Consider the following 144,179-nt stretch of genomic DNA (forward strand, 5'->3'; position numbering starts at 1 on the left):
AGCGTTTCATCAACATATTTGTTCGACAAGTTGTCAGATCTGACATCTTTCCTTAATTTTGATTGGCTGAGGAGCACTGTTACTATGGTAACTGTCGGATAAAACAGAACTTGTCGGATAAAACGTCTGATAAGTCATTTCATGAAACGATCCCCTGGACTTTAAAGTTTCGTCTAAACTTTAAACAGAAAGGAGAAGAAATCTGCAAATTTGATTTTTGCCCAAACTCAGATTCGTGATTCGAACCAACACCCTTGCCTCTGTAGGCGCAGGGATCATCTCATTTCGCCATGCCGACGAGCTGCTCGAGTCCTTGCAAATAAATAGGCTGGCGGAAACCGGCCCGATTCGAACGGAACACCGGAAAGAAAGTGTCTTAGGAGTTACGATTAGGCTTACCGGGTATGTTCCCAAGTAGTGGCCACCGTCGAGGGCCCGGAGGTAGGGTGTATGTAGGCCCATCGCTGTTGTTTCTGTGTCGCTTGATAACTAGCCATGTTAAAGGGAGCACCAGCAAAGCCAGAAACACGGTGTAAATACTCACATCTTCGAGGAATGCCTGGATATGAGATAATAAGACGAATGGAAGCTACGTTTAACAAAAATGGAACGGTCAATCATCCAATTCTGTTCAGCTTAAACCATCTAAGGTATATAAAGCTTCTCTTAAAGAGTGGCGTTACATGGAGAGTCTCATCATAGGAGAGGGATTATTTTTCAACAGGAAGAAAATATATTTTTAAGAGGTTAAAGGTCACTGTTATCCCATGAGCCCTTTCGCCTTTCGTCTTCATCTATACCGTTAACATCATCTTCTATTCCTTGCCACCATTTACTGTTTACTTAGTCTGAGCAAGATGGCTGCTGAGTATGGAAGCTTAAAAGTGCCCCCCAGATGTTCATATAATCATCTCGTCATGTCTACATCTCCTAGGGGAAAGGGTAAGATGTAGACATGACGAGATCCAAGATCTTGCCATCTGATCATCCGATCTCCCACAGGATGTAGACATGACGAGATCCGAGATCTTGCCATCATGATCATCCGATCTCCCACAGGATGTAGACATGATGGGATCCGAGATCTTGACATCTGGTCCTCTCATTTATAAGATGTAGACATGACAAGATCCAAGACCTTGTCATCTGATCATCTCTCACACGGGATGCAGACATGACGAGATCCTAGATCTTGTCATCTGATCATCTCTCACGCGAGATCTATAATATCTGATCATCTCTCCCACGGGATGTAGACATGACGAGATCCAAGACCTTGTCATCTGATCATCTCTCACACGGGATGCAGACATGACGAGATCCTAGATCTTGTCATCTGATCATCTCTCACGCGAGATCTATAATATCTGATCATCTCTCCCACGGGATGTAGACATTACGAGATCCAAGACCTTGTCATCTGATAATCTCTCACACGGGATGCAGACATGACGAGATCCTAGATCTTGTCATCTGATCATCTCTCACGCGAGATCTATAATATCTGATCATCTCTCCCACGGGATGTAGACATTACGAGATCCGAGATCTCGTCATCTTATGCTTTTCCATAAGAGACGTAGACATGACGAGATGATTATATTAATTTTGGTTGGCACTTTTAAGCTTCCATAGCTGAGAGCCCCTTAAACATGTTTAACGCAAACGGACTTAGTGCATGGATGTATATATTTCAATTTCTACGGAGTCGGAGTAGATATGCAACCCAGTCCTGAACTATAGATGGCGCAGTATATGAATTATTCTGAACCTCGGATTGATCTCCACTTGCAATATACAAATGGGTTGTGTATGCTTAACCTCTTGGTTTCAAGCCCCTATTCATTTTCTGAAATTGTAAAGATTATTTATTTTGAATCCAAAAGTTTGAAATCGAGTTCAGATAGATGAAAGGGAATATCCTTAAGGGCCCGTATTCCATAAAAGAAGTAATTTAAACTCTGATATATTTTGGGATATTTTATATTTCTATCAAAATGCCTAAATGAAGCAAGTTAAATCCACGAGAAAATATGAAAGAATATAGCATGCTATCCCGTATGTACGAACCAATTCTCAAGCTAGGATAGAACAAAAATTTCCGGATACAATAATCGTATATAGCTTTCTGATATGCATTCACTGAATGAGTAAAATATGTGTTTGAGAGTGTGGAGGTTTTCCGAAGAAAGAGATGAAGAAAGCACGGGAAGAGTACTGGATAAGATTTAATTAAGTATCAGTTGATAAAAAGTGATATGACGGACAGAAAAGGCTTTTGTAAAATTGGAATGTTAAAACGATAGTTTTATATAATATACAGTGATTAACTTCTAAACATCAAACATTCTTCAATATAAAAAAGCAAGAGATTTTGAAATGGACACCCCTTAATCGTTTAATCGGTTCGGGCCCGCCCTAGACACTAAACCGTCTCTGTGGACTAGTGGTTAAGGCACCGGCGCGGCGTTGGCTCGATTCCCGGCAGAGACATTTTGGGCCTCACCGAAGTTTCCAAAGGGAGGATAGCTCAGGGGAACTTTGATCTAAGCTTCACCTATCACTATTCTCTTACACCATTTCTTTAAAAGAGCTACCAAAGCTGTTCTACATGTATAAATTATCATACTTAAATAATTGAATATAGACCTATGTATACATATAATTTATTCATAAACCCTTCAATTTTATTTCGCTCATTACACCGCTCATAACCAGCCACAAAAAGTTTCAACCAAGTAAACTATTGGTTGATTATAAAATAAAAGAAAGAAACAACATCTAAATAATTTATCTATCTGCCCTTTCACACGGTAAAAAAAATCACGATTTTTTTATTCCAGTGAAAAATAAGGCTAATGACATGTGGAACCAAACTAGAACATGATTAGAATCACGAACGCTAATCACAGTCACGATTACAATAGCAATCATCATTACAATGTTGATTCAAGATTCACATGTGAAAAGGCCCTATATAAATTATAATGTTTGAAGGATGGAAAGTAAACATAGATTCCAAACGTCAATATCTTTGAATTGACGTGAATATCCGCCCTTTCACACGGTAAAAAAAAATCACAATTTTTTATTCCAGTGAAAAATAAGGCTAATGACGAATATTCAGCACGTGTGAAAACAAACTAGAACGTGATTAGAATCACAGTCATGATTACAATAGCAATTACCATTACAATGATGATTCAAAATTCACGTATGAAAAGGCCCTATGTCAAATTGAACGTACACTGAATCGTCTCGTAGCATGTGTAAATATAATACCCTGGCAAGCCAAATGGTATAGATATTTGATGATGTTAAATTAAACAAACTGGAAGTTCCCATTTCATTTCAGCATGCTGCCTTATAATTCGCCATGCTTTGTAATTTTATTGTTGAAAATTTGAAATGTAAGCAATTCGTTATCAATAAAAAAAATGAACTTATTAATTAATTCATTCATTAATTCATAAATACAAAAAGACTTAATGCATGGCTGATCGTAAACAAAACGGAGAGTCAGTGAGTTTGAACGCTAGCCTGTAAAACTTCTTAATTTTATGAAATTATTGAAATTCAAGCCTTATTTCAAATAACCAGAACTTTGTTATTTTTTGACCATTTTCTGTAATTGAGGTATCAAATTAAAGAGCAGATATTGAACTTTCAAAAAATGTGGTTTTCCTTTTGAAAGCCAGATACAACCCGCCAAATGACTTTTTGGTATCCCCTCTTCAAATTGTTTTTGCTCACTCATGCGTGAGGGAGAAATAATCTAATTAATATCAGATGAAAGAGGAGATTCTAAGCCTTACATTGGTAGGTCATTTGTCTATTTTATTTGTGATTAAGTTATGATAAATCATCGCTAAATCTCGGTTTCGTTTTTTCTGGGACGCACTGTACATAGATATATTACTCAATCAATAAACATAATGCCCAACAGTAGATTATCTGACTTATTCTCTTCATAGCAAAATATATTAAAAAAAAACATATTAGGAGGTTATTCAACAATGATACAAAACGGAACACGCAAGTAAAAGACCTAATAAAACTGCACAAAATTGATTTAAATAACCCAAAACAAATTCCGAGATTGAAGGAAACAAATATGGCTTTGTTCTCAGATGGTTATAGAACAATTCGGATTTGCCTGCTGTTTTTTTAAAATGGTAATTTCTAACTGGGGGGGGGGGGGGGTTCAAGTATACATAACAAAACACCTAGCTCATTGCATAACCCATTGAAGGCAGAGGCGGCGGAACCGGGGGGCATGGGGCACTTTCCCCCCCCCCAAAAAAAAAAAAAAAAAAAAAAAAAAAAAATCCCGTAGGAAAAAAGCCCTTTTTCAAATGCAAAATGCCTTTTTTCAAAATGAAATTGTCTTTTTTTCCAAATGAAATACCGATTTTAATTTCAAAGTCACAATTTTTGTGGATCGCGCTTTGCGCTCGCATCAATTATTGTGTAGTAAGGTACTCATCCTGTTAATGGTTACAAAATGCTTACAATGTCTAGTTTTCAGGTTGGATTATCACAAATTTTCAGCTTGCGCTTTGCGCCCGCATTATTTCGATTGGTGAGATATGTATCATTTTCATGATTCACTAAATGTTGGATGTAAAAGTTTCAGCCTTAATTACTTTTTTTTTCTCCAATCTAACAAAAAAATATGAGATCATATAATTTGAGATTTATCGACTTTAAGATAGAAATCAAACCCAGAGTTCGGAATACGCTGAACAAAGCTAGCCAGGCAATCTGCATGCATTTAAATCACTGTAATTAAAAGCTACATTTGTATACTTTGACATAATAAAGAAACATATTTCGGAGTGCGAACAAAAAAAGATCAACATCATTTCAAAACTATGTTTTAAGAATCGTTCAACTTTCCTAGAAATTAGGAACTTGCGGGAATCAGTATGTATTTTTGGTCAGAAATCATGTGACTTCTTTTATTTAAATACCGAAATTACTCTAAATTTTGCCAAATCACAAATGCAATTTAAGTGGGTAGATGCCAACATAATAGTTTTCGAAGTAAAATCGTCTCTAAATAAAATCATCCAAAATGTTCAGTATGTTAGGCTACATAATAAGGAGGGGGGGGGGTGATGCTAGAAACTCAATCAAAAGCAACTTTCATTATTCGTAGCGAAACTTTATCTTTGTGCAAAGTCAATTGCTTGTTCGAAGTTTCACCTCTGAAATTCCAATCATTTGAAGTTTATGAATTTGACTATCAAGAACAAAGCGAGGGAGCACAGAAGCAGATCTGAATAGAAGAGAAGTGCGACGTATTCAGGAGCCGCGGAAACGGGAGGAGGGGGCTAATTTTTCATAATGGAATACCCTTTTTGAAGTAAAACATAATGCATTTTAGGTTAGAATAATCACAAAATATTTGGCTCGCGCTTCGCGCTCGCATCAATTATTGTTAAGTAAGGTATATATACTCGACCTTTAATGCTTACAAGAATGTTCAGTTTTCAGGTTGGAATGTGATAAATTTTCGGCTCGCGTTTTGCGCTCACATCAATTATAGTAAGGTACTCAATCTGTTCATTGTAAAAAAAAATGCTTAGAATGTCCAGTTTTCAGGTTGGAATATTACGATTTTCAGCTCGTGCTTCGCGCTCTCATTATTCGATTGGTGAGATATGAATTCTATTCATGAGTCACTACATGCAGTCATTAGCGTACCTACGGGGGGGGGGGAGGGCAGAGGGGGCAGACTGCCCCCCCCCCTGACGAGTTACAACTGATCCCTGACGAGCCAGAAGTGGCTCCTTTTAACTTGATGACTTTTTTTTTTTTTTTTTTTTTTGCTTGTCAAATTTTTTTGTGGGACGAAATCCTTTATTTGTGGTTGAAGACCTTTTTTTTTTCTTGCTTGTCAAATTTTTTTCTGGTACGAAATCCTTATTTGTGGTTGAAGACCTTTTTTTTTTTTGCTTGTCCAATTTTTTGGCGGACGAATTTGCCCCCCCCCCCTTTGGAAAATCCTAGGTACGCCACTGCATGCAGTCCTTAACAGGTTACTTTTCTGGTCAGTATTAAATTAAAAATTTCAGCTAGCGCTTTGCGCTCGCGTTAAATCTTTAGTTGGATAACACATCTTTTTCATGATTAAAAAACTGCTCAGTCTATTTAATTTTCATATCTTATTGCATGAAGTGTCCAAAAGTTTGAGCTCGCGATTTGCACTTGAAACATTTCGCAAGGATGCCCTTTTAACATAAATTAGTGTAATTTTTTACCAAAAGCGAGTATGACAATTTCAGATTTGATTTTTTTTCCAAACCGCTCCCTCGCTACGCTCGTTCCCGGATGAGCCTAATATATTTTCATTTAGATATCACTTAAAAATGGCTTTCCTGAACTAAATTACTACAAAACACACAACTACTTCACGCAGATGATAATCTCATGGTGCATGCATACAACCATGCTTGCCTATATAGCTAGCAGATAATAAGGATTTCAGCACAATGCTTCTTTTCTCAAATAAGAAAATGAAATAAAATGCACTCCTGAATATTCAAGTTGATCAACATCCTACCTCGGGCTCCATTGCTCTGTCAAATCGGGTTGTTATCGGGCGACAATGAGTTTCCAACATCAATCGAATGGCCGAGTATCCGGCGTCCTGGCCAACACAGTCTCCTCGTATACAAATTCTGAAAATCCATTTCGTTAGATGCTTATAAACACCGCCAGAATATACGTGTTGTATTTGTCTTTGGTGCAGGCAGCAAAAAACATTTACAAGAATAAAAGATTATTTAGATGATTGGCCCAAAGAAGGTCTCTTCGTATGTTAAAGATAATGAGTGAAGGGGTTCAATTGACCTTTTTGTTCGTTACGATGGGTGAAAATTTACTCCCTGTTTACACTGGCTCTTACTCGCGGCAATCAATGGATGTTCGATGACACAATCGGAGTAGCAGCCATTGAATATTCATGAGGATTACAGTCACTTGCCACGCCCATCTCACTGGTATGTATACTCATGCAAACTTTTGACACACCTCCTGATTCCTCAAAACAGGGAAGACTATTATATTGTAATTTTACTCGTTCACAAAGTTCGTTACATCATTGATGTACTACACTAGATGAATACATCGCTATGCTCTCTGCAGGGGCCGCGGAAGCGGGGGGGGGGGGGCTTCAGCCCCCCACTTTTTTCCAAAACCGTGTACAAAAACGTAAAAATGACCATAAGATTGTGATTTTTTGCATGGTCAGCCCCCCCACTTTTGGCTCAGCCCCCCCCCACTTTGAAAACCGTTCCGCGGCCCCTGCTCTGTTGTTGCGTTTATATACAAAATCTGTGACGGTTCTATAATGAAAAAAAAAAAAAAAATGTCTACGTGTCAATGATTGGAAAATAAAGGGAAAATCCACGGCAATATACGTATGTGCCCATCGGGAGGGGTTTATTGACTCAAACTTCTAAAAAAAAAATACCGAGACAAGTTAGGTTAACTAAGAAGACTTTGAAACAGAAAGAATTACACAGGAGGCCTCTATCTTCCCTTCTTTTCCCTTTCCCTCTCTTATTTTTTCTTGCTTTTCAAAATCCCTCTGGCGACGGGCTTTCACAGGGTCGGACAGACACGGGGTGCATGGGGGCACGTGCCCCCCATCGGCTGACCAAAAAAAAACGGGGAAGGGAGAAAAAGAGAGGGAGAAAGAAAAAAAAACGTAGAGGGGGAAGAAGAGGAAATTATTGTATATTATAAAAATATCAATTATATCATATTGTATTATATTATATTATATTATATTATATTATATTATATTATATTATATTATATTATATTATATTATATTATATTATATTATATTATATTATATTATATTATATTATATTATATTATATTATATTATATTATATTATATTATATCATATCATATTATATTATATTATATTTGCTTAGGGCATATGTGTTCATAAATCCTGGTGCTAGCACTGTCTGTTTAATAAGTTAAACTATCCTGTTTAAGGGGGTTAAATTGTATTAAAACATCCCTTTTCCAGTCAATATACACGGTTCAAATATATTTCCTTGCACTTTTTTAATTATTTTATTTAGTGACAGTGTAGTTACATATGCTTTTTCTTCAAGAGTACTTAAAGTGATTTCCCCCTTTGAGGTCTGAATATAAAGCATTTCCAATCCGTGCTTATGTTGCATTAGTGGATTGGTGAGATAGGTCTGCTTTTCATAAATTCCAAAAAACTGTCCTTAAAATGTCCCCTTTTCTGGTGTGAATATCAAAAATTTGCAGCTTGCGCTTCGATCGCGCTCGCATCATTATTTTGATTAGTGAAATACGTATGATCTCAATCAAACACTAAAACCAAGACTTAGATTGCCTCTCTTCATGTCTGAATATCGACAATTTCCAGCTCGCGTTGGCGCTCGCATTAGATGACTATGGTGAGATATGTATGCTCTTCATGAATTCCTAAAAATGAATATACATTAAGTCCCTGTTTTGGGGCAAATAGGCCTATATACGCTCGCATTGTTTGTTTAGTGTGACATGTACGTATCATGATTACAAAAATTTGCTTATTATGTCAATTTTTAGGTCTGCAATGAATATCAAAAATTTTCGGCTTGCGATTCGCGCTCGCGTTACCAGTGAGATACATATCATTTTTTAACGGCACAGTCCTTAAAATCTCTCTATTATTTCTGGCTATTGAGCGCGCTTTGCGCGCCCACTAATTAACTTATTATTTTTTTTTGCTGGTGCCCCACCCCAATGTCGCCACTGATATCACATTAGTTTTGCAAGTCACGTAGTTGGCAATGGGTGGTCATTGAGAGATAATTTTGTAAGTGTACTTTAATCGAGCTAAATATAATAGTGATGTAGCCCACAGTGATAATATGCCGTACGCATGTTTACTCAAATATACTGTGCTTATTAATAGGACCTATGCATGACAAGGGGGAGGGCTTATATTACTTACTTAACTCTTTGCACGCTGAATTAATTTTCGGGGGATAATGATGACAATTGTTTCCATGTTTTTTTTCTTTGATTAAAGATTTCCATATTGCACCATTGACACTTATTATTATTGCATAGATGTTTTCCAAGAACTATTGCCTTTTATTAGCTTATCTAATTTGAATGTAGGGGGGATTTAATTATTATGATTGTTGAATTTAATTGTACGAATGTGCAAGATTGCAACGTCAGCGCGCAAAGGTTAATAATAGTTGGGTTGACAATATAGCGTTTTTTGCCAGAGGATCCAAAGCGCAATCATTACTATCAAGAAAGCAATCCTACCACGGGTACCCATTCACATCACTTGGGTCGAGTCAGGACCACTACCACAACGCACCCCGCGCAGACATAACACAAAACGTAATAAAAGAAACGATGCATGACAGACAAAAAGCATGTACAACAGATAGACGGCGTAAAGAGATCGTGATCACGATCATGTGCTAAACGTTTTTTAAAAAAGTACAGAATGAAAATAATGAAGTTAAATTCCTGTCCACGTCCCCTACTCTGGTAAAGAATGTCGTTCCTTCGTAAGCTTTCTTAGATATTAGAGAGAGCTAAAGAGGGAGAGAGAGAGAGAGATAGAGGAGAGAAATAAATGAACAATACAAATACATTATATTGCTAAATAAGAAAACTACGAACCAATCATGCAAGTTGTCACGTATACAGTTTCAGAATCTATTTACGTCGAATATCTTTTTAAAGAGAAAATTTCAATTTCATAGCGAAATGGTAAAAAAAAATGAGTTCAGAATGGGCAGAATTGGGCCAATTTTAAGCAATTTGACGACTTATTAAGATGAATCCTTGCATTGTCTGTAGTATTGATCATTTTTTTTAAATATCGTTTATGCCTTGAAAAGTTGGGGGGGGGGGGGTGACTGCAGAGGCCAAACGCCTTCTCCGAAAACTGGTTGTACATGTACAGTTGAGGCTAGAAGTTTACATACACCCAGGAAATTCAAAGAAAAACTGACACTTGCTAAACATCATAAAATTAACTTTCTTATAAAATATTTGTGCTATCATGACGAATTTGATATCAAACAAATTAGTACGTCATGCCCCTTCATCACATGCTTTGTCATCAGGGGCTGAAAAATATTTAGGTGTCATTTTCCCAAAAAAATCTTCATATTTCAGACAAATAAAAAATAAAAAAATTGACAAAATCATTTCCTATTTGTGCTAGTTACTACTAAACACAAACATTTCAGATTACACTTTTTTGTTCAGTGGTGACATATCATGAAATAAATTGTAATATAAATCATAGATATAACTTTTATATATTTCTATGTAACAATGTTTGAAAATATAATAACAAACAATAGAATACATTTGACACGTTATTACTTTTTTCTTCAATTAAAATTCCATCTGAATATATTTTAATCCCAATGGCATCCCAATCGAGCTTAATGCGCTCTTTCATTTGATAACAAATTCGTCATGGTAGTATTTATATTTCTGAAGATATAGTAAATTTTGCGATGTCTGGCAAGTGAAGAAATGTCACTGAACCCATGGGTGTATGCAAACTTTTGGCCTCAACTGTATATCCCACCTAGCCCCCCCCAAAAAAAAAAAAAAAATCCCAGTGTCTCCAGGGTTAGTTCATGGATAAGATAGCTTCTTCTGAAGGGCAAACTTACTACCATGCGAGTCAAAAAGAAAACAAACAACAACAAAACTTGACACCTCAAAAATCACACATTTAAGGGAAAAAATGTCATGAATACCTACATGTATTTATTACACATGGCCTGAGAGGGTATGTTGACTACGACCCTTTTCACACGTGAATCTTGAATCATCATTCTAATGATGATTGCTATTGTAATCTTGACTGTGATTAGCGTTTGTGATTCTAATCATGCTCTAGTTTGGTTTCACACATGCTAAATATTCGTCATTAGCCTTATTTTTCACTGGAATCATTCAAATTACTATTTTTTTACCATGTGAAAGGGCGGTATGTTCTCCTAAATAATTTGTTACCATATTTATGTGGTATGTGTTAATGCTTGGATGATTAGGAGGTATTCCGTTTGCTTTGATGTAAATTTTGTTTTGCGCCAATAGTAGGTGTGACTGCAATGAGTGAATCCAGATGTCAATGATGATGTCATAATCCTACAAGGGTTGCATTCAAACACAAATTGGACGAGTTAAAAACGCACCAATAGTTGCTCTGTGTCCCATTTCATAAAACTTATTATAATACATTTACAGTATAACAGGTAAAGCTTCTGAAATATTTCAATCCGATTGGCTGATAGTGAATTTGTAATGGCATTTATTACAAGAAGCCTTTATGAAACAGGACCCACTTCATCAGCATTGCAGCTTTTGATAACATGTAATCTTCTTCTCCTTCCCCATTCCTGCCTCCTCTCCCCCTTCTCCTCCTCATACTTGGTGTAATGTAATGGTGTTGATTTTTTACCAGATTGCTAAGAAAGCATGAATGCTTGTAAGTAAGCAACCAACCAGAGGACCAACGGCTTATGGTTCTCTCTGAGGGACCTGGTAATGAGGATAAATGGTTTACCAAAGGGCACTAGCGCACCAAGTGGGAATCAAACACAGGTCACCAGAATTCACTTCCTTATCCCCCCCTCCTCCTCAACTGTCTTGTCCCCCTTTTTCTCTACTTCCCTCAATTCTAACTTCAGTATACCTTTAAAAAAATAATAAAACCAACACACCTGACACATTAATGAATCATATTTTTGCTTCATTTACTTCTTTCAAAATGTAGTACAATATGGCATGATGCATGTATGTAACTAATGCTAAATAGCGCCTGAAATATATATTTAAAGTACACAATTCATGAAAAAGATTGTAAAGAATATTGATCTTGCTCTTAAAGTGATCCGATGCAGAATTGATTTCATTTTCAATTACTCAAACTGTTTCAAGATATAAAATCTGAAATCAATGAAAAACATTAACAAGCAATAAAATTGTTTACATAAGGCACATTAAAACACTGGATACTCAATGGAATTATGCAATTGAATATCTGCATGGACATGAAATCCGTCAAATTAATTTTGCCTAAATAAAGATGTCAAGATTATTCATATGTTGACTTTTCTTTTCAACAATAAATCAATATATTTTGCTTCAAAGATGAAGAGCGAGAGAGAGATGTGGTGTCTCATAAAGCTTTTTATTACTTATGATTCTCTTACATGCTAAAGCAGATCACATAGACACCCAATCATTTCTACCCCAATAGCTCAAGTTTGTAATCTGATCAATTTAGGCAATATTATTTATGTTAACAAGCATAGAAATGTAGAAATGTTTATTGGGTCTTATTTTTTTCCCTCTCACACACATTTTATGACTAAGGTAGGATTGCCCTTTAAAGGTCAAGTCCATCCAAGAAAAAGTATTGATTTGAATAAATAGAGAAATATCAAACTAGCATAATGCTGAAAATTTCATCAAAATCGGATGTAAAATAAGAAAGTTATAACACTTTACAGTTTTGCTTGTCTTTCACAACAGTTATATGCACAACTCAGTGACATGCAAATGAGACAGTCGATGAAGTCCCTCACTCACTCTTTCTTTTGTTTTTTTGTTTGAATTATACAAATTTCATTTTTTACAGATTTGACAAGGGCCAACTTGACTGAACCATACATCATTAAAATAATGCTAATTCCACACGTTCAGGGAGGAATTTATCTGTTTCACGCGACAATGAGGAGAAAATTACAATATTTCATATAATAAACTACAAAAGAAATAGTGAGTGGATGACGTCATCAGTCTCCTCGTTTGCATACCGACCAGGATGTGCATATAACTGTTTTGTGAAATTGAGTGAAACTTTGAAATGTCATAACTTTCTTATATTACATCCGATTTTGATGAAATTTTCAGTGTTATGCTCGTAACATTTTTTCTTTTTATTCTAAGCAACTTTTCGTTGGGGTGGACCTGTCCTTTAAATTTTTGAACAGCATTATTAGACATTGACCTTGGTTTGGCAAAATATACAAATAATTAAATCAATAATAATGATAACGCAGCCAGTGGGTGTTTCATAGAGCTGTTGTTCACACAACTGGAACATGTTCTTAGATACCAAGTCAATCATAAAGATATCATTTAGCGCAAGAAAAAGTCATCATTCGTGCGTAAAGTTATTTGTAGTACCTCGGTCACATTTGCTCTATGGCGGCCGTACGTCGAAAACAGCCGTTTAAACATTTTTGTACCAGCTACATAAAGGTGGTTTGAATAACAAGTGGAATGCCTCTGGCCGTCTCACCTGCATCACGCGATTCAATATAGCAGCAGTGCTGATTTTGAAAACTACTATAACTCGCACAAGATGTTCAGTGATACTTGGTTACTCTTATTTCCACGTTTTATGAACTAGACCAATACACTTATAGAGATATGATGGCAATTCAACAAATACCCCCAACGTGGCCAAAGTTCTTTGACCTTACATGACCTTTGACCTTGATCATGTGACCTGAAACTCGCACAGGATGTTCAGTGATACTTGATTACTATTATGTCCAAGTTTTATGAACTAGACCAACACACTTTCAAATTTATGGCTGTAATTCAACAAATACCCCAATTTGGCCAAAGTTCATTGACCCTAAATGACCTTTGACCTTGATCATATGACCTGAAACTTGCACAGGATGTTCAGTAATACTTGATTACTATTATGTCCAAGTTTCATGAATCAGATCCATAAACTTTCAAAGTTATGATGGTAATTCAACAGATACCCCCAATTCGGCCAAAGTTCATTGACCCTAAATGACCTTTGACCTTGGTCATGTGATGTGAAACTCATGCAGGATGTTCAGTGATACTTGATTAACCTTATGTATAAGTTTCATGAACTAGGTCCATATATTTTCTAAGTTATGATGACATTTCAAAAACTTAACCTTAGGTTAAGATTTTGATGTTGATTCCCCCAACATGGTCTAAGTTCATTGACCCTAAATGACCTTTGACCTTGGTCATGTGACATGAAACTCAGGCAGTATGTTCAGTAATACTTGATTAATCTTATGGCCAAGTTTCATGAACTAGGTCCATATACTTTCTAAGTTATGCTGTCATTTCAAAAACTTAACCTCAGGTTAAGATTTGGTGTTGACGCCGCCGTCGCCGTCGCCGCCGTCGGAAAAGCGGCGCCTATAGTCTCACTCTGCTATGCAGGTGAGACAAAAATGAATAAAACGGCTGTTTTCGACTCGCCGTAAAGCTAATGTGACCAAGGTATGACTTATGAACAGCTTTATGATACATCCAACCTGTCTTCCACTATAAAAAGTACTTCTAAGGAGTATGTACGAGACTTATGTTTTACACAATATATATTTTCACATCTTAAAAAATCATTTCTCCTTATAAAGACCTAACTATTCCTATGTAACTACCCTTTGGAAACCTGGGTAAACATGAGCATTTGAAGATAAATGTAACTGTGTCACAATATAATTAGCATTCCAAGCATACATGTACAATGGAAATAATTGTTATGATACTTGATCAATGACATATTTATAAAGTAAAACATCAATCATTGACTCCAAACTGAACTCTTCGTACATACAAAATATCATGAACAATTTTCTGTCATCACATCCCAAATTACATGGTAGATCTTGAGAGAAACTAGAGCGCGAGCTGTTGGAGTGGGAGAATATGTTGGTTTTTGGTTAAAGGCTCATCAATGTTTGCATATAAAGATAAACATGGCATTCCAGGGTACACCAGCACGGAACTTGAAACCACCCAATTAGGGTGCTGATTTGATATTGTATTACTTTGTAGATTTGCAATGCTCCATGAAAAAATATCTAGTATTGAAAGAAAAAGCATGTTCAATTAACTGTTCTCTTGTAAAAAATGTCTGATTGCAATGTTTTCACAAAAGATACAAACATGCAATCACAAGAAGAATTTGTGAGGCAAGACTTGTCAGAACACTGCCGCAACAAAATGCTAAAGAGCCAATTTTTTTTACTACACCTGTCGAGTACTAAATTTTCTAATTCACAAGGCCTAAGGACAGGATCCGTTTGATTCCTGAAGTGTTTGTTCAACGTGCTGAAGAAAGACTGTTTCGTAAGGTTACAGAGTGGATAGTTACAAAACTTTGGAGTCAAATTTAGGATTGGGTCTTGGATCCCTGAAAGAATTTCTTCTTGACGACAAGTGTTACACATTGGAAAATGATCTTTCTTTCTCTCCTTACACATTACAGGTCCAGATTGGCACTGAACTATAGAAACAAACTTTGGGGTCAGGTTTGGTCCCCTGGAAAAAGTTCTTCTTGACGACATGTCTTTCAAATTGGAAAACGTTTCCTTTTTTCCTTACACAGGTCCTGGTTATCTTGGTCAGAACCAAACCATGGGGACAACTTTGGGATCGGGTTTTGGTCCCCTGGAAAAAGTTCTTCTTGACGACATGTCTTTCAAATTGGAAAATGTTTCCTTTTCTCCTTATACAGGTCCTGGTTATCTTGGTCAGAACCGAACTAAAGGGACAACTTTGGGATCAGGTCTTGGATCCCTAGAAGAAGTTCTTCTTGACAACATGTCTCAGACATTGGAGAATATGTTTCTTTCTCTCCTTTTTAATACAGGTTACAGGTCCAGGTATAAATCATCGGTACTGGACCATGGGGAAACGTTGGGGTCAGGTCTTTGAGCCCTGAAAGAAGTTCTTCTTGACAACATGTCTCACACATTGCAGGATGATATTTCGCTCTCTCCGGATATCAGGTGCTAATAGCTGTACATGTATAATGCAAAGAACAGAAAGAAAACAGTTATAGTTATAGAAGTTACAAGATCAGACCTATCAAAGCCCTGTCTTACAATGAGTTGTGATTGATCCATTCAATCTCAACTTTGGAAATCCATCGATCATGTAACAACAAAACACGGGAAAAAAGGCCCTGGAAACCAACACAAAACGAGCCCTGGAAATCCCCATTCAACGCAATGTTAAAACTTATCCAATGTTACAGTGGATAATAGCTCCCGAAATGAAAAAAAAATGCCTTGTAAACACCCTTCCGTTGACGAAGGACATCGATAGGGCAAAACAATGTTCAATACATTCCTAGTATCAACTTGGTTGAATGAATGTATTCAGTTTAAACGCTGGCATCGCTGGCTTTCCACGAATGTATTTATCACATCAATCACAACTCTTTTTACAAATGGCCTAAGGGAAAATGCATGGGACTATTAAAGAGCAAGGTAAATTCCAATAAAAGAGGCCCATGTATACTGCTTTATTGATCCAATATGAATTGTAATTTGAATGAACAGAGGTGGGGAGGCAAGGCCTTGATATTGAAACCACTGAATTTCCCCCATTACAAAGGCCCAACTTTTGGCACTTTTCCAGTAAAAGTATGCTATGATATCGGCAGAATTCAACAATTGATCATGTACGTGTGTGTGAATTACTCTACAGAGAACTACGATTGCAGGTCTACTCTTTAGAAGATAGGGATTAGGGTTAGTGTTGGGTTCGACATTATTACTCATATTTTCAAGGTTTCGAATAGGGGTGATTCTCGCCAAGTCAATTCCCTTGGATGGGCGGATAACTACAATGTGAAAAGAAAATTAAATCCATGTTCTTGATATCACCATGAACATATAAATCTTCACGGATTAACAGGCATTTAGAGAAAGCATCTCATACTGAATTATTTAATTCAATGTGATTTGACGTAATAATAATAATAATTTGATTTAAAGTAAACCTTATCAGAAGGTACAAAGAATAAATATTTTCATACCATCTCAAGCAATGTTGCTTTCTTCCGCGACGTCTCAATTTCTGATCTTTTACTTTTACCACCCTGGGCTCTTTTCTGTCTCTTGGGGTCCCTTCCACAGGAGGAGCGACGGCTCTTCTCCCACCCACCATCTCCAACACCCATCCTCTCTTTACTCCTCCCATCGTCATGGCAACTGGTAGGATCAGCATCTTCAGGTGGTGTAGTCTGTCTCGGTTCAGTACGAAGAGGGGTGGATTCGCTTGCACCCTGTTCGGCGGGGCACTGCTCTGGAGCTTTTTCGGAAGTGTCTTCTTGACTGTTCGTTCCCTGGCTCTGTACATTAGCAGCTACATCTGTAACGGTTGGAAGGGGTAAACTGATAATTAATCTACATCGACTTTGTCTACCTTCTATTTGGTCTGATCCAAGAGGGTTGAATCCCATTCTCTGACCAGTTTATCTCCTAAACATTTGGTCTTACTGCCACTCAGCCCATTTACAATGTCATCTGATTCCCATCAAGGCGATATAATTCAGTGTTACATGTATATGTTTAGGTGGACTGCTTAGGAGCCAATTTTCATTTGAAAGAGCATGAAAAGTAAGTAGACAAAGCGAAATTAGATTAGGGCATTAGACGAACTGATAGTTGCTTACGTGAGTTAAGACTAGGCGATGGTTAGACCAAGTTGATTGCGGACCAAATGGGTCTAGCCCAATTGGTAATACACCATCTGATAAGTAGACCAAATGCTTGTTGACTAATCAAATAAAAACCAAAAGATCAGTATTAAAAAATTCCCCATCAAATAGTTCAAAGATTAACCATTCCCTCTTGAGGCAAAGCAACCATTTTCCTCTAGCTTCAAATTGCCTGCATATTTCTCACTAGCAAACAATAGTTTTTTTTAGCCCCAACTCCAAACCCATCAAGAGTTGGCTAAAATGATTCTTGAGGTTTTTTTTCTTCCCATTTGATGCATTCCTATGTCGCCTCTTGTCTACTATAACCCGCACACACTGTCCTCAAACACTACAGCAGAATGGTGTTTCACACAGCAAAGCGAAACAGGGTTTAGAATTCAGGTTCACTCGGGCATGAAATTCCAAACTACGCATGACCTGTATTCTGCATAATTATTGGCATTTTGAAGAGGAAAACACAGCCTCAAAGAAGAGCTTGTTTCTTGTCATCAATTAAATAACATGACTTAATATTTCGGCTGCTGGTCAAGGAATATTCAGGTCTAGTCATTTCCTAATGCTATAAGTCAAACTGGGCAAAACTGATTCAAGACTAAACAAAGATTTACGTTATTTTCAATGACATATTGTCTTGGAGTTGGTTTCTTTGGTGTAACTTGAGTTTATATGTTGGGGTTATTTTGCTGCCCAGTGCAAAACCTCTCATACATACATGTATTTACAGTCTCATGGCAAGATTCGCAGAGTGGATTGAACAATTTGGCTTACAAAAATCTCGAGATATTTTCCTCTACTTCCTAAAAAAAAAAAAAGGGAAATGCAACTGTGGTACCAGTAAAGAATGCATCTATAAATATGTGTTTTTTTTTATACTGCTTGTTACATCTGGAAAATTGCTGGCCTGGGGCCTGTCTCGGGTAGGAAAGCACAGAAGTAAACACGTCAAACCAGCATCGGGCCACCTGTCAGCGAATCTACCTGAGACCACCTCTAGAGGTAGTCTCGGGCCGGCTCGGACTACCTATCTGTCAGGGATGCAGTCAAGGTCGGCCTTGACACATTTCGCCGGCTTCAGCCTCGGCCAGAGTCATGTGTACAAAGTCTATTGGAGAACGTTTTCTCCAGCAACCTTGTGACTCGGAACTACCAACCTTGGCTACAATTACATCCCTGCTCCGGGGGGCCACTTACATTGACGAGTGGATACCATGCCCGACCAATAAAACATGTAAAAAGGATGTCTTTTTCAAGATAAGGGCACGTTACGTACGTAACGTAATAAGGGTGTCAAAAACACTAAAATAATGAAAAAAGGGTATCTATTTCGGTCGGAAAGCTACGTGTTTAGGGTCAAATTTGCGAGGGTATAAAAAAGACTGAAATGTTTTATAAAGGATGTACTTTTTGCCCCAACAGTCAACATAACTACTAGTACTAGAGTTCGATTTGCATGAGGTGTGGGAGGTGGGGTCGTACTAAACCCAATGATGTAGGTAAAGGTAAAACCGACGTCCGTGACATATAACAATTAAAATATCGCTGTACTTGTTTAGGGGTTCATTTCAGGGAATACTTGCCAAGGGTATCGTTTTACACGCCAATACTTGTTAAGGGGTGCATTTTCAGAATATGGAAAATACTTGTTTAGGGTGCTTTTCGAGACCCCATGGTCACGCAAACATCCACTCGTCAATGGAAGTGGCCCCCCGGGATCCCTGCTATCTGTAGAACTATCTCAAAACAATCAAGGTCCACTTGCAGTAGATTGCAGTACTGTATGACCCCACTTTATCTATATAGTGGTATGAATGAAAAGGCAACTGCACACTTTACGACTGGTCCACGATCCGATTTTTGAACAAATCGCATTTCGCTCATTTTCTGAAAATGTGTATGAAAATTATCTTTTATTTGAGGTTCAAATTAACTGAAAGAATAGTAATATAACATTTTTTTATTATTGCAAGCCTTTATTTTGGAACACAAGCCAAGTACATGCGAGTTTCAAATCGTAGCCAATCGTAATTTTGCTTTGACATCAATACGACTGGATATTTAATTGGCTTTTATTCTAAATAAGAATGAAAACATAGTCACAGATTTGAACATAGACCTGTATTCACACGATGATTTCGAACATGACACAGTGAGATTATCCCATGTCTCATTCAGTATTAGCATCAAATTCTACTATGTCTACGTTTTATTTCAAAATCAGGTTGCAGACTAATCGTAAGGTGTGCAGTGGCCTTTAGTAAAAAAGATGCGAGTTGGGATTATGAAGTGTAGCTGCTGAAATATCAAAGTCCAAAATATTGACACAGATAGTCTGCACTCTTTCTAGACCACTTTCAAATACTGAAAAGTTCATCAAATTTTAAATTAGGGTCTTTGCATTCAGAATAACTGAAAGTGGTCAGGAATTTGAAACATGCTGCTATGCTTTATGTACAGGGAGAAGAATGAATGCTGTGATATAAACAGACTCATTTCCAGCGCACAACACTGGCACTGGTCCCAGACCAGCAAAAATTGCTGTCGGGCCAGTAACTTTTCAGAAATAGCCAGATTTACTGACAAATAAAAAATATATCAAACTGACACAAATGATATTTACTCCTCTTTTGTAAATTATAAAAATGGCTCTGGCATCTTAAAAATGAATCTCCAAAATTAAGAAATGGCTTTCATGAATTATGCTGTGTGTGTGTGTACATGTTTGTGTATATTTATTTTTGGGTGGGAGGGGAGGCAATAAAAGCAATAAAAACAGCAAATAAACTCAGTCTTTTTTCATGTTTTTCTTTATTTTGGGGGACCAGTAAATGTAAGGTTCGGACCAGTAATAAATGGAAAATCTGGGCATTTACTGGGCCGACAAGAACAGGTTGGACCAGTAGAAAAAAGGGTTAGTGTGGAGCCCTGTCTTTTCGCAAAGTTAGTCCACTTATATCTCTTCAAGTTTGCAACTGGTCTTGGCCGGCCCCGGCTAAGCAATTTTCTAAATGTTACAGGCATTTGATGGTATGGATACACAGTTTCTGAAATTTCCTTTAGCCTAACTTACAAGGCAATGGAAGTAGAGTTTACCTTAAACCTTTTTTAAAATTTCAATAACACCAGACATAATTTTTCACCAATGTAGTTGATATTATTACAAGAATACATTCTTATTTTAGATCCGATTTTGATGAAATTTTCAGTGTTGTGCTTGTTTGATTTTTCTGTATTTATTCAAATCAACATTTTTCTGGGGTGGAGTTAACCTCTAATTAGCAGTCCTTTTTGCAGTACCTTCTTGCCTTAATTTTTTTTCATATGCTGCATATACTAGCATCATTCACTCTTGCACTGCTTGCTGTGTACAATGCACTGGACTCTTAAGTGCACAAAATCAAATATTCCACCTTGTATACTCCACTGACCCCAGACAGTAAGTACTGCGCACATTAAACCACAGATAGGCCGAGTGAAGGCAGTAACTATATTCTACAATCGCACGCCCAGCAATTGAATAATTACGATACAACTACATGTATGACTACGCCTCTTTTGCGGAGCGTAATTGCACAAACCGTTGGTTGTACGGAGAAGCTGCACGATGCGTATTCATTCATAAAATTTGTGCATCCCCTGCCAAGCAATGCAAAGAAGTTGGTCAGTTATGCAAATTTATATTCATAAAAAAAAAGCCAAAGTCCTTTTTGCGATTGGAAATAGGTCTGCGAATTTCAACGGAAAAAGGTCAAGCAACCCTCGATTCGCACTACTGCAAGACTGTACACAGAACACATTAGATTATTCTAGTAAATTGCAAACTGAAAAAAGGCCAGACAATGCAAAGAAGTTGGTCAGTCATGCAAATTTCTATTTATAAAAAGAGAGCCAAAGCCCTATTTGCGATTGGAAATAGGTCTGCGAACTTCAACGGAAAAAGGTCGAGCAACCCTCGATTCGCACTACTGCAAGACTGTACACAGAACACAAACTGAAAAAAGGCCAGACAATGCAAAGAAGTTGGTCAGTCATGCAAATTTCTATTTATAAAAAGAGAGCCAAAGCCCTATTTGCGATTGGAAATAGGTCTGCGAACTTCAACGGAAAAAAGGTCGAGCGAACTTCAACGGAAAAAGGTCGAGCAACCCTCGATTCGCACTACTGCATGACTGTACACAGAACACATTAGATTATTCTAGGAAATTGCAAACTGAAAAAAGGACACCCACCATCCCATTTATTGACACACAATTGCTTTCGATATTTCTGCTGCGTAATACTAATGCACACGTGGGCAACGTACAGTACGGGAGCAAAAACACTACGAAATAGGAAAAAAATCTAGCAAATTTTTATAGCATACTGCATGTAAGTCGATAAGATGTGCAGAAAACAGAATTTGATTTGAGACTTGTGTCGGTCATGTGTCCTTTTCCTTACGGCTACAGCCTCTCTGACAAATTCAGAAAAAGGTTGGCTAAACCCACAACAGTGACATCACAATAGAACTCAATACTCCATAGGATGCCACACCCCCATGCATTCCTGACAACAGATGGCTAAACCACACCTCCTAATATACAACCCAAGCTCCACCCACTGTAAACAGACCAAAAAAAACCCTCCCCTTTATCTGGTTCACAGTGACCTTATTTGTGACAGGGTTTTTGGATCTTTTCCAAGGGTTCAAAGTCAGCGTTACTATATTGACTCTGCTTGCTCTGAAGAATATTAACAGCTTCAATGCCAAAGGCAGCTAATCCAACTCCTGGGTCCTGGTTGATGCAATCTATTTATCAATAGAAAATGCTATGAAAATGTGCTGTTGACGAATAAAATGAATGGATTCTTAAAAAAAATTGTTTGTAAAGTACCAGAAAACACAAGTCTTACAGAGTGTTTCAAGAAGATCAGGGCTCCACATTAGCAGTGGCCCGGGGCAACCAAAAATGAGAGTGGGGCCACCAAATTTTTGATAAATTGTTGTTTTAGGGCCACCAAGAAAAAATAGTGTGGAGCCTTGCCTGAATTGCATCTATAAAAAAAAATTGATTTTTAATTTTTGTTGTAAGAAGCAGACCTGGGTCCCGTTTCATAAAGGACTTGCAACTGTTGTAACTTTGCCATAATGGCAACTACCATGGTAACAATGCTCAGCAGCCAATCATAATCAAGGTTACCATGGTAGTTGCTATAATGGTTACAACAGTTGCGAGTCCTTTATGAAACGGGTCCCAGAAATCTTATGCAAATTTGCAATTAATTGCTGGACTTATGACTGAGTTGGAGACCCAGAATTGACTTGAAATTGATTGCAAGTTGCTTGTGACACCCCATTAGTCCCAGTTCATAAAGTTTTCACTATCTTGGGAGTGTACATAAATATGAAAACGGTCAATAGAATTTTAAATGGTAAATGGTGGTGATTTTTTACCAGACTGCTTAAAGAAACCATCAATGCTTGTAAGCAACCGACCAGAGGACCGACGGCTTAAGGTTCTCTCCAAGGGACCTGGTAATGAGGATGAATGCCCTATCAAAGGGCACTAGTGCACCAAGTGGGAATCAATGCCGGGCCATAGGAATCTGAACCCCCCCCCCCCCCTCTACCGACAGAGCATTTTTTTTAACAGAAGCTTGTAGCTTGACAATGAATCTAATCTTAAGTCCACCCCAAAAAAAAAAAAAAAAAAAATCCAACAAGCTGAAATTTCATTAAAATCAGAGGTGAAATAAGAAGGTTATGACAATTTTAAGCTTTGCTTCTACCGGTATCATGTACAGTGCCTCTAATCACATTGAATTATTATGAAGTTCATATACATGTATCATGCCTCTCTGCGTTGGAAAAAAAAATTCTGAAGTTATCCAAAGCATCACAATTTCCTTCAGATTATTTAGTAATTCGTTCTAAAGGTTGCTCACTTGATAATAGGTAAATCACAAAAATTGTAAAAGCTATCTTGCCGACTGATTGGCCAATAAGAATTCTTCCATTAATCATTGACAACAAAACATCGTTCAGAGGTGCTGACTCCTGTCTCATAAACAGCTGTGATGTTTGACTTGAGACTTGTGGCCCATGACTCATTGACGAGTCCGACACGAGACCGGGTTATTTTGGCACCAATGCACGCAGTTCTCATACTCCGAAATTTCCCCAAAATTTCACACAATATTTTAAAACATCATCCAAACAAATTTCAGCCAAGTCGGATCACAGAGTACTAAAGTTACTAGTAGTAGTCCAATACCTACACGCAGTACATGCTACGCGTGATATACACGTAATAATAGTATGTGTACACACACGAAAATACACATTGATCTCTGAATGCATTATTTAGTTTCTTTGAAGATATTTTGAATCCTCATGTACTGATTGTGGTAACTCAAGTTGCAATATCTTTGAAACTTTAATCTCTGATATATTTCATAGTCATGTATGATATGTGCATGTATCTGAATTTCACTTCTATATAATAACTTACCTTCAGTTTTCCATATCTGGCAAAATATATTCTCATACTATACACATATTGAAGGTTTGGGGAATTTTTGCTTATAGAACAGGGAGGGTGCTGAGAAACAAGTGAAAACTTAATCTTGGTATGTTTCTAAGGACTTTGTTAATAAACTACATTTCATTTAAAAACTAAAATCAACTAAAGACATACTTTTCATCTTGTAATTATTTTGTGTGTGTGTGTTACTACATATGGTAGTTGCTTTAATGACAAATTTACTGTATTTATATTAAAACTTTATGAAAAAGTCCCAGGGCAGGCAAGTACATGGGGATTAATATACTTACCGTTTTCTCCAACGAAGCTGCCTTCACTGTCAGAATCGTAGCATGCTGCAAGTGAGCCCAGGGCTCCAAAAGATCCTTTGGGGGCCACTTCAATCTTTGGGACAACCTCTTGGGTTTCGGGCGCCTCGTCATCACCAGATTCTAAATTGAAGCAAAAACAAAAATGGATGATCAGCGGCCTTTTTCACCAAGTGTATCCCTTTATATTAGTTTATATGCCATCACAGAATTGTTGCAAAGGGACTACACAATTACTGTGCTTTCGAAGCCAAACCAACTATAAAATGACAGGGAGACACAGTAGGGCCATCTGCACCAGCCCGAGTTTTCAATTTAGCACGCTATTTCTGAACTGGCAAATTATCCCGATCTGAAAAATCCCAAGATTATTTGCAATGGAGAATTATCATGCTAGTTCGCTGGATTAATCTCGAGATTGCAATCCAAAGTCAATTTGGGATCATTTGGAATCAAAATAGCGCGCTATTTTATGAATTATCCCGCTAATTCGCACTCGGGATTATTTTTTCACGGCGTCAGACCATAATCTATCGATGCCTTGCTCAAGCAGGAATTGCTCTTCTGGTGGAGACAGGGTTTCTTAAATCTCGAGATTGAGCAATCTCGGGATGGTGCAGCACCACCGAGTATGATGATGATTCACGTCCACTATGCGTGATGATTGCATAAACTATGACCGAAAGGCAACATATCACCACCACCAAAGGCGGTTTCTCGGTTTGCGTAGTATTATTTGTTTTCTCTGAAACGGGTAGTCTATCAGTTTTGTGAAACATTGGACAAATTACACAGCTTCTGACAAAATTATTCTGTTGGTTTATCACATTTACAATTATGGATTTGCCCCTGATTAGAATAAGTCTTTGAGATGTTCATCAACCCAAACAAGCCCAAAGATCTTTATTTTACGCTTTCTGAGAAACAATGAGGGAAACAAGTTTTTGCTCAGCATTTCGGAGGCTAGGAAGACGGGTTGGGAAGGAGTCTAAAGCCCAGGGCACACTAAACAATTTGTTGCGATTTTAATGTCTGAGAATATAACATTAATATATGAACATTTCAACCAATAAAATCTTAGTGATCAAAGTTCAGAATAGAGGCAGGACTACTGAAATCGAAATCCAGTACTGAAATTGAAATTCAAGCCTCCCTGTAGGAACAATTTAAAGCAAATTCAATTCCTAATCATAATGAATGACGTCATCATCGGCTGCGACTTGAAGCCTATTCGGAGTTTACTCCCACCACAGGGCTTTAGCAAAATTACACTTTTACTATTCATAACATTATGTATGTCAAACTTCAAATAACATAATTCTACTTGTTGGAACTTCCATATCTAATGCAAAATGCGATTTATTTAAAAAAAGCGTCATATCGGGTCGCAAAAACCAATGTAGAGAGGGATCTACTTTTCACCCTCCAAGTGTTTTTAAGAAGAGAACATCCTGAAGTCCTATTGTTTGTGTTTCAACATGCACTTGAATGATAGTTCTCTCTCTCTATCTTTTCCTCTCTGTTCTAAGGCACATAGAACATGGACATATCATGTATTATAAATATTCCTACAAAAACGTATTGAGTGTATATGTTAAATATCTCAAAAATAAAGTAAACTTTGATCGTAGCCTTAACTGTGCCAGATACTAATCTCAAAGTACAGTATTTGATGTAAGTGATTGAAATTGCCAACATACATGTACATGGAGTAACAACTTGATACAATTGTGTATAGTGCCACATCAAGTGCACGCAGGAATCGATGTTTATGGGACTGCACAACAATTATCAACCCCATTTCTGCTGCTTTTTATAATTTGAATGTGAGGAAATTAGATGAGCAATGCATTAGAGTGGACTATTTCCTGTGATATAATCCATAAATATCACAAGAATTTTAAAGCTCTCAATACTTAAAAAAAAACTTTACTGCAGCTGGAACATCAATGTAAGTTTAAATTCATACATCGAGCGCTTGATTTGCAAAGTAAGTAATAAAATTATATCAACTTGAAAATAGGGTTGAGGTCAAAGCTTTCCTCTTGTACAAATGCAGTGGCTTTGAATTCAATCAACAAAAACCAAAAGATAAAATCACAAAGGCATCAAACTAGCTGAAGGGCAATTAACAAAACCAAAATCAGGAATGAATGTCTCTTTTCACAGCTCAATACCAACCGGACAAAGAGATATTTGTATGATAAATTTGGGCACTCAAAGGAGAGCCATTCTTTAACAGTGAGGACTGCAATCGATGACATAATACAAAGTACAGGGAAAATAGAATTGCACAACTGAATATGAATGTGAAAAGATATATTACCGTGGAAAAACTCGATTTGTAAATAATTCTTTCAGAATAATGAAAGAAAAAGTACAATGCAGGGGTGGTGGGGGGGGGGGTAGAAGCAGAAATACAAAAGATTATTAAACTTTTAATAGTTTGTTGGAAGTTAATGACCATTCATCCCTCTTTGCTCTTTCCCGTAAAAGCATTACTGACATTGCATAAGGAAAATGGCAGTAAACTATAAACTTGAAAGGTCAAATGAAGGGCTTTCATAAATTATTCATCCAATAATCATGTATTGACAAACGTCAGAAAACTGCACCTTCTTCCGAGTACTGCCAGACAGTGTATGTGGTGGGGTGGTGATGAGGGAGGGGTAAGAAGGGGCAAGGGAGGAGTGTTTTTAAATTTCTTTGTCACTTGCAAGTTCACAGAGTTGGTTTTAATACCCTTTCCAAATTCTGGTACCCCAACCGTTAATCTGGGAGCGTCGCATGAGGCCAACAAACTCCGCTGGTTCGTTCAACAAAACAGCAGATAGAAATGAAAATACATGTACGCAGCTCATTAGACCAAGTCGAAACGATTGTCAGCATGTATGCAGGGCAAATACAAATAACTAACCTTCCATTTGGTAGTTCGTGTTACAAAACGTGACACAAATCGATTTCCAAACACCCTACCACTTTATACCTTATAATGTCACGTGACTAGATTTTCAGAGTCATGCAACCTTTGCCGCTCTCGTCTTCCCACAATTGGCCCCCATGATAAAATTCAGTCCAGAATGAATTTACCATTAAAGTTACTGATAGAGGAATGGTGATTTTGAAGCCATGAATAATTTTTGCTGATTGATAGATTTATCTTTAAGCCCGGCTCACACTTTGCGATCCGATGCGATGCAATTTTGCATCAAATATCAAGTTTCAAGAAGTAAAAATATTTTATATAAAGTTTGGCATGATGTTAGGAATACTGAAATCATATTTTTACTAGCCCTGTGGTCGGAGTAAAGTCCGAATCGGCTTCCAGTCGCAGCTGATGTTGACGTTATTACGATTTGGAATTGAATTTGTTTTTATTCATTCAGGGAGGCTCAAACTGGACTGAATTTCAATTTCAGTAGTCCTACCACTATTCTGAACTCTGATCTGTAAGATTTTATTAGTTGGAATATCCACATAAAATGTTATCACAATTTCTTTGAAATTTGGATCGCAACAAATTGCATAGTATCATACACCAAATTATATGAGCCTAGTATTAACTGAAATTATTGCAGTTACAAGGACTGCAGAAGGGTATGATGAAAACATGTCACTGTGATCTTGACCTTTAACCTCTTGACCTCAAAATCAACAGGCTTCCTGGGATTCATGCTAGTATCATACACACTAAATTATATGAGCCTAGGTTAAGTTAAACTGAAGTTATTGCATTAACAAGGACTGCAGAAGGGTAAGATGAAATTATGTCACTGTGACATTGACCTTTGACCTCAAATCAATATGCTTCCTGGGATCCAGGCTAGTATCATTCACACCAAATTATGAGCATAGGTTCAGTTAAACTGAAGTTATTGCGTTTACATGGACTGCAGAAGGGTAAGATGAAAACATGTCACTGTGATCTTGACCTTTAACCTTTTGACCTCAAAATCAACAGGCATCCTGGGATTCATGCTAGTATCATACACACTAAACTATATGAGCCTAGATTAAGTTAAACTGAAGTCATTTCGTTTACAAGGACTGCAGAAGGGTAAGATGAAATTATGTCACTGTGACCTTGACCTTTGACCTCAAATCAATATGCTTCCTGGGATCCATGCTAGTATCATACACACCAAATTATATGAGCATAGGTTCAGTTAAACTGAAGTTATTGCGTTTACAAGGAAAAGTTAACGGATGGACGAACAGACGGACGGACACCAAGCGTGATACCATAGTACGTTCCGTCTAGACAGGCGTATAAAAATTAATCATTCCAATCAATTACTACTGAATAACAACATGTACATGTATGCCCTAAATCAGTTAAGGCCTGGTCCCACTGGCCGACGAAAACAAGACGTATTCATAACGGATACAGCGGACAAGCAAAATTTTAGGGAGGCTCCATCCGTTTTCATCCGCTCTAGAGTTCAGACAATGGACAAATTTGGTGAATAATTAAATCACAGTGGATGGATGCTCAATGGATATAGAGCGTATGAAACGCGTATGCAAAGAGTACAAAACGGATACATAACGTTTTCCAATGGATGGCAAGATTCTTTTCCGTTTTACATCCTCTCTGCATCCGTAAGTGCAGTGGGACCAAGCCTTTATGATGTGGAGGATATAGAATGGAAATACATGTACATTTAACATGATGAGTTTTGTAATTTCACATTGAAATAATCTAATATGTTCAGCTGACTTATCAAATTAGAATGTCTGCATAATTGTTTTTTTTCCTTTTTTTACTATCATGAAATGGGCTTGAAATTTCAGGATGTAATTTTTTTTTGCAGCTTCCTGATATTAAATCACTAGCTTTGTAGTATTTATAGATCCTTCTTAAAAGAAAAAGAAATATAATAACATAGCCAAGAGAGGGCGCTAGATATTTAATAGAAAGCAATAGAAAGACTGTCATAAATAAAAGCAAAGTCTTGAGTAAGTTTTATCTCTATGGGATAATAAAGTTGGTAATCGTAATCCTAGCTCCACCAATGTATCATCATGTGAAATCTAATTTGATCCAAGAATTATTCGACAAGATCTTTTTTGTATAGATTTATCAGTAATTTACTCAGTAATTACACATTTACTAGCATCATCTAACACATAACAATTTGGTGATGAGTTTACTAGAATCTGTTAATTTCAGATCATAGCCACAACCCATCATTCATGTTGAAAATAATGGTCAGGTTCACCATTGAAAATACACTCGAGCTGACCGCTGTAATTATAGCCTCTATAGTTTGCTACCTCCAATAAAAAGAGGACCAAACTATGATTGCACAATAACACTGTGTTATGGTATTCCAAATTCCTTTTAAAGAAAAAAAACTTGCATACATTGTATAAACTACATGCAGGTATTCAAATGAAACCAATACAGAAAAATACATCTTTTGTCCTGAAAGAAAAACAGAATACATGAGCATGGGTTCCAGGAATTCATTTTAAAGCAGATTAAGGTTAAATGAAGGAAAATATCCCAGGGTCGTTTCCGACTTTTGATTTGTTTGTCATTTCATCGAGTGACTGGGAAAGACTATTACAGCACAATACGGTGAGTGTCATTGTTTGCTTTTGTAAATTTTGTAAGAAAGAGAGTTCAAGTTGAATTATTTGCTTCGTTTTCAGACAGACAAACCCTCATTATACATGTAGGGGAGGGTGGGGTGAATAAGGCCACCTTTTTTTCATAATTCCAATTATATCTCTTTAATGTAAAGCATTAGAAACATGATTAGATGTCTACTATAGATCTAGAGTCGACCGACATTATCCATTAGAAATGTTAGAACTAATCAGGATTTGCATATTAATTAATGAGCCATATATTGAGTTGAATCAATTGCATCTTTGAGATGGGCAATTCTTCATTATACATTTTTACAATGCAAGGGTACAGTTGTAATTCCTTCTGAAATAAAAATTTAATTTGATACATTGGCAGAAACCTATAAAAAAAAAAAACCTTGAACACCCCAGAAGAAAAAATATGGGGGGGGCTTGATGGAGAATGATACAGCTGGTCACCCCTGCCACCAAATGGAATATTCTTGGCCTGAAGGCAGATCACATTCAAATTTACTGTATGTATGAATATGTATGAGATTATGACATATTTGACTGTACACGCAGTCGCTGCGTGACTCTGTTCGACGCAGGTCTACATGTCCATCTGAATGTGAAAAGGAGACTGGTTGCAAGGAAATGGCTTTATAACCAAATCAATTTTTCGTTTTAAGCCAAAAATCATTCTCTCGATATGCTCTCTTTTTTTTTTTTTGGGGGGGGGGCTGATCCGCTGATGGGTGAAATTTTTTATAAATATGAAAAAGAGGAATTCATCCTCTGTCTGCAATGACCTACTTTACATATACCAGGGCAGTATTTAATCCAAAAGAATATTTCTCATCACATCCAATCCTGCATAATCCACTGGCGGATCCAGGGAGGGGGGGGGGGGAGGCGGCCCGTGCCCCCTTTTTTGAGAGGCAAAATTAAAATTTGTAATGTAAAAATGCTGTTAAAACGCAAGTGTGCCCCCCCCCCCTTTGAAAGTGAAGACTTTACAAAAAATTGTTTGCTTGTCAAATGTTTTTTGTGGACGAAATGTCCTTAATTTTTGGTTAAAAAACTTCTTTTTTTTTGCTTGTCAAATTTTTCCTCGGCAAAATGTGCCCCACCCCTTTGGAAAGTCCTGGATACGCTCCTGGTATAATCAATTTACTTTTAGAGCAGTTACAATTTTCTGAAGATGTCAAAGTTATCTGGAGATGACAATATTGATGCTGACAGTCATGATGATTACATTAAAAGCAGTGATATCACTGATGACAACAATACAGAATTATAAACATGATATTGTATAACTAAAACAATATAATCAAATTAGCTAGAAGAATTAAATAAAATATACATATGGGGTGTTGCAAGAAACTTGTGATCAATTGCAAGTCTATTTTTGGTCCCTAAATCAATCATATGTCTTGCAGTTAATAGCAAATTAGTGATTGATTGCTAATCTGCTTCTCGAAACAAGAAGTTTAATCTGATTTGCTACAGCTAACATGGAACTATCAGTTGTAAAATTGCAACAGAATATTTGCAATTGATTGCAAATATTTTCTTGCATCAACCCACAGAGAAGATGGCGAGGACTTGCAGATGACTATAATGATGACAATGACCATAATAATGATGATGAAAGAAATGATTATAATTGAAATACTAAAGCTCATTTTAAATATTAAGGCGAGCAAAATAAACCTCGGTTTAACCCTATTCTAAACTAGAATTTTAAAGCATACTTCTATGAAATGCTCGGCTTCATAATATTTCTATCACATTTGTGGCAATTATAATGTATCAATTAATTCATCAAAATTCAAAATTAATCAATAAACATATGAGCATAGGGAATATGGATTTGCATATAATTTGTATAATATAAATGTTGACTTTTGTTCTACATACATACGTATTTCAGTATGTCCTGCAGGTTGCTTGTATCTTTGAACATATTTTCTTCCTTGTTTAATACTTTTTCATTGTTTGTACTTGTTAATATATGTATTTGTTACTTGTATGCAGGGTCCCCAAGAAAAACAGTGCTTAGTCCACTGATGGAGTTACCCTGGGTAAACAAAACGAAATAAATAAATAAATAAATAAATAAATAATACTATTGCATTTTCCTACTCTCCCCATTTCTCAAGTCAATTGATTTTCTGACAACGTTTAGCAGCAGGATAAGAATAATTTTAATTGGTGAATGAGTCGACAAATGGCACTCCATACAACTGTGGTCTAAAGGCGACCGCACACCTTACGATTGGTCTGCGACCCGATTTCAGAATAAAATGTAGTAGAATTTGATGCTAACATTGAGACTTGGAATATCTTACTGTGTAATGTTCTAAATCATCGTACGAATACCCATGTTCAAATCTGTGACTATGCTATCATCCTTCTTAGAATAAAAGCGAATTTAATATCTAGTCGTAATGACGTCATAGCAGTTGTACGATTGGCTACGATTTGAAACTAATTTGGCCTTTACTCCGAAATAAAGGCTTGCAATCTTTCAAAATGGTTATATATTAGTATTCTTTCAATTAATTTAAACCTCAAATAAAATGATATGTTCCATTCACATTTTCAGAAAATGAGCAAAATACGATTTGTTCCAAATTCGGATCGCGAACAGTCGTAAGGTGTGCGGTGGCCTTAAGTTAACCCTGGTTTAACTATATACCACGGCTACCACAATGCCACCCTATTAAACTTGACTGTCTCTAGCAATAATCTGAATTTTTCGTTGAAAGTTAAAAAGCAACCATGCAAAAGCTCAGCTAATATGCTACACAGTACATCAATCCACAAAACCTCACAAGAGATGTCGGTACAGTCAAAAATTGTCTTTCTACGATTGCATACACGCATACGTGTACATGTAGCATACAGTACAAGCTCTATACATGTTCGGACAGTGGACATGTAATTTTGTATATGACGGAAAGGATGGTGCAGTGTGTGTCTGAAAAGAAATGCAATTTAATCAACTTGTAGTTTCATGATATCTTCATCACTTATATCCATAAGCTAAATTTCATGCAAATATTCTACCTGCTATCAATAATTAAAATTCAGTTTGCATGGACCGTCGATTAGTTCAGCGGTTTATGTTAAACCCATGAGGCGGGAAAGCAGTTTGGCCAGAAGCCAAACTGCATACTAGTATTGTTTTCTTTTTAAATAGCGGTTACTCGCATAAAGCAGACATTCTCTCTTTTTGATGGCCACAAGGGTGTGTACAATGTGACTTTCGCCAAATAATCGTACAAATGTCTCGATACAATATTTTCTCATACAAAGCCTAATAATAAACATGTAATCATTAAAATTATCAACGCATTTGTTTCATGTTTCACAAATATGAGGATTCTCAGATGTTACAAGGCCTGTAGACTTTGCATGTGTGTATATTGACCTAATCTTTACAAATTGACGTGCATGTACTGTACTCTAGCATCCTTTTTGACTTGCATGATATGCTGAAAGTGATTAAAATTAATTATAAACTTTATTTTGAGTCTATACGCTAGCATACAAGACATTACCATACTGTAAAGCAAATTTTATTCATGAGTCCACTGTTTGAAGAGTGGACTCATTAAGTAAAAACAGTGGACTCATGAATATAATATTTTATTAACCATGGCAACAGGCGTCCTTTTGGCGCACTGACAAAAAGCGTGCATCAGCACTGGAAATCTTGTTAAAGGGGAATCCAACCCAAATAAAAACTTGTTTTTATAAGGAAAAGAAAAATCAGACAAGTTGATAGGTGAAAGTTTGAGCAATATTGGACAAACAACAAGAAATTTATAAATGTTTAAAAGTTGTAAATATTGCTAATCACTATACCCATGGAGACTTCAAATTGGCCGCATATGGGATGGCATAGTGATGTAAGGCAAGGACTACTCTCCCATGTACTCCAATACATATTATGGCTAAAATGTCATTTTTCCCAAAAGTTTTATTTCAAATTATATTTTTCTTTTGTGAGGACATAAAACAATATACTACCTGGGTTATATTTAGATTACTGCCCCAGGGGAATGGGTACTTAGGAGAAAACCACAAATCCCTGATAATAAAGTACATGGCCTATGGGAAAGTTGTCCTTGCCCCTTGTCATAATTTACTTACCCAGTTGCCAATTTGAAATCTACATAGTATTAGTGATCTCAATTTTAAAGCAGCTATAACTTTCTTATTGCTTGACCGATTTCTTTCAAACTTTCACCATTCTGTTTAATTTATTTTTCTCCTTCCCAACACAACATTTTATGGCCAAGGCTGGATTCCCCTTTAACATACGTGGTAAATAAGTGTAATTTATAAAGAAAATCTGCATAAACCATGGGTTCAACCGACGGTTTTCAAAACCACCTTTGTGAATTCGGGCCTACACGTGACACTTTATGAGGCGAGTGTGTGTACGAAAACGTGACTTTACCAAAGAGGAGTTTGGCGGGAGCTGGAAACTTGGCAGTATGCCAAATTAAAATATGAAAATATGCTCGTCAACAATCTCTTTATTATACTTTGTTCAGCAAACGTACACGTATATTTTAAAACCACTTCCCCTTACAAATATGCACACAACGGAGGCGCCTGTTATCGTATGATTTTTAAAAATCTAACCAAGGAATCATTGTTGGATTATGGAAGAAAACGTAAGAATATTCTAACGTTAAAGTGAAGGGTATAATGCGTAGAGTGAATGTCAGGGTCACCATGAAACAAGTTCACTGAGTGAAGGTTACTTTGCAAAAAAATTGCGGCCCCAAACCATAGAAAAACACATTTAAAAAAAAAATCAAGATTGGACAATTGCCAAACAACAAAGCAGAGTGAAAATTAACCCATCCATTCCGATGGACCTAAATATATCAAGCATACACATTTCAAATTATAAAAAATGTAACAGCGTAATCATCTAAAGAGTCAGACTAGAGTTCCATGATGTAACACAAAGATTTCCGATGTACATGTAAAAATATGCATCACATGTGAAAGAACAATTCTGATTGGCTGCTGCTCAGTGTGTGTGCAAGAATTAATTTGATTGGCTATTGCTTTTTTGTACCAGATTACAAATAATTGTGTTACAATGCACAGTTTATAATAAATTGGCTATGCAATTACATGTAAGCAAAAATATTACACAGTAGCATAACACTAGACATGACTAATTTAATATTAGCACTAATAATAACCAACAGACATCTGAAATATGCATAGAAATCTAATTATTTCAATGATATACATTAGTATGTAATGTTGTAATTGAGACGGGACACCCGGTGATAGCAGACGAAGTGTTAAGTTGGAAAAGTTTGTTTTCAGGCAAATACCTCAATAAACTAGGCTGAAGGTAGCAAGCAGGTGAACCTTGAGGACAGATTTTATCAAAATGTTTTGTCCCACTTCCAATACGGTTCGTTTCATATCTGTACGAACAAGATTGATGACCCTTGTATAAACTCAACAATCCAGTGTTTACGCTTGAAACCCCCATGAAAACGATTGCATCAAATATTATGTCATAGAAACTTGAACAATGGGTTGGTATGAAAGGAGAAGGAAAGATGTCTACAGGTTCAAAAGATCTGGTCTATTGTGCACTGGCCGTAAAACTCACTCAACCCTCAGGCTATAGTTGTGTATGGGTCACAAAGACAAGTCCAACTTTAAAAAGAGGTAATATAATAATAGGAAATATAAATACCACACTAAGCACTAAATAAGCAATATTATGTCATCAAAATACATGCATGCAAGGGGCAGACATGCCAGGGAGCTCAGCTAAAACTTTTTTTTTCATAGTATCAATGTACAGAAGTAGGGCAAGGTCATTACTCGCCCATTGTCTGTGCTAGACTCTCTGAGTCGCCCACTGTGCACCTGGTTCACGACAGCACTGTGATCCGAGATCACAAACATGGATCGTTAGTGCAATGTACGCCCATTATGACTTTCATACATAGCTAAACTATCAAACTTAGGCATTTTTAGTTAATAATGATTGATTTAATTATGTTTACTCTGAAGATTGTTTGATACATGGAGTTATTCAACATTTAATTGGTATAAAGTTCTATAGTGGTGGCCAGAATTTGATCTTTTGTGGGGCTGTGCCAACTGGTCAGGAGCCATCGGTTTTGCCGGCCTGCGCTGGCCACCCTAGTGACAGCAGCAAAATAAAATGTGAAAGAGTGATCGATTGGGTTATACAGAAAGTTCAGTTGTGCCTCCCCTCATTTTGAATGGTTTGCATATGTTATAAGACACAGTTTGCAGCAATTAATAGTGCATTTATTGTCATCAGGGTTCATGTCATTGTTATTGTTCTTGCTAATGTTGATGGGATATTTATCATGGTTAGGACACAAAAGGAGATTAGACCAAGAGACATTAGACCAAACGGACAGAGGTCAAAATGGGTGTAGTCCAAGTGGCAATTCAAGCTGCACCTGTAGTTGACCGGGGCAGGATAAGGCTATAAAATCAAGTGTGGGGAATGTTTACAATGAAGTAGTTCTCAAACATTCCTTGTTAAATGAAGCATCATCGCTGCATTCGTTTTCATCAATAATTTTGATGCTTTCGTTTTCATACAGTAATTTGACCCCGATTATGATGCACTTTACTTCGCAAAATACAACTACATATACTACCATATGATAGATCTACTGTTTATGCGAATATGCGTACACAGAATCTATACAAAAATTCAGGGGAGCGTTTCATCAACATTTCTGTCTGACAAGTTGTCAAATCTCACAAATGTCAATGATGTTGATTGGAAAAGAAGCAGTGTTACTTTGGTAACTATCGGATTACATGGGATAAAATGTTTGACAACTCCTTTCATGAAACGCTCCCCTGAGGTTAGGGTGGGGAGGCAGTCATCACCTCCTGATTCAGTTCAATTAAAGTACTCAATGTGGATAATTCGTTATCAATGCTGGCTAAATCTACTCTGCGCTCTTTTGAGGCAATAAAAAGTATTCCAAAAGGTCAGCAGGTCAAGCACGCTTAAAGTTCCACATTTTTTTTTTCTATTGCATACATGTGCGTGTTGTTTCTTATGCATTGGTATGGCCCCATACTGTTGTTTGTGTCATGTAGTACTTTTCCTTTGGCTCATGGTAGTGTGTACGGCAGTATACAATGAGTTTTATCCAACGTCTGGATATCGATGGGATCATTCGGTGAAACCTGCCTTTCTCCTTGTTGACAACAGATGGCAGTATTGCTTTTCCTGCTAGGCAGAGTCCTTAAGTTCCAAGTTGTTACAAAAATGTTTGAGTGATGATTTACTGATTACATGGTTAACCCTTAGAACCCAGAAATATTTGGGGCGGTCGTGACCCTCATTTTGAATTATTTGCGCATATCAGGCACATTCACAAAATGAAGGCAAAGCACCCAAAAGTGAGGAAAACAGGTCAGGCAAGCAGTATACTGTACTTTTCCATCTGTACGGGCAGGCGTGATATTTACGATCAGGAGTGATATTTACGATTCATCAAATGGTTTTGTCTGCTTACAAAGATGTACTCCCAATGATGCAAGCTAGCAATGTGATTTATGAATTCATGTGACGATGTGATGAATTGTGCAAACATAGAGGGCATACTACTCAGAGATTGACAACAGACTATGCAAGGCCTTCATAAATATTGCACAAAGCCTACAGGCTACTGTTCTACAGCAAGCAAATGGGAGGCCGAATGTGCGACATTTGTATTGTTACGCATTGCACATGTACCATTCAAAGTGAACTGTTGAATGGATTAGGAGGTTACATCACAACATGATTCAATTCATTGTGCTTAGTAAATGCAGATGCAATACGCATTGAACCTAATGCTTGAGGTGATGCTTTTTGCTTTCAATACTTCTCTCCTCTTTTTTTTTCAGGAAAAATTGATAATTGTTCCAATTTTCTATAATTTCTTAGACATCGTACAACACATACAGCAAATATTCTTATTTGTGCAATGATGCAACATTTCACAATTGGTGAACAAAAGAGAATCTCTATTCAACTCGGCTCATCCTCGATCTCTCATTCAACTCATGGAAAATCATGTACCATCACACTCGTGCCTATTTGTGGAGCGTTGTGGCCCAGTGGATTAGTCTTCTGACTTTGAAACAGAGGGTCATGGGTTTGAATGCCGGCCATGGCGCAACTTCCTTCTGCAAAAAATTCATCCACACTGTGCTGCCTTCGACCCAGGTGAGGTAAATGGGTACCTGGCAGAAATTTATTCCTTGAAATGCCACCGCGCTGTAAAAGGCTGCGGGGCTAAAGCCAGGGTAATATGATCCAATTAAGCGCATAGGGACCCATTTGGCAGTGATCTGCGCTACAGTTAAGCATGTTGGTATTATTATTATTATTGCTACTTATTTGTACGTTGGTACATGTACATGCCTGACAGCCTACAATCACACTCTCCATTTGGCAGATGCTGTCTACACAACCACCCAGCAGTAAAGAAGTTCACCCTGAAGAAAAGTCTGTTGTAAAAATACCAGAAAAAATAATAACAAATATTGGTATCAAAAGGTTTGAGGAAAATCCATCGAAGATTAAGAAAGCAATTAGAATTTGAACCTTTTGATTTGTGATGTCATACATGTATACGAGCAGCTTCCCCATACGTGATATAATATAAAACTGAATTTTTTATGGTTCCTGAAGACTAAAAATCATTTTCCCTCATGAACAGGGGTGAAATATTGAAGGTACAATATTACAAACCATTTTCAATTTTTCGAGAAATTGACATTTCATTGATTTTTTTCCCTACACGATATAAGGGGGAGCTGCTCGCATCTGATGTATTCAGTACAATTCAATTCATTTATTCAACCATCAAAAGGATAAACAGTACAAGATAAAAGATGAACAAAGTAATGAAAAAACAAAACAAATAGATGGCTCGGAGACCCCAGAGAAGCAATGCTTAGGGGTCACCGATATAAAATTATAATAACTTGTAAAATCTTAGATAGATTTTCCTCAAACCTCACCAATATTTTTCAATATTTTTTTCAAATATTTTTACAGTAAATTTTTTGTCAGGGTGAACTTCCCATTTAAGAGTGCGGCAAACTATACTGTTCATCTGGTTCCAGTTCGAATCCAAGCAATAAACTCGACTCATCTGAGAGCACTTGAAGCAACACACATGTACATACACCTACGCACACAGAAAGAGTTTGTGCGCACACTCAAAGTATTATGGCATTTTTTTTTGACATACCAGTAAGTAACCGGCACTAAACCTAAGTTTACCATTATTTCTTTAAAGCCTTATATGATAACTTTTTATATTTATTTTATGAAGGTTATGAATGGTTTCTTTATGCTATTTCATACTGGGCAATGGATTGGAGAGGAAATGCTTCTCACTTCCATTGAGCTGCAACAAACAGCAAAATTTAGAAAGTCAACCTTTAAAGAATTTTTAGGGTGCTCCCAAGAAAAATATTTTCAAGTAGCTTCCATCAGTCCCATATAAGCAGAGCATGTGCAGTATTCTTTAAATGTCATCTGAAGCATACAGAATGGAGTTTTTGGCATGCGTTTACACTACCGGTATATACAGAGCTGCCAAGTTGTATTTTGCATTTTCAGTTTTCTTTTCTCCAAAATCAGTATTTTGACCAAAAAAATCAGTATTTTTACAGTGTGAGATAAATATGCAGACCTGCCAACCTCTGAGAATGAGAAACTGTATTCTGTGATAAAAAAAACTGTATTTTTCCCCAAAAAAGTGTATTTCATAATAAAATGCTTTGCGCACTCGCTCATCGCGGCGCTCAAGCTGCATGCAAGCTAAAATGCGCACTGCTCTTGCAGATGAAAAAAAAAATTAAAACATGTGTATATCTTCACCCTGGTTTTAACAAAATGATTGAAAAAAAAATAAGTTACCAGAAATTACATTGATCTAATAACTATATTTGTGTACGTTTTATGAAATAGAGACATATAGAGATTATTTTTCTCAATAAATTACGATTTAGTAAAAAAAAAAAAAAATGTATTTTTCAAAGAAAAAACGTACTGCCGTATTTGGGTTGCAAAAACGTACTAAATACGGCTAAAACGTACTGGTTGGCAGGTCTGTATATAGTATGTAGATTTGAATCAGTGATAGGTCAACACATCATCACATGAACATAGCTACAAGGATCACGAATGTTCCAAGTTTGGACAACACCTCAGTGAATTTAACTACAGTGCATTGTAAACAGAAGTACATTCACTGAGGTGACGTCACTCACTGCTTTAAAGCTGCGTATTCGGGTAGTTTGCTTGATGTATGGATAGACTGTATGAAGCACACGGTAGCTGTGTTACGGATTAGAGCTGCAGAAAGCGTTGCGAGTTTACCATAAAGTCAATGCAGACTCTCATTTGAATCTCCATAGACCACATAATATAACAGATATCGCCTGGTCTATCCGGTTAATAAAAAACATTTCAACTCCCTCCGAAGCGATATTTTCCCTCAGCGCTTACCTTTCTGGGCAAAATATAATCCGTTGGGGAAAAATATTACTCCATTGGGGAAAGGAAATGCTATATTCAACCACCAGGTAGGCAATATGTGTATATCAGCATATGTGTAGAATCAATTGTGAAACAATAATAATAACAGTATATTTACCCAGGGTAGCCACTTCAGTTCCGAAAACTGTTCTCCCAGCGGGCCCTGCTATTATTATTACCCGACTAAGCTAGGCTACCTATTCAGGTGCACACAGCTTTTGAAATGGCTTTACGGATCACCTGACAATTTTTCTTGCACCTTGAATGGTCAAGTCTCCACAAATGATCGACTTTTTCATTTACCATTGTCTTTAGAAGCAAGAAGAGATAACGGGTCACAGTCTACATCCTTCTCTGGCCCCGGTTGCTTAGTTCCAGAGAGGCTAGATGATTGTGATGACGGGTCAGATGGTTCAGCTGGTTTTGTCTCCTGTTCTTCAACTGCAGATGAGGGTTTGTCTTCTTGTCCGTCTCCAGTTTTTACTCGCTTTGGTGGGGTTTCGTCGGAGTCGTTTGGCTTAGGATCTCCCTAAGGTTTGTGAGGAAAATGATGGTGGTGGTGATGGTGGTTGAAGTTTTGATTGTGATGGTGATAGTGATGACACACATGATGATAGTGGTGGTAATGAAGTTGAGGATGGTTGTGGTAGTGGTGGTGATGGTGGAGGTGGTGGTGATGATGATGATGAAGATGATGATAATGACGATGTCGATGATGATGAAAGTGATGACGATGAAGATGATAATAATGACGATGATGATGATGACGATGATGACGAAGGTGATAATTATGATGATGATGATGATGAAGATAATGATGTTAGTGATGAAGTTGAGGATGGTTATGGTGGTGTTGTTGGTGATAATAATGATGATGGTGATGATGATGATGGTATGATGATGGTGATGATGAGGTAGATAATGATCATGACCATTTGGAGGGAAATAATGATTGGGGGAAAAAGGGAAAGGATAATTACAGTTGTGAGAACACAAAATCCAAGAACTTTGATATTGCAAAAAAAATCATAACCTGTACATAAAATTGCACCATTGACACTATCAGTGCTCTTTTCTGGGCATGACTAATGAACTTAGGTATGAGTTCTACGAGTTCTGACTTTTCCCTGATGAAGTCTCAAAGTTCAGTGATAATCATTTCACTCATTTCCAATATCTCACATATCGAGAAGTATCTCTAGATTCAAGGGATGCTTCTCCCTTTTGGCTTTTTAGTGTTCACAATCAGGCCCTAGTCATGCACTCCAGCTACATGTACTTGTAGTGCAGTCAAAGACACCGTTCTCATTATACTTTCTAAAACTAGTTTACCGGAAACCGGTTCAGGAAACCAGTTTGGAAGATCGCTTTGCTAGCATTCCCATTTGATCAGCCGAAAGTGGTTTTCAAAACCACTTCACGTAAAGTGGCCTTGTTGCTACATGTATAGGAATGCTTTCACTGGGAGTGGGTTGTGTCCTCACGCTAAAACCAGTTTAACGAGGCAAAGTGATCTTGATAACTAAATCGCAAGGTGGTTTTCCGAACTGATTTGGAAGATCGCTTCCAAGACCGCTTTGATCGTTCTCATTAGACGTTAAACTAGTTTCCACTAGTTTCCAGTAAACTAGTTTTAGGACGGTAGTGAGAACAGTGTCAAAGAGACTGCACTAACAAAAACAAACCAGTGGAACGCCTCTGGCAGTCTCGCCTGCATTACGCAATTTAACATAGCAGCAGTGCTAACTTTGAAAACTACTATAAAATAATCATTCACAAAAACATCATTCATATAATGACATAATACCACGTTCATTGACCATAAATGACATTTGAACGGAGACTTAACCCTAACTCTCCCGGAGTATTTTGATTCTTGTCCTTCCCGGGGGGGGGCCATTATGGCCCCCCCTTAAGATCTCGGCCGCCGATCGCGCGAGCGATGCAAAAATTTGCACGCTGGTAGTGTGCGATGTAATCTACAAGGCTGTATGGTAAAATTTTCCAAAATAATGAGATTTTATTTTATATGAATTAATTATGCTAATTTATGCATAAATCATACTTTTTGCTCTAATTCACTAAATAAAGCTCCTAGAGTGCTAATTTTTGGTAAAAATATTCTTTGTAGCATTCTTAACAATCGCATTAAAAAAACTTCAGTTTGGAAATCAATTTCTTATGTATTTTATTGTCTTATGAATTTCTTATGTATTTCTTTGTTTTTTTACTTTTTGTTTTTTATTGTTTTATCAATGGAAATTGTTCCAGACTTAATTCTGATCATAAACAAGGCAAAATGAATTAAGTTTAATCAGTAAAAGTAGAAATAATGATACATTTATGAATTTTGGCTAAATACACAATTTGCATTGGATTTGTACATGAAATCACGTTTATGAGCAATTTTGGGTCTGACATGCACTTATATAATGTTGCGTAATGTCGTAACCGTGTACCCGGGCGTCACAAATTTGGGCTCAAAATTTGCGCGAGACTTGAAAGTAAAAAGTCAGTGAGCGGCGAGGTCAAAAAATTTTGCGCAGCAGATATATCGCGAAAATTGTCGAGGGGGGGGCCATAATGGCCCCCCCCCCCCCGGGAGAATTAGGGTTAAGACTGTCAAATACACCCATGTCCACATTTCATTCACTCTATCCATAAACTTTCAAAGTTATGATGGCACTTCAACAATTACCCCAACATGGCCTAAGTTTATTGACCTTAACTGACCTTTGACTTGGTTTTGTGACCTGAAACTCACAGGGGATGTTCAGTGATGCTTGATTACTCTTATATCCCAAGTTTTATGAGCAAGATCCATGAACTTGCACAGTTAGGATGGTAATTCAACAAATACCCCCAACTTGGCCAAAGTTCATTGACCCTAAATGACCTTTGACCTTGGTCATGTGACCTGAAACTCAGGCAGGATGTTCACTAATACTTGATTAACCTTATGCCCAAGTTTCATGAACTAGGTCTATATACTTTCTAAGTTATGATGTCATTTCAAAAACTTAACCTTCGGTTAAGATTTTGAAAATAATTTTCCCAACATGGTCTAAGTTCATTGCCCCTAAATGACCTTTGACCTTGGTCATGTGACCTGAAACTCAGGCAGGATTTTCACTAATACTTGATTAACCTTATGCCCAAGTTTCATGAACTAGGTCTATATACTTTCTAAGTTATGATGTCATTTCAAAAACTTAACCTTCGGTTAAGATTTTGAAAATAATTTTCCCAACATGGTCTAAGTTCATTGCCCCTAAATGACCTTTGACCTTGGTCATGTGACCTGAAACTCAGGCAGGATGTTCACTAATACTTGATTAACCTTATGACCAAGTTTCATGAACTAGGTCTATATACTTTCTAAGTTATGATGTCATTTCAAAAACTTAACCTTCGGTTAAGATTTTGAAAATAATTTTCCCAACATGGTCTAAGTTCATTGCCCCTAAATGACCTTTGACCTTGGTCATGTGACCTGAAACTCAGGCAGGATGTTCAGTAATCCTTGATTAACCTTATGTCCAAGTTTCATGAACTAGGTCCATATACTTTCTAACTTACATGTATGATGGAAAAGCGGCGCCTATAGTCTCGCTCTGCTATGCAGGCGAGACAAAAATCATCCTAGCTGGGATATAATGGATGTTGGTTTGATATGCAACAAAATATACTGTATAAGCTGTAATTTTCGCGGGGGTTTTATTTTCGCGGATTTCGCGAATTGCCGATCGGCCGCGAATTTAACAACACGCGAAAATATTGACACACTTCTTAGTCAGTGCCAATGTCCCCAACAGCAAAGCTTTGCTATTGTAAACATACTGTGAAGTGAGCAAATGGAGATATGCACCTCTATATGTACAAAAAATAAGGCTTAGAAAGTTCAGTTAGTGATTCAAAAAGTTAGCTAGAATTTCACTTTTTTTAATTTCTCAAACAAAATCAGAACCTAAACTATTTTCTAACATTATTTTATCAATATCTATACACTCAATGTAATATTAAAATGTATTTTCCATGAAATAATTTGATTTTATTGTCATCTGATTGACTCTATACACATGTATTGGCAGCTATTTGTATACTCATTAATATTCATAAGTCACATGACCAGAGCTTTTAGATGTGAAGATTCTGTTCACAAAATTCCACATTTTTGCACTTTTACCAACTTTGTGAAAAATTAATAGAACAAAACACAAATTCTAAAGATTGCTTAGCCCTATAAATTACAGATCAAACTGTGGCATGATGAATTTTCAGATCTAAAGGTAAAAAAATTGACATTTAAACCACCTTTTTCCACAGTTTGTAACTGTTTTTACAGGGACATATTTATGTTCAAAACACACATCAGCAAAGGGACTTTGTAGAGTACAGAATTGCACGTGATTTGCACTAGTTTTACTTCTTTTAAATGCTGTGGAAATGTTTACTACATCTTCCGATCGCGAATTTAACAACCCGCGAAAATGTCGGGACCCCCGCGATTCGCGAAAAATTCTGTACGCGAAAATAACAGCTTCTACAGTAGCAGATTCTGACTAATTTCAATTTTCAGTATATCAATATTCCCTTACTTTTCCTGATTTGAAGGCAATTTTATCAAATTTCCGACTTTATTCTGAATGAAAAAGATAGAAATAATTTTCTCTAACTTCCCTCATGGGCTGGGAACCCCAGTTTTCATTGACAAGTTCCTTAGTCATAGCCTGGTCTGGCTAAATCTAATTAAGGTCAAACTTACTAAGGTGATTCCAAGAGTTCGGAGCTTCTCAGCAAGCTTCAGCCGATGACGTTCACGGCTTTTCTGACCTCTCTGCCCTCTATGTGTTCTCTTTAATTTCCTGCAGTGAGGAATCGAAATAATTTAACATGGATCTACAAAATATTTGTGTAACCGGGTCCAGACAGCATTGCTCCAATCAGGAGTCAGTTAGTCTGCTGTACAAACCCTTCACTCAAGTTAAAGGTTCTAAATACGCAGCCTACATTGACTTGTGTACTGAAGGCCCTCTTGCTCACAGACTTGAAACAGCAAGCTTTATATGTGCTATAGTAGTCTTGTGTTAAGACAGACTTGTTGATCAAGTTTCAATCAGGGACTGTGCCTGCAGACTACGAGCCATTGGACTGATGAAAATAAATCATAAGTCTGAACTGTATTTGACTAAAATGTTCACATAATATTAAATTGCAAACCTTGAATGCCTGCTTGAATAGAAGTTGGTTTTAATAAAACTTTAAAAGCAGAAAAAATTGAGAAAAATACTGGTGAAGTTATTATGAAAATCTATCAAAAATAAGAGTTATAAATTTCTACAGTTTTTAATTTTCATTTCATAAGCAAGCGTGCAGCTCCCCTAATATACCATGCAATCATGAATTATTTTACATAAATTCAATTTTTTGAATGGAACATGCAGAATAAAACTTTTTGTTTTCTTAAATAATGGGGTATGAAACAATGTGTTTCATGATATATCCACTGCGCAAACAAAATCACTTTCAATTTTATGAGAAAATTGCATTTTGGGGGATTTATATCATAGAACATATGGAGAGCTTCTCGACTGTGACATTGAAAATCAAAACTTTGAAAATTCAAAACTATTATTGTTTGACAGATTTTCATCAAATCTTCACCAGTATATGTTTCTATTTTTTGTCTTGTTTTACCAGCTTGTTGTTGGGGTGAAGTTCCCCTTTCATGGTTGTAATCCTATGTTGGGGTGAGGCAGAAGTTTTTAAAAATTTACCAAAGCTTTAGAGAAGCATTAGACATTTCTAAAATTAAAAATCTAAAATCACTTAGAAAAACCATAACTCTGATTTATACAGATTTTCAGCACACTTTCACTGGATGTCTCTCTCAATTGTTTAAAATTGTTTAATTATTAGAACAAACTTCAAAATGGTGAAGTAACCTCAAATACATAGCCAGAGAGTAGTAATGTAATCTTTCACTCACCCAAACTTCTTTGTTTCCAGTACATTACCCTGCTCCGTCCTCTGCTCAATCTTCGATTGTTTCTTTGCGATGTTCTCGGCGGTTGGAAAATTCCTTTTAAAAACAAATAACTTGAAAATCAGTAAAGGCAAATGAATGAATTCTCAAACTAGTTACTTTCTTGTCAGCTTTTAATAAACAATTTTCAAAAATCATTTACCTGTCAAAATATAATGAGGTAATAGATATTCTATGTCACCATACTTTTCTTCATCCCTGTGGTTAATTCATTTCCATACGAGGGTTGTTTTTCCTTCTCATATATTCATTCTTAACTGCACTTTAAGTAGACAGACATGTACCATGAAAATAATCATGGCTAAATTTACTATAGAGGGATGGGAAATGGTATAGAGAAGCAAATAGACGAAATGCTTTAAAGCAAATTGATTTCTTGAAATTAGCTGTGGAAAGTGCTCTGTCGTGATTTCATCAGAAATGGTTGCAAAACTAGGGCGATGTCACAGGAGGGAGGAAATTCTGAATGGTCGCTATTGAAATATTTTTGGGTCAAGTAGCAGGTAAGGACATAATGAGCTAATAAAAAGATCAGTTGGTTTCGTAAGATTGATTTTCATAAGATTATGTTCATTTGCTACTGAAATGTACAAACTGTGTGTAAGCGCCTGCCAGGCATGAGGTCACATATAAGTCTTTTATAATTTGTTGCATTTTGTGGTGAATGCTATGATTTTTAATTACTACTACTAATAATTTCTACTTATAAAGCATTAAACACTTACTTTATAATTATCAGAAGTCTCTAAGCGCTCTATATTAAAGCAGCATGATTACCCTGGCTTTAACTCACCTGGGTTGAGTGCAGCACAATGTGGGTGAATTCCTTGCTGAAGGAAAACGCGCAATGTCCCTCTGAATGAAAGACGAGAGTTGTAACCACTAGAACACAATGCCCCTAATTGTTGATATTGAGCTACTTTTTTCTTTCTCTGTCAGAAAAAATGCATTGTTTCATTGCACTAAAAAGCTTTAATTTGATGTATTGAACTCGTGTTTTTTTTTAACATCACTGTGTTTCAACTCCAACATAAATCCAGTCACAATTTATGAGGAGGCTATTTTTTTACCTTTACAGAGCAACATGATAAGTGCCTCTACCCATTTTCTCTCTCACTGAAGAATGTACCCACCTTTTTCTCTCATTCCTCCATTTCTCAATCTCTTCTGCAGTGTCAAGCCATCTGATCTTCTTACACCCAGGACCGTGCTGCAGTTTGTGATGCATCTTGACCACCTTGGGGTGTCCGACAAATCGGCAATCCTTCTCCTTGCACTGGAGGAAGATATGATGATGATAATAATAATAATCATAATAATAACAACAGGGTGGCCACTTTATATATTTTATTCTCCCAGCAAGACCTGCATATGTATGCTATTCAATATTACCATAGCTTTTAGCTGGGCTGCCTCAGCAATCAAGCATTAGAGGCATCAATTCCTACTGGGTACCATTTACTACACCTGGGTCAAGAGTGGCAAATTTAGATTAACACCTTGCCAATTGATGAGAGTGCTTTGGTGGGATTTGAACCCAGACCTTGTGGTCAATACTCCATAGTCTGAAGGGCTATCCACTAGTCCACAACATTGTTACTGGATTTTTTTCCCGAAAAAATTAAAAATCCCTTTGAAATCTTAGAACTACAGTTTTTATTTTTTTGCTTTTTAAAAGTTTAATTATACTGAGATAACAGACATCTGTTCATCATAGTACAGCTAACTCTGCCAAAATCAAACTTCAAAACCTCTTTGAAGTCAAACAGATAGTCCCAAAATATTTATGACTTGCGTAATACCTAAAGTTATATCACATGTTTTGGATATAAATTGTGCTAAAACTATTTTTCCAACTTGGTGGTTTGACCTATACGAGTTAACCTGACTACTTGACTTTCTGATAGAAATGTTTAAGAACATAGAAGACAGCAATTACGGCATTTACACTCTACAACCCCAAAACTTGGTAATAGCCTCTAGAAATTTTTACACAAATATCTAGGCAAGGCTCCACATTAACTTTTTTTGGTGGTGGCCCGTTCGGGCCACCAAAACCTTCAAATAATTTTTTTTGGTGGCCCGATATTAAAGTTTGGTGGCCCGAAAAATATAAAGAAAAACATTAAAAATGAATAAATGGGTATAAATGGTTTAACCACTGTAAAAAAAAATGAAAGAAAATAATAAAACGGCAAAAAAAGTGTGAGAAAATTCCTTCCCTAAATTTGCCAAAATGTTGGAAAAATTCACATTTCATATATTAATGAAATGCCTTCCCAAAGTATTTACTTTCTCAAGAGTTGTTTAAGAAGTCATTTATAAACAAGAGAAGAAAGTAACTGTCTGTTTATTTTTGGCTAGAAAAGACCGGAAAAGACACAGCTTCGAAAGAAACCAAGTAACAACATACATACAAATGCACATGTGGGACTGTAATGTACTCACCTATGTGTTTTTATGTGTATTATTTTCATTTGGAAATCGGTCTTTTTTAGTCAAAAGAGAGGTCATGATTTTTATTTTTATTTATTTATTTATAAGTCTTTTTTTAGTAGGGTGGCTCCATCAGTAATTGGTATACTGTTGTCCTTGGAGGCCCTACAACAAAAATACAAACATATAACAAACATGGGTAAAATAGTGTACAATGTAAGTTGAAACGAACAAACTGTAAAGAAAAGAACAACACATAAGGGCCAGTTTATAAATTAAGATTATTATAACGCCAAAATAAAAGACTAAATGAGGATTCGGATTGGGCATTTCTTAAAAAATTTGGTAAATTGTTCCAAATGAATGCACCAGCAAATGAAAAACTTTGTTTGCCCATTTCTGTTCGAATTTTGGGTAAAATCAAACCTGTGCTTTGTGCACTACGAGTACGAATACTATGTACAGTTTCAGATTTTTTAAAGATATTTAACAAATAGGCTGGATTTTGATTAAAGAATACAGAAAATATCATTTTACATTTAAAATATTTCCATCTATCTTCGATTGGAACCCATTTCAGTTTGTTTAAATTAGTTTGGGTAGGAGTTCTTAGATTGGCTCCCAAAATTACCCTGGCCATTTTTTTGTGTTGTTTAATCATGATATCTTTTGTGTTCTGAGCACAACTTGACCAGGCATTACTGCAGTATTCGAACAAAGGTAAAATCAATGCATTAGCAAGGAGTTTTAATCCTTCCAGAGGTAAGTATCTTCTCGAACGACCAAGTAATGCTATCCTCGATCCTATTTTTTTACTGGTTTTTGTCAGATGTTCTTTCCAATTTAATGTTGGATCTAGCCAAACCCCTAAGTATCTGTAAGTGTTTACCTGTAAAATTTGTTGTTGGTTAACTCTAATGGAAATATTTTTTTCAAGTTTAGCCAATTTTATTTGTGATCCAAACAACATAAATTCAGTTTTGTTCGTATTTAACGTAAGATTGTTCTCTTTTAACCATTTGTGTACTTGTTTTAAATCAAAATTCAAGGCTGATTCAATTTCATCACTGCTTTGACTACTGAAAAACAGAACAGCATCGTCTGCGTATAGCATCACTTGGCATTCGGATACCACATTTGGAAGGTCATTTACCATAATAGTGAACAATAACGGGCCCAAATTGGCGCCTTGTGGTACACCTGACACAGTGGTACCCCAATCAGACTCATATTTCCCTAATACCACTTTTTGTTTCCGATTAGTTAAGTATTCGATAAACCAATGTCTTTCCTTTCCAAGTATACCATATTTACGTAGTTTTTCTATCAAAATTTTACGGTCTACTGAATCGAATGCCTTGCGCAGGTCTATAAAGACTGCGCCTGTCATTTGACCTTTGTCCATTTGTCTATAAATAAAATCAGAGAAATAAGTTAAAACAGTGTGGGTACTATGGCCTTTACGAAAGCCAGATTGATTAGGGGAAAGAATATTATTTTCTGTTAAGTATTCTTGTAATTGACTGTGCACTGCCCTTTCCATAAGCTTCATAACAACAGGTATTATGGAGATGGGCCTATAATTATTCAAGTCTAATCTCTCACCACCCTTGAATAGTGGGATAACCTTAGCTGTCTTCCACTCATCTGGTAGTTTGCCTGAACGTAAAGATAAGTTGAAGAATTTAGTAAGGTGTGTATAAATAACAGGTGCAGCCATTTTTAGAAGTACACCGCTTATCTTATCAAGACCAGGTGATTTATGCGTTTGTAATCTTCTCAGCTCATTTAATACAAAATCATCACTTATTTCATCAAAAATGAATGTAGTAGGCAGTGATTGAAAATATCTACCAACATCACCATGACTACTATGTGCGTCATGCTTACTTACTCCAATAGAAATGAAATGTTCGTTAAGTTCTTTCACAATAACAGATTTCTGATTTTGAATAATTCCATTTATCTTCAAACCGTGAATATCGTTAGCAGTTTTTTCATTTGTTTTAACTGATTTCAGAAGTTTCCAAAGTTTCCGAGGGTTTCTCTTGTTTTCTTTTACACCAGTTTCATAATATTTCTTTTTTAGCATAGTTCTAAAGTTATTGATGTGATTTCGTACCCCTCTATAATATTTCCAATCTTGTAACTGTCTACTTTTGTCAGCTTTGCGTTTTAGTCTATCTCGTAATTGAGTGAGGGCGACATACTCTCTTGTCACCCACTTTGGTTCATAGCCTCGGACTCTGTGTGTTACGAGTGGAGCGTGTTTATCACAAACTTCACTGAATTTCGATCTCCAAATAGACCACGCCTCCGAAATATCATCTTCGATGAGACAGCTCGACCAATCAGTCTCACTTAAATCTTGCAGGAATACCTGCTCATCAAAATTCTTAAACGACCTATATGTAACCATCTTGGGTTGTATAGTGGGTTTATACAATTTACGAACAATGTATACAAGATTGTGGTCACTCAGACCAAGAGAAACAACGTCACTTTGTTTTACATTTTGAGGGAAATTCGTTAAAATTATATCAATCAACGTGCTTGTAGTTTCAGTAATCCTAGTACAAGATTTTATCATTTGTTTCATACAATTTTGTCTACAAATTCCATTTATGAACCTTGATTCACTCGTTGAATTCATATTAAAATTAAAATCTCCCAGTATGATTACTTCACGATTCAATTCGCAAACTTTTATTATCGATTCTTCAATTTTATTTTGATAATGGACATTTGAACTGGGTGGTCGGTAAAATGTTCCTACCATTATTGGTTTAGTGTTATTTAACTTAACTTCAATCCAAAGGGATTCCAATTGATTATCTTCTAAATCATTTCTACGATTATACACGATGTTATCTGAGATAAAGACACATACTCCTCCTCCTCTTCTGTTTCGATCATTTCTTTCAAATTTATAACCATCAATACTAACTTCAAAATCAAGTACCTTTTCATCTAAGTGAGTTTCAGATAATGTGAAAAGATCAATAGTTCCATGCCTAAGATAATCTCTTAGAGATTCAATCTTCGGAAGTAAACTACAAATATTTAGGTGCGCTATATTAAGTCCTCTTTGTTTACTAGAAAAATAATCAAACTCATGTTCACTGTCTGAACTTTTCTCTTCAATTAATTCAAATGTATCTTGTTTAGTCCTGTTTCCCCTGCGTGTTCTTTTCACTTTTGCTATTCCCAAATTCATAATTGTCTTCCAGGTTTCAATTGGTAGTCGTTGATATCTCAAAACATGTTGAGGTGGGTTAAGTTTATGAAGATCAATGGAGGTGTAATGAATGCGACCTGTTGATGGGTACCCTGTAGTGACAGGTTGTTCCACAATGTCTGAAATACCGTTGCCATGGTGCTGGTTGCCAGTAGAGTGATGTGGTCCTGGATTCGGGTGTATATCTCCTGCTTTTAGTAGTAGCTGGAATGTAGCTTCCGAGTTTGGGTAGTATGAAATTCTTCTAGATCCATATTTACTATGCTGATTGAATAGCTTGTAATTTAATTTGCATGTTGGTGACTGAGACTTGAATACCTCAGTTGAACCCAGCAAAAGAAGTATAACCAAGACAAAAGAAATTCTCAAGGTGGTTCCCATGGTTGAAGACTGTATACAATATCCGATATGACAATGACGCTATGCTGGTTTTAACAGGTGAATAAGAGTCCAATACAGAAATCCAATCATGATCATGACAGGGAAAATGAAATACAGAGCACAAACTGTAGGTTCAAAAATGGGTTCCATTAGTTGAAGGTTTGATAATCCAAAATAAAAATCTCCATCTTTTGACATAAATCCAAAGAAATCAACGTTATACTGGTTCCCAAGGTGTTCCAGAAGTAAACACTTTCACATGATTACAAAGGTAAAGCAAGAAACACAATTGTAAGGGTGAAAAACATAGAAAAGTTTGGGAGCATCCTGAGGAGCTATCTTGACGCTCACTCAGCTCACAAAAAAAAAAAAAAAAAAAAAAAAAAAAAAATGCTTGCAAATAATCATGATACACCAGATATTAGCAAAAAGGTCTGTAGAAGGGCATTTCATTGGTGTGAAATGTGACTTTGACTTGGATTTTCACAGTTCTGTGGAAGATTTCTTAGCAGCAACATTTCGTATTGCAGCTCCCTGAGTCTGAATAGGCTGCTAACGCACAGCTGCTTCAAGCATGCAAAGCTCACGCCAGCCGGCCGGCGCGGCCGGCTGGATAAAAGCTACTTAATGCTATTGCGGTAGGCCAACTTTGTGTGTAGATCAACAAAAAGGGCGCATGACGAACTGGCTTGCAATTTGAACTGTAGAAAGTTGATAAATGCGTGCAAAATGGGGAGAAAAATTGCGCTATTCTGAAAATTATTGGTTGCCCGATTCGGGCCACCAAAACTTAATATTTTTTCAATAATGGTTGCCCGAGGTGAATTTCTGGTGGCCCCGGGCCACCGCTAATGTCGAGCCTTGATCTAGGAAATAACCATTATTTTACCCATTCATGACTTAAAATCTTTTTTGATCTGTGCATTCTTTCAAACTAGCAACATAAGTTGTTTATTGGGGCATTCATCATTTTAAAAGCAATTTTTATCAAATTCTACAGTTTGTGTTCCATAAAACACTCATACATTCCATCTCATTTTGTTCTGTTTAATCACTGTTTGCATTTGATTTTTCAAAGTATATTGTCATCACTTTATGCTTAGCCTTGCCATCTGAAAATAATGCAACAGCCTTGAGCCACGGCATGAAACTACATTACTTTACAAAATCCCTTTTCCTAAAAAGCAAAATTGACTCAAGCAAACCTATTTGGTATGCTGACACCAGAAATAGAAATAAAATACAAAGTCTCAGATCAACTGGTAAGAAGATAGTCATATAAAAGCTTTTCTTTGATTGTGAACGAGTCTCATGACCAGCTTGACCTATGACCTAATATAACAATGACCTCTGAGGCTCTGACCTTGCACATTTTACATATACTTACCTTGACATGTTCAGCTATATGAACCTTCAATTGCTCGTCCGACTGAAAACCACGGTCACAAACATCACAGTAATGGGAGTAGTTTATTTCTTTTGGGGGTTTAGACTTCTTGTTTTTTGTTTTACGGTTGTTTTGCTGCTGGAACAAAGAGAGGAATATACAGATAATTATACATGACGACAGACAAATCATTGGAGAGATTTTTGGTGTTAATTTAATTTGCTCGCTTTGATCTACATCCCCATACGCCTATGGTTTTGCCAACAACTCTGCTTTTGAGTTTTGTCATTGATAGGCCAATTGCTATGTAAGAAAATTGAAGCCATGCGGCGTTACTTTTCTCTTGGCGAGTGGCATATCAATTGTGCAACTGCTTTCAACAAAAACCAATATGGCTGCATATATTTTTCTCTAAAAACTGCTAAGTTTGGTATCAGATTTTGCTAATCATTTAATTTTGTAATTTAAAATTGCCAATATTTCCCTTTCCAGAGGGTTGATAGTAACATCATTAAAGGTCAAGTCCACCCCAGAAAATTGTTGATTTTAATCGATAGAGAAATTTCAAACAAACATAACGCTGCAAATTTCATCAAAATCGGATGTAAAATAAGAAAGTTATGACATTTTAAAGTTTCGCTTATTTTTCACAAAACAGCTAAATGATATGCAAATGAGAGTCGATGATGTCCATCACTCACTATTTCTTGTTTTTTTATTGATTGAATACAATATTTTAATTTCTACAGATTTGACAATAAGGAACAACTTCACTTAACCATAAACTGTTAAAATAATGGTAATTCCACATGTTCAGGGAGAAATAAAACTTTGTTTCACTTGACGAGGAGAAAATTAGAATATTTCATATAATAAAATACAAAAGAAATAGTGAGTGGGTGACGTCATCAGTCTGCCAATTTGCATACCGACCAGGATGTGCATACCTATGTATAACTGTTTTGTGAAATTAAGCGAAACTTTAAAATGTCATAACTTTCTTATTCTAAATCCGATTTTGATGAAATTTTCAGTGTTTTGCTTGTTGGATTTTTCTCCTTTTTTTCAAATCAACTTTTTGTTGGGATGGACTTGTCCTTTAGACTTTTTCCAGACCTAAAACTGACAGTGTTTTTACATTTATTTAGGCCTAGATTGTATAACGAGACTAAATAAAAACAAGCGATGATGTGCAGTGCAATCAATAAATCTTCATTACCTTGTTTCATTAGATCTACTTAGCAAATAATTTGTTTAGTTTACTCTCCACTTTGTAACGTTAGCTTAGCTAGCCACTAACATTTAGTATATTATTATTAGATGTATGGCAGTGTATCCTATTACCGGACACCTTTATTTCAGTGCTTTAAAAATGACAACTAGAGGAAATACAATCAAGAAATATTTGCACTTGCTATTCCAAATATTATGAAAATTATGAATATGATAAAATTATTTTATATTTAGGCCTACCAACCGTTTTCTTTGCATCGCAATTGTCGCATACCCCTCCACGAAAAACAGTTATTTTCGCGCGTGACAAATTACATCATGATTCCGGACGCGCGCCGGACGGGTAAAGATATTCTTCATTATAATGATGTAAGAAAGAATTTGTGTGAATTTTTCTTCATATATCATATCATGCATAAATTCTAAGCTTATGTTTTGTTTTTTTTCACATCAAATCTGAGCAGATGTTGGTAATAAATTCGTGTTTGATAAATTTTATTTTGACTTCTTAGCTGCATGTTCCATGGCACTTTCCAATACTATGCTTGTTCGTATCGTAACGCTAATCAGGTTTGATGCGCTGTTGATTGACGGCTCTAGTCACGGTAAACCTCGCGCACGGTATACCTCGAGTCTAGCCGTCGGCGATTAACCACAATACACCACACTTCAACATTCGATCGAAGGAGCGGACGGGACTGAAATTCTGCAAAATCAGGCCCATTTTTCCATCAGAAAATATATCAATTGTTAATGCAAAACTACGTTAGGCCTATATGATATTTTAATCATTTTCTGTCATTTTAGAGATAAATAAGGTAAATGTTGGATTTTTTCGCCTTGTTTTAGCAATCTTGTTCTATATTGCTCTGTGATATTGAATTGCGGATGTCTTACGGTACGAACAGTAGAGGCGCTGGTCCAAAAATTGGGATTGTCCCAGAAAACAAGGATATCCTCATAAACCAAGACTAATCATGTCTTGATAAATTGAGACTGTCCTTGTTTATGGGGACGTTTTTTTTTCACTTCCCCCTACGGGACAAAGACAGCAATTACGGGAATTGAGAGTGCTAAAAATAGATTCAGTGACCTCAATTCCCCCCAGTTCACCGTCTATTTTTCATGACTTACCGTCTTCCAATAATCTTGTTTTGAAACCTGATATGTTTATATTGACTAGCACACTTGATTGGTGTCGGCACTTGACAGGTGAATGAACTTTCCTAGATTTCTTGTGTGAAGAAATCCTTATAAACTGAGACAGTCCCTGTAAACTGGGACGATCCCAATTTTCTGACCAGCGCCTCTACTGACGAAATTGTTTTCGTACGCAGTAGGGCCTACTATGTGCGTCCGGAATCATGATAGTGTCCGGTAATACAATACGTAACTATACCTTAGACCAATCTACCTCAGTACCTGTTCTCTTCCCCCAGCTCCACTGCGAGCTCCTCGACCCCCACCACGTCCACGCCCACGGCCTCGTTTTGATTTTGCATTATTGGGATTGCCAGTCCTATTTCTGTCATTAAAGTTATTATAATCATTCTGGTGGTTTGTGGGCTGGTGAAACCTAGGTGGTGAGAACTGCCCTTCAAATGCATCCGGATTTCCAGATCCTCCACCACTGAATCGCGGTGGTCCGTGTCCATGAGCTGCCATCGGGAACCCATCTTGCCTGCCCCCCATCCCACCCCGATAGGGTGGTCTCGGTCCCCGATGGAAGTTTCCGCGCCCACGCGGCCCATGAAATCTTGCTCCCTCATGATGAAAATCGGGAAAGTGACGAAAATCTTGGTATCCTCCAGCTCTGTGCATGAACATCCCATCGTTTCCAGGATGTCTGGGTCTGTAGTTTGGGCCCTGAAATGGATTATTAGGAAATCTCTGCATTGTTTACAAAGACTAAAGTCAAAGTGGGATTCACGCGTGGTAAAGGAAAAGGAATAACACTGAGGTTATCGCTTATGTCTGACCGTACCCCTTACCTAGTAATAGCAGACGCAAAAAACAAACAAAAAACGCATCATCTTGGACAGCGAATGTGTTAGTAGACATACAACTTTTTACTTTTTACAGTCCCCTTCACAGCCTTCAATCACTGCTATACCCTAATGTCATTAATATGTACTGTATTTATGTATAATACATCTTCTACAAAAATATTCTACGTCTGGAATTTGCATTAGTTATTTATATTGTTGAATTCAATTATAAAAGTATGTAATTATTTTGTATTATGTTTCCTGATGGAAGTAAAATCAAATTTGAATGGGTTCAAATTGCTAAATATCCAGAAGAATATCCCAAGCGAAAGTAGCAATTTTTCCCGCTAGGCAACCATGTTTTCTTGCATGAAAGTAATTAAGGCCTATATACCCCCACTTTATCTGCCTGATGTCCACTAGCGTACCTAAGGGGGGGGGGGGGGCAGGGGTGGCAGACTGCCCCCCTGACGAGTCACAACTCATGCAAGGGACGTTCCCCCCCCCCCTGACGAGTCACCACTGATCCCTGACGAGCCACAAGTGGCCCCCTCTTTTGAACTTAAAGACCTTTTTTTTTCTTGTCAATTTTTTCTGGTACGAAATCCTTTATTTGTGGTTGAAGACCTTTTTATTTTTTTTTGCTTGTCAATTTTTTTCTGGCACGAAATCCTTTATTTGTGGTTGAAGACCTTTTTTTTTTGCTTGTCAATTTCTTTGGCGGACGAATTTGCCCCCCCCCCCCCCACTTTGGAAAATCCTGGGTATGCCACTGCTGATGTCTCTCCTTCTCTCTTTCCGCGGCTGCACCAAAATTGTACTGTCGGCTATTAACGTTTAAAACCACAAGTTTTACTATGAAAAGTAGCAGATATTCATGCTTATTCGCCACTCTGCCTCGTATGAAAGTGGTTTCCATCTACATCCAGGCGGTCAACATTCCCGGGGGGGGGGGCACTCAGTATATAATGCATAGTGGGTATGTGCCGCGGAGGGGACCCCCATTTTTACACTCAAATTTCCGTTCCGAGGCATAGCATTTTTGTCTTGTTGAGAAAAAGAACAAAGAAAGCCGCTCCAGAGCATAGCATTTTCTTCTTCTCGAGAAAAAAGAAGAAAAAAAATCCGCTCCAGGGCTTCGCATATTTTCCGTTACGCCGTTCCGGTCGCAATTTTGGTGAAAAGCGGCCGCAGCTCGCTGTCCGACCATCGCCTCTGTGCTAGCGCGCCCGTCAGTCGTGCCGCCGGGCTAGCTGCAAGTACGTTCCATAGGGATCATGCATACGCACTCGCAAGCAGCTAGGCGACCCGTTCCAAGGACCCCCGTTTTCACAAACATTTTTAGTTCCGAAGCCCGTTCCGAGGACCCTCCTTTTTACAATGAGCCCGCTCCAAGGCCCCCGTTTTTTGTCTCGCCCGCGGCACACCCCTACCACTTTTTTGGTCGAGTGCCCCCCCCGGGTCAACATTGTACAGTTCCCACGTTTCCCTGTCTTTGCTTTACCAAAGTTTACACCATATTACGACAAGTTCCGTCATTTGAATTGACAATTTTTCTTGCTCAGACGTCACATGCCCCACCCAGAAAGGTATCATCACCCCCCCCCCCATTTTAAACACAGCTTCTATGCAAAATTCAAATGCATTAGCAAATTTGCATAGCCCCCATATATGTTCTTTCCCCTAAAAGCCTCAATATTCATTGCTGTCGGGCAGTGGCGTACCTAGGATTTTCCACAGGGGGGGCAAAATCGGCCGCCAAAAAATTTGACAAGCAAAAAAAAAAAAAAAAAAAAAAAAAAGGTCTTCAATGAAAAAAATGAAGGTTTTCGTACCAGAAAAAAATTGACAAGCAAAAAAAAAAAAAAAAAAAAAAAAAAAAAAAAAAAAAAAAAAAAAGTCTTCAATGAAAAAAATCAAAGTTTTCGTACAGGGGGGGCAAAAGGTCTTTTAAGCTCGTCAGGGGGGGGCAGGTATATGTCTTTTGTATGGGTTGTGGCTCGTCAGGGGGGGCAAAGTGCCCCCGCTGCCCCCCCCCCCGTAGGTACGCTAGTGCTGTCGGGTCGATACCCCGCCCCTTGACAACACAATGAGGTATGCCAGGTACCACTGCCTTGAAAGATCTAGAAAAGGTGACAAAATTTTTGTTCCTGGTGATATAACAGAACGTCACTTGGCGGTAGGGGGACAAGGGGCTGGAAAAATTGGCAAGCAAAAAAAAAGGTTATCACCCCAAATTTAAGGTCATTTCGACGAAAATAAATTTGACAAGCAATAAAAAGGTTATCATCCCAAAAGTCCTCAAAGTGAGATCATCTCGTCCTAAAATACATGTTTTATTTCGATTTTGAATGATGTATTTCTTACCATCATAAAAGACCAAAAATAGTAGGGGGCATTTGATATTGTGTCCCCCTACTATTTTGAGTAGGGGGACACGTCCCCCTGGGACTTCCGCCCATGCTTGTGACCGACAAGGTACATAGCTACAGTACCTACAAAGAAACAAAAAGTGGGAAAATCAAATGCTTGATTGGCTAAATACTTTTGACCAATCAGAAACTTTGCGAGAAGGGAGTACAACATGCGGTCAAATAAAGTAGTCGCTAATTTCAGTATGAAGTACTAGCTGAATGAATGGATTGGTCTACGGGCGGAGGATTAACGTTAGACTTGCCGAAGAAGTACGTTGAATTAAAAGTCACGAAAATGACATCTAGAAATAAAGATATGATCATCGTTGATGGAGGTCTGAGCACAGAGCTGATTAGACTTGGCTATCCAGTTGATCTGGTAAGGCATTGAATAAGCTTCGTACATATTTGGGTGAAATTAAATCAAAATTGACCAGCAGGAAGTTAGCTACGGTACGTCATGTACCGATACGGTACCGGTACGCCTACCAAAGTACCATGCCTACGGCGACCAGGGGCCTGTTGCATGACGAGATGAGCGATACGTCGTAGGAACGTCCTAGGACCATTCTTCCGAGATAGGAAGATTGGCGACAAATCAGCGCTTTCCGTTTCACGAAGGCAATTTTGTCTTTCAAGTCCGCGACATCGTTTGATATCGATAGTATCGGAAAAATATTTAGTCTTCATCGTCACCTGAACCTTTTATTTCGGAATGACGACTTTTCATAAAATCATATATTTCAATAAAAGGGGATCAAATAATGTTTTATTTATTACTGATTGTAGAATTGATGTATGGAGCGTACTTTATGAGGTAAAAAGAGAAAAAACTTTCAAAGTTCACAAACATAACTGGATAAAATCGAAATTTTCATTATTTCCCTTATTTAGAACACGGTGTCCTTTTAGAGACACCTTTCATTAATATTTCAACGAAAGAGACCCTTGTCCGACATAAAAATTGATTTAACTAAGTAATTTCGACATTTTATTAGTTCAATATACTGATTTTTTATAGAATAAATATATATAATGATGATTTTGCAAGTTATGCGTTAATTAGACAGGAATAACCGTCGTTTCTGGGGATTTATTCAACAATTTCTGACATTTTACTGTAATCCCCATTAACCGACGGTAGGGTATACGTGTGGGCTCGCATGTTTTCTCATTCCCACCCTTTTGTCAATTCACAGTCCAAAGTTTGATGTAATTTTACACATCGAATTTACAATCTAAGGATGTATAGCCATCAAACTTTTAAACCATGATATTTAGTGAAGACAATATTTTAAACGATATAGATTAAAAGGCATGAAAAATTATACTTTACCGATGTTTAATTGGGTTGAACACGATCAAAATAGTCAATATGGCAGCCAAACTGTGAAATATTTACAAACGAACGGAGAGGGCGTCAACAATCACGAATGTGATATCGATATTGCTTTCGATATTATACGATCTGCTCCTTATGCGAGCGAAACCGCTACGATCACAAGTAGCAGACGACAATCAAACGATCACTTTAGTTCAAGCAGCATAAACGAAAGGCCTGCATGATGGATGCTATAGCCAAGGGGATATTCGGGGAACACTTCACTCTCAAGCCTGACCAGCGGGAAGCGCTACAGTGTTTGGAGGACGGGAGAGACCTGTGGGTCCAGCTCCCCACTGGACATGGAAAGTCGGCGATTTTCACCGTCTTTCCGATATGGAAATCAAAGGTTATTAATTTTTTAATAGGCCTACTTTATTATAAAATATTGGGAAAATGATAACTACCGTAGTATTAACTTTGACATTCAAAATGCAGCTTTCATCGTTTAGACCCAGATCTAGGTTTGTGGATCACTTAAATTCAAGCAGTATAAACATATGGCCTATTTATACTACATAATCGTTTCAATTGAATATCAAATGGCACTAAAACACTTATATGATGCTATATCTGCATACTAGTCTAACACTGAACATAAAATGAGTGAAAAAATGATTTTAACAGAAAATATTTTTATAGGTTAGAAGTTCCCATAGACCACTACTCCAACTGACCAGACATACAGTCCCAGTTAAATCAAATACACAATTTATTACGTTTATTTACACCTTATTCTTTCTATTCTTCTTTCATTTTACACTATTTATTTTGTGTTGGGCTATTCTGATGACTGGCCACATTGAATGCATTTGTTTATTTCAATGTTTTTAAATCTTTTCTATGTGAACACTGACTGAAATTAAGTATAACGTCGATTATTGCAATCCACACAGTCAAGTCCTGGATCTTCTCGTATAGGCCTATACGTTCAAATCGCTGTACTTATGATTGTCGTCTCAGGGGGATATGAGTCAATTTTGAAAAGACATTTCCAACATCTTTATACCTATCATATTTAAATGTCTGATTAAGAAACCTTCAAACACCCCCCCCCCCCCAAAAAAAAGGGGGAACAAACTCTAAGAAATGATGTTAAAATTCTGCAATAGCTATCTATTCAAAGTGTTATTTGAGGGCTCCAATTATAGGCTTTATCATCGAACCATTCAAATTTGAAGGAAAGGGGAGTGTCTCCTTTGCGTCGCTATTATCACCACAATAGAGGCTATACTGCTTGTTTAAGACGACTCGTAATATTAGATCCATATTGACCTTTATACTCTCATGTAGGACCTTTAGGTCTAACTATTCTAAAAACGCAAAACTTTAAAGACAATCAGACCAATTAATGCTACACAGAGTGAACGCCAATTCAGATCCACCCAATCGGCTGGCAAGAAAAAAAAGGAGAGAAAGAGAAAGGAAGAAAGAAAGTGGGGTTAAAGAAGAATTATTGTCGACCTATATGTTATAATGATAATAATAATGGATGTGTAATGCGCCAAATCCACTCGGCAGGGTGCCCGAGGCGCAGTGAAAGAAAGAAAAACACAGAGAGAAAAATACAAAGTATGTTATAATATATGAAATTATATTACGTGTATTTTTATTTCAGAACTATTTATGAAACATAATTTGCTTAAATGTTAGTCCCTACTGGTGCTTGCGTTGTCTGTTTGATGAGATAAATAATCCTGTTTAAGGAGATTAAATGGTTCTAAATCATCCCGATTCCAAGTCCATAAATATACACCAAATATATTTCCTTGTATTCGGATTTTTCAAAATTATTGTATGTAGTGACATTGATTTTTTTTAATGACTACTACATTTGCCGCATTTAAGGTCTAAATATAAAACATTTCCAGTCCGTGCTTACGTTGACATTAGTGCATTGGCCATACAGTGGCGTACCGTGTGTCACGGCATGGGGGGACCAGCAAAACAAAATGAGTATACTAATAGAGGCATTTTAAGGGCAGTGCCATTAAACGGATATGTATATTACTGATAAAAAATAATGCGAGCGCCAAGCGCGAGCTGAAAATCTTTGATATTCAGACCTAAAAAGGGACACAAGCATTTTTTTGTAATTATGATACGTGCCCGTCTCGCTAAACAATGCAAAACTGCTGAAATGTTTGTATTTATTGACCCCAAACAGGGACATTTTAAGGACAATAGGCCTATTTTAGGAATCCATATCCATGTACATATCTCAAAAGCTACGTTTCTCTTCCCTTCTCCCTCTTTTTCTCCTTTTCCCGTTTTTTAAATATTTTTGCCAGCCGAGGGGGGGGGGGGGTGCCCCCATGTCCCCCGTAGTCACTCCACTGATTGGTGAGATATGTCTACTCTTCATGACAAGAGCGTAAATCCAGAGGGGGGTGGGGGTATGCATCCCCTCCCCCCACACTTTTCAACACAGAAAAAAAATATTCTTTAATTATCAAATGGTCAATAACTTTTAGTATGTGGATTTATCTTTAAATGCAGTCAAGGTGCTTAAATTGGCCAAGTTTTTCCATTTTAAAGATGAAAAATTTCTCACTCGGCCGCTCTGCCCCGCGCTTAATCTAATTTGGCCTTGACAATCACTACGTTTAGCTTATTGCAGAGGTTAATTTATATCCACTGCGTAATGGGAATATGTTTATAATAATTCAATTTTTTAATATAAGATTCCAATGACTTTTAAATATGATGATAACTATGGACCTTAAACGAATCAAACATCCTTTAAATATACACTTTCGTGAATATGGGGGAGGGGCTGTCATAACTTGGAATCTCTGTGGAAGCGCAGGAATTTTTCACCAAAATATAGGCTCAGTCTTCTTCGTTTCTTCCGAAGAAATGGCGAAGCATAGCTGGTCACTTTCACTTTCCTCCCCAGGTAAACATTGATTCTACTAATTTTCTTTAATTTGGATTTATTTTCAATTACATTTGAATTGCTTTCAGATAATTTTGAAATTATTCTGCAACATCTGTCGCAAATGAATTTTTTTGATTTTTGATCTGGTGTCACTTTAATTCCCAATGATTCGACAGCGTCAGCAGTGGTGTAATCACGGTGATCCAATTTTGCATTCAAAGATCTTCTTTTATTAGGATGATTATTCAAATTACGGTCACAATTACAACACCAGTAGTCAGCCATAATTACTAAAATGAATTAATGAATCAAATAAAATTACCACCAGCAATCAGCACACCTAACGTTATACATGGCAATATACGAATAAAATAATACGATACGATACACTACACGAAGATAAACGATACTAGTTATAATCGCGATAAATCGAGACATGAAAAAGTTAATAACGATAATGACGTCATTCAAGATGGCAACTTGCAAGAAAAACCGTCAGGTCAGGTGAAAATGTCTTAGATGACAGATTTCTCAATCATCCAGAGGATTTTTTTCAATAACTCCGGCCCAAGGTATGCAATTAGCTTAAGTTATCTATATTACACTGATAATGGAAACCATGAAAATGTCAATTTTGCCTAAAAAAAGTTTTAAATCGCGATCTATAAAACGCTAGTTCACTATACGTTGGCTGTAGGTAGGGGCCCCCTCCGCTTCAGTCTATGTATGGTGAGTGAGCCAACGCAGTTCAGCGGAACAACCAAAATACAGAGACTGAAGCTTTTGGTCTATGCGTTAATATGTTATCTGTTGAGGTAAAAATAGGGTTTGAATGGAGTAAACAAAATCAACAGTGTCTGATTGTATGAGACTAAAAAGGAAAATATGAGAGGCTGCGTGTGAAAAATCTAATTTATTTATTTTATTTGTCAGATATAACGCAAGAAATACAAATGTGAGTGTTTAGAGTATAAACATACCTCAGTTGCATGATGAGTAACCGAAGACAAGGAAAATATGAAAATTGCTGCAAACATGTCCAAGTGGATAAAGTAGTGCTTTGCAATAACAATTAAAACATAGAAAAAGGTGTGCAATCCGCAATGAAAAAAATACTATTTACAGAAATAATGCTAATATTACAATGATCATAAACGTTGGTAATCTTGAGTTGATCACTTAATTTATGGAAGCTTATATAAGAATAAGGTTTAAGAATATAAAAAATATATATGTTCAACATTTCAAAGTTGAGGAGTAGAGACTACATTATTGCTTTAACATTTTAGTAGGGGCCTAAAGGGGCCTACCCTACGATTGAAAATGCGCCCCTTTGTATGGACTAATTTCCATAATCTTTTCTTTAATGAACTAGCTTATCTTCATTTGTAACGACTGTGATGGATTCGTAAGCTATCATGAGGCCTAATCTGTATCTTAAATTCAATTAGCTATTTTGTTACTGCAGATTTTTTGTTCTGTTTCACTGTTTCAGTACATCTCAAGTTAAGCCCAAATCCGACAATTAATTTTCATTGATTAAAATTAATCTCAGCAAAAAAAATAATTATAATGAAAATGAAATAAAAATAAATGAATGATTTACCATATGTATAACATTTTAGTTTTGTATCGTGTTTTTTTTTTGCTGACACTTTTTACCTTGCATCATTTCTTTTAAAGAAATTTGTTTTCATATTGTTAAATTATCTATAATGAGAAAGCATGAGGGGTCAGAGAGATAGTGCCGTCCATTTCGATATTTCAAAAAAAATTAATGGAAATGGTGTGGGGATAGGACGGAGGGAGAATAAAAGAAAACATATTACAAAAAATATTTGGGCCTACATTACCCCCGGACATAATGCACGGAGAAGTTAAAATGACATCTGTTTTTGGTCGTCTTGCCGTGCAAAAAGACGACCTGCTAGCCCCCATATAAAAAATAACTTGGCCCCATCCCAGATAAAATGCATCAGTGTGCAACCCCAAAAAATGTTTAAAGGTGATATGTCAGTGTGGCTTGCCGTAAACGCATTTTCTCTCAATGCCGACGGTGGCGGGCGGTGTGCAAAGAAGATCATGCCTACGTAGGACATGTCTGGAGGTGTCTTTCCAAGGACCATTCCTCGTATCGCCCAAATCGGCTTTGTGAAACAGTTGAGCGATATCTCGTTCTTACGTAGAATGGTTCTACGAAAGACCATTTCATGCAACAGGCCCCTGCGTACCGCAGAAAGCTCCTCTCACGTACCGGGGAAGATACCCACGAGCGGTACAATACTGGGCTGTGGAGCAGCGGCTAGCGATGCGAGTTTGTGGGCGTGTGTTGGGAGTGAGGGGGGTCAATTTGTTAATTTCTTCACAGTGTCATTTTTTTTTTTTTTTAGTGTGTGTGAGATGTGCGGATGTGGCTTAATATCTTTCATTTTTTCCCTTTTGAATTTACATGATTAGACCCTATGGCCCATATTCTGAAGTCGGGTTTAACTTAATTAAAGTTAAACTCAGGTTTAAAGTTGTGGTTTAAGTATGGAGAGCCAATTGTTGCATAAATCACAAACAGTAGAGATATCATACTTGTCTACTTCAGCTCATTTGCCTCTCAAATCATTCATAATTGTCTAGGAAGTATGAAAAGATTTTTGTCTTCACCATCAATGAATCAGGAAAGAGCACAGTAAACATAGGAAACAAACAACTTAATAAACAATGTTGATACTTTTGGCTTCCCATACTTAAACCACAACTTTAAACCTGAGTTTAAGTTAAACCTGACTTCAGAATACGGGCCTATGTTTTTTATCTTACTTTATGGAAACATGCCGGTCAATGTATATTTTAATATACACGTGTCTAACTCTAAGTAACGTTGTCAGTAGACTAGAGTCCCTCTATTTTACTTTGAAATTCATTTATGAATTTATAGATTCTACCTAGGCCTATTAATTTTTACTGGTACCTTCATGTACGTCGAAATAAAGTTATTGCCTTTGGTATTTTAATGTTTGTAAGAATTTCACTGCTGCTTGTAAATGTCACTAGAAGAATCAAAAGAATATGGTAGAGTCTAGAAGGTCTAGACCTACTTTCAAACAAAACAAAACAATTTATTTTTGTGAGGGGCAACCGTAACGTACTATTGGTAGTACCGATACCTGTCATCTAGCTGTTGATCTCTGTCATCAAATTTTGTTTATGTTTTTGGATATATTTCAATGATCTTTTTCTTTTATTAAAAAGCAACAAGCCCAAGGCAATTCAGAGATGGACTTCTATTGACTTTTCTCTTTTTTTAATTATTGGGTGTGTCCCTTTGCTTGAAATTATTACTTTTTAAATTAAAGCCATATAGATCACCTCCTGGTCCTAGATATCTACAATTTCAATACAATTCTTAATTGATAAAGATCATTTTGTTTCATATGACTTGTCAAGTTGTCAACTATCCAACAACAACTTTAATATTAGCTTCTTTTTTAAACCAGTTTCAGAAAACTGAGAGGACGAACAAATATACACTATCTCGATTGTTCATGTCCTCTTTTTCATAATGTAACTCTCACTGATGTCACCATAAAGTGTAAGGTATTTTTAAACCATAATGATTTCATAACGTAAAATTAGACCTAGATTCTATTTTAGAATGACTGCTTTAGCACGACTTGAGATCTGGAGTATATATTATATACCTCCTAGATATATTTTGTTTCACGTTTCACTTTCAGGATCCGCTATGGACATCAACATATCTTTTGAAAAACCCTGATGCTCTGAAGAAAGCACATCTTAGGTAAGTTTTCCTCAGTTTCATAAAAATCAGTGCTTTGAGTTTTTGATTGCTACACTGTAGATCAAGATTTTTCGAGTTACACTTTGCCCATACTGAGATGATGATTTAGCTACGCTTTTTAATGTTATACTGTAATCTTTTTATAATTCTTAGAACCAAAATTTGTTGTTGATTCTCGGTCCTTCTGATTGAGGAATGACATTCCAGCATGTTATAATATTAACCTGAATCCTTATTCCTTAATCTACTTGTGTTGATGGATTATCACAGCTTGAATTACAAATTACCTCTGACTTGCTGGTAATATTTTGCTCAGAAAACCATCATAAACCCTTTTCCAGCATTCACAATGCATTGAATCAAAGACATTCTTAATCTTGATTTAAATACTTTTTAAGAAAGTGATCATTCCTTAACGTTTTTTAAAACAATACTTTTGTTTTACTTTTTCATCTTTAGCTTCATTGAGCATGGTGCTGATGTCATATTGACAGGTACTTATCAGGTAATTATTTTTGGATCTATTTTAGAGAGCATGCACAATAGTTGCTGTCATCTTAGGGGATATCGTGTTTGGGTGTGTGGCTATTTGCAACCAAAACTTTCTCTCTTGAAACTTTTCTCATTCTCCAGTTCATTTCTACTACTATATCTGTACATAGATCTCCATGCAAGTTGATGTTCATAATTATTGATGCCATTTAAACATTAAGCCAAACAATTATATTTACTGTACTTAGAGCTATGTTTTTTTTTTTAACTTTGCACTGATACTGTACATTGGCCCTTTCAGCCCTGCTGCTGGCCAATATTTACATGTGCATATACCAATTAATGAAATGAATAATGAATAAAATGACATATTTTTCAGACAATCACAAGTATTCACAACACTCAGTAGCAGATAGTCTAATTATCAACTCTGAAAGCCCCTTAACCCTATGCGCGCTGATGTTGCAATTTTGCACATTCGTACAATTAAATTCAACAATATTGTAATAATTTGTTTTCTTCCCTATCTTCAAATTCGATAAGCTAATAGTTCTTGGAAAACATCTATATAATAAAAAATAATAAGTATAACTGGTGTAATATGGATATCTTGAATTACATAAAATAACGTGGAAACAGTTGTCATTATTATCCCCCAAAATTAAATTCAGCATGCAAAGAGTTAAAGAGTACAGTTGGATATAGGATACACCCATCTCTGCATGTCACATGACAGTATTACTACTGTGTTACCCCATTACCTTTCTTAGATTTGGAACCAAGATGGTGCATGGTGGTTACAATCAGAAGGCATGTATCATTTTTCTATGTATTTTAATTTCAGTGATTGCTTCTGTTTTGATTCATACTTGCAGGCTAGTCCAGAACTGTTTGAGAAGGAAGTTGGAATTGGTGATGGGGAGTTTAGTAAGCTGATGGCTACAGCATGCGACATCGCAAGGCAAGCCGTGTTGGAATTCTGGGAGAAACAGTCTCAATCTGGTAATTTTAACAAGGATTTATAACTCATTCTAGTTACATTGGTTTTTCTAAAGTTTGTTGCTTGAATACATGTACATCACATCTGGGAGTGGGGAATCAAGCAAATATTTTACGATTTGTGCTTTACAGTAACAAACATATATATGTGAACTTAATTTGACTCTTTACATTTTGAGGAAAGAATGAATTACCGTAGCTGTATTATTAGGAAATGAAAAAAAAATTATTTACTGAAATCTCTTTTATTTTAGTTCATGTATTTTGTTTATCAACTGTCATTGTCCAAGTGTTTGCTACAGGTAATTAAAATGATGACAAAAACTTGATCTTCTGATCTGAAGAATTTTATTGAAACTTGCATTCCAACTAATATTTAGATTTGTATTTTTTGCCAAAATCCTATCATTTTTTTTCTCCAATTTTGGTGATTTATTAAAGGAAGAAGGAAGCCTGTTGTTGCCGGATCAGTTGGGCCTTACGGAGCATGTCTGCATGACTTCTCAGAATACCATGGCAATTATGTGGACAATATGACAATTGAGGTAGGCTTTGTTTATGAATTGTCATGATTTAGAGTACCAATATTGCAGCATTGTTAGAATATTTCATTCTGTTGATGTATAACTTTTTTGTGTATTTCCCTCATGTTGTTTTAAATTGAAAGCTTTTATGAAGTTACTAGTAATCAAAGCCAAACTAATATATTTGCAACGAACAACGACTTAAATGAGAAAGTTTTCAAATAAAGGCTGAATGTCGCCACATTTCCACAAACCTTATTTGGTGACTGTGAGATCATGAAATCTAAGCTAAAAAAAGAAATTATCAGACTGAAGATCACTAACACAGATGAGCTAATATGGGGCAGTGTATTATTATTATTCTTTGGAAAAAAAAGGCCTAACACCTGGCAGTATGGTCTTTCTTTAATACTTTTGTCAGTTTCTCAGCAATTACTCTACACATGTTCTACCACTACCAGATTCTTTTGGTAAATATATTTTTTGCTCAATTTCAAACACTTGGGTTGTTATTTTATTGGATTCTGTTCCAACTCATTTTGGGATTGATGCTGCAACTGGCATTTCTGTTATGATTGCCTCGTGTTTTTGACATTTCACACTATAGCATGCTCGATTGTCAGAAGGTATCATGATGATCCACAAGCTTTAAATGTAGTGAATTTATACCCTTGATGTAGTGGATCTGACCCTGACCTTGTAATCAGAGGGTTGTACGTTCAAATCCCTCTGCTGCCCAGCGTCTTTGGCAACGCATCAATCCACACTTTCTCAATCCTCTCCCAGATGCATTGTCCAGCATTGTGAGCACCTTACATGGTAACCAGCTGGAATACTCCCCAGGGAGTGTAGGATGTGCATACATTGTATGTGGGAATGACTGATTGATTCCAATGACCAGGGTAATTAGATATGTACAATGTATGTCGTAAGTTCCTTTTAAATAACAAGATAATTGATAAGATTACATCCAGAATTTCTTTCATATTTGACTCTATCAGGAACTGAAGCAGTGGCACAGACCTCGGATGAAGGCCCTCGTTGAAGCAAACATCGACCTACTAGCCCTGGAAACCGTCCCTTCTATTGCGGAAGCAGAAGCTTTACTAGCACTTTTACAAGAGTTTCCCACCATGAAGGCATGGATGACATTCTATTGCAAGGTAAGATAGATTCAATAGGCCTACTCTCTTGAATCACAGGATACTCAAGCTGTTTCTTTCCTATCTTATGAATAAGCTAGAATCGCAAACATGAACCAACATAAAAGTCAATCAGTGCGGACCAGCTTTTGCACTTTGCTACTCTCCACCCAGGTGCCAAATAGGTGGTCGGTATGATGTGAAATCGCATATAGTATGCCTAGCAATTGAGTTTGAAAACTCTTATTAGAATGCTGCCCAGGGACTGGAGAAAGAGCATACATTGTGTGCAGGCAAGCCAGGTCCAATAACTGGGATATCATATATCTGTAAAGTTCTAATGTATTAAGTGCTTTATAAATACAGAATTATTAGGTAATAATAATAATGGTCAGTTTTTGTATAGCGCACAACACACAACGACCTTGTCAAAAGCCTATGCTATGCCTTTTAAGTGGGAATCCCATTAAAACGAGTTTCCTAAAAGGTATTGTGCATCTTTTTGTAGCGCTATTTCCACATTCTCCATTTATTTTCTATGATGAAATTTTGGAAAAGCAACCATCAGGTTCCTTGCGGGAAAGACATGGCTCTTGTTTTGGACAAAGTGCCTTACTGTAAACATCCTGATCCTGTCCATGGGACTGTGTTAGCTTTGTTACTGAACATACACCTATGTAACACATCTCATTCAGATGATGATTGAAGGTTTGCATGGTGGTGTGAACAATCGCGGAAGTGGTTTACGGTACGCCATGTGTAAAGGTGTACTTTACACATGGTGTTCCATAACCCTCTTCCACGAAGTATCTCCTTATTCTCCATCCATAGGACCAATCTCATATAGGCCATGGAGAGAGCTTAGCCGAGGCAATAAGCAAAGCGAGCGCATGCTCCCAGATAATAGGAGTTGGTGTCAACTGTGTTCCAGCAGAAAACGTCACAGCTCTACTGCAAAGTGCTACAACATCTCGAAATGGAAAACCATTTGTCGTCTATCCAAACGCACCGGGAGAGCAGTGGATTGACGATAAGTAAGTGTATAATTATTAATCATTATTTTACTAAATGTGAAGATATATTATGATTTAATATTTTGTGTTGACCTACAGTACACAGAAATGTAATTGATTCAATCAATTTATAGGCTATGTCACTTCGTTCCGTGCAAGGCATGTGGGTGGGGTGCGGGCAATCACCCACAACTCACCATGTTCAAAACTTTTCTGCGTGTAAATTAGACTTACCTGCGCTCCTGCAGGCAACTGCGTGTGGGATACTACCAAAGCAGGTGACCTGCGGCCAACCTACGAGTGGTAAAAATAGTCGCATGGAAGGCTTGCACGGAACGAAGTGACAGAGTTTTTAAGTACAGAGAGCAAGCAGCACCACTGATAAGTCTTTGTATGCACTTATCACTTTATAAACAGAGGAATCATGTTAATGGTCCAAAACCAAGAAATTGATGAATGCTTTTTCATATTTAGAGGACTTGATTTGAAAAGGCATATTCTAGGTATATTTTATGAAATGGTAATGAAATAGGCTTGACTGTAATAATTATCCCATACAGGGTCTGTGGAAAGACTACTGCCGTTGAGTTTGATGACCTTATACCAGTGTGGATAGAGGCTGGAGCTAGGTACATAGGAGGTTGCTGCGGAACTAGTGCTTTGGATATCAAACATTTATCAGAGATTATTTCCAACAGATGATGCGCTTCAGTAAAGTATACTCGATGAGGGGTAGAAATGAGGAGGCACGATGGCTACGTTGGAAGAGTGATGGTCTCATAACTGGCAACCTGGGTTAGAAACCAAATTGATGCCATTTGATAAAGGCAACTATCCATGTAATCAGGTCCCTAAGAGAGAAACTTACATCATTGGTTCTTACATACTAACACGCAGTCATGCTTTCTCAGCGGGCAGGTAAACTAACCACCACTAACTAACCACATTGTGCTGCACTCAACCCAGGTGAGGTGAATGGGTACCTGGCAGGAATTTATTCCTTGAAATGCCGAGTGCTGGAAGCTAGCTGCTTGAACTACAGTCGGAGTAATAATATCCATGTCCTTTGGAAGCGCATACAGATGTCATTCATAATGTGTTATGCGCTATACAAGAAGTGACTATTATTATTATTATTAACTGATATGAGAAGAATTGTTAAAAAAGAAGCATAATTTAATCTGTTGTCTTTTGCTCAAATTATAGCAAGCAATAGAAATTAATTGTAAACCATATCAAACAATGCAAACAGAAACTGGGGAAACAAACGGCATGAGAAATAAGAATTGACTTTCTGTTTATTCTCAGTGTTTACTCTGAGTACTAAAACAGAAAGTTTTACTCTATTTTAGACTACCTTATTACTAAACATCTTTTCAAGTAATCATGTTTATATTTGATCTAAAACCAAGCGGTGTATTTTGTTGTATGTAATTTTTAGTCTTTCAGAAAGCATGACTAATGAAAACCATATGAAACAGTAAATGTTATAGTAAACAACTATATCATTTCTGAAGGGATTTAGACAGTACTTACCTTTTTGAAAAAGGATAATTTCTATATTCACTTTTTTGTCTTGTTTTCTGAATCCAAAAAGATGATTGTTTCCATTATATGTTTGCTTTATTACATCAGAAATGATATAGTTATAAAATGAAAATGGAACACATCTCTCTCTTATCCCTGTTTTAAAATGACATCTGGGCCCCATCTTACAAAAAGTTATGATTGATCCGATCAATTGTAACTCTATGGAAATCCATCAGTGTCATAATTTTTTTCTACGAAAAATTTGCACAATATGTCCTTTCTATGCAAGAGAAGCGCAGTGAATTTTCAAGAAAACAATGAATGCATCATACCTAGAAAATATTTTGAACAAACATGCATAATATATGTTGACGTTGCTGGCCATCCATAGTTGCGATTGATTGGATCAATGGTAACTCTTTGTTAGGGTTTCATGCAAGGACTTGTCAGACATTTTATTTGACAAAGTTATCTGACAGTTACTGTAGGGACTGTGCTTCTAAACCAATCAAAATCAAGGAAAGCCGTCGGATATGACTTGTTAGATGGAAATTTTGATGAAATGCTCCCCTAAACTGAAGTAAATTAGGCGGAGCTAAGAAGTTTAATTTTTCCTAGATGCTATTTTCATGGGTGTATTTGTTTTGGTTTGATAGTATGCATGGGTAATGTGAGTTTGTTTCCACTTTTCAAACATGAATGAGAGGATAGTACATGGCACAGCAAACTTTTACCAAAGACAGTAAAGAGTGCAATACACTTTCATTTTGTACATACAACAGAAGATGTTAAAGTTTGTTCTGACTATAGATCGGCTATTCCCTGTGAGCTTGGGGATTAGCCTATACCGTCTTGTCCTTGGTAGGCAAACCCACAATTCATCATACAAATTATTTTTCACCAACTGGACATAAAATATTATAATTACCTACTGCTGGGAATGTAATGTATCATATTCTGAAATGTCTGTGAAAAGTTAAATAAAGGCATGGTTGTGTTTGACATGACTGTGCAAAAAAAGTTAATCATAACAGTACTAATATATAGCATTTACGAGGTGCTGATTATCTTATTGCATATTCATTGGCGCACTATGCGAGAATATCCAATCATATCTTAAAGTCATGTCTGTTTTTGTACTCAATGAAATATAATCTTATTTTGTAAGAAAAGTAACAAGAAAAAAAATCATCACTTTGTTTACTTTATGAATACGGTGTGCAATTTTTTAACACGAGAACAAATTTATGTATCTGAACAGTTAAAATATGTCAAGCGTGATAAGTATATTCTGTTGAGAAATATGTTACATGTTCATAATACATGTACATTTATGTGAGGATGTATCAGCTCTTCATTAAAGCTGGAAAATGAACAAAAGAACAAACATTGTAAATAGAAATAGTATTCAAAGTATTAAAATATGGATGTATTTATAATGTTTGAATAGGGTGCGTACATGTATTATGTGTATAGGAGGTTGGTTGTTGATCAGTTCAGGGGCACATTGTATGAAGTCTGTTGTTGGCGTTGGTGTTGGAAGCACAATTTGGATTGCTTCCCTAGCTCCAAAACCTTTTCTGAGTTTGCAAAACTGATCCAGATCACATTTTTTGACACCTTTTTAACAAGTGAGTGACTTTTCAGGACCATCTTCATTTTATGTTTGGTGTTATACTTGTGTAAAAATTGACCTAACACCAACACCAAAAGGTCAACACTGAACTTGAAATCATCCATTGCAGGAAGAGTTGTGTTTGATTGCAATATCAAGCGCAAGTCCCTAATACACGCATTTAATTGGTTGAGAATCAAGTTGCAATTGATATTTAGAGTTGTGTTTGATTGCAACTCTTTCTGTAACAGGGCCCAAGTGAGAGAGGGGAAGAAAGAGGGCACTTGGAGAAAGGAGAGAGGGGGGATAGTGTTAAACGCAAGGTAAGAGGGGGGAGGAGTAGACAGAGAATTTAACCTGAAAAAAGGGGTTGCAGAGTAGACATGGAGGGGGTGTGTGTATGTGAAAGAGAGAGCAGGAGGGGGGGGGGGTAGAAAAGATGTTAAGGGTTAGAGAAATAAAACTGATAAGTGCACAGGGAGAAATGAGAGAGAGAGAGGGGGGGGGGGGAGAGATAGGGCTCCATGACATTTGCTCTGGTGACAATTGATCTGATAGAAAATGTGCACATTAAAAGCCAAAAATGAAATCTTTTTCCTCGGAAACTAAATAAACCCTAATCGTAATCTTTGCATTAATCTGAATCAAAAGCTCTATTTCAATCAAAACTCTTACCGTATGCCATCTGAGATATTAAGACTGGAGCAAATGTTGTGCCATCGAGAGAGAGATTCTGAACGAAGACGTAGAAGAGAGAGAAAAAAAAAGAGTGCATAGAGGAAGATGACAGTAAAGAGCGAGATTTTCAGAGTAGAAGAAAAGAAAGAACGCAGCGAATAAAGAGCAACAAGGAATGAAAGAAAGAATGAAGAGAGAGAGGGTGGGAGTGAAAGAGAAAGTTATAAGGAAATACAGACTACGATGGTGTATGAGGAAAATATCCATAGATCTACAAAAAAAATGGAATGATATACCCAACATGTATCAGAGTATGAATGTGTGCTAGCGCCATCACATGATCATTTCTAAACAGTTCCGGAATCTCGATATTCAGATCTTCATTGGATTTCCCTCACATAAAGCATTCACATGGGCATGAACTATTCCTATTCTAGAAAAAAAAAATAATTCGTGATAGTGCAAAAGAATCAGACTTTTTTTTACATGAAAATGAATCTGTACTACAGACTAATTAGAAATCATGGCAGGGGAAGGGACTAATCCCTTTTCATTGATTAAAAGAAGAAAACTATTTACGCCAAAGGGGAAAAGAAGATAAAGATAGAATGAATGAATAAATAAATAAATAGTAAGTCATAAATAGATGAATCTGCCCGGCAGTGCGACTATATATTGAGCATACTCCCTTTTGTTTTGCTTACTTTACTTGATTATACCCCCCCCCCCCTCACTCGCAAAATGCTGCCCCTGAAATTAGTCAAAAAGAGTGTGGAAATGATGACGAGCGTGGGAGAGGAACTCCTAAGACTTTTTCACTGAAATGAAAATTCCTAGAATTTTATTAAATCCTTTCTATCACAATGGTATACAAGAAAAAATAGGTATTCCAGGCACTGGCGTAAATCCGTGTTGATGGGTGGGGGGATGACTGAAATATTTTGGCATTTTTTTTGCAATCATGTTTTTAGATATACAAGGAATTGTCATTGATATGTCCACAGTGGCGTACCGTGGGTCACGGCATTGGGGGGGGGGGGTGGAACCAGCAAAATTTTTGAATCACTGAGTGAGCGCGCTCAGTTGCCAGTTATTCTGACCTAATAGAGACATTTTAAGGACAATGTCATTAAACAGATATGTATCTCACTCATCAAATAATGCAAGCGCGAAGCGCGAGCTGAAATTTGTTTATATTCACACCTAAACACACATGAAACACTTTTTGTAGTCATTACAATCATGATTATCATACGCATCTAACTAATCAAATATTGCGAGCGCGAAGCGCGAGCTGAAAATTTAGATAATTCAGACCTGAAGTGGGGCATTCTAAGGTTTCTTTGTAGGAATTAACTAGGACCATACGTATTTCATTAACCAAATGATGCGAGCGCGAAGCGCGAGCTGAAAATTTTTGATAATCAGATCAGAAGAAGGGACATTTTAAGGACTGATTTTAGGAATTCATGTTGAGCAGACATATCTCACCAATCCACTAATGCGAACGTAATCACGGACAGGAAATGTTTCATATATAGGAAGACCTTAACATGGGGCAATCACTTATTGAGTCATGAAAAAGAAGCATATGTCATTACATAAAACAATGATAACTCAAGTGCTAGGAAATATATTTGGTTTATATTGACTTGAAAACGGGATGTTTTAGTACAACAGGATTATATATCTCGTTAAACAGACAATGCGAGCACCAGGAACAATGAAGACGTAGGCCCTGGGCAAATTATGTTTCATAAAGTTATGATAAAAATGTTTCTTAAGTAATGTAACATAACATAGTTATAATATATTCTAACATTATAATGAATAATATTACTTCTTTCCCACTACGTTTCTCTTCCTTTCTCCCCCCTTTCTCCTTTTCCCCGGTTTTTTTTTTGGTCAGCCGATTGGGGGGGGGGGGGGGCACGTGCCCCCCATGCCCCCCCGTAGTTACGCCACTGTATGTCCATATGGCAAATACTCCTCCAATATTATTATCTTTTTTTACCCCATGATGGTTTAATGGTTTTATTAGAGATTACATTAAAATTTTTTTGACATTCCATCTTAATTCCTTTCCAAAGACCCCAACATTGATGAATTGGAAGAAACGGGGGTTTCTCTTCAATGTTATAATAAGGACATAAGTATTTCGTTTGGAAATGGTGAACTGGCTCTTTATTTGCATTTTATGATTCAATAATATTGTTTTATTTGGGTTAAGCGGTATTTCAGGAACAATTTTCACCAATAAAACAATTATCTCTTGTGATTTTTTTCTTCATTTCTTTCGTAAAAAGTGGGGGGGGGGATGTTTGTACCGGCCATCCCCCCCTCCTCGAAAAGTGGGGGGATATATCCCCCCCATCCCCCCCCCCCCGGGATTTACGCCAGTGATTCCAGGGGACTTTTATAGTGCTCATTGTATGAAACCTTGAAGTTTCCTAAGCTTTTAATTATAGCGTTACATATGAGGAAGGATGGAACTCTACAGTCTTAATTGACTTGACTCTGAGTAAATCCATCGATGTCATACGCAATTAGGTAAAAGACCAAGTAAGTGTTAGGACATCTGCTAGCTATGCATTCCAAGTATGTATTCTATAGGACATTGTGACGGAGCAGATACAATCATGATCAGGTCGAAATTTAATTGCGTAAACCTCGGACATTGTAGGCGCTGAATCGGCGCCGAGGTTATAATAGTTCGCATCGTCTCTCTTTATACGTATGCATTCATCTTGCTACCTATTGAGACATAGTCCTATTTAGGGCAGCACTTCTAGGGCGATCGACAGGGGGCGACTGTCCTTATTATTTTTCAAATAATATACAAAATTGAGGAGAAAATTGAGAAAAAATATGAAAAACAGAAGGAAAATAAAAGGAGTATAACCAAGGGACGTCGGAGTCATCCAAATCTATACACCTGCAAAAAAATTATGTCATTTTTATCAAAATACCTAGCCCTATTCTGACCTGGGATTGGCGGGCAGGGGTTTGGTGAGGGCCAAGCAAAACACGTGATTTTTACTTTCTAAGTTTAATAGATAAAAATATTCATGCATCTTGAAGGAAAGTGATAGATATCGAAATGTTAATAATTTTACAAACTTACTTTTAGTGCATGCTGTGTGAAAATCGAGGGGTAATTGCAAATGGGTGCAAATATCATGCGAACTTACTGGCTGTGGAAGTTCACCCCAAATATCAAAACCGCATTGGTTAGTATCATTTTCGTCAAAATCATTCTGCCTATACTCTAATATTTAAATCAGCATTATTATACTTATAGTTATGCATTGATCTAACTATAGCAATATCGAAAATACGTTTTGGGTCGCTCTTAATGGATTTTTTTTCGGAAGAAAAAGGTTGACAATTTCCTAAAAATCGCCTGAGAATTTGAGCAAAAAATTTCTTTGAACAAGGGTCAGGGTATTGCTGAAAAAAAAACCGTTCTCGGCCAAACTGACCTCTAAGATTTGATACGGATTTCATGGATTTGGAAGCTTCGGACTACTCACATCCCGGTCTCAAGCAATTCTAAAGATCATGGTACCTTTCGTCCAATCTGTATTGTTGGGTCTAAGTGACTCATTTTCATGCATCATTTACCTCCTCTCGTCTCGTTTTAAGCATATCTCCTAGATATCCTATCCCTTTTCGCTAGGTCACTAGGGTAGGGCAATCGATAAAATTTTGCCCCTTTCAGTCTTAAGCCCGATGCTTACTTTGGTTATTCATTTTAAATTCCTTTTCTTTATTTCTTTATCTTTCATTTTAAAATTTGTGTTCCCCCGTAAAATGGGCACCAGGGACGTATCCTCGTTGCGCGCACAACTTGTTGGAGTAGGAACTCAGAATCTTAAATTATTTTTTATGCGACTCCGCCGTTAGAGTCAATTATTTTCGAAGAATGGGGGACAATGCCCCACCCCTCCCCGATTCAACTTTGACAAATCATTTACCACCGAGGATTAAATGATACACTATCTTCAAACAAACTAAATATATCAAAATAACTTTCCATGATAAAAACAAGGTATTTTGTGTATGTGTGCTTGGGAATAACTATTTCAGTTTGTTTCAAATTTACTTTTATGACTATTTCATGTCACATGAATGTTCGTAGTTCAAAAGATAATTTGTTGGCCGACTTATGCCAGAAAATAGAAATAACTTGACGATGTTGACACGTGCCCTTGAAGACGATAAATTAAACACGGAGTCGGGAGGGATGGGAACAATCTTCCCTCCCCAGTCATTTTTCCTGTCAGAAAAAAATATGGGATTTATCCCGACTTAAAAAAATCAGAGAATGAAAATATGCAATATTTCTAAGCGCTTTATATTGTTATCCCGCATAGCATAAGCTGGCAATACTGCCAATAATGCGCTTTTTAGCAGTATTACGAGGAATACAATTATGGTAATATTTCCATGCAATGGTAACTTGCATGGAATCCTTGATTCTGATTGGCTATTGAACAGTGTTACCATGGTAGTTATCATTGGATGGAAATATTATCATAATTATGGTATTCCTCGTAATACTGCTAAAAAGCGCAAAAACTTTTATGCAATGGGGGCCAGGTACCCCATTCACCTCGACTGGCACTTGGCAAACGTAGATCAGTTCCTTGCGAAAGAATTTAAGTGCCGAGGCCGGTCTCGAACCCCGAACCTCGTGATCTATCGTCCGAAGACATATCCACCAGAAAACGGAAGGAAATGCTGACAGAAAGACACTCTCACCCAGTAAGGAGGCTGATTATGACATTAATCGCAATGGGGATTCTGTGCAATAAATCGTTGGGTACAAACCAACTCCAGGATCAATCTTTAGGATTTGGGTGACCAAGCCCCTAGTGAATCAAAAGCATATTAATAAATGTTATTGCGGGGATACACCCCGATGGGGCAGACAGCAGGGATGAGTTAATAGGTTTACATGGATGACAGGGTTCTAAATAAAGTGTTGGCGGAAATATGGGAAACACACATGAACATAAAGTCAGGTTCGTTTTAGGTTCATTATCGCACCGTAGGAGGTCTCCCCGTCAAAGGCACAGAAGCCATGACCTGTTTAAGTAATTGATATCTGTTCATTTAATTCCTTTGCTGTCCTTTTCTTATTAGTAGTTTTTGTTTCTTTTGTTTTTCTTCTTCTTTTTCTTGTCCTGTTTTTCTTCTTCTTTTTTCTCCTTCTATTTCTTCATCTTCTTGTTCTTCTTTTTTGTCTTCTTCTTCTTATTCTTCTTCTTCTTATCTTTTTTACCTCTTCTACTTATTTTCATTCTTCCTCTCCATTTTTTAAAAATTTCTTATTCATTTCATGTCAGAGTATGTTTCGGAAGACGACCATGATGATTAATATCAAATCTGGCCTCTAATCTTGACAGTGAAATCTTATACCAGAGTATGTGGTTAAGGTTATTTATTATTTTCGTCTCGCTTGACGCAGACGAGTCCATGTTTGAATGTTTGCCAATCAAGCTATTGATTATCATTTAGATTAATAAGTGACTAAAGTCTGCAAAAATACAGACCTAGATAAATTCTTACGTCATAATGACTAACGAGGTCAAAAATTCGTCAGGTTCATTAATGTATTTTTTAAATATAGATTTAACGTTCTAGAGTGGTACGTTCATATTTTGCAGTTTTCTTTTTGCTTTACAAACTACTGTCGCCTAATTTGAAGAAAGAAAATAATAGTCTTGATAATTATATTGGCCTATTGAACCATATAGCATTTCGACCATTTTGTTAAAGCAATATTGAAAATTTGAAAGCGAGGGGCTTGGTGAAAAGCGAGGCTTGTTATACACAGCGCTTATTTAACCATTCTGTCAACCACTAAGTACAAAGGTGCATCAAATAGCGAAATAGGCCAAGGGTAATTTCGATCTTAAGCTCTTGTTTTATCACTGGATATGTATCTCAGCTAAAAGAAAAGCGGTACCAGTAAAAGACAATCGAGATTTGAGAGTCACTCACAATTAGGTGAAAATTAAAATGTTGTTCATAGTTATCACCATGTGTCTCAGCGTCTATACCTCTTCATCTGCACATACTGTTCTAGAGACTGCCACACTAGAGTTGAATGTATAGCTCTTGTTGGTACTATGACATATGCTCCGGCGGCAATTGCTCCGATGGAAAATCTACACGTTAAGCCAAACATAAAATCTGACCTCCAAAACTAAATAAACCATAATCCTAATCTTTACATTATTCTGAACCAAAAACTCCAATACAATCCTATGTCCTCAGAGATATCAAAGGACAAGTCCACCCCAAGAAAAGTTGATTTAAATAAAAAGATAAAAATCCAACAAGCATAACACTGACCGGAGCATATGTCGTGTCTGTCTCTTGGTCAATGAAACACATAGCGCTACGCCATCGTCACGGATGCGATCGACGACGATGACGACATCTTCACGGTGCAAACGTCGTTATGAAGATCGAGGGTCCATGCAATGCCACCTATGTAAGACGCAAGTCCCGTTCTTCCACCAAACCCCTTTGCATCAAAGGTGATATCTCAGGATTTTGATGCGGGGAAATTATTCCACGCCTCACACGCGATGGGGTTGGTGATGACCTTTGAAATGGTGATCATCTTCTGTCAAATCGTCTAACCTCGATAGAACTAGGCAATGGCAAGCTTGATCGATGTTATGGGACAACTACCCTGGAACCAAAATACTTGCCCGAAGTGGGGATTCATGGTGGGTTTTGGAAAAATGCATATCCACTGTTAAATCCTGTTGGGACATTTTTTTTTATTTCTATGAAGCCCCCCCCCCCCCCCTCCCCGTTGTCATCTCGCTGGGGTACGTAAATGCATCGACCATCTAACAGTGGAAGCACGCACCTGTCTCTGGATTTAATTTTAATACCACTCATGTGCTTGCTTCCTCACCTTTTACACATTAAGAACATCTAATTATATCGATGTGTAGAGCTCATATCATGTAAACAGCAGTTTGGTTTGTCAGAGAGTAGGAACAGAATTGCCACACAAGAGCATCCTCTATCGGTCAGGAAATAGTTGGTCCTCTTACGGTTGAGTTGTTAGGTTAAACAAATCATGTTCAGTGATATTTTGTCAGTATATATTGTCTAAATATATCATTTTTTCATAATTTTTCTCCATATTAATGTGAACTTGTTCGCAGAATTATGTAAAGTATCAATCGAACCTTTATCTCCCATAAGGCCATCCTTGATTTAAAAAAAAAATAAGGACGGGTTAACATGAATTGACGAGTTCCAGAGTGAAGGGTATTTCGGCTGGTATGGACATAATTTTATCTTGAGATGGGTTGGTGCGAAATGGTACATTTCGAAAACAGTTACTGATTTTCATAATTGCATTAAATTCCACATAATGTACCCACACCATTGACATTTTGAGAATGTTTGACAATACACACGCACACACAACGCACGAAAACACACATGCCTGGCATAGCACGCCTAGCTCTCAAAGCTAAAATCTTACTAATACTGCCATATCTATCATGCTATAACAAGAACGCCGTGATTGCAAATCTGACATCATCCCGGGTCAGAGTGGCTTAACTAATCCCACCTCTCGCTACCTTAATCCACCCCATGAGTAAAATAGGTGCTCCTCGTCTTGTTTATAGTTCATGGTTAAGCCCAAGGCAAGCCCTCTCTAGATTAGATCATTGGACCGATGTCTCTTGCTCATCGGTATCTTATGTTACCCAAAAGACTGTCATCGCCAAGATAACAAGCTTTGCAAGAAGCTGACGGTTTTTTATTTTGAGAATGGATGGGATTTTCTCTTAATTGGGTCGCCGTGCCCTTCAGCTGTCAGTAGATTTATCCTATCATTAACTCATTTTCCTTACCTATTCTATTGTTAAACCTTTTAACTTCCATACCCGTTTTCAGTTCGGAGCAATATGATATTGTTAAACAGTAATCATCATTGTCTTCATCTCCGTCACCAATGGTCACTTCTATCATGTTTTGATTTATTTATTTAATGTTTATTCATTTATTCATTCATTAATGTATTTCGTTCTTTTATTTCCTTATTCTATCTGGGTTATCTACACCGGGCTGTCTCATCAGCATCCAACCTTCTTTACAAGAGAGCCCTGCGCAATGACAATACAGCGTACAATACATAATAAAGAATTACAAAATAAAAACCCTCGACACTTCCAGCGGTATCTGCTCCTCTCCCTCCCGCCACTAAAATACTGCATTCCTTATTTTATGTAAAGCTTTGATTATTTCATATAAACCACTGGCATTTACCCCCCCCCCCCTGCCCCAAGAAAATTTGAAGAGACAATGTAAAGTAATTGCGCCTCTACCCTCACTCGTCTTTTACCCCCCCCCCCTATTTTAAAAATACTGTTTCCGTCAAAAGAGCGTCAGCGGAGGAACTTCCCAACCGAAGCTGTCAAACTATTATCACTTGGAAAAGGTGATAATTCCTTCTCAGTAAAGTGATAATACTGTTTCTTCTCCGTCCCAAACATATAATAGTGAGCTTAGAAACCAAGGCGTGTGGAAAGAGGACCAAACAATGAGAGAAGTAATAAATAAAGAGAAGGCAAAAACGGGAAGGGGAAAAAACAAGATAGAGAATAGTTCAATAGATTCTGCATAAGCTGGTAGCATATCCATCGATTTCCAGTCTAAAGTCACCTTGAACCAAATCCTTTATCCTTTACTTTACAAGTAGCTATCATGACAGCTTTCCCCTCGCTATTAAAAAACGATAGTCATATGTAAGAACTGATATCAACCACCCTTGATAAAGTAAAAGTGAGTAAGCTTGATACACCCATACGGTAAGCACTGTAAGTAACTTTGCGAACAGCTTCATGCAACACCCCCGGGAGCGCTAATTATTTCAAAGTGAATCATCTCTACCATCTACTGTCTTTAAGGTGATGAGTAAAGGACATGAGATCCGGCTTAGCACGCTTTAAACCATTTTAAGGTGTTACTCCTCATGTTCGTCCCGACAGGTACGCGTCTTTATACATGGAGGGTGGATTAGGAGCTGGTGGAGTGAGTCAGTGACTGACATTGTTTGTAAATAATTTTACACTCCTTGGTGGCTTTGTGGAAAAGTGCATGAACTTCCCATTTGCTTTACTTGAACTTGAAAGTTTTAAGCCGTCCTGTTCTTCATCTGCCAAGGAGGCCCGGATTCAGGAGGGCAAGCGGGCATTGCCTCCCACCCCAGACCTTTTGTTTGCTTGTTGATTTTTTTTCTATGGGGAAGGGAGGGGTGGGGGCTTGTTATTCTAGTGTCCTATTATCTGGTATACTTGAACCTGAAAGTGTGCCCTTCCATGAACTCTAATAGGAGTTCAGCCGCGAGACATCAGGGGTGAGAGGGGAAAATCATCTTTAAAAACTACCTGCAAGAGTTATTTTCATCTATTTAAATTGGTCCATCTTTTGTCTGGGATTGAATCCTATATCATCAACGTTATCGTCATGAAAACCAATGGAAAATTGGATAAAATAGTTATAATTATCGTAAATTCATGATATTAGTAATAATTATAATAATAATAATAATACCAACATACTTATATAGCGCATATCACTGCCAAATGCGTCCCTATGCGCTTAATTAGATATTATTACCCTGGCTTTAGCCCCGTAGCCTTTTACAGCGCGGTGGCATTTCAAGGATTAAATTCCTGCCAGGTACCCAGTTACCTCACCTGGGTCGAGTGCAGCACAATGGGGAAAATTTCTTGCCGAAGGAAATTACGCAATGGCTGGTATTCTAACCCACGACCCTCTGTTTCAGAGTCTAAAGACTAATCCACTGGGCCACAACGCTCCACAAGCAAGACAACATTTATTTTGGAACTTTGTTTATATGAAGAAAAATAAGTGGAGGCCAGACTGAAGCAAAACAAAAAATGATAAAAAAAATAATAATCATTATCAAATTATCATTATTAATACTGTTTTTAGAATAATGTTTTAATGGAAAAAAATGTGTGAAAACCGAGATCACTGAAACAAAAGCCTAAAATCGATTACTGTGAACCATTTTTACTTAAAAATATCATGTCTTTCTAAACGGTGTTATCATGAATGACACTTGAACGACCAAAAGCAAATAAAAACAAATCATATCAAGTTACCATGGTCACTGAATATGAATTTTGGAACCTTGGCCTAATGGAGGAAACTGTGCGGAAACCGAAATCAATCCAAAGCGACCCGTGCGATTAGAGATTGTTTAAAGTTGTTGTAGTAAACACTGATTTCACGAGAAAATAAAAAATAAGATTAATCGTCATTATGGATGTAGATGTGCTACAGTTAGGTTAACTGAAATTTGTGAAATCAAGAAATCTAAGCTGGAAAGGGATAAAGCTGTCTTTCGACAACAAGGATATACACAGTCATGTGGGGCAGTACGTTATCATTGCTTGGTAAAATACCCGAAATTTGACTCGAATCCCGTGTTTATTTCGCTGATCTTTCGGGAATTACACAATTTCTTTCTGAATTATTTGGCACATATTTTTCATTTATTCAAACAGACACTTAGGTGGTCATGATATTGGATTCCTGAACAAAGTCATGTTGAAATCGTTACACAACAGGCATTATCTTACAAGTTTTATATGAACCTTGTCTTAACGAAGGAAATTATGTTGAGACCAAAACCAAACCTGAACACAAATCATCATTATTGTAAATTATCATGCCTTTCGAAACCTTGCCTTAATGGAGAGAACTGTGAGGAGACCAGCATCAAGCAAAAATGAATAAAATGGTTAGCAGTGGTAACCATTAAGTAATATTTCCTTTGGCTTGTTCCGTTTCTGCAAAATTCAACTGTTTTTAGATGCTTTTTGTCTCGTTTAATGAACTTTGTTTTTATCATTCTGTCTACTGAAGCTATCGCTATTTTATTGTAGTAAGCAATTTCTGCATGCTATGCATTCTCTGCATTAGGTCTATATTTCAGATTATGGTAAATAAATGAATGATATAAAAACAAGGTACATTGATAGTCAGGTCCAGAATTGAAAAAATGTGCTCAGAAAAAGTGCTTTAGGCATTTTGTGTTAATGCTGATTTATCAATTGTTTTAAGGTAATTCAGGGGTGCTGAATCCAAAAATGCTGTTTGCCAAACTTGATTCCGACGTTTTCATCCTCAAATCGGCAAAAAACAAAATGGCGGCATTTTTAATGCAGTTTCCCATATTAAACGATTTTTATGGGTGATTATATTTCAGAAATTGGGATCTATGCGTTATTTTTGATACCCAGGGTTGCAAACATAATGTGTCCGACTGATTCGTCAGCCATCTTTAATTCCAAGATGGCTGCCATGATTCACAGCTGCTGATTTGATAAATAATATGGCCAAATGTTTGATAATTTTGAGGCGATGCTGGCATATTTATATTGTGGTATCTTTAACGTGTCCGCCATTTTTCCCTCGCCTGCATAGCAGAAGCAAAACATGGACGTCGCTTTTCCGACGGCGGTGGCGAAGTCGATATGAAATCTTAACCGAGGTTAAGTTTTTGAAATGTCATGACTTTTAGGGTATAGATGTCTATTTCATGAAACTTAGGCATGTCAAGATTAAACAAAGTCTATTGACACAGGTTATAGTTACAAAAGGTCGCCAAGGTTACCTGGAAATCCAACATTGCGTCCACAACGGCAGTCGTTGTACCGTCAACTAAAAAAATAAAGTAAATCCTCAAAATCAAAATCAAAATCAAAATCAAAATCATCAAAAACTTTCAAGGCAAATAATGAAACAGGACATGTTTTTTACAAGATGGTCAGTGAGTGTGTCAGAGAATCCAAGATGACCATCCAAAATGGCGTCTATAATGGACGTTGCAACTTTGAAATGGTCCAAATTCATAGAATATCCACCTGGTAGAAATAACTTTGGGGTCTACCGAGAATAAAATAAAACATATATAAAATCATGGTTCCAAAGAGAAAAATTACATTGGAAAAATTTCAAGGTTTATCAGTGGTGCAGTTTTGCAAAAAAAATGATGATGGCTTAAAAAATAGTTGCTATTTCTTAAAAATCTGGCCGCAAAGTCCATATACTATCTACCTAGAAACATGTTTGTGTCTTTCTCATGATTTCAAGGGTCGAATGATATAGGTGAAGACGAATTACAGGGATACAATGTTGTCCATCTTGTAAAAAAATGAAGAACGCTCCAAAAATTGCATTCAAGTTGGCCACCATTGTTACAAAAATGACAATACTTCGTGTCCCATCTAGTGCCACTATTTTGGCGTCTCTGTTTCTAAGACTCATGAAAATATGTTTTACAAGAATTAGTGACACAATTAGACGGTGGTGCGACAATAGGTAAACATAAAAAAAACTAACTTTAAAAAAGTAAGTTACACTTTCACCTAAAATTTTTCCATAATTCACTGATAAGTATTTCAAGACACGTCATTTTTGTGCTTAGGACGATCCTATGGTTTTATGATTAATGGACAGTAGTCATTTTTTACGCAATTTCAGAAGTCGCATTGGACTTTTTACGACGAAAAGGAAACTGACCATCCTTTTTATTTGTCCCGATTTATTATTTTAGCCTTCAAACCACAATATTGTAGATTTTGTTCACCTAATTATGACTATGTTTAGGTGATGGAAGTCTTTTTAGACTCACTTTGAAATCCATCTTTGAATAATAGGCAAAATGGACAGCTTCATACCATTGTAACTAATCCAAAAGTAGTATTTAACCCTTGAAACCGTAGTGTAGACACCAACATCATATATCCCAGATGGATTCTAAATAGATTATGTCAATTTTTAAGTACCAGCAACCATTTTAGAGTCCTTAATTGGAATCCATCTTGGATTTTTAGACATACAGGACCATTGATTGCCCTTGTAACTTATCCTAATGTATTACTTGACCATTTAAACCAAGGGTTAGACAACATAATCATGTACCCCAGGCGGATATTAAACAAACTATGTCAGTTTTTAGGTAACAATAGCCATTTTAGACTCCAATTTTGGAAGTCTTTTTGGATTCTTGGACATGCTGGACCTCTGACTGTCCTTGTAACTTGTCCTAATTTATTACTTGACCCTTTAAACCATGGGTTGAACACCCAAATCATATACCCCAGGCTGATATTAAACAAACTATGTCAGTTTTTCGGTAAGAACGGCTTATATAGACTCCAGTTTTGGAAGCCATTATGGATTTTTGGACATACTGGAACCACTTACTGTCCTTGTAACTTGTCTCAATCTAATACTTGACCCTTTAAACCATGCGTTATACTAAAAAATCATATTCTCTTGGCGGTTATTAAACAAACTGTGTCGGTTTGTAATTAACGACAGACATTTTATACTCCATTTTTGCAGCCATCTAGGATTTTTGGACATGGAGGACCATAGACTGTCTTTGTTACTTGTCCCAACGTATTTCTTGACCCATTAAACCATGGGTTAGACACCAACATCATATCCTCAAGGCAAATATTAAACAAACTATGTCGGGTTTGGGGGTTTTTAGATAACAACAGCTATTTTAGACTCCAATTTTGAAAGCCATCTTGGATTTTTGGACATAGTGGACCGTTGACTGTCCTTATAACTTGTTCCGGTTTACTTCTTGACCCTTGAAATCACCAATGAATAAAACCCAAATAAAATACGTAATAGATGAATTATGAATTTTTAGGCCATGGCAGCCATTTTTGCGCAATCTTGGACTTTCAGGTACCCTGGAGTGCTTATGTTCACTCTTTCCTTTTATGCTCTCCACCATTGAATACATGTATGCACCGAAAAAGGTGTCTAGGGTAGAAAAGTGCCGGTTATATTAATTTTCAGTTAATGGCTGCCATCTTAGACGCCATCTTAAAAATAACCACTTTCCCGGATACGGATTTTGATGGATTTTTAGTATGTTATTTCTGAGATCAAATAGTACCAAAAACCGTTGACAAACATTTTTGTTACAAGTTTTGGGGGTCAGAATAGAGTAAAAATGGGTGTAGAATGGCGGCCATATTGTTTTTGCCAATTTGAGGATTTTAACATCAAAATCAAGGTTGGCAAACAGCAAATTTGGACTCAGCGCCCTCAAATTATGTTAAAACACTTCTCAATTCAGCATTAACACGATTTGCCTAAGACAGTTTACTTTTCTCAAATCTGGACCTGTCTATGATGCATTTCATGATTCTAATTCTATTGCGTGAGTCTTCCACTGATTAACCACGGTAAACGTAGAAAGTTCGACACGATTGAAAGCTATAATAGACATTCGAATTAAAATAGTTTAATTATTAAACACATCTCCTCCTTGACCGGAGCCGACGCAAAGGGTGTGAAAGTCAATAGTAATACTCGGTCACTGGCCAATGACCATTGTCATAAAAGATAAAAGACAGGTGAGAGGATATCCCTAAGGAATATAATAACTATTGCATGATCACGATGTTATATGCAGTAAGATCATCTGATCAAACTCTCGTGTGTGAACCATTCGTGCACATCATTACAAACAAGGGTGTGAAGAGATCTTAGGGGGTGACGAATTTAAGGGTTTGCCACATCCGAGTCTTGTTATCGTTTCATCACCTGTCAACTACCTCAAACCTACTCATACGACAAATGAACTATTGTTATAACCTCCAATTTCATATCATCAGATTTCCCCCATTTTCCTCTTACGTCACCATTATGAAATGAGATGTCATAACATAAAATAGTAAAATGGGATGCGAATGATCATCAATGGGAAAATTGGGAAAACCCCCATTCTCTTTGCCCTTCTTTTTCTACCTCCTACGTTTTCTGAGCACAAAAGAATATCAGTGAACTGATTTGTCATAGGTTATTATTCGTTTATTGTTCAATTGTAACTCTACATTATTCTATATTGTTTTTAAATTATTCTATATTGTATTTGATTTTAAACCGATGCGTACTAAACTAAAACTAGAACTCATAACGGGAACATTAACATATTTTAAAATCAAATAAAATCACTCGATTTTCAAGTCAGATTAAAAGTGCCAAATCACTTTTGAAGTGTATCGTCAGGAAAAATTTACTTTTGAAGGTATAACTATATTTTTGTTTTATATGTAGAAAAAAATGGTACTATACACATTTAGCTTCCATGCAAGGTATTTGTTAGGTGGTTTAATTCCAGTTTCTGGTGGGTAGTATTATTGGTAAAGATGATTGGAAAGTTTAGTCATCTCTCGAGCTAAGCCCTAACTTCCGAGCTTTTGCAAATGGACATTAATCCACGCATGCGTTAGTGGGACACAGTAATTTTCTGATGACACATTGCGGTTATGAATGACGTTTTGAACTAGACTCTCTACCCGCGATGACAGTGCTTGTTAGCTTATTAGATTGCTGTAATAGGGAATGTTTGGGGTGAGACGACTGGTGCGTAAGGCTAATTCTTCATGCATTGGGAGGGGGAAGTGTGTAGAGAGTGCCTCCGCGATATAAAAGGGCTCATTTCCCCTTCTCCAGACATTGCGCTATCTATATCACGGCCAGAGGAGATCATGGCTTTCTTCAAGCGCTCTCTAGCCAGACTTGACCTGCTGTTCAAGAAAAAGCAGGAATCGAGAAGCAAGTTTTACCAATGTGTCGAGAAGGTGATCGAAGCACGGCGCAGCGGTTGCATCGACGAAGATGGCAATATCGTCAAGCCCCTCGATGACCTGCTTAAGCAGAATGAACTGAAGACAGAGGAGGAGAATGAAGAAGAGATGAAACGCAGAGAGGTTCCCCGCGTACCGAACTACAGGGTATCTGTGGTTGAGCCTCGGCCAAGACCTCGAGCGAGGCTCATCAAGGGCAATCCTCCGACTTATGTACGACCTGATAAAATGAGACAGAAGAAAGAGATGGACCTGGTTCAGCAACTGCAATTGCGGCAGAGGCAAAAACAGCAAAGACGCGTTTCACCTGTGATTGTTGATGGTGTGATTACACAAAGACTCATCACCCCGACGAATTCTAGTGACGAAGAGGACGAGAAAGATAGACCGAAGCCGGACAGGATAACCGCGGTATCCAACCCGATGTACAGGGAAAGTTTCCCCTTACCCGAGGAGGATGACGGCTCCGAAGGCTATGCCTCTGCAAGCGAGGTTGATCACTATGAATTCAATCCAACCGCATTCCTTGAACGAAACAGGACATCTGGAAATCCTCTACATCACCATGTTCATCGACATCATGGCGACTCGGATCAATCCGGCGATGACGTCGAAGACGAACACGACTCTCGATCAGCATCACGAAGGGTGAGGTTTTCCGACGATGTCCAGGACATTGAGAATTTCATGACCACAAAGAACAAAATCAGATCCAGTAACATTTTCCAAGATCCCACTGATCTCCCAGTCCACACCAAGATTGATTTATTCGAGAAGGTAACGTCCTCTGTGAAGGTTCCACCACCTCTCATGAACAGACACAGTGATCCTGGTCCAAGGATTCCACCAAGGCCAAATGTGGCCAGGCTACAGAGCTCGGCCACCAAGGACAAAGTGAGTCTCTTTGAAGAACTTTCCAACCCTGATATCCGACCCGTCCCTCCTCCAAGGCCAAGGAGGCGAAAGCTAGAATCGAAAATGAACGAAACAAAACTGAAAATTAATTTCTTTGAACAACTTTCGAGGTGCCAACCACCGTCGCCAGTCTTAAACAACAGAGCAAGCACACCCTGCCTCTAGTGGCAATCTAAAACCATTTTTATACGTAAATTGATTCTATTTTTATATGCCAGTCAACTCAATACCATAATTCAGCTGTATATTGTAAATGAGGGGACGTGCTTGTTTTTTTTGAACGTTTGTCCGATATTATGCTTTGCTTACAAGCATGTTTATGTGCCATCTGCATTAATCAGCTGTAAATTGGCAATTTTGTCGGACTTTGAAAGTGTTTCCTTGTCATCATGATAGAAAAAAGAACATGCAGTTCTTCATGTTATTGCATCAGTCACCGTCATTAACATCATTCCTATCAAAACGAAAGGCAGATCACCCTATCAGAGTTCAAGTTTTGTTAAACATGAAACAGCTGGGAGTGGATTATCAACTGTTTGCACACATGCTCTGCAACATGATTCAGCAGAGTTAGGAGCGAGGTACAAGGAGAAGGGCTGAGGGGCCTCCTCGGAATGTTTACAACTGCCGAAGTGATGCATGCATGTAACACTTCCATTACCAAGGACCTGCATTGATCTTGTACCCGGCTTGTACCTTTGTACGAAAGCAGGTCATTCGCTTACCTTTGAATGTCATTTTAAACATTCCCTAGTACAAAGGGCCAGTTTCCCGTTTTAAAAAAAGGAGCGAGATGTGAATTTAGCTGTTACCGATGTGTAACAGAGAGAGAAGCAATTAGAATGACATTGTGAGGAACAGTTTCCTGTTGCGCCATGAGAGATGAAAGATGAATTGTTAACCCCTCGTATGCCACTGATGTCTTGAACCACGGATGCGGAACTGCAACTGAGTGATGTGTTTGTCCAAAGACGTGTTTACCTGTTGGGACAGTCGCGCAAAGAACTTGGGAAGCGCGCCAAAAACAGTCTGGCCTGACGAGAAATATTTTGTTTTTATACGGAGGTCATGAATTTGTGGATCTTTTTATTATTATTGTTATTGTCAATGAGGTTAGTGGTGTATAGGATGATTGAATTTTCATTTTACGGCCATATTATGGTATTTTAAAAGAGAATTTTGCTGTCGAAAACTGTACTTTAAATATTCTACTGTCACAAGATCATGTAGATCAACAAGACAATTTGTGTTACTCTGTTGTGTTTTAGATTTGATTTCACGGGTTTCATGACATTTGTTCTGGAGACAATTGTACCGATGGAAAATCTGCACGTTAAGCCAAACCTAAAACCTAACCTCCGAAACTAAATAAGCCCCAATCCTTATCTTTACATTATTCTTAACCCAAAACTCTATTACAATCCTAACTCTAACCCTATGCCCTCTGAGATATTAAGACAGGAGCAAATATCGCAGGAGCATATGTCATATCAGCGATTTGACGTTATAGCATAATACGTTTTTGATACATTTACTTTGAAATCTTCCTCTTTGTAAGAAAGTTATTTTAGAATTAATTCTAAAATGCACTTTTGGGGTTAAAATCTTTTGACTTTCATCGACACAATACACATAGATACCTTCTTAATTTGTTAACACGTAAATAGTATCATGAGTATAGAATTATATTTTAATATTTTTTTTAAGAAGTCATCGTGAAAAACACCAGGGAAACAATTATTGTCAGCAAAATAGGTAATAATCACCAGCATGCATTATAAGCCTACAAATTTGATGTAATATAAAAAAAGTTGAATTCTCTCGGTGAGGATAGGGTTGTTGATCACATGATGAAATTATTTCAACGATAATGCCTACTTATTGTAAAATAAAGGGACACTTAGTTTCTTTTGGATGTATGGAAAAGGTTTAAGATATATTGCTGCGCTCGATGGAACCGTTTAATTATTTGAGTATCATAGTCAGTGCCAAACTGGCAATGGGTGTAATTAACATAACTCGTCTAGAATAGTGTAACCCCTCTATATGGTCTGTGATTACGTAACTCGATATATCATGAGATAGTTAAGGAGCATGAAGCGGGAATTAGAACCCAGACACCACGTGATAACTTGAGGGGAAACATGCCCATAAACCCTACACCCCTTGAGGGATTCATCCTAATTAAAATCGAAGTGACTTCCCTTTTATCATCAGCCATGCCCTTCAGATTGATACCAGAGCATGAACCCTTATAGAGCGTTCTAATCCATGTTGATGAATGGTTATCCCCCCAAGTCAAATGAAATGCCACCACCTTCCAGACCACATTGATACCACTGTCTTGTCTTTCGGGAATCAGACTTGAAGGGAGGGGTAATCCATGAAGACAACCGGTCAAAATGGGGGCTTTGGTTGACCCCCTGGTAGACGTTTTTAGTAAGTTAATTCTCTTCGTGACGGGGTTAATATTTAATGATTAAGTATGCATTAACTTAGGATAACTTATGATAACTTATGTTAGGTATAGCTGTCGTACCTACGTCGTATCCGGGGAGGGGTGGGGGCATGGTGTGTGCATTTAAAGAAATCGAAGTTGTCCTTCTCCAATGTCGTAAAAAATCCTTAAAACAAATGACTCTCGAATTTTAGAGTATAAATGTATAATTAATTCAATTGTTAAAGACGTTGATCGGCTTACTGACTCACAGTACCATTGTAAACGACCAAATCTCAATAAGTCATTAGTATCTAAATTTAGCTGCTACCTGTTTTTACACCTAGATCAAGAGGTGTTTATAAAAGAAAATACACTTAATCTTCACCTCCCGATTCTATCGAACTTCCTTCAAAAATTTGATTGGATCAATGATGAGAAAAGCTCTCGGCGATCTCATTTTAATCTCTCCAATTTGGAAATAAAAATTGACCGTGCACGCTTTGCAGGATACACTTTTAAAGAAAGTACAGAATCGGACGGAAATTCTTCGTTTGAAGCCCGGAGCGGGACATCCTCGCCCTCCAAAGGTACCATTGAGGGGTGAGTCACACACCCCCTTCACTCTCCCAGAAATATGGGATGATAATATTCCGAAAGATCGATCTAGGTTAGAAAGAGGTAATAACCGGATAACGGTGGTTAATTATATTTCTACGACATCAATCTTTTTCTACAGAAGCAAGCTCATATAGATGTAAATTATTACATTTGAAGGCGATCTAGAAAATGACCATATATACATGAAATTTGTATTTCTACATGATCTTATACGAGTCGAGCTTTACGGAGTTTGTTTTGAGGCATGAAATATAGTTCATGTCGATTAAATTGGATTAAAAAGTATTCATGCTTCAAAGTAGACATATTGTACTTTGCGTTACGAATGGAGCTCCAAAATTAAATTACAATAAGTCACGAATACAAAATACTTAATACGAGGAGTAGTAAGATATATTTCTTCAATTTCAAAGAATATGCAAATAAGTAATAGATAATTAATTCAATCGCGGACATAGAATCACAGTTTCAAGAATCTTAAGAAATGGTGAGAAGATAAAAATCCTCGCAAAAGAGACGCTTAAGAAATTCAAAAATAGATATGTTTATATCTTAAATTCGGTCTGTAGATTTACAGTTCTGCTGCGTACTTATTGCCACAATTATAAAAAGTGTAATTTATTTTCCTTAAAATATGTTACTATGTATCAAAATAAATCACCTTTAATTTCATTATCATTATCATTATTATCATCATGTTTATTATTATTAGTAGTAGTAGTAGTAGTAGTAGTAGTTGTATAGTGTTAGGATGATATCTATTAAGAAAATGTCTGAACGAGGAATGTGATTATAATAAGGTGGCAAGAGAAAAAAAAACTTAAGCAACTGACGAAAACTTTGAGAAAATGTTACTATAGCACGACTAGATAAACAAATTAGAGAACATGATAAAGTGTTGGAAGAATTGACAAATTTAATAAAATTCAATCTTTAAGCATCTCCTAGAGAGCAAGAAAACAAGATGTCATTTTAAAAACTGGAATCATGATCATGCTTGGGCGAAGAATTGGAACGAAGAAAAAAGCAGATTTTAAATTAGAACAGAGCAGACCCAACATGGGTCGACTTACCTGGATGTTCATGAATAGCCTTATATTTTTGCACGTGTGTGTCATTAATGAATTTTGACCTTGTCCCTCGACTATTAAAAGTAGAAAAAGATTTTGTTCGTTAAGGAATCTAAAGAAAGCGAGAGTCGACTCTCGAGAGAGTAAAGTTTAGGTACGTGGCAAACTAATTATAGCCCTTAGGTTTCCCGTTCCCGTCTGGGTAACCTATCGGTGCATCTCCGCTGGGGAGTCTAAATATGGTGGCGACCTGTCAACTCAAAGAAACGCTCAATTTCCGTTTGAAAGTGAAAAGAAATGATGAAAGTGCATGCAGAAAATGGATGGACACTTCGACATTAACTGCACCCATCCCAGACTATCCCTACCACTTTTTATTTTCTATAATGCTCCCGGTATTGCTCTCATTTCTCCGAATCCCCTTTCGTTAAATAATTCTTAAGTTTGGTCCTGATAAAAGAGTATGGACAACGCTTTACCTATTGTATTTTAATATATTGAAGGTTATGGTATCTGTAAGTTTTCAAAAGCAAAAGGTTTGATCGTACTTTAAGAGCAATCCAAGTTGTCTCTCAAACAATCAGTTAATATAATGTTTAAAGTAAATATTAATCATTCAGTGGTACAGTTTTCGACAGCAACTTTTTATTTTTTAAGTATTTTTATGACCATGATATATGTTCTCTGCAGACACCGTATGTATTATGTGTAAGTAATTTGCTACAGGTCAAAATTTTGTACTATTTTGCTTGACTCTGTAGTCATCATATTCAGTTGCTATTTGGGTTGATAAGAATTATTCATATTTGCTATGGGTGAATTTGCCAACCCCTTTTGAATTGCTTGTCTTATATGTAATTATTAGCTCCGTTTACTCTTTTGTTGTTAGATTTATTATCAGTCACATAATGATATTCCAAATGGTTGTAAATGAATGTGATTTCATTTGAACTTACATAGTTAATCTCATTACTCAATTACGTTACATTTATATAGGCTTGCATGAATTCAAGATAAGCAAACTAGGAGATTATAATGAATAAGGCAACAATTTAGTGCATGGCCATAATAGTAAATAGAAGCTAGTAGTAATTCCACTCTGCTTAAGTAAGTGATAAAATCTTTTCGTAAAAAGTAGTTGAACAGAGTAGGTTAAATGCTAGTATTTGCTCGATGGTTATTGATTACTTAAGAATTAAGATAAGTTAATGTACATTTCTTTAGATGGGGATTAGTATTTTAAGGTGAGTGCGAAGTCTTTCCCAGGCATATACGTACATTCTTATCAACTCAATTAGAATAAGATGTAAAATTACTCTTGAATATGTTTGTGATAAACCGATAAATCAACATTGTATTGATAAAAGAACTTTCAGTTGGCTGCGTATTGTGAAAGAAATAAAATGACAATTTTTTTATACGTTCAAAACATCATTCTGGTATTTTTCATTTATTATGTCTAGAGTTTGGAGTGTGTATGAAAAAGAATGAAACGGTAATGTTAATGGTGGTAGTGCTATTGATGTAAATTATGGTGATGAAAATAGTGATGACGAAAGGTGTCTCATGGTGACGATGGTGATGACGACGATGATGAATATGCCTGGTGATGATGATGATGATTGTGATGATGATGATGATAATGATGACGATTGGTGCTGTTAATGGGGTGGGGTGAGGAGGAGGACGACGAGGAGGAGGAGGGTGATAATGAATATGATGATCCTAGAGGAAGTGGCAGCGGCACCGGTGCTTCTGGTGGGTATGTTGAAAACTAAAATCTTGGGGATCGATCGAAACTTCTATATCTAAGCTTTCATCACAAATTCACGCTTAAAACCATTCGCAATTCAATCCCACGAACATGACGAACGGCTTTACTTTTATAACAGAAAAAATGGTCTGTGTTATGTTTCAGATATTGAAATCACGTTTAAAAGCCCTTAATGGTTGTTTTCTTTCTTGACGTTGAAGACAAGATAGTTGAAATTTCGTTCAAATAATCATTTATCCCCAAAATACTGATAGACTGGATTTTACTAACCGAAGAGATAGTGAATACTCAAGACTCCAACTATTTATAGATATAAGTAAGTTAGAATAATATTATGAATTCAGCATTATTATTTGCTATACTTTTTGGGACCCCAACCATGCCCATCTGACTCGTTTTACTCGTCGGGAGTGTGAGTCGCATTGATCCAGATCAAGATACAGAACTGTTAAAGAGTAGATGATAAACATCAATAGGCTTGCAAATTTGAAATCCGGGGGAAACACTGAAAGACGATGATAGATGGTTCAACGGTTTCCTACAGTGCCGACTAAAGAAAGATGCAAGAAGAAAATATATTCGTTATGTTCATTCGTTTCTCAGTTTGCATTAAACTCTACACCTTAATAAATGAATGAATGCTTTTTAAAACCAGACGTATATCATATACATGGATCATTATTAATAGACATACAATTCAATTATTTTATTGTCATGTTCAATTAAAAAACACCAAAATTGGTTCAACGGTTTCCTACAGTGCCGACTAAAGAAAAATGCAAGAAGAAAATCTATTCGTTATTTCGTTTCTCAGTTTACATTAAAAATTACACCTTTATAAATAAATGAATGCTTTTTAAAACCGGACGTATATCATATATACATGGATCATTATTAATAGACATTTAATTCAATTAATTTTATTGTAATGTTCAATTAAAAAACACAAAAATTGTCATCAGACTCTTAATAACAAAAAGTGCATAGGAACAAAGAATAACAAATCACAGACTATAAATACATCATAATAATACATGTAAATATAAATATATTAATAAAATAAACATACATAAATAAACCATGTTTGCATGTTTATGCACCCACAAATACACGACACCAACCATAGACCCACTGTATGAAACATTAACAGATGTTTAGATAATAATATTTTTTCTTTAAAGACCACATCGAGAAGCTACGCTTGTGAGAGAGGTCCTTCCCAAACAAATTGGTAGCCCAATATAAGCATAGTTGACGTTTTTTTAATAACACAGTCCTGTCTGGCTATAGAAAGTTTAGTTGGAATACAAGATAGACCCTACAACGAATTCATTATCATCAATTATCAGATAAGTCTTGTATTGCACGAAATAAGTAATGAAATGTATAAAAATAGTTGAAATTAACAATATCGGCATTTAGACATACTTACCAAGAATTGACACTTTACATTCCTGAGAATATTGAGTCATTTTTTCAGCAACTGATTAGAAATGTATCTAATAAAATTCTGGTTCTTATTATTTCAAATATGGTAACGTTAATTTGTTTAAACATAGATCATGGTCAAAATGTAGAACTTTTTACTGTACGGGTACAAAGAATCGATAAATATGAAAAGAAAGTAAAATAATAATTTTTAATCGGAGAATGCAAGGCAATCCAGGTTTTAGGGTGATTTAGGGTGATCTTTATTTCCGTCCAAGTATAAAGATTCAGTGAAAAAAGGGAGAAAGAAGAAGGAACTAGGAGATATGTAGACAAGCAGATATAAACAAAGGACAATCAATTCTGTCTAGTGATCATAAGTGTTAGTTTATCAATACTCAAATCTTACATAACATAATGCAGTGTTTTACATGAAATGGTAGCATCGCATTGGAAAGAAATACGTTATGGCCTCATTTGAACATAGACACTATGAATTACCTATTCTCGACTGCATCCCTTATAGTCTCTAAATAGATGCCGTAAAAACCAAGATCAACCATTATTATGCAAGATTAATAATGAATACGATGTAGACCTATATAAGAGGTATGGAGACACAAAAATACGAATACACAAATGCAAACACAAAATACAAAAAAAAAAGAATATTCAACACACAAACAAGAATACGTGTGTTTGAGCACATACAGACACACACAATCACGCACCCTCACAAACTCCAACACACTCAAGCATTCAAAGAATGAGGATTGTTGTACATTTAAAATTCAGGCCAGTACTGGCCAGGAAATCTTTCATCAAAATAAGAAAAATTCAATTCACTAAAGATAAATCGGGTAGGTCGAAAAAGCCGACCGAGATAACTTATGAACCGTAAATAGCAAATCTACACAGTATTTTGGTGAAGTCATCAATGATCAAAATGAACAATTTCCATTATTGGTGAATTAATTTAAGAGCATTCGATTTTACGTTCGTAATTGCTGCCTGATTGGATAATTGAATCATGCTTCCCTATACAGGGGTATAATCCCCTACTTCCTTTCCTTTAAATCCCCAAACCTTCCCATCAGCTGCAGCTCAAAGCTGCACATCAGTGGTCAAATAGGATAAGGAATACTGCTTTAATTATACCATGGTATTCCAAATCTTTTTCTTTTTTTCATTTGGCCCAATTTGTTTTATCATATCGCAGCCTCAGCTAATTTTACCAAACAATATTCATAGAAGAAATCAAAAGAGCAATATTGATAATGAAAAATTCATATATAATTTAGCATATAAAATGAAATGTGGGACAGTAGCACATAGTATGAAATTTACAAATAAATATGTTTATATACATGTTGCCTGTATGATCGCACCTCACGCCGGACCTCACGTAGGTTGCATGAAACTCTGAGTAGCAACAAATCTGACGAACCTATAGTCAACCGTGAAAACTTGTATTATTATTTATATACATGTATATATTTATCAATGGAGACCCCGTCTCGCAAAGAGTGGCGATAGACCATACTAAATTTGAGATGGATCTCTCTACACAGTTGATATCAATCTCATTTGAGTAACTTGAGTTTAATTTGGATACCCCTCCCCTATTGAAACTTTCCATACTAAGCTTTTTTAAAGGTTCGCGAACATTGTAACAGTGTTTTTATTATCTCGTCTAATTTGTTTCGTTTCTTTTAAGAGAGAATATCAGGATTCTCAGTCAAGCAAAATAAACAGAAATAAGGTTGATAAGGGCATCCATTGATTCGAAGAGGAAAGTTGAACTGTTGCTTTTTTATTTAAATTGAATCATCAATAACCAATATTCATGAAATATAAGCATTTCTGATACTGACACTCTAAGAATATAAAAAGAAATTTAGATACAATGACTTATCAGAAATAATCAGTACATTTGATACAACAACATGATTTTGAAAGAGGAGAAAGTCATTACTTGACCTGCCTCTTGATGATATTATTTCAAATAAGTGAGTGATATTCGATAATTACACTTTTTTCTAAACGAGCACACATACTACTTTAAAACTAAAAACTAAGAAGATTAAAATGAATTCGGTTTTTATGTCGGAGTTTGAAGTTCTTTCTCGAATGATAACCATTTTCTTCCCTCAAAACTTTAAATAGATGGTTTAATCTGTGGGAGGCCCGACAACCCACTAACTTTCCTGATTCATTGAAAACTTGCAGGTGTATGAACTAACTTCTTCAGAGCACGATGTCGTTACCCATTCCAAAGAGGTCATGTTCATCTGGACGCAAAACAATGAGAAGAAGTAACCAGGACCAATGCTGGTAGGCTCTCCGTTCTGCCATTCCGTGTAGTTGAGAGGCGTTTTGTCCGTCCACGCGAATGGGTCGGAGTAGGCAGTCCGGCTGAGGCCAATCCACTGCGAGTCGCAATTCGAGGGCTGCTATGGGATGATAGAAAGTGGAGAGGGGTAAGGCCACCGCACACCTTACGGCTGTTCGCGATCCGATTTTGGAACAAATCGTATTTTGCTCATTTTCTGAAAATGTGAATGGAACATATCATTTTATTTGTTTGTTTGTTTGTATTTATTTCCATATAAAACAAAATTATATACATAATCAAATTACAAGAAGAAAAAGAAAAATCGTCTAATGAAATATGGAGGATTGCCCATTTCAGCGGCATTAACATAATGCCGCTGTTCTTCCATGGGGTCCTTTGCAACGTAAACATGGTAAATACGTATTATAAAAAAAAATGCACAATACTTTATAATCAGATACATTACAAGAAAAAAAATGCAAAGACTAAAACTAACTTACGGTTAAAAAATATCCCATTGTGAAAATGCCCCCCTCCCCTTTAACCCACCCTACTATTGATTACCTATTTGAGGTTAATGGGGTTAATATTAATTGAAAGAATACTAGTATAACCATTGTGAAAGATTGCAAGCCTTTATTTTGGAGTAAAAGCCAAATAAGTTTCTAATCGTAGCCAATCGTACGACTGCTATGACGCCATTACGACTAGATATTACATTTGCTTTTATTCTAAGAAGGATGATAGCATAGTCACAGATTTGAACATAGTAGTTTACGGTATTCGTACGATGATTTCGAACATTACACAGTTAGATATTTCAAGTCTCAATATTAGCATCAAATTCTACTACGTTTTATTCCAAAATTGAGTCGCAGACCAATCGTAAGGTGTGCCGTCGCCTTTAGAGGAGTGGGCGAGTTAAGAAATATGGGCGCCATGGATTGAGGGTCGAGTGAATTAATGAGGGTGTAGAGTAGAAAGAGGCGGGTAGTTTCGGGTGCAATAAGAAAATGAACAGTCAGATGGTATGGGTACAACCTAAATTCCAAGGATTTGTAGGGTTGAGAGGGTTTGGTAAATTAGGAGGGAAGATGTATGCCTAGACAGGTGCTATGGGTTTGGAGTGCACATACTGGGGAAGGGTGGCTATAGGTTATAGAATTCATTAAGAGTCCCTAATTTTTATTAGGACTGAGCGTGCGCAGGTCGGTTTAATCTGAATCGACTTTCCTCCCTCCCATCCGTCTTAATTTCGAAAGTTCTGCTACATCCATACCGTTGTTTCGCAGATCTGCTTCAAGAATTCCAACTCCCTAATACTGTGGATGGAGACGAGGTCAGCTTCGCAGTTCGATTGGACGCTAGCTCTGCAACTCGACAACGCAGGACTGAAGTGTACCGAGGTGTGGATGTACTGATAACAGTTGCTTTGATAATTACTCCAAGAATCTGGACAGCTTTGACTCCATGGGCATGGAGTAGGAACCACCCCTGGAGCCGATGCCACAGGGGGTGCAGCGGGCGTCTCTAAGTTGTTTTCAAGTTTAAAAAAAGGGAAGAAAATAAGTAGACATATATTTTGCAAAATAATTAGGAAAAATGAGATTTAAAAGTTTCAACGACCTTAAGTAAGGAGGAAAACGGAAGATTTGTATGGTATGTTTTTAATAATCAAATATTAAATTAAATATATTCGCCCACTTTATTACTCGCAATGTTTAACATGTAAAGTGTCAGACACGCAAAATACATTGGATCTATCCACAAAAGCGAATAGACAGAACTACTTTGACAGAATGATTTCATGAAAACAACAAAGACTAGGCGCGGTAGCGTTCATTTGCAGAACGAGTATGGGTTTATGCCATTCTTCTCCAATCCATTATCAGAAACGCTTATACCTCGGTCACATTTGCTCTACGGCGGCCGTACGGCAAGTCGAAAACAACCGTTTTATTCATTTTTAATCAAACCACCTATGTAGCTGGTACAAAAAATTTAAAAACGGCTGTTTTCGACTCGCCGTACGGACGCCGTAGAGCAAATGTGAACGAGGTATAAGTTGTATGTATGGTTGTGCGTTAGTATGCATGGGTGAGTTGTGTGTGTGTGCGTGAGGGGGTGTGTGCGTATGTGTGTGTGAGAGAGAATGAGTAGGATGGTGCGTGGGTGCGCGTTTGTGTGTATAATTCCGGTTTAAAGGACAGTCCACCGCAACAAAAAGTTCATTTGAAAAAAAAAATCCAACAAGCATAACACTTAGAATTTCATCGAAATCGGACGTAAAACAAGAAAGTTATGACATTTTAAGATTTCGCTTTCTTTCACAAATAGTTATATATGCACATCCTGGTCGGTATGCAAGTGAGGAGACTGATGACGTCATCCACTCACTATTTCTTTTGTATTTTATTATATGAAATTTGAAATATTCTAAGTTTGTCCTTATTGTCAAGTGAAACAAAGATAAATTCCCCCCTGAACATGTGGAATTAGCATTATTTTAATACTATATGGTTCAGTCAAGTTGGCCCTTGTCAAATCTGTGAAAAATAATTAAAAAAAGAAACGAAATAGTGAGTGAGGGGCACCATCGACTGTCTCATTTACATGTCACTGGGTTGTGCATATAACTGTTTTGTGAAATATAAGCGAAACTTTAAAATGTCATAACTTCTTTTATTTTACATCCGATTTTGATGAAATTTTCAGCTTTATGCTAGTTTGATATTTTTCTGGGATGGACTTGACCTTTAAAGACTTGAATCAATCAGATATGATTATTTATGTCTGAGACATCTCCACCATCCGAATGACGTCACCCATATGGTCTCGAACCTCTGGATCAATTTGCACCCCCCCCCCCCCGCCCGCCCTCATTTAGCTGGATTACAGGCACACGCCACACAACGTCCAATCTCTTTGGTTTTTATAGTTTCTAATTATGTCGAAACACGATTAATTAATCTCAAATAGTATCATGGTAATATTTTATGAGGGGTCGGATTCTGAAACCAGCGGCAATAACTAGATCATCTTGTATTAACTAATGGAAGAAAACAAGGAAATACACCAGAAAGTGAAGGGCTAAACGCTAATGAACAGCGGTAATAATTAGATCAACGCGGGTCATGATAAGAGAAAAGGCAATGGCAATGCAGTCATGCCTGTCGAAATTTAATTAATTAGCCTCTGTTCATAATCAAGGAAAGTGTCCATAATTATACGGCATTTTGTTTATAATGACAGTTCTGTTAATTCGAATTATTATTAGTGCACACTGTCAGGTCAACGATAACAATACAAGCCGTTGTAAAAGAGAAACGACCTCATATTTTTAAGATATAGTAAGTCTAGTAATTCACATCGTAATTTGGTGTCGTTCGAAAATAGTCAAGATTGTAGGCCTACAAGGTCATATGTGTAGCCAGTGGACACTAACATTTTCCCACAAGACTATGAAAAGCCTACAACAAACACACAGATATATTTCGTGTGCGTGTAACCTTCCCTTTACATTGTAAGATACCAGCACCCCTCCCTCCCCTTCATATTCTCCTATCTGCTCACCCCTCACATTCCCCCATCCCTCTATTCCCTCAACTCTCTCTCTCTCTCTCTCTCTCTCTCTCTGTTTTTCTCCCTACTACGCTCATGCCTTGTGATTTAACAGGTTTGAGATATTCCACTGTTATATAGATAACGTATTACATTATTATTATTATTGTTGGTGTTGTTGTTTATTTGATTATGTCTTACTCGATGGCCTACAGTCCACAAGCCATACTTCATAAAGGCCTACCTAATTTTCTCAAATACATGTACCTTCTGTTTACGATTTTATTATTAGATATTTGTATTTACCTAACTCCACGTTGGACAAGTTATTTTGGGATTCTGCAAGTAAAATTACTGTTATAATAATATCATGTTACACTATTCTTTTCTGTAATGCTGTGTGGAAATTGAAATAAAGATTCATTCTTTACTTGTGAGTGCAAGCTGACTTACCACAGTGTTGACCTTCGTAAGCAGCGGTACATTCGCAGGTGTATGCTTGGAGAGTCTCCGTACATGTTCCACCATTTAGACATGGATTAGAAAGACATGCTGCAAGAAAAAAAAAACAGTTTAAAATGATGCGGTGGTGGTATTAGTGATACTAATGGTAACGGATGATGATGATGATGACGGAAATGATGTAGGTGGTGATGATGGTGGTGTTACGTTGATGGATAATGATTATGATTATGATGATAAATTGTGATGATGAGGATGATGGTGACGATTATGATAATGACGGTGATGATGGCGATGCTGATGGTAATGGCGATAATGAGATCAAACGGTGTCTAGCAATCGTTTCTTGCAAATTTTGGAGCAAGTCATTTCTCCTCTGTAAGAATTATAATCTCAAAAGCAGATGATTCTTTTTTTTTACTTCAGAGTTGCAAAATTATACATTGACCTGTCTCCATCTTGACATTTATATTGTTAAATCTCTATCAATTTTCTTCTTTAAAGCTCTCTCAGTTTCATTATTTCAAGCTCTGCCAATTCAGTTCTTTGAAGCTCTATCCATTCGGTTCTTATAATCTCTCTCAATTCTTTTTTTTTAAGTTCTATCCATTCTTCAAAGGTCTTTAAAGCTCTATCTATTCCATTCTTTAAGCTCTATCAAATTCAGTTCTTTTAAGCTCTATCCATTCAATCTTTATTTTAAAACTCTATTCATTCAGTTTTCTAAAGCTATATCCAGTCCATTCTTTAAAGATTTATCAACCCCATTTTTTGAATTCCCTATCCAGTACATTCTTTAAAGCTCTATCCACTCAGTTCTTTAAAGCTCTATCCATTCATTACATTCTTTAAAACTCTATCCATTCCATTATTTCAAGCTCTTTCTATTCAGAGGATAGAACTTCAGTCTTTGAAGCTTTATCCATTCAGTTCTTTAAAGTTTTAACGACCCCATTTTTTGAAAGCTCTATCCATTTCATTCTTTAAAGCTATATCTATTCCATTCTTTAAAGCTCTATCCATTCCATTCTTTAAAGCTCTATCCATTCAGTTCTTTAAACCTCTATCCATTCAATTCTTTAAAGCTCTATCCACTCAGTTCTTTAAAGCTCTATCCATTTCATTCTTTAAAGCTCTATCCATTCCATTATTTCAAGCTCTTTCCATTCAGCATGTTCAGAGGATAGAGCTTCAGTCCATTATCCATTCAGTTCTTTAAATCTCTATGTATTCCATTATTTTTAGCTCTATCCATTCAGTTCATTCAAGCTATATTCATTCCATTTTTTAAAGTTCTATCAATTCCATTCTTTAAGCTCTTTCAAATTCAGCTCCTTAATGCTCTATCCATTCCATTATTTCAAGCTCTTTCTATTCAGAGGATAGAACTTCAGTCTTTGAAACTTTATCCATTCAGTTCTTTAAAGTTTTAACGACCCCATTTTTTGAAAGCTCTATCCATTTCATTCTTTAAAGCTATATCTATTCCATTCTTTAAAGCTCTATCCAATTTATTCTTTAAAGCTCTATCCATTCAGTTATTTAAAGCCACTTTAAAGCTATATCTATTCCATTCTTTAAAGCTCTATCCGTTTTATTCTTTAAAGCTCTATCCATTCAGTTCTTTAAACGTCTATCCATTCAATTCTGTAAAGCTCTATCCACTCAGTTCTTTAAAGCTCTATCCATTCCATTATTTCAAACTCTATCCATTCCATTATTTCAAGCTCTTTCCATTCAGCATGTTCAGAGGATAGAGCTTCAGTCCATTATCCATTAAGCTCTTTAATGCTCTATCCATTTCATTCTTTAAAGCTCTATCCGTTTCAATCTTTAAAGCTCTACCCATTCAGTTCTTTAAAGGTCTATTCAATCCATTCTTTAAGCTCTATCAAATTCAGTTCTTTAATGTATTTTCCATTCCATTCTTTAAAGCTCTATCCATTCAGTTCTTTAAACCTCTATCCATTCAATTCTTTAAAGCTCTATCCACTCATTTCTTTAAAGCTCTATCCATTCCATTATTTCAAGCTCTTTCTATTCAGAGGATAGAACTTCAGTCTTTGAAGCTTTATCCATTCAGTTCTTTAAAGTTTTAACGACCCCATTTTTTGAAAGCTCTATCCATTTCATTCTTTAAAGCTATATCTATTCCATTCTTTAAAGCTCTATCCGTTTTATTCTTTAAAGCTCTATCCATTCAGTTATTTAAACCTCTATCCATTCAATTCTTTAAAGCTCTATCCACTCAGTTCTTTAAAGCTCTATCCATTCCATTATTTCAAGCTCTATCCATTCCATTATTTCAAGCTCTTTCCATTCAGCATGTTCAGAGGATAGAGCTTCAGTCCATTATCCATTAAGCTCTTTAATGCTCTATCCATTTCATTCTTTAAAGCTCTATCCGTTTCAATCTTTAAAGTTTTAACGACCCCATTTTTTGGAAGCTCTATCCATTTCATTCTTTAAAGCTATATATATTCCATTCTTTAAAGCTCTATCCGTTTTATTCTTTAAAGCTCTATCCATTCAGTTCTTGAAACCTCTATCCATTCAATTCTTTAAAGCTCTATCCACTCAGTTCTTTAATGCTCTATCCATTCCATTGTTTATAGCTCTTTCTATTCAGAGGATAGAACTTCAGTCTTTGAAGCTTTATCCATTCAGTTCTTTAAAGTTTTAACGACCCCATTTTTTGAAAGCTCTATCAATTTCATTCTTTAAAGCTATATCTATTCCATTCTTTAAAGCTCTATCCGTTTTATTCTTTAAAGCTCTATCCATTCAGTTCTGTAAACCTCTATCCATTCAATTCTTTAAAGCTCTATCCACTCAGTTCTTTAAAGCTCTATCCATTTCATTCTTTAAAGCTCTATCCATTCCATTATTTCAAGCTCTTTCCATTCAGCATGTTCAGAGGATAGAGCTTCAGTCCATTATCCATTTAGTTCTTTAAATCTCTATGTATTCCATTCTTTTTAGCTCTATCCATTCAGTTCATTCAAGCTATATTCATTCCATTTTTTAAAGTTCTATCAATTCCATTCTTTAAGCTCTTTCAAATTCAGCTCTTTAATGCTCTATCCATTTTATTCTTTAAAGCTATATCCAATTCATTCTTTAAAGATCTATCCATTCAGTTCTTGAAAGCTCTTTCCATTCATTCATTCGTGCTCATTTCCAATCTCTAAATCTCTAATCATTGCAGTCTCTAAAACTTTATCCACTTCAGTTCTTTAAAGCTCGACCCATTCAATTCCTTTAAGCTCTTTCAATTCTATGTTTACAACTTCTATCCATTCCATTCTCTAAAGCTCTATGCCATTCTTTGAAGATCCATCCATTCAGTTCTTTCTAACTCTATCTATTACATTCTTTAAAGATCTATCCATCCCATTCTTTAAAGCTCTATCAATTTTATTCTATGTACTCATAATATTAGGACTACTTTATGTCTTTAACCTTTTCGTTTCGCATGATGATAAGGAGGTTTTTCCTTTTCTCATTTTTTGTTTAATTTCCAATTACCAAGTCTAGCTTCGTTATAATAGCGTATACCTAAAATCTCTTACCACAATGTTCGCTGTAAACACCCGGTGAACATTCGCAGATAAAGCCTTGGAATGTCTCCACACATGATGCTCCATTTAGACAAGGGGCAGAAAGACATGCTGTATAATAAACAAAATCAATGGTTTATATAAATTGATTGATGATCGTGGTGGTGTCGGTGGTGATGATAGCGATGATAGCTGATGTGGCGTAATGGGCCAACAATATCTGGCGGAGGTGAATAATGCGTATGGGGAAATTTAAATGTCGCGAGAGAGCGAAAATTTTCACCTATTTAAAACTATTATACATGTGTAAAAAATTATAATGCATTTAATCTTGTCACCGCTTTTCCTTCTATTCCATGGTCGAGGAACATTTAGTGGGCTTTGGGGTTGTTGGGATTAAATTATTTTCTTACGAAATGAATAAATACGAAATTGAATTTGAATAGGATCCGCATACCTGGAAGTTTGCATACGTAATTGTTGGCTCTTTTCACCTCTGGCCACCTGGCTTCTTCATTCGTCATCCCAGTTACAAGTTTTGTTTCCAAGCGAATTGAAATCCCATTCTTTAATTCGATCGTGTTGCATGATGGGAAGTCGCAAATGGCGTTGCTTGTAACAAGGTTGTCGTAAGCGATCACTTTAAATACTGAAAAATATAAACGTCACATACATTCATTCACAAGAAATAGACATCCATTCCTTTCGCCATGAATGTATTTGGTAAGGTTTGCAATGGTAAATGTCCAGTAAAAATGTGTTTAAAAATATAATTAACTATTTCTTATGATATAGTTTTAATTGCAGTTTAATTAGATCTTGTTCTATGACACGGTATGGTGAACATAAGAAAATGGTAAATAAGCATGCTATCGAAAAGGTTAAATAACTATACAGAAAACATCACCATAAGAATATGAGAATATTAATTGAATAACTCTTAACAGACAATGTATTTTCACCATTATAATAAAAACAATACAATTTCATGAATAACTATACCACACTTTCATCATATTTCATTGGATGGAGCAGTATCTACACAATTTCATCATTGACTGAATCGGCCGTATCACCAAAGGTGATGGACGAATAGTGTTTTAGCCGACGTGGCTATGATCCCCCCTCCCCCCTTCACCATAACTTTACAATAACCTTCTATTTGATCTAGTCATGTTACTTGTATATTTTTGTTTTTGCAGACAGAATATACTTGAGAGTAATAGTACACTCTAGTTCAAATGTTGATAATTTTTATTCTATTGTGATTTTACCAGAAACTATTGTTCTCTAAGCCACAGTTTTGTGCTAATAATGAACACTAACGGTATTTAGGGATTTGTTACGAAATTTTCTGGATTTGCTTTGAATTTGATCGAAATATTTAGTGTGTAAACAAATATCAGATTCCATGATAACGTTTGAGTATGTGAATAAAAAATGCAGTTGGTTCAATTAAATTGAACTATACTGTTTGCACAGTATAATCTATTTTTAATTTTCATCTGTCACGTTATCATATGAACCAATATATATCAAGTCTGATAGGGCAATACACTCTCCATTTTCACCTTTAGACAGATGCTTGTTCCAAAAGCATCAAAATTCCTTCTTTTCTCGAATAATAATTCGACTCTCCTCTCTCTCTCTCTCTTTGTCATGATTATAACATAAGATGAATTTTTTTTTCATACATTATGTTATATTGATATCGTTTTTACTAAAGAAAATTATTGTAGTTATAGGTATAGGACGAATCAGATTATTACAGCTTGTTTAACTTTCATTTCAAACAAATGACAAATCCGACATCAAATTATTAAAATTAGCTTTGGAATGAATAACATCTAGAGAAAATGAAATACCCAGTAATCAAGATAAAATACACGGTTATGCATCAAGATAATGCCGTCTATTTCAAGAGTGTTGTTACTTATTTAGTGTTGTGTCATATTCGTTTCATCTCAGATTTATAAGATATTTTTTATATTGACCATTTAAACAAGAATCTTTTTCAGATTGTACAATCATGACAGTGGTGCAATAAGGTCAAACGAAAACGGTGCTACATGATTCTTTAAACTTCACAAGGTTTGAAATTAATTTAGTAATAATTTTTGCTTATAAAATGGACTTAGACTTAATGGAACAAAATATATTACAATGATTTAACATAAAAGTTTACACATTTTCAAAATATATGTAGCTGTGGGCAGGGGTAATACCCACGTTTCTCAACAGAACAAATTACATGTTTATCCGTTTTGTGTATAGATAGTTAATTTTCAAGATAATACCCTCTCTATAAACCAAGAAAATTTTACAAACATGATACATCTAAAGTTCTGTTTTGTGAAGGGTAAATTATTGAACCACTCTTCAAACTTTTCGTTTAACATATTTAACTATATCTATTTATCATGATAACGTGATTGTTTGCACTGTCGTTATCATTTAGGAGAAAGAAAATGATTAACTGCGTCGGTTAATGCACTATATAAATAAGATTATAGATAATATTTAGATTAAAAAATTATCTTGATCATTATAGTTTATGGAATGCTTACCTAAATAATAATGGAGGAGGATCACAAATTGGTGTGTAGTAAAAGTAGATTCCATCATGGACAGGAACACTGTTGCGTAGTGTATTTCGGTTTAGTAGAGTTATTGGTTATGAAACAAAGTTGCCCCCAAAATGCAGATGCAATTCAGATCAATTTTAATCGAGAAAATGTTAATCCAGTAAAAACAATAAAAGGTGAAGGCTGGGGTCAATTATAATTAAGTGCAAATTAATGGATTTGTATAGTCCTGTATGGAGGAAAAGGAGGTCGGGTGTTTGCAGATGCAGAGAAAGGGAGCGGTGGTGTGAAGAAAGGGTGGTGCAGGGGAAGGGGGTTAGGATGGGCAGGTAGACAGGGACAAATATGCGCTCTCTTCCTGAATCATTATATTTCTTTCCCCCAAAATGTGGTTCCAAGTGAAGAGAGGGCATATGACCCATTTAACCACGATAATTGTAGCCTTGTTTTGGCCCGCTTGAGAAAGGAGGGGGCAATTTTATTATTTTTTGTTAAATCAATTTTGCTTATATTCTGGAAAAATCTGAACGTAATAAACACACTTTTGTGTCTTTCTACAAGAATTAGAGATAAATATGTCTCTGATTAAAGGTCAAGTCCACCCCAGAAAAATGTTGATTTAAATAAATAGAGAAAAATCAAACTAGCATAACGCTGAAAATTTCATTAAAATCGGATGTAAAATAAGAAAGCTATGGCATTTTAAACTTTCGCTTATTTTTTTTTTACAAAACAGTGAAATGCACAACTTAGTGACATACAAATGAGTAAGTCGTTGATGTCCATTACTCACTATTTCTTTTGTTTTTTATTGTTTGAATTATAGAATATTTCATTATTTTTATACAGATTTGACAATTAGGACCAACTTAATTGAACAATATAGTATTAAAAAATGCACATGATCGGGGATGAATTAAACGTTGTTTCACTTGACAATGAGAAGAAAATTAGAACATTTCATATAATAAAATACCCCCCAAATAATAGTGAGTGGATGACGTCATAAGACTCCTCATTTGCATTTCGACCAAGATGTGCATATAACTGTTTTGTGAAATTAAGCGAAACTTTAAAATGTCATAACTTTCTTATTTTACATCCGATTTTGATGGAATTTTCAGTGTTATGCTTGTTGGATTTTTCTCTTTTTATTCAAATCAACCTTTTGTTAGGAATTAGCCCCCGTTATCCCACTGGCGGGAAGGAAACAGGTGACAACTTTGGACGGGAAGAGTGGGCGGGTTGAGAGAGAGAGAGGGGGGGGGGGTAGAGGGTAGAGGGTAGAGGGTAGAGGATGCAATATCAAAGGCTCGTGACCTGGAGAGAGGTCTATGCATGTGAATGTAGGAGGGTGTGTGTGTTTGTGCGAGGGTGGTTTTGAAGCAGAAGGGCAGATGAAGGGGTTGTTAATTACATTATGCTCTAATAGTTTTCGAAATGGTTATTAATAAAATAATTGGTTGATGGTGCATAGTGCCGCGGTTATGGGCTAATGCGCAAAATTACTTGTTAGAATTTTGAAGGCTGATAATTCAAATCTTTTATGAAGAGCGATTATTGGCGTAAAGTAGATGGGGGATTGGGGCATGACAAAATAATGTGAGTCATTAGTATATTTATCGTATCATCTCAATATCAATTTTCATATTTCATACTAAATTACACCTTTTGATGTCAAATTTAACAATTCGGAGGTCCAGTTTAAATTAGGCTTTGGGAAAAATCTGTGATAAGGTTATGGGAAGCCGAAAATGTCATCGTTTTGTTTACATGATTCCTTACGTTTAGGCCTAATGTGCTTGTCCTTCAATGGTATAGAAAACTATTTTAATGATTATTTCCCTGACAGTTATGGCTGATTCGATTACTGTATGAGCTCATAAATGTAGATCTAACCTGTACTACACTACTCAAAAAAAAGTTAAGGACCACTTTTTAAAACGTACATAAAGATTTTATACAAGGTGTTTTATTTCTGGAAATACCTCAGTACAACTGTCCTAAATGTCCTTAAACACGCTGTAATCAATTTCACGCATGGGTGGTTTCAGTTGTTGCACAATGTCTCTCGCATCACTGCACATCCTGAAAAGTGGGCCCCGAGGGGTATCAGCTACCGACATGAAGTGGTAAAAACGAATGTCTGAGTGTCTTTCAGGCAGTTCAGTAACGAGTGTGACCACCTCCTGCAGCAATAACGGCTTCACAGCGCTGTCTCATGGAGCTGATGAGGCGATTGATGTCTCTGACGTCCAGTGCATCCCATGCAGCCTCCAGAGCCACACCCAGCTGCTGCAGTCCAAGTGGATGGGCTTCGAGCTGCTCGAGACTCCTCCCCATCATGTCCCAGACGTGCTCTATCGGGTTTAAGTCCGGGGACCTCGCTGGCCACTCCATACGCTCAATCCCCTGGCCCTCAAGGAACTCGGTCACCACCCTAGCTCGGTGGGCACGGGCATTGTCATCCATGAAAATGATGTTTTGTCCCACATTTTCTGCAAATGGCACCACTATAGGTTCAAGGACCTCATCCCTGTACCTCACTCCTGTCATTGCTCCCCCTGGGACCACGTAGAGACGAGTACGGTTGGCGTAGGTGATGCCTCCCCACACCATAGGTGGTTTCAAACCGCCTCGATCACAAGAATCCCCGTTAAATTACGAGAACTTTTTTAGGCTGAAAAATACCCATTAATTATTCCTGCATTCACACCGCCCTGAAACATACCCTTCGGGATAAGTTCCTGAAGTTACGAGCATGCGCAGTATGGTCTGATAAGCAGCAAGGCGCGAAATTCAAAATCACTAGCCCAGCAGCAACCCATGCACGGCGCCGCACCCAACGACACGCTGGGCTAAAAGTTCCCGTAAATTGCTTTCAGACCGCCAAAATACCCACGACCTTGGAAAAATCCCCGCGAAAGTTCTCGTAATTTCGCCAAGTACCTACTATTTATCGGGTATTTTCTTTCGGGGATATTACGCGTAGTTTGCTTTCAGACCGCCAAAATACCTGGTATTTTCTGATCGGGGTAAATTTCCCGATCAGAGAATACCTGGAACTGGCGAACTTCGAGGCGGTCTGAAACCACCTCATGACGCTGCCTCCCCCATAACGGTCATGTTCTGCAATACAGGGGTCTGCAAATCTCTCTCCTGGTCGCCTGGTTGGTGCACGCCGCCTCAACAATGACTTCGCTGCAGCAACTGGAGTGATTGTTTCCACTCAAACAATCCGTAACCGACTTCACAGAGCCAATATGCATGCCAGACGGCCAGCTCAGTGTGTCCCACTCACCCCTGCTCACAGAAGAATTCGTCTCAACTGGGCCCGGGAGCATGTCAGATGGACCAGACAGCAGTGTCTTCCAAAGCATTTTCCGTCTTTAGTCTGTACAATCAACAACTTGCCTACAACAGCAACTTAATGCCAAGACACCACCTAAGTGAAACAGATGTAGCCAGAGCCCTAGGGATGCTGGAAGCTGGCCTCAGTCAGCGAAGAGTAGCCAGAATGATGGGCGTGTCACACAGTGTCATTAGCAGAGCAAATCAAAGACACCGAGAGACAGGGCTATACTCCGAGAGACCCCGCAGTGGCCGACCAGTTTCGACAACCCCTAGAGATGATCGCTACTTGACGAATCTCAGCCTCCGCAACCGCTTTCACAGTGCACGCCGCCTCAACAATGACTTCGCTGCAGCAACTGGAGTGATTGTTTCCACTCAAACAATCCGTAACCGACTTCACAGAGCCAATATGCATGCCAGACGGCCAGCTCAGTGTGTCCCACTCACCCCTGCTCACAGAAGAATTCGTCTCAACTGGGCCCGGGAGCATGTCAGATGGACCAGACAGCAATGGCGTAGAGTTCTGTTCACAGATGAGAGCAGATTTTCCCTTGACCACAATGATGGACGTTCGAGAGTCTGGAGGCGACCAGGAGAGAGATTTGCAGACCCCTGTATTGCAGAACATGACCGTTATGGGGGAGGCAGCGTCATGGTGTGGGGAGGCATCACCTACGCCAACCGTACTCGTCTCTACGTGGTCCCAGGGGGAGCAATGACAGGAGTGAGGTACAGGGATGAGGTCCTTGAACCTATAGTGGTGCCATTTGCAGAAAATGTGGAACAAAACATCATTTTCATGGATGACAATGCCCGTGCCCACCGAGCTAGGGTGGTGACCGAGTTCCTTGAGGGCCAGGGGATTGAGCGTATGGAGTGGCCAGCGAGGTCCCCGGACTTAAACCCGATAGAGCACGTCTGGGACATGATGGGGAGGAGTCTCGAGCAGCTCGAAGCCCATCCACTTGGACTGCAGCAGCTGGGTGTGGCTCTGGAGGCTGCATGGGATGCACTGGACGTCAGAGACATCAATCGCCTCATCAGCTCCATGAGACAGCGCTGTGAAGCCGTTATTGCTGCAGGAGGTGGTCACACTCGTTACTGAACTGCCTGAAAGACACTCAGACATTCGTTTTTACCACTTCATGTCGGTAGCTGATACCCCTCGGGGCCCACTTTTCAGGATGTGCAGTGATGCGAGAGACATTGTGCAACAACTGAAACCACCCATGCGTGAAATTGATTACAGCGTGTTTAAGGACATTTAGGACAGTTGTACTGAGGTATTTCCAGAAATAAAACACCTTGTATAAAATCTTTATGTACGTTTTAAAAAGTGGTCCTTAACTTTTTTTGAGTAGTGTATTATGAGATTATGGATTATTGCATCACATTTGGCTCTCCATAGCCACAAAGATAAACCGTAACTTTCGACCAGACCCCGATTTCAGAATACAGGCCCACTGACTAATCATACTGCGCAACATAGATTACACACACAACCACAATCGAACTGTTTGACTGTTTTATTGAGTTTATTTCATGAATCAATTTACAAGCACTGAGCAAGAAACTCATATCGACAAAATCCATTATTCGTCAACATCATTGACAACATTTTGCAGATGACATGACTGTTGCAAAATTAATGTGACATTTAAAACTCTGGAACTTATTGGCATCCCACTCACCTGAAGCAATCAAAATTAAGGATCATATCACATGTTTCAAAAAAGAACATTTCCATTATTTAGGTCCATGTTTGAGTTGAGTCTGAATTTATTGATGGGTTCATTTCATCATAATACATATACAATTAAATATAAACATAACTACAAATATCGATAATTACTACAGAACAAAACACAATCAAGATCATCAGAATCAAGTAATTTGTAGTCATTGTTATTCAGTGAAAAACACAAAGGTGACGTGACAATTAAAAAAAATGAAATTTTATGAACGCAAGAGACAGCCATAATGATTTGCAAGCTTGATAAATATGGTAGTCTAAATAGCTTTATTTGCCTAAGGTATTTTCTGTAAGAAAAATTAGCCCCAAAAATAATACAAACAGAATAGAGTTTGCTCCTCAAATCATTCATCAATTAGCCAATAAATCGAAAGACTTTATAAGGAGTCATAATTCTGTAGCAGTCTATCCCTGAAGATATCGATAACTTCATGCTCTATCTGTCGATGTCTGCATTTTTAAATCTTTAGTGTCCCTTGCATAGCTCAAGGCACAAGACAATGCAATAAGAATGTAGAGTAGCCGTTAATTTCGTGATTCCTTTGATATTGTTCTTAAGGTATAGGACCTACTTCCGTTTATTCTATCATCACATCATCCTCGGCTATCGTATATGTACTTTGCGCAGGAGATCCTTCAGAGGAAAAGATTTACTGCATTGCTTACTACTAAATGAGAACGTGGAAAGTAGTTCGATTTCGACCATACACTTCATTGTCATCATCTTCATTTCGGAAAAAAAAATCTATTCATGCATTAATCTGCACTGTCCTGCCAATTTGGAGAGCCCACATTACACAGAGTGATCATGGTGATTGCCAACTTTTAACAACGACTGTGAATTTAGTCAAGTGGAAACTTGCAAGCATATGAGATGTAGTAACCTTTACAGTACTTGGTGTTCCATTGTGCATGTTCAATGTGAGAATCCCTGGGATTTGTTGCATTCATCGTTTTCACACCGGGAAAGATCATTTCTACGCAGAGCTCTGCCCAGAAGTAACTTCCATTACTAGATGGTTCATCATTCCCCCAGGCCGTGTAGTTGAAGGGCGTCCCATCCGTCCACCCGAACGGGACCGAGTACGAAGTCCGATTGAGGCCGATCCATTGCGAGTAGGTACAGTCAGACTGAAAGACATGGTTGATGCGTCATCAGAAATGGGCGGAGGGCGGGGTGTCATCAGGAATGGGTTCGGGTGGGAAATTAGAATAGTGAATAAAAGATTAGATTATTATACCAATATACTTATTGTCACATAATTATGATTATAAAAGATGAGGATGAGTGATGAAGATGATGATGATGATGATGATGATGATGATTGTGGTGGTGATGATGATGATGATGGTGATGGTGATGAGAAGATGATGATGATGAGGGCGATGAAAATGACGGTGATGATGATGATGATGGTGGTGGTGGTGATGAAGATGATGATGATGATTATATTAAACATCACCATCACCTTCATCATCGTTAGCATCATTATTAGTAGTATTCTATGATTATCATTATTATTACCATGATCGTCGGTATAACCATTATCATCATCATCATCGTTACAGTTTTCATTGCAATCATTTACTATCCTCGTTCGCATCTTTATCGTTTAGTTGTCAGATTATTTCTGATGCCATAAAACATGGTTCGGAAGGTCATCACCTTTTCCTCGGGACATTTGATTGTGAAATTTTGTATTTTGAGTCAGAGCAAGGTGGGGATCAGTTTAGGGTTTGTATTAGTCATGAGCGGATTCAATGTGGCAAAACTGGCGGTGGCACAAGCTTTCTTTTGACAATGAATATGGTCACAGCTCCAAATCATTAACTTTTCATTCCCCTAGTGTCAAGGTAAAAAGGCTCACTTATTACCCTAACCCCTAGAAAAAAGGAGTAAAATTTGGTGGCCTTTTTATCATAAAACATCGTCAACTTCAATGATAGGAAACTGATTTAGGGTCATAAAGGGGGATGTGCCCCCCTCCCCCTCCCACCACGAATCCGCGCCTGGGGTAGGGGCTCATTAATCTTGGGATCAATTTCACTAAACAAATTGCAAGGAATACGATGTAATAAAAACTGACATACGTGTGCTTCGCAAAGGCTCGTCATGAAATCCAACTCCTCGGTGCTATGAACAGAAGCCAGATCTACATTCTCTCCGGCAGCTCGACAGTAAGATAGCGCGGTGCTAAAATCCTGCGTAGTGCGTACGTAGATATAGCAATTGCCTCGAAAATGACTAAAGGTATCTGAGCAATATCGATTCTCTAGAGTCGGAATGAGTGAGGAAAAAAGGAAAGAGTAATTGAGCGAAAACTTCTTTTGTTATCAATCCATTGATAACACTGAAGACAAAAAAGCGTAAGCATGTTTTCTAATACAAGATTTTATCATTAATCCCTTTTTATGATTAGTTTTCCGGGGTCCTCACTTCCCAAACGATTAATCTCTTATAAGAAAAGAACAATAGGTATGATATTGATTCGAAAATTTTCTTAAATCTGAATAAAATATGAACTAAACAATATAGCCTATGAAACTTCATCTTTCATTTCAGCTAATAACTGATAACCAAGTCGATGAAGCCCTCCCCCCCCCCATTCCCTCCTCACCCCTCCTACTATGATATGCAAGCATAGCCAGAATAACAAACGAAATACCCTTGTAGACTTACCACATTGTACGCCATAGTAATCCTGAGCGCAATTGCATGCGAAGCCTAAATGGGTCTCCACACAGTTCCCTCCATTAAGACAAGGTTCAGAAAGGCATGCTTAAAAACAGATACGTACGCAATGAATTGTAATGAAACAAGTATAATAAAAATATTAATTCATAGTATATGCTTGTTAACTCATTTGGTTATTAAAATTGTTCGAATATGATGTAATGAAATCAAGGGTTCATATTCACAACACTAAATTCTTCACATTGATAATCGGATCTTTTCATGACGCTTTTTTATTAAATGAAGGTCACGTGAAACCCTTCGTGGCTTCCGACTCAAGCTTTACATATTTGCTTGTATTAGTTGGCCTCTATATTAATTATTTATTTACCAATAATTTCTTCATCATATTTACATCAGGCCTTATCCCTTGTTTGTTTTATTTCCGAAATCATAAAAACTGCAATATAATATACACAATAACTCTCAAAGCAATAATAATGACATGACGCGATTGGATAGCCCATTTCAGAGCTGTTGAGCATAACAGCTCTGTTCTTCCATGGGGTATCCCATCCGTCATTATTTAAATAGAATCTTATTTATTTCATTACACTATATGTTTATAATAATTTTATGGTCATAATGAATTAATGAAGACACTTCTGAAAAAAATAAAATGATGGTTTAGAATGATTCCATGACAGAGCAAAAAGTTGGCCCCGATTGGATGTTTTAAAGGAAATATATTTTATATGGCGCATAGAGACTTATTTGTTATGTGTTATGCTCAACACAAAAATGACCATTATTATTGTTATTATTATAATTTTTTTTTTAATTAATATTATTATTGTTATAGTCCCCAAAGCATAGCTTTGCATCGGACTAGGTGATAAAGACTCAGTTGATATGAGACAATGTGATGACTGAACCAATACTATGATTTGTCATATTAATTGTCTTACATTGCACTGGCCCCATGGAAGACCAGCAGCAGCAATTATAGTTGCAGCTGAATTTGGGCTACCAGCCGTAATTTTATCTTGCTTGTACACACTGTACATTATTACAAGTAAAATAGTATATTTTTAATCTTACGGAAATAAAAACAACAACTATTTAGATGATATTGAGAGAATACCATGTGGGTTTAACCGGGTTAAGCCATGATGGTAGTAGACGGTCTCAGAATCTGCTTGTAGATCAAGTGGCTCTGCGCCTCGGAATAGTTTACTAGATAGATGGCGCATAATAAATGATGTGTTCTGATGAACAAAATAACCAAATATGTTATGAAACATTACTTGGTATTTTAACTATACACCATAAATCAAAACTGTCGTGATATAACTGGTGTAGCTCCCTATGTACACCGGTGGTGTAGGCTTAATAACACCACAGGTTTTCAGTGTTAATTTTTTATTTCTTTCATCATACCCGGAAGTTTGCAGACGACACTGTTTGCCGCTCCTATTCTACCAATCTCTGGCAACTGTCTATCAGTTACCGCTTTGGGTACCAGGCCAATAGATGTCCCATGTGCAGTGGTGATAGTGTTACATGGCAAGGTATTAAACATAACGCTGTTGGTATTTAAACTCCCCAGGGTTGATAAACCAGCATCTGAAGAAAAAAGACAAGAAAAACTTCAGTCATGCATGAATAAGTATATAATAACTGTAATTCGTTTTTATTTCAGCATCGTTTTTTTGTTATTGAATATCAGGATAAGCTTGTTGAAGACGATAAGAAGTTAAGTAAGGATGGAGATAAATTGAGGTCGAGCGTACTATATTATGACAATATTCATTTCCTAAGTGGTGTACGGCTGACCGCGTACCCGTTCAAACGCTGCATACACATACCGCTTCGCCGACGATAGCCCATCAAATATTGATAGTATAAAATGTATAATATCTACTGTACAGGAAATTAATTGTTCAATAAGTTTCTGTCTGAGTGAGTAGTTTTGCGTACTGTGCTGAAGCAGTATAGTGCGTCTTATAGAACGATGGAATGGAACACTTATGAAATAACAAAAAATAAAAGAAATATTACATCTGGAATAACGTGAATTAACGTCTTTGGTCTGACGCGTTGTGAGATGGACGCTCTACCAACTGAGCCAACACATACTGTACACAAAGAAACATAATAAAATGCTCTATGAATGCTACATTGTTTTTATCAATTTTATTTTATTGCAAAAAATGTCTGTAATAGATAAAACACGGTAGTTGGTAAGAATCATCTCTTCCAGTCACTAATCGGTTTCGTTGACAATCATTCATGAGTTAAGTACATTCTAACGGGCAGTCAATAAAAATTAATTAGTTTTTAATGAAATTATGGGAACTAAAAATTGCTTTAAAACCCACAATCTTTTTTATTCTTCGATTCTTTTTCCTGATTGGGTAGTAAATCATAGCGCAGCGAACAGAGCTTGCTATAGGCATGATAGGCCTAAGTAGTTTTGACTTTAAAATTTAGATGCCGCCTGCAGTATGACTTTTTATTTCCCTTTCTGGTTAGTATTTTCATTCACTGATACGTCAAGTTGGCTTGGTGTGAGTTACATCCTATACTGCGGTACTTTGGCACAAGGAAGCAAGTTAAAAAAATATCATTTGTTGTAAATGGGCACTGTGTGTCTGCATTTAAATAGGCGTCAATACAATTTAACAGCATATTTTCTTCAATATGTTTCCATACAACGATCATTTCTTCCCCAAATTTCGCCTGAACGTGCAACATACAAAGGGTGTTTCAGAAACAACAATAACTCAAATTTGACTGATATGCGTCACTTGCTTCCTTTTGCCAAATTAGTTGGGCAGTGTAACAAAAGGAGGGGATCTGCTTTTGAAAAATGTATTATTTCAATAAAAAAAAAAACACTTTCAACTACTTCACCTGTTCCTCTGCTTTTCCCCTCTGTAGATGTGTGCATAGGGTTAGGGTTGTGACACGACTTACCGCCCTTTCACACGGTTGAAAATAAATCGTAATTTGAATGATGATACCAGTGAAAAATACGACTAATGACGAATATTAAGCACGTGTGAAACCAAACTAGAACATGATTGGAATCACGGACGTTAATCATAGTCACGATAACAAAAGCAATCATCATTACAATGATGATTCAAGATTCACGTGTAAAAAGGCCCTGACCAATGGTTCCATATCCTAGCAACTAGTTTTTAACCTTTTGTGTTTTGGCGAAATAGTGTAGTGTTGTGCTAGTTAAACCCAATGTTAACTATACTAACATACAGTTCAGTCTCCTCTTCAATGGCATGCTTGCTTTCTTCTTACCTTTTCATTTGTCATGACAAAGTTAATGTTCCAAATATGTAATTCATTAAGATTTATATTGTCCCTTTCATCTCATTTACAATATTTTTGGAAAAGTCTTTTCTCTGCGGAATAGAGATCATTTGCGCTTGATGAATAAAAGTGCAAGTGACATAAACAGTGTGGTCCAAATTTAAATTACATATATGTTAACTAAGCCATTACTACAAGAATACCATCCAATATGTGTCATTTAAGCAAAATATAATAAAAGAACAAATGCATTATTATAAATATCCATTACTTACTCAAGTGCAAAAGAAAGATCATGAAAAGTGGACGTCTGATAAAAGCAGTTTCCATCTTGACCAGAAAGAATTATAATTGTATGAGTATATTTCTAAAATACGATCAGTCTGACTGTCCTGTATGATTTTATGATATATCAATGAACTAGAGAGAATAAGGTGAGAGAATTATCACACAAGTTCACAACCATGTGCAATCGTACGAATAGAGAAAGGGGGAGAGAGGTGGTGTGGGTGTGTGTGTGTGAGTGTGTGTGTGTGTTGAAAAGAGCGCGGGTAGAGCGGGAGTAGCACAAAACGAATCAACTTTCACATAGTTTTAATCCATTATATTATCAGTACTATTATTTTATCAGCATTTTGACGTACTGTATATTCTTAGCAATACTCGGTAGATATACAGGAAGGTTAATGGCTCAGTGATAAATAGACAAATTTGTAATCATTATTCATTTAATGTGTTCTTTTCTTCTCTTGTCCTTCCTATCGGTGCGTGAAATTGGCCTCGTCAAAGCACCAGTTACTGGGGAAACCAATTCGACCATTATGTTATAGCCGTTCGTTTGAATGAAATTGAATGCTTTGATGCGCTTAGATACGAAGGATTGCATTCATCTAATGCAATTTTACTCATATTTCGATTCTCATTGCATGCTACGTGTTGCTGATTACCGACTACCTTCTCTTTCTAAAGGAAATTGATAATCGAAAACGATCACGTTTATTGTAAGAACTCAAGAAAGAACGGTAATTTGGAGTGTAATATTTTTGGAGCAAGGTCACTTCAAACTGTGGGTAAATTTTAACTCCCAAATCACCCTTAATTCACTTTCTTCTACTTACTAAAGACTGAACTTTTCCAAGCATTTTCTTCTTGAAGTAATATCTTTATGCATGGCCCGGGTAATACATTTTACTCCGAATGGAAAATGCAATTTACTTTCCGATCAGAGAAAAAAATCACAAAAACAATCAGTTAAAAAAAATCGGGCTGAGTTCTGATACCTTGACCCCGAAACATTTCTTTTCTGGAAGGGGGATCTGAATGAAGTGAATAAACCTCTTAATCACCTCTTAAAGGGGAATCCAGCCTTGGCCATAAAATGTTGTGTTGGGAAGGAGAAAAATAAATTAAACAGAATGGTGAAAGTTTGAAAGAAATCGGACAAGCAATAAGAAAGTTATAGCTGCTTTAAAATTAAGATCACTAATAGTATGTAGATTTCAAATTGGCAACTAGGTAAGTAAATAATGACAAGGGGCAAGGACAACTTTCCCATAGGCCATGTACTTTATTATCAGGGATTTGTGGTTTTCTCCTAAGTACCCATTCCCCTGGGGCAGTAATCTAAATATAACCCAGGTAGTATATTGTTTTAAATGTCCTCATGAAAGAAAAATATAATTTGAAATAAAACTTTTGGGAAAAATGAAATTTTAGCCATAATATGTATTGGAGTACATAAAAGAGTAGTCCTTGCCTTACATCACTATGACATCCCATATGCGGCCAATTTGAAGTCTCCATGGGTATAGTGATTACCAATATTTACAACTTTTAAAAATTCATAACTTTCTTGTTGTTTGTCCAATATTGTTCAAACTTTCACCTATCGACTTGTCTGATTTTTCTCTTTCTTATAAAAACAAGTTTTTATTTGGGTTGGATTCCCCTTTAAACCAATAAATATATCAAACAACATTGCTGTACATGCTCAGAAGAGATACAATTCTTCATACCAATGGCATTTGGCTCCTTTCCACTATTGTTCCAGTAATACTAGGAAAACGATTGCAATGCCACAGGCTTGAGTAATTAGTCTACTCTAAAAAAAAAAAAAAAAACATGTTGTGGAAAAGAGTGGCAAGTACTCTAACAAAGTCAGTTCCTCTCATATCAGAGGATTTGTATTAGGGTTGGATTTGCTAAAACGAGGATTAGAAATGAATTTGGTTATTGGTTAATCATTTTTATCCAACCGGGGGCCCTTTTCAACTATGCTAACTTTGACAGTATGGCAACTACCAAGGCAACAGAGTTCTGCAGCCAATCACGATCAAGGTTACCATGGTCATGGTAGTGACAAGGTTATCGTAGTTGTAAGACTTTATGAAACGGGCCCCTGATGGTGTCCATTTCGCAATAGTTCTTAATTATCAGGGGGTAAAAGCTATACCCCAAATGGCATATATTTTCATTAAAACATGTCCCCCATCAACTTATTAACTATACTGTAAAAACGCAGTTTAAAATTTTAAGCACGTTGATTAATCCCGTCACTCTAAAAACTACTGTTTAAACTTTTTTTGAACAAGTTGTTTTAAAAGTTTAAACAATTTCAAAAAGTTTAAACAACGTTTTGTTAGAGTGGCAGGCTCAAACAAAGTAGAGCATGAAGGCGCTAATGCAGTGGTATAGCGTAACATGCTAATAATAATGATGTTATTTTTTCGAGTCACACCAACGGAACCGATTCCAAACCGACTGATGGTATGCTATTTGAAATAATAATCGGTCGGGAGTCGGTTTCGATGGTGTGAATTAACAGGTGTTTTTTTATTGGGGGGGGGTACTTTCGTTTATTGTTGGTAGCATAAGCTTTTTCTTTGTTTACTATAATCATGATCGAGATCTTTGATTTAATGTTTGCGGGGTTTTTTACTGATGATATTTATGTCCGAAAAAAAAATAAATGGATGATTTATATTAACCACACGCAAGAAAGTGTGAAATTTGGAGGCGTGTGACCTTACCTGAAACTTCATAGATAGATGGAAAAGAAGTGAAGTTAATCAAATCAATTGTATCTATAAATTTTCAATCAGTCATTGAATAAATCATGTAGCATTTTAACTGGTATCCCTTTCCCCCGTCAAATTATGAATCTAATGTAAATAATATACTTCTAAATAACCAACAATTACAATTAGTGACAATGATGGGATAAACTATTATTTCCGAGGCTTTTTGAAGGTAGCAGTCTTTCGAAAGACAAACCAAAATGTTATTAATGTCTTATATTCCAGGAGCGATTTTGTCGAAAAGAAATTACACATGGGCATGGCTATACCTTCAAGTTTTAGTTATAATAGGTTTGATGAATGTGCGCTTATGCACGCATGTTGATACACAGGCTAATACCAGCAAGCTGGTACACATTACAACGAACTTGTTATCACGTGATCCACTTTTTACCAATCGGACAGCGGCTTTCTAATAATGTGGAATATAACTCAGAATAGTATAAGAGAAATTACAGCAAACAATTTCATTTTCAACAATATCATCAGTATTTAAGTGATTCATAAATTTATCCCAAACTTTGCGTTCAACTGTATGAAACACCTCCTGTGGGATCTAAGTGTCATCTCGAAACACTATTCAAAATTATAACATCGAATTGTATTTTTGTTGGGGATTTCCTTTCACCGGCGAAAGTAGGACTACCCTAATTATCTCCAAATCCAGCAGCTTTGGATCCAAACAACAAGCTCATGACAAATGGGTCAGATGAAGACTTGATGACAATTATGTCTTTGATGCCAAACAATAGATTTCCCCCCTCTCGGTGAATCATTTGAGACTTATTAAACGGTCCCGGATTTTCAATCTGGAGAGTTATTTTCAGTGACCGTGGTCGGAAACCGGGGTTAATCACGTCACGCGTCTACGGCTATGCAACAGTCACACCCGGCTAAACCGGTTCCTGGCCGATCAATACTATAGTGTTATTTGCGAAGGCATATCATCGGTCGGATTGGACTCGGTTTCGTTGGTGTGACTGCACTAGTTTTTACCCCGCCTCCTTTTTGTATGTCGTTAAGTATTTGAAGTGAATTGGTTTAAGATAAGAGCAGAGTGCAGAAAACCATATCTGTCTCATCGATGTTGACAGTTTAAAGGTTACAAACAAAAATGATGAGCAAGAGGGAAAATATCGATAGAAGTGGATAAAAAAAACCCAGTCAGACTACATCCTTAAAAATCAAATGAATTACACGATTTTTAAGGGGCTTATTATATGCATAGAACTGAGGAATTACATGGGAGACCGATCCCCTTGCCCCTGATATCTTGACAAATTTAGAATGTGTTTTATCATAATATCAATCAAATCATTTCAAAAGTCGGTCTAATAAGGCCTTTTGAACATGAGAAGAAAACCAAAATCGATTAACTTATAGAATATAATGACGAAAAGCGTTCGTGTATTATAAAAGACAGTGTATGATATAATTTTAGGCTTATGTGTAATATGTAACGCATGCTCATTATTGACAAAAAATGCGAAAAACTGAAGCTAATCTTACTAATTGCAATTGAATTATCTCGGAAGATTATATACTACCAAACATATCAAATTTGGCTAAGTCTTCCAAATTTATCCCTTTTACAAGAAAATGGAATATGTACACATTATATAGTTTAAAGTGGCCATTGTAAGTGAAATGGACTAATTGATTACAGTTACCATGATTACATGATGACCTCATTTTAATTCTAATTGTTTTAAAAACTTCACTTTATTATTTGTCTCCCTTACTTTTGACCAAGCATAAAATATGAAAAGTAAGGTAATGAATAACTTTGCACGGACAGTCTTTGTCACGTTGGTTAGTTAGTTGTGCATTTCACTCTAAGGTTGTTTTTCCTTTCTGCTGCATTTTTTATGGGGGGGTATTTTTGTTTTTGCTTGCTTGTTACCGGAAATGTATATATTTCCCAAATAAAAGAATATCTTACAGTCGTTATAGCCACTGTCCTCCAATCGAAATAATTGTCATCGAATCCAAAATGTTCAATTTGATTCCATTACGACATCATTAACATGATTAAGTTCATCAAACGCGGAAGTGAGGCCACGAGTTAATGTTGTAATGGATCAATGGTCATTATGTAGACTGTTGATTAATGAGTTAGAATTATCGGCTTTACTTTTCTAGGGTTTTGTGGATCACTTGTAAGCGTATCCAAATCTACTATAAAGAGGTTTGATGGAGTTATCTGAAGATTAACAATTTTCCACGTCGCTTTTTCATAATGTCACCATTTCCAAATACGGTCTATCAGTCTTTCATTCATTTGCATTTCATGAATTTCATTATAATTTTTAATCATTCCAGTAGAGTAAATTTTTATCATGTTGATTTTTTTTCAATTAAACCTGCAAATAAAAAAATATATATATATACATGTATATCATTCTAGCCTATGGTTAAGACTATTAATGGAATATTCTTTAAATGATCCGAAGAGTATTATACTCCGGGATAATTTACAATTTTGAACGCTCACGTATCGGGAGCTAAAGATTAATTTTTCGAAGTATTTAGTTCAACATGACTGTGAGATCTACAGCTCCATATCTCCAATCTCCAACGCGAGGCAAAATATTCCCGGGTTTATCGGTGAAATTAATAGTAATCTTTAAGCCACATCAATTATAAAGTATGAAATGATCAACATGAAAAATATAATTGGTAGGATATGGTTTGTGGAATTTGTCGGCTCATCGTTTTAGGACCCAGAGATTAATCCTTAAGAGGCTCAATTGATGTTTCGAATTTTATATTTTTAATCCCTACAACACGATCCAATTTACATTGATGAACTGATCTGAAAATTCAAACATAATTCGTTCAGAGATTAACATGATTGATGTAGTTTTTGAAAATGACTTTCAGCCGTCAGTATAAAACGATTGACATGTTGATAAATCTAAATACTTTATCTTATTTGCGAGGTTTCATGATTTCAAAATCCATAAATTGGTTGAAATACATCATTCCGTTTAGATTTACGACGGGATATCCTTTGGGAAACGAAGGATAAAATATTTAGACTTAAAATATTTCTGTTTACTTGTAGGGTCAATCCAAGCCGGGTTACACGATATTTGTGGATAGGAGAAATCTTGGCATTTTAATTTATAAATTATAATTCGGAATGATTACCTGCAAGATTACCCTCATTTCCATTTATGCTCTATATTATACTGTTTTTTCTGGGTTTTTTTTTTACGAAGTAAGAATGCCCTTCTGTAAAATTGTACTTGATTTGTATTACTTTATATTACTTTGTATTATGTTTTTAATGGAAATGAAATAAAAGAATTGAAAAAAAAAAAGAGCAAATTCTTGACACATAGTACGCTTCAAAAATGAGTGGACGAGAATGGCATATTGGCTTATAGTAATGCCTGCTGGTTTAAACGCTGCTCTGGAAATTCAAAGGCAACTTTTCTAACCCCCAACTCCCTGTTAATATCAACCAATTCAGAGTTACGGGGGACATGCCCCCATGCTACCCCCCCCCCCCCCAAATTACCGCCAACAATAATTTGTATCAATTTCGGTGATTAAAAAAATAGCAGTGACTTCCTTCCCCTTCTGCTAAAATAGGACCGGTAGTTTAATAGGGTTTATAAATTAAAGTATATTTGAATATAATACTTTTTTTTATGAATTATGTTTTGTCATGTATTTCATTTTGGTAAACTATTCATTTACCCCTATTTAATTATATGAATAATTGTTTTACTCTGTTTATTCTTTCATTTTACTTTCCATATATTCGTTCTGAAAACGGGAAGTTTTAAGACATTTTTTAAAATCGTGAATAAAATACACCGTTTTCTAAAGAAATCGCGAAGCACGAGCTGAGATTTTAGACATACCATACCAAAGATCATGATTGTAATCCATAAACAAGTTCAGAAAACAATCATTCGAAAACTGTTTTAAAAAAATTGTATGATATGAAGCAGCATATTATGCAGCTAGAGTACTGTGACTTTGTATTTTTATGCCTACAGTTCTATGTGAATCTCTAAAGGAGTATCATTTAATCGGTGGAAATGAGCAGACGAAGGCGTTGAGCTATTACCACCTTGATGAGATTGGAGAAGTGTAATTTAAAATCGTTCTCAAGGGCATACGAAACAGGTCGGGGGCATGAGTCGAGGTGCTTCAACCACCCCACCCCTTCCCAAGTTTCTGCTATCAACAGAAACATTTGGCCAAGCTTTTACAGCCACCCACTTTCTGAATATTGTTTGGACCTGATCATAATATTATTATTTCAATTATCATTTATCCCTTTTTTAACTGGTGCAATGTTTTTTTCATTTGATTGTATTATGAATAATATTACACTTTAATCATAAACATATATCCTTGAATTAAAACAGTAAGAGCTTGAATGATCTGAAAAAAAGAAGAATTTGAACCTTTTTTCTAATGGGACGTTAATCCTAAGGTAAGAGGAATTCATCAAATGCAGAAAAGTTACATATACAAAAATTATGATGGATTTTACCATGAATGAATCAGAAAAATCATATAAACAATTGTCAAGTTTTAGGACGATGATTTTATTGGGGGCTGCCACCAACCAGATTTTTTTCTGAATCCTTTCAAAAGTTGTACTCGTGACCTCATCCTTACCTGGGGCCCGTTGTAGAAAGAGTTGCGTTAAAACGCAAGTCAACAAATCAATCGCAAGTCCCAAATGCGCGCAGTTGATTGGTTGAAAATCAAGTTACGCATGATTTTTAGAGTTGCGATTGATTGCAACTCTTTCTGCAACGGGCCCCATGGAGATGATTCATACTCGACGATGTCTGAAGAATGTAGACTTCCTAATTTAAGACGAAAATAACAAAGAAGAATGTCGAAGGGAAAATACCTGATGAAAACAATAGACGAAACATGAATATGTCATTCTTATGTCATTTTTTTTCTCTTTCCTTTTCAATTCTAGCCGCAAGGTCAGATCGTTCGTGTTTCAGATCTTGGGTAAGTTGCAGACAGTGATTCATGAAAACATCATGTTCATATTATAGATGTACCACTAGTACTCATTTCCCTGTTCATACGACCATTTTTTTTTCTTTCTTTTTTGTGGTGCAGGCCAAAAGGTTGGAGTTTCTGACTTTCGTCATTTTTTGTAAAACTTTTCGCTCATTTCATATTTTTTGCGCCTGGTGCCATGGCTGGGAATCGAACCTCGAATTGTTATGTCTCTAGTCAGTTTTCTTAGACCACTCGGCCACAGCACCTTCCATGAAAAGAGCTTGTGATTAATATTATCAGCGATGACATTATTGCTTATTTTATTGGGAGTTGAATACATATTTGTGACCCATCCCGCTATTCGCACTAACACTGACTACATGTGACATCCACTTTAATGTTACCGTCTCTTTTTTAGATGCATTTAATTCCATTATACAGTATACAAATATATATACAGTATATATATATATATGTACATATGATCTTAAATTAGTTGTATTTTGTTCATCGATATCAGTGGCATAATTAGCCCCCGATAAAGTTGAGGGGCAGTTACTGGCGGATGGAGAAACGGTTCTGAAAGGATGCGAGCGAGCGAAGTGAATAAGAAAAATTTTGATCTTTGTAATATCTAATCAAAAATATAATTTTTGGATAGATTTTTACGTAATATTGAGGAAATGATATTTTTCAATATTTTATTTATCTGTTTATCTTCCTTTTCTCTCTCTTTTTTTTTATGGTGAAACGGTTGGGGCCATAGCCCCAAGACTCCCCCCCCCCCCCCTCTATCTGCACGCCGATGATCGAGAAAGCATGGAAAGCCTTTGACAACAATCAGCAGTGTCGTGTGCTGAGTTTACCTTTTTTCACAAGATAATCGGCAGAATATCTTTACATGTCTCAATTCCTGATTTGGAATTGACATATTGTTCAGAGCCTGATAAGCGAATCATCAGTTAGTGGTTTTTGTCAAGGCACAAGAGAGGCGCCGATAATTATCTTTCTAATTAGAGATGACTTTCAACTTTCAAGATGATATGAACCGCAAAGAAAAGCAAAAGATATTTTATCTTGAGAAAAAAGTTGAAGGAGATATGTTCTCTTTAAAGAAACGCATACTTTGCAACAAAGGTTGTTATGTCGATGATAAAAGTTCATTTGAAAATAATATTAGAAACCGATACAACGCTTCAAACTATACATTAAAGATAAGGAAATTAACGAAAATAAAAGAAATTTTCATTTTTCATTTCATTTCATTTATTGGTTTCTGCAACACTTTTTCATAAACACATGAACAAAGAAAATACAATAATAATATACGTATAACTGATAAGCAAAACATTGAACATAATTGCATTTTCTATTAATATATATCGATTGTTAGAAGGTTGCAGGGGTTGCCATTATAAGCTAAGCTTGACTGCGTGGCAACCCCAGAAAATTAAAATTAAAATTAAAAATTAAAAATTAAGATTAAATTAACATAAAAATTAAAATTAAAATTAAAATTTAATTGGTAGACTAGTCCACCCTAACAAAAATGGATTGAATGAATACAGAAAAAACAAATTAAGCGCGACGCTAAAAAAATCATCAGACTCGAAAGTAAATTTAAAAGTTCATGACATTTTCAATGTTTTTCATATTCCCACAAAACATGCACATCGCTAATAATATGCAAACGAGGGAGTCGACTATGTCGTGTATTATTTCTTTTGCGTTTTGCTATATGAAATATAGGTTTCTTTTGTTGCTGATTTGAAGATATAGATTGCAACAATTACAATCAAGTAGATATCATATTTTCATGAACAAGGGGAATTTATATGTTTGTGACATTTTCACAGTTCGAGCTTACTGGTCCTCCTTTAATATACGAGGTTCATAAACAGAGGCTTTCAGCAATGGTGCTTGCTCCTAAAACTTTTAATAACGATTCTACAACACGGACCCCTTTCATCAGTTGTCTTTTTCAAACGACTTAATAGAAGCGAACCGTGACGTTACGTTCAGCATGAAGCAACAATGAAAATCATGAAGAGCCGCCACAATGGCGCCGGGCATTTCAACGTTATGGTATATTTTTTATGAAAAAATAATTATGGTCATGATGAAAGATCACTTACCATTTTTGCCCACGCTCACATGAATGCTAATATTTTCATTATGCTATTTTGTTTTGTTCTTCAAAACAATTGACAATTCAATAATTTGCAAAAGAACAGCAGCCCTAAATGCTCACGCGAATACTCTTAATTTAAAGGTATGTGCCAGATTAAAAAAAATATCAACAACAACTAGAGAATACGAAATTACTACACCTTAACACAGAGTAGAAAAACACCTAAACACAATTTAGAATAAAAAAACGTTTTGAAACAAATAGCTCATCAAAAAATAAATATTGTATGCACTTACGTTCCATTTTTCACGATATGCTTTAAAGTATGCGCAATGGGAGACCATAGAATTATGAAAATTAGGAAAAGCAATAATTTTTTTTTAAAACGCCTATGTTCAGTCAAAAAAACAATTTACCATTACTCTTTTAATAGAAATCTCAACCCCCTTGTCAATAGTTTTAGACACCTTTTATCATCTAGGAACCTTGGATGATGTAGTAGAATCAAGGCAGTGACTTGCAGAATGGAATTTCCTTTCTGGCTTTCTTATCAAGGATACCATCAAACGACCGTTCAAACATAAACCTACATCTCTCTTTGGAGGCCCTTGGGACTCCTCCAAAATAATTTCAGACAGGAAATTGACAAGAAAGTCTTAAGCCTGATCGCCATGAACTTGAGCTAAATATTTAGGTAATATTCCAATTGATATATAGTTCCTGACTGGCTTGGTTTGCAATATAATATATACATTGAGTCAGTAGCAAAATTGGCCCCGTAAAAGAAATATCTAAAAAAATTAAAAAAAATAAAGAGGGGGCACAACATTTCAGATTGGATAAAAGTTCTAAATAGTCGCGAGTGAGTGATAATACAATAATGATTTTTCTTTTAATAAAAGTTTACTTTTTAATAGAGTTATCCATGAAACAATAACATAATTTACCTTTTTCATTTCATTTCCTTTTCCTTCTTTGTTTTTTTTTTCTTTTGAAGCATTTTTATTTGTAAAAATAATTGATGTACCTTTAGAGAGATTAATATTTTCAAAAATACATTTACTCTCAACCTACTAGATTTGCGTTTGCCATTATGGTTGTCGTTGTTATTGGAAGGGGTGGTGTGCATGTGATGTGGTTATTTTTGTTGTTTCTGCCCCCCCCCCTCTTTCTCTCTCTCTCGTACTCTCTCTCTCTCTCTTATGTTTACAGTAACACCAATTAAACCGACTTCAAACCGATCGATGATCGATGATTCCATTCGGAATAACGTTTACTGACAGCTTTGATCGGTCTGGGGAGCGTTCATGAAATTATTTTTTCCGACAACTACCATAGAAACAGTATCTCTCAGCCAATCAGAATCAGGGAAAGTTGTCAGATTTGACAACTTTTCGGATAATAATGTTGATGAAACGCTTCCCTGGAGTCGGTTTCAGCGGTGTGAATGTGACTCAATACTCAATAGCTGTAAATGAAGCTATAACCTAACATGCCACACCATCACCTCTCCTATATCTGACCGTTTGGGAATATATACTTAGCATGAGTGAGAGATGAACTTGAATTAGAAGTTCTAGATATAGACCAAGTGTTCCCTCGAGAGAAATCGGGTTTTATTTAGAATGAACTTCGAATGTTGTTGGATTGATTACTTCGTGACTTTGAACAATTTTCAGTCTATTAATATTTACACTTAGCTTTAAAACGTGCTATTTGTATTGACAGGACATATGGATATTCAGAGCGGTTAAGAAATGAAGTAAAATTAATTCAGGATAAATAGGTTACAATGGGATAACTCTGCCTTGTAGTATAATGTGCCACTGGTGGTAAGCAATGATATGAGAGCGAACAAAGCGATCCAGCAAATTTTCACAAATGTTTCTCATTGGCCCTTTTCCTTTTTTTTCTTTGGCCCAAGCTCCCCCCCTCCCCATCTGAAAGCCAATAACTCTGACACTAATAATAAGATTTTTTTTTTAATCAACTCAACTACATATAATTTTTGTTTACATTTCTTCTTATTATTATTGTCTTCTTCCCTTTTTTTTCCTTCTACTTTTCCTCTTCTTCTTCTTCTTCTTCTTATTCTTCTTCTTATTATTATTGTTCTTATTCTTCTTATTATTCTTATTCTTCTTCTTCTTCGCCACCATCTCCATCATGTTTTGCATATTACAGTTGTGTCAATGTCAATTTGAGTGACATGATAGAAACTTTTCGCAGCTAACAAGAATATTTCTCGGAAAACGACAAGTGCCAAAGGCAATTGACTTAACGATGAGGTTAATGACTTCTTCTTCTTCTCTTGGCACTCCACCTGAGCCCAGGGCGACCTCAGACAAGGCGCGGTCTACACCTAATCACATCAAGGCGAACATTCAAGGGTTAACATGAAATATATTACGGTGTCTTTAAAGGGCAAAACCGGAATGCATTATTTAACGGATTGCTTTCGGGTATATGCATGCCAAGACATAATGCCAAGAGATAAGCTCTTTGATCCGTTGACCCACACTCATCACATGAATTTCTTTAAATATCTATATATGTTTTATACTGACAGTAAGTTTATTTCTATCTGCCCCGATAGAGTAACGATGATTACTTCATGGTCAACCTATTAACACTTGGCTCGATTCTATGTTTCACTCATTTATAGTTATGATTATAGTTTATGCAGGCCCTATGTACCATTCTCTGCAAACATAAATTAATGGCATTCTATTGGTCAATATCACTTCTTTGAATTCCATTGATTCTTTTATCGGCAAGGCAACAAAATAATAGCAAAATATAATTATTATTTTATGTTCTGTTGCTCATTTCTATCCATTAAAAAAATCTGAATTCCCTTGCATGCAATGTGACCCGTATGCTTGTAACAATCCGCAATTCTCATTTAGTAAAATCAAAGAAAATTTCAATGGAATATTGAAAACACAGAAAGTAAGAACAAAAAACAAGAATTTTTTCACCATTGGGAATTCGTCATTTGTTTTTATCTCACTATGACGAACTTGAATACATGTGCGAGTTCAGCATGTTAAAGAATTTTATGTACATCTGTGATCTGTCAATATCACTCATAATTCGTTACACATACGACTTGACGCCTTGATTCGTAAAGCTTAATGAAGAAAGCCGTGAAATTAGCAAGCTTTAGGCGATAAATCAGGCTTACATCAAACGAAAATAATTACGAAATATGATTCATACTTTGTAAACGAATATTTCAATGCATACGTCATCGTCTTTCTCAGCAAGTATTTGATCTTGCTTATAACATGTATAACATGACAAATAAAGTCTTGGCTTATTCTTTGGTTACAGCGCGATTAAAGAGGCATCGTCATACGTAAACAGATTTAATTTTGTTATCACTAATGGGGAAAAGTGACATAATTGGCCAAATATTTTGGCTTGTGTTCCAAATATATATATTTTTTTAAACAATTCTCTCATTTACAGTACAGTAAGACATGGGGCCATTTGACATCTCAAGCAACAACACCAACAGCATGACTACAGCAATAGTCTTATCTGATGGATATGATTATATACTTCATCATTAATCAGTTTTTATCTAAACTTAAGTAAACTAAACTACAAGTAGAGTAAACAATACTAATCAAATACAAGTAGAGTAAGCAATACTAAACTAAACTAAAATAAATTGAACTAAAATTAACTTAACTTAACTAGACTAAACTAAAAAAAACTGAACTATAATAAACTTAACTAAACTAGACAAAACTAAACTAACTTAAATTGAAGTAAAGTAAATTAAACTAAACTAAATTCAGCTAAATTAAAGTAATCTAATCTAAACTAAACTTTACTAAACCAAACTTAACTAAACTGAACTAAATTCAACTAAAATGAAGCTAGACTAAACTAAAGAGTTACTAACATAATATAAACAAAACCTAACTAAAATCAGAGGAGCTGACACACATGAACCCCCCACGCACACACACGTGCACACATACACCTGACATACTCTCCTTTCAACAATTTGCAACACCTCTACAAATATTATTATTAATTTGTAAATATCAATATCAAACAAAATCATATTAAGCGTAATTTTTTTTTGCTAGAAATGAAGACTTATTTGAAAATCAATTTGTGGGTTATATTTTTTCTCTCTTTTCAAAAATCGTCATGATTATTATTTGTGGGAGGAGACTATTTCTGTCCCATTTATTGGTGTTTTTGATGGTGTGTAACCTTTGAGCGGGTGGATGTTTTAAGTGGGAGGGGTCGTTCTCTCGCTTATTCAGAGCTCACCCTCGTCCATATAAATTTCAGTCACTTTGCAACGGAAAAAATATACCCTGAAATTCTGGAAAATATAGGCCAGCCCCGCCACCCGTTCGTCTAAAAGCATCCAGATCTTGCTGGACTTATATCAAACGAATCATGTCAAGTCGATGACGGATAACATTCCCATTCTATTGATTGTAAACATGCTATTATTTTGACGAGTCGCTTCCTGCATGATTGGGGTGACTGTCAAACCGAACCAGGCTTCGCCGAAGATCGCGCTCCAAGGGTATGGGTGCATTCGAACATGCATGAGCCGCTTAGCGGACCCGACTACGCCCCCCCCCCCCATAAAAAAATGAAAATAAAAAGTGGGGCGAGAAAATGTCATTGGCATTTAGATGAACTTGATGCTAATGTGAGTCACAGTTTGCTGACTGACAAACGGAGGGCTGATTGCGATCGCTGCTCTCGGAATCGCCGAAGGTGAGTTTAAAATCAGGGAATGAAAGATATGTTTCGATGTGCACTGAAGTCTACAGAAAGGGTGTATTAAGGCCCTACAGGTGGAACCCAGGCGGAGATGTTGGTGACTTCTTTTAAGGATTTGATTAAGTCTTTTTTCGTGTATTTATTAAATTTCGTTATATTTTCTGAATATTTTAAAGAGAGGCCCTTTACATGTAAAAGTACGATGCCACATGGGGACAGAGGTACAACCATCCCCTCCATGAATTTCTATTTAATAATAATAATAATAATAGTTGGATTTATAAAGCGCTTTTTGCCAGAGGATACAAAGCGCTGCTATTATTACCCCGGCTTTAGCTCGAGCTACCATCACCGGCGCTCAGTGCATGCAAGGAATTACTCCTGCCGGGTACCCATTCACCTCACCTGGGTCGAGTGCAGCACAGTGTGGATAAATTTCTTGCTGAAGGAAAATACGCCATGGCTACGATTCGAACACACGACCCTCTGTTTCAAAGGCGAGAGTCAGAACATTTAGTGGGGGGGGGGGGAGAGAAAATTAAGAGACAAAAATGAAAGAGGAATATGAAGCAAGTAGACAGAGGGTATGAAAAAGAGAGGTCTGAACCGTGTAATTTAATATGCCAAATATCTCCATAATTCAAATGAGAAATCAAATATGACGTTATTTTTAGATGGCCTTGGCCCCCCCCCCCCCACACACACACATCGAATTATCCTTGTGCAGCACCCTTAATTGTGTGACGGCACCACGACTTTATGGGAAGGGGGCAAGTGGATGGCAAACAAAAATGTTAATGTTGGAAGCATATTGCTCTACATTTTTCCTCCATTCTCCAAAATTTATGGGAGCAAAAAGGAGGGACATGGGTTCCAACGGAGGGGAGAGATGACCATGCCACCCCCCCCCCCCCCATTTGGTGACGCCTCACGTATAAGACATTCATTATTAGTTTCAAAATAAAAGCCCGTAGAGATATATTTTTCAAAAATTAGATAACAATTATAGGAGTTTAGTGAAAGTTGTCCAATTTAACTGTGTTTGAGAATGACATGAATGAGATCGGATCAGTGAGTAACTTTGTTAACACTAACCGCGGTTCTGCAATGTATACATTGCAGTTTCATGGAAATGTGAATTAAAATCTTCCTGCCTAAAAAAAAAATCTGACCGCTTCAGTCCCAACAGGAAACAGTTAACAGGTATGGAGGATCATGATAGAAGGTAGAATTCCATGAAAGAATAGTTGTCATCCGACAACTATTAATTAACACTCGACAGCTAGTGCTTACACTCCACTAAGAGATACTTGGAATTTGCTACTGTTTCCGTCACAAAAATTGGATACTTCTTATCCAAAAGATCCTGCTAGTCAACTTTGTTGAATTAATTATTGTCAAACGAATCCATTATTTTCCTAATGACGCCATTGATATTATACGTTTACAACGGAGAGTTCACACTTATATAAAATATAGAGTAAATAAAGTAGACTAAACGAGAAAAAACGTTCGTTTTGGTATCACTGAAATTGTGTTTTTTCTTTATGAAAAATATGTATTTAAAAAAGTGAAGTTATCACTGATCCACGAAACAATGACACTTTATGTGAATAAATTACTGAACTACTATAATCATTACTATAAGGTTACTCTTTCGGTATAGTATCTATATGCTATGTGAGGCTACATGCCTATTTTAATTGTCTTTTCAAGAATGTTAAAGATGATAGGTAAAACATTATTTGTCTCCCCAGTGGCTATGTAGAATACAAAGGAAATATACATTTCGAAAAATGAACACAAAATAAGGGGATTTCGCACGATTCACCTCGCGAATACATGTAGAGTTGAACAAAACGCAAAAGAAAAGTTGTGAAATCAAAACTCACATATTGTATCACATGAAACATGCTCTGTACACATCTGTTGTTCATTTTCATCTTATCATTCTTGATTTCAACTAAATTTGTGCTTTGAGTGTATGGTGTATTTAATTCTTTGGTGTCTCTTGTTATACAGTAATCAACGCATTTAAGTTTTTAAAATCTGATCCTGACTTATCAAGAATGGTATGTATGTGATAATAATGATAATAATAGTTGGATTTATAAAGCGCTTTTTGCCAGAGGATACAAAGCGCTGCTATTATTACCCCGGCTTTAGCTCGAGCTACCATCACCGGCGCTCAGTGCATGCAAGGAATTACTCCTGCCGGGTACCCATTCACCTCACCTGGGTCGAGTGCAGCACAGTGTGGATAAATTTCTTGCTTAAGGAAAATACGCCATGGCTACGATTCGAACACACGACCCTCTGTTTCAAAGGCGAGAGTCAGAACCACTAGACCACGGTTAAATCATGGAGATATCAGCACTGTTAAAATTCCCGTAGTTGATTTTTTTTAGAATGCCAAAGCAAAATAATTTTCAGCTTTCTGGTACAGTCATTTTCCTCTAGTTCGTATATCCGTCTGTCCTTTATTTAACTCAGACATTCACCCTTTAACCTTTCAGAATAATTTACCCCCTCCCCAAGTTCAAGAATGACATGGTATAATGCATGGATTCATTGGCATTCACCATTCGTCTATATGTATTGCCTTAAAAATATATGAGTCTTGGTCGGTTCCGATTTTTCTTATATCCAAATTCTGGATTTCTATTAAAGAAATCAAGATCTTTCTTACAGCAAGAACTGTTTACTTAGGAAAATGTAGAAATGCTTCTTATTGCTTTTATACAAACATAATTGTCATTTTCTGGTATTAGCAGCTCATGCAACTTGAGTGGATTGTTCAAATTTCCATTTACTAATAAAGATCGTTTGAAAACAATATCAGTGTTTAGAGCAAGTTGCAAATGATAAAATAGTATAAAACTGGCAAATATTTTACCAACGATTTTTTGTACAGCCTACCCCCAACAATATATAAAAACAAATAAGTAAAGCAAAATGATGTCGATAGAAATTACAAATGCATGCCTTTGCTTTATTGGTTGTTAATTCTAGGGTGGTTTTGTTGCTTTTTTGGGGGGGATGGGAGTATGACTTGAGTGTGTACATGCTGGTGTATTATATTAACGACGTATTCAAAATTCGTTCATTATCTTCTCAATATCAATGTTTAATTCCGTGCCCCTTCATTTAAAAACCCTATCCACCCTCTCTAGTTTTAAAAAAAGAACTCAAATTATATATTATATCCAGCAAATGTTAAAATGTCAATGGTTCCTGTGTTACCAATATTTAATGACTCCGACTTTATATGCCTTTCTGTATTTACTTTGTATATTTTGATCACTTGCTTATACGTGTTTTGTTTTTTATGTTTTTAGGGCCCATATTAATACCAGCGTTTGCTGAAAGGGCACCCTAATGAAATATTGTTTAAATAAGATAAAAATAAATAAATTCCTTACTTGTAGCAGTGAAATATCAATATTATGATTATGATGGCGAGAAACGCCCGGATTTTCCAAATATCTTGCAAGCCGCTTGTCAAATGGTTGTCATGACACTACACGCCTGTCATAAGAAACGAGATTTTAGAGCTCCGAGGGGGGTAAATACACGCCCTTTCCTGACCTAGCGATTTCCTGATTCGGCTCAAGACTTTCAACGAAAATAAACCAATGGAAAGCTCCATATGGCATGATATGGATTGAAGTAGAAATATATATTATGTATTTCTCTCTTTATATGGAACGAAGGAAATAACCTGAGAAAGATTTATCTCTTGATTCCCAAAGCTGACCTTTGAGTTTATCTGAAAGATCAATAATGGGCGTGAAACAAATCATAATTTTTCACCAACATCCTATTCTTTCGAGAAAATTACTTTTGTGTAGTTTCAATTTTCTATAGGAAGCCTATATAAAAAGAATGAATAGGATATAAGCAATACCATACATGATATCATGCTTCTGGTTTTATTTAAGTATAAGCTACTTATTTTATGGTTTTTAGCCCCATCACCGCCCCACATCAAGTCTTACTGAATCTATTGACTGTGTGGATAGCCTTGATTAAAATGGGATTAAAACAAGTATCAGAAATGAACATTATATGAATAATAATTTGAATAAAAAAATTATTTAAAAAGGTCGTTATCGCCTTTATTGTACGCATTTGAACCCGTAATCTAGCCTGAACTTGAAGAAGCTCAATTTAAGAGTTAATTCAAATCATTTGACACGTGTTATCATTGAGACAATGTATATGTCAGTATTACCTTCAACAATATCCTGAGATTAGTCTGGGTGGGGCGGGCTACGACAAAAGTATAAGAAACCCCATTTTATTTCAAGTTACATTCTCGCCTTGCTTGCTGAAAAGAGAGCAGCTGTGACAGACTTTCAAATGTATTTCTTGTCACGACGCCAAATAATGCATAAACAAGATAATATCCCTTTGGAGAATTTTTCGAAAGAGAAAAGGATTTCATTAAAATAAATGGCTATTGATAATGTCTACCTCGATTATAATCTATGACATCAAGAGACATTTGCTGCTTTTTGTTGTCCAATGTTACCGTTTTCGTTTTTGTCATCCACACGCAACATAAGGCATGTACTAATTGTATATGTTAAGATTTGGCAATTAAGCCTAAAGAGGGGCGGCACTCTTGGAGCAGACAGGCGTAACATCTTCTCGAGATGATTACACGAATGGGGACTTTAAAAGGTTTGTAAATATTATCACGAAGCTCATCTTACTTGCAACCATAAAACAAGAAGCTGAAAAGGAGGAAGACAACTGGTAAGGGGCCTAAATGTAAAACAACAATATCAATAATGATAACAGCATTTCGAGGCTTATGGTCTACATACGTGAAACGAAATTTAAAATACAATAAACCTGCGAATGCGAAAGAGGTCGTTCGTTTTACACCTCTACGGAAAACATAAGAAGTAATAATTACTTAGAGCTTCAAAAATTATGTTTTAATTGTTATGTAATTATTATTTATAAAAATGATATATTCGGGGAGGGGGTTAATGGCCCCTCTGCATTGCCTTTCTTGATTTTACACCCTTAAAACAAATCAGTCAAATTGACTAGACCAGTAGTCAGCTGGGTGCAACTGATATGTCTACTTACTTTTCTGACATAATAGTCTAGTCAGAAATAACTCTGTTCTAGTAAAATACGACTAGAATAACAGTTGCACCCAGCTGACCCTATTAACTAGTCATTTTTTTTACTGATTTGTTTTAGAGTGTTTGCTTATTAAAATTTGCTAAATGAGTGTTAAGCTCCGCATCTTGTAAAGGCCCATTGGAAGAGAGAACCCGGGTATAAAACATTCTAATTTGTTGCCATCATGATCCATTGCTGCCCAAGCTTTACCAGTTGGTCATGGTTAGAAACATCCTTAAATTCATGGGCAGGAGGAAAAACCATGCCCCTTTTTTAGTAGGTCAGGATGGAGAATTCCTCTTAAAATAAATCATTTCAGGAAATCTTTCATTTCTGAAATACCTTGTTCCTAGCAGTGAACAGGACGACCAGGGTTTTCCGCAAGGTTGTTATTTATAGCCATCTTTGTTCTCCTTAGTAGTCCCCATTTATGTGGTCGGACATTAACGTTTATCGGTTACCTAATGTGATGCAATATGTAGGAAATATTTCACTATGAACCTAGACATATTTTACCTCATATTTCGTTAATCAACTTTAAAAAAAAAAAAGAAAAGTTAATCAATTAACTTGTGATGGGATCATTACAGGTTGTAAATGACTATATGCAGCGGCGTGCCTGGAAAACCTCGTTAGGAGGGATAATTTTTTCACAAGCAAAAAAATTCAATAAAATGAAATGAATAAAAGTCACTGCCACTCCCACCCCAAACGCTATTGCTTTTATGTTATGTTTAACATCAGAGGCGTCGATCCGGGGGGCGGGGGCAGTCCC

At 36.6% G+C, this 144,179-nt stretch overlaps 6 protein-coding genes across 7 annotated transcripts in view; 1 reads left to right on the plus strand and 5 right to left on the minus strand.

Moving 5' to 3' along the window:
* The window catches only part of LOC135156967 (cytochrome P450 2C16-like), a 12,278-nt gene extending 5,354 nt beyond the window's left edge, over positions 1–6,924 (minus strand). The window contains exons 1-2 of the mRNA XM_064111118.1: positions 6,569–6,924; positions 400–559 (exon numbers count right to left, since the gene is read on the minus strand). Of these exons, the coding sequence (XP_063967188.1) occupies positions 400–559; positions 6,569–6,628 (220 nt within the window). The 5' untranslated portion in view covers positions 6,629–6,924. The remainder of the gene's footprint in view (positions 1–399; positions 560–6,568) is intronic.
* A 4,852-nt stretch (positions 6,925–11,776) lies between these two features.
* LOC135156940 (FMR1-interacting protein NUFIP1-like) lies at positions 11,777–27,314 on the minus strand. The gene is made up of 4 exons (XM_064110949.1): positions 27,308–27,314; positions 24,373–24,513; positions 16,875–17,209; positions 11,777–15,850 (listed from the first exon to the last, which is right to left on the minus strand). The coding sequence occupies exons 1-4, from the start codon at positions 27,312–27,314 to the stop codon at positions 15,755–15,757; spliced, it is 579 nt and encodes a 192-aa protein (XP_063967019.1). The 3' UTR covers positions 11,777–15,754.
* A 13,530-nt stretch (positions 27,315–40,844) lies between these two features.
* Positions 40,845–57,252, minus strand: LOC135157017 (FMR1-interacting protein NUFIP1-like). 2 transcript variants are annotated; one of them, XM_064111352.1, is made up of 6 exons: positions 56,708–57,252; positions 54,053–54,187; positions 47,744–47,886; positions 46,554–46,646; positions 45,330–45,429; positions 40,845–41,093 (listed from the first exon to the last, which is right to left on the minus strand). In XM_064111352.1, exons 1-6 carry the CDS (start codon positions 57,179–57,181, stop codon positions 40,860–40,862), a joined length of 1,179 nt encoding a protein of 392 aa, XP_063967422.1. In that variant the 5' UTR covers positions 57,182–57,252; the 3' UTR covers positions 40,845–40,859. The 2 variants fall into 2 exon arrangements, with proteins under 2 accessions (XP_063967422.1, XP_063967421.1); XM_064111351.1 differs by having other exon boundaries at positions 54,053–54,190.
* A 2,643-nt stretch (positions 57,253–59,895) lies between these two features.
* On the plus strand, positions 59,896–74,887 carry LOC135156982 (homocysteine S-methyltransferase YbgG-like). The gene is made up of 8 exons (XM_064111231.1): positions 59,896–60,066; positions 67,678–67,742; positions 68,202–68,247; positions 69,110–69,236; positions 69,675–69,778; positions 70,759–70,920; positions 71,731–71,933; positions 72,473–74,887. Exons 1-8 carry the CDS (start codon positions 59,911–59,913, stop codon positions 72,612–72,614), a joined length of 1,005 nt encoding a protein of 334 aa, XP_063967301.1. The 5' UTR covers positions 59,896–59,910; the 3' UTR covers positions 72,615–74,887.
* A 24,289-nt stretch (positions 74,888–99,176) lies between these two features.
* LOC129279154 (neurocan core protein-like) lies at positions 99,177–112,253 on the minus strand. Its single transcript, XM_054915257.2, has 6 exons — positions 112,167–112,253; positions 110,057–110,248; positions 109,612–109,710; positions 106,031–106,129; positions 103,296–103,546; positions 99,177–102,131 (listed from the first exon to the last, which is right to left on the minus strand). Exons 1-6 carry the CDS (start codon positions 112,222–112,224, stop codon positions 101,880–101,882), a joined length of 951 nt encoding a protein of 316 aa, XP_054771232.2. The 5' UTR covers positions 112,225–112,253; the 3' UTR covers positions 99,177–101,879.
* Positions 112,254–117,050: 4,797 nt separating this feature from the next.
* LOC129278621 (brevican core protein-like) lies at positions 117,051–123,764 on the minus strand. The gene is made up of 5 exons (XM_054914767.2): positions 123,574–123,764; positions 121,406–121,591; positions 119,972–120,070; positions 119,383–119,564; positions 117,051–118,422 (listed from the first exon to the last, which is right to left on the minus strand). The coding sequence occupies exons 1-5, from the start codon at positions 123,626–123,628 to the stop codon at positions 118,135–118,137; spliced, it is 810 nt and encodes a 269-aa protein (XP_054770742.2). The 5' UTR covers positions 123,629–123,764; the 3' UTR covers positions 117,051–118,134.
* Between the last annotated feature and the right edge of the window lie 20,415 nt (positions 123,765–144,179).

Source organism: Lytechinus pictus, chromosome 16 (genome assembly GCF_037042905.1).
Source record: "Lytechinus pictus isolate F3 Inbred chromosome 16, Lp3.0, whole genome shotgun sequence".
Lineage (NCBI taxonomy): Eukaryota > Metazoa > Echinodermata > Echinoidea > Temnopleuroida > Toxopneustidae > Lytechinus > Lytechinus pictus.

Excerpts from the sequence above, each read along its gene's own strand:
- LOC135156940 (XM_064110949.1), bottom strand. Across the intron at positions 17,210-24,372 it reads CAGCTTCGTTGGAGAAAACG|ATGTAGCTGCTAATGTACAG; the intron begins GTAAGTATATTA and ends CAACCGTTACAG. Across the intron at positions 15,851-16,874 it reads AAGCAACATTGCTTGAGATG|CTATTAGCACCTGATATCCG; the intron begins GTATGAAAATAT and ends ATACATGTACAG.
- LOC135157017 (XM_064111351.1), bottom strand. The coding sequence starts at position 57,181 with ATGCAGAGATTTCCTAATAATCCATTTCAGGGCCCAAACTACAGACCC. Across the intron at positions 47,887-54,052 it reads ATATAGCTGAACATGTCAAG|TGCAAGGAGAAGGATTGCCG; the intron begins GTAAGTATATGT and ends ATCTTCCTCCAG. Across the intron at positions 45,430-46,553 it reads CTGGAAACAAAGAAGTTTGG|GAAATTAAAGAGAACACATA; the intron begins GTGAGTGAAAGA and ends TCCTCACTGCAG.
- LOC135156982 (XM_064111231.1), top strand. The coding sequence starts at position 59,911 with ATGGATTGGTCTACGGGCGGAGGATTAACGTTAGACTTGCCGAAGAAG. Across the intron at positions 67,743-68,201 it reads CTGAAGAAAGCACATCTTAG|CTTCATTGAGCATGGTGCTG; the intron begins GTAAGTTTTCCT and ends TTTCATCTTTAG. Across the intron at positions 69,237-69,674 it reads GGAGAAACAGTCTCAATCTG|GAAGAAGGAAGCCTGTTGTT; the intron begins GTAATTTTAACA and ends GATTTATTAAAG.
- LOC129279154 (XM_054915257.2), bottom strand. The coding sequence starts at position 112,224 with ATGATGGAATCTACTTTTACTACACACCAATTTGTGATCCTCCTCCAT. Across the intron at positions 103,547-106,030 it reads TTACGAAGGTCAACACTGTG|AGACGCCCGCTGCACCCCCT; the intron begins GTAAGTCAGCTT and ends AAAACAACTTAG. Across the intron at positions 102,132-103,295 it reads AGCAGATCTGCGAAACAACG|CCCTCGAATTGCGACTCGCA; the intron begins GTATGGATGTAG and ends ATCCCATAGCAG.
- LOC129278621 (XM_054914767.2), bottom strand. The coding sequence starts at position 123,628 with ATGGAAACTGCTTTTATCAGACGTCCACTTTTCATGATCTTTCTTTTG. Across the intron at positions 121,592-123,573 it reads GATCTTTCTTTTGCACTTGA|ATGCTGGTTTATCAACCCTG; the intron begins GTAAGTAATGGA and ends TTTTTTCTTCAG. Across the intron at positions 120,071-121,405 it reads TGTCGTCTGCAAACTTCCGG|CATGCCTTTCTGAACCTTGT; the intron begins GTATGATGAAAG and ends TCTGTTTTTAAG.